This window comes from Struthio camelus, chromosome 4 (genome assembly GCF_040807025.1).
Source record: "Struthio camelus isolate bStrCam1 chromosome 4, bStrCam1.hap1, whole genome shotgun sequence".
Classification (NCBI taxonomy): domain Eukaryota; kingdom Metazoa; phylum Chordata; class Aves; order Struthioniformes; family Struthionidae; genus Struthio; species Struthio camelus.
This window is the reverse complement of record NC_090945.1, coordinates 59,471,312-59,615,490: the sequence shown is the minus strand read 5'-3', so window position 1 is coordinate 59,615,490 and position 144,179 is coordinate 59,471,312. Positions and strand designations below refer to the sequence as shown.

The following is a 144,179-nucleotide window of genomic DNA, read 5'->3' as shown; positions in this document are numbered from 1 at the left end:
AGGAGGCAATGTGTGCCCTCTCTTCCTTGCTCAGATCTATTCTCCTTGACAGTCATTGTATTAAGAACTGTTTATATTGGACCATCCACACAAGAAAAGCAGCATCACTCCTGTCAGTCAGGCAGTGGCAATTTACTTCTCCTTCTGAATTATAGGGAATAGTGATAGAGGCAGGATATACTTCGCCAATGTGTGATCCTCCTGTGTGACAGCTCCAGTGCTGAGGAGCAAGGAAATATTCCATACTGAATTGTTTGAAAACCAATGGTGAGTTGTATTCAAAACTGAGAAGCAGAATTTCTTGTGTTGCAATATGTTTGCTAATTATATTACTGGAAATCATTTTAAACCTTTTCGTATGCAATTCAGTGTGTTGCTGCTTCATGTATAATGTTAAAATGCATATTTTAAAAATCAAGTATGTAAATGCAGTTTATGCCTAAGATAAGTCTCCTCCCCTACCCCTGCTCCACCCCTGGAAAACCTGAACATACTGTGTTTTCTAAAGCTGAGAAGGAATCAAAACCCCTACTTTTGCACCTTTAGTTTGCTTGGCTAGGCTGCTCAGAGAGAGAAAAATCAGCCATATCTCCTCATAGCGTGTTGTGTCCTGAATATGTCAAACCAAGGGATTACCCCACACCTAAGTGATTTTAACAGCAGAAATACTTTGTGGGAAATAAGTACATTGAACAGTACATTAGAAAGGTGTTCTCAAAACTACGTAGAAGGTGAAACTGAGGAGTACATCCTCATCTTACTGCTAATATACCAAAAACATGAGTTTTCCCATTGTTTCTTATTTACCATTTGGGATATGCATTTCAAGGGGAATCAGATTTCAAGAAAATAAGTACTGCAGAATTATATTAAAACATATCATTCTGGAAGAAAGATGGGCAAATATTGAAAGATCATAATTATAGATTCAAAATCGTATTATTTATATAGGGGTTTTGGCCAGGTACAATATTCTATGAAACTGTGATCTCAGCATAGCATAAAGCAAACAAACCTTTTCAAGTGGATTAAGAGTACTCTAGTGGACTGAGCACAGAGCTATAACAAATATTGACTACCAAACTAAAGAAAGGGGTGTAGCGAGGTACATCAGAGGGGTTCATCCCTGCCTATATTTGTTTTATGTAACCTTGGTGATTGAAAATAAGGAATAAAATATGGCTTTATACATACACTTCTGTGGGAAAAACGAATATTAGCCTAGTTAAGTGGTTGCCAAATAGCTCTACTATTGCTGTATGTTCTACAATGGGAAAAAAATTACTTTCTTTTTCTTCTGTCCCCTGAGGAAATGTCCGCTCTGCTTCCTTATTCCAGGGCACAGCCTTATGAATGAGGCTGTGCTGTAAGGTAACTTTTTGGCCCCATAGGGCCAGGTAATGTTCTTTATATATGTTGCAATGTTTCAGTCATCCTACGCTAACTGATAGTTTGTAAAGGGATAAAGGATGTTCTTACCAAGACAAGTTTCCTTAACAAGCCATTGGTCCAATCCAATATAAAAATCAATTTTTCAGAGCTTCACAATGAAGAAATATAATGCATTTTTATTGTATCTAGCCCTGAACTCTCTTGTCAAAAGTTAGCAAAATATTGTTCAAAACCTCTTGTCTAATCAAAGGCTTCTGAGCTTTGCATGATGTTTCCCAAACACAGAGGAACACAAAGAATCATAAATCTGTGAAAAAATGAAAGCACAGTAAGTTACACTAGGTGACAGAGAGCAGTTATGCATCTATGTTGTCAGCTTTCCAGAAGGGATAGTTTACTAAGTCCTATTTGGATTAGTTTTTTTAAAGCATTACTGAAAACTCAGGTTCACTGATAGAGAAGGGCAGAAATGAACCTGGGAACTAACAATATGGAATAAATGAGCTTATGCTTTCCATAAATCAGGACAGTTTTCCCAGTCAGCAGAGTTTTAGGTCACTAATTAATGTAGAGCAGCACCGCTTTCTTACTTTCTATTCAGGAAACTGCATAAAACAAACTTCTGAATCTTAATAAAGTTTTTTGCTGGAGGAAAAAATAGAAAGATTTTTGCATGTTTTAGCTTTGAGATAATTTAATCATATTTATTATAATGCATAATATTAATTGCATGTTGTGTGATTTTAACATCATCCTAATCAAAAAGGGAAAAAAGTCATACTATCCAGCATCCTTCTTCCGTTATTAATATTTAGTAAATTAGTTAGGTGGTCATGATTTTAGACATTCATACTCTATTTTGTTATTCAAATAAAGATCAGACAACAGAGTTAATTGCTATCCAAAACTCAGGGCTTTTTTTCAATGTATTCTCTTAAGTATGCTACACTCATGTTCTTTTGCAAGAATATGCATTAAATGAATAGCATTGAAGTGCAGGCGAAGACCAGGCTGGAGCCCTAGGCCTCTGGAATTGCCTGTTTCTGTGTTTATCTTCCTGTAACAGCATAGCTTCATTTCCAGTTTGACGTTTCTTTTTAATTTGATGATTTGCAACTGAAATGAAGTTTAATATGACATAATTTAAATGTATGGACAACCTGAGATGATTTTCCTCGGAGAACAGAGAGAAATTCTGTACTGGGTTAGGAACACACAGGGGCATTCAATTAGGGAATTGAGCTAAACCCAAATGGAAAATCAGTTCAAACTATTATTTTTTCTCAAGCTGGAAAGGAATTTTAATCATTATTCTGATGTTTTGCTGAATTCGAAGTAAGAGAGTTGAAACAGCTTCAATGGTATCTAAAACTGACCCAACAACTGGAACAACAGATTTGCTGATTTGAATGCTATATACATTCAAAAGAGGCACTAGAGGAAAATAACACTCAGGCCTATTGCCCTAGTAAAGCTTTTTAATTTACTTTAGCCTAATTTAGTTTAGTTTTGTACATGCACAGTTTTTGTCTTGGTCTTTTGTCTTCCAGCTGAGGAAAAAAATTATTCAATGGATTTTTTCTCTGAAGTCAAACTTAATAAATCAAGACTGGCTTCTCATTGAGGTATTTTCACTATTCCTTATTAGCTGGGACACACTATCCTCAGATTTTCTGCTATTTAATTATTCTGAACAGTTTGGGCATAGCTACAGCTGTGGGGTGCTCCATTGTCACATTATCCATTTAAGAAAACTTGGCATACCATCCAGTAAACATACTGGTTACTCAGACCTTCACAAACAGATCTGTACCATTTTAGTTGCAAATCTACCATAAATTTAATAATGGTGCTGATTTTGGTTGAAAAATGTCTTCTAAAATTTTGTAGAAATCCATCTTGTCTTTTTTTTATCTTAGAATTGCAAATATTGCATTTGAATCTCTTTTCTTTTTTCGAAAGTATCTCAGGTTTCAGAAAAAATGTCATTTTTCATATTTTTTTCAAGAAAAGTGCACAGTTTTAGGGTCTGGTCCATTGATCTGTTGCTCAAGCATGAAATCTGATTACCTTCAGTAAGATTCCGTATATGAGCATAAGTCCTTACCGGACAGATGGGAAAAACGGTGCTTAAATGCTAATTTCCCCTTATAAATGTCTGTGGAGATACAGAAAACACACGTCTTTAACCAAAAGCTTTTCAATGCTTCCTTCTAATATCAGCTACAAAAAAATCTTTAAGTCTAAACTCTTATCTCTTCCTTCTTCATTATAAAAGAAATCCATTTTTAAAGAATTTTCCATGAAACAAATTCAGAAACCTCAGTCTCTCTGATGTCACCAATAATGTGCATTAATGACGTTTTTGTAGCATTCAGACCCAAAGGCCTATAGAACAGTATCTCAAAAGTAAGTATCTTCAAAAACAGAAGTTTCCCAATGATTTCAAAATGTGCCAAAATACTGAAATAGCCCAGAATTTGAGAATCTGGTCACCTATCTATCTTTTTGTTTTTGAAATTCAAGCTCGAGTAAAGTAATCACTAAAGTAGAATATTAACTGCTTTTTAATGATGCATAGCTAATTAATGGTCTTTTTGACACCAAGATTTGGGTGTATTCCATACAGTTAGCTTAGGACTTTTGATTTCAGGAAAAACCCAGACAACCATTGTTTGGAAACAAATGCTTATTTTTTCCATCTGAAAATCTGGTTCACAGTATATCATAAGCCAAATAAGAATTGCAAGCCCTTGCTCTATTTGTATTTTCCAGACTTTTTTGAAATAACAAGATTTAGGAATTTCTAGTTACCAGTAAAATAAATATTTTCCAAAATAGAAAAAAGCAAAAGTATCACTTAATGTGATCAGTTACAAATACTAAGTACCTGGCTACATGAGATTCAAAAAGTTTAGGTGTCAATTGAATTCAGTAAAAGTTTTTGATATACAAACATTTGTGTTATTAAAATAACTAAAAGTTGCTGTAAGCAATGCCAAAGGTAAAATGCAATCCACATACCTGCATGAATAACTTTAGAAAATACCTTCTCTGATGTGGGGAGCTATGGATTTGCCTTCACATATCTCTGAAGTTATTACCCAGGCAAAATCAGAAAATATGAATTTAGGAATAAAGGATAATAAAGACAAGTCATACCTGCCAGGATTTCATATACTCCTCACAGCAATGTGAATCCTAGATACATAATAACTGGCCTTGCTCTGGCCTGGGTCCTCCCTCCAGATTCTTTATTTGTCTTCAGCTGGTAAAAATGCATGATGAAATGTTTTTCACTTTTTCAATTTCTCATCCAGAGTATATGTATGAAGGCTTTTAGATTAGCACCTCTTCCTGCTGACTTATCAAGAAAAGAATTATGTTATTGTATAGTAATCGATCTTAAAACATTAGTGATTTTCCAGTTTCTCTTGAGTAAGAGGGTCTACCATTTCTGATATAAGCTCTTTCCTAAAAACACAGACTATCCAGGAAAAAAGAACATTCTTTCACATGCATGAATTTTTCAGGGGGTTAAGGAACCTGTAGCTTATTCATTACTGCGGCCTTCTGACAATGGTGTATGGGAACTTTTACTCAGCCCCTATACTCTTTCTTTTAGGTAAAGACATCTCCCCTGTTTATAACAAATGACACTTTAAAAAATGTCCATTGTTCCTAAAACATAGAAATTCCTAGCATAACAATATAATTTATGATGAACTTGTAAACTATATTCATGGGTTGAAGTTATGCAATTGGGTAAGTACACTAATATATTAAAACTTAAAAACTGGTCTTGCTATTCTATCCTAAATATATTTCTTTTATAGAACACTAACTGTTTTATTTGTTACTGATATTGTGTTGGAGCTATGAAGTTTAGTAAGATCAGAGATACACTGTGCTCTCATTTCACAAGTTTGGACATAAGCAGTGGTAATTCCCCCAAGGAGAGAGCAATCTATAGCCCTGAATTTACACTGTGCTCTTTACAAATAGACTATCATCTTCAGATGCAATCTCTCACCATCAGAAGGTTTCTGTGTGGGGGCAGCAAATCTCCTGTTCTGATCAAAATAAACAATTGTTGCCCAAGAAGATATGTAGGAGATCTGGGCAAAGAAGGACATGGGAAATACCTAGAGAAAAAAAATATATATATACACTGATTTCATTTGTACTCTTAGAGTTCTTTGGTCACCCTTTGACAACAGATTCCAATAATTAAGAAACAGAAATTTCTTTAGGCTTTGTAAATCTATATTTTTAACCGTGTACAATATAAAGCCAACAGTTTCAATAACCGATGACTGAGTAATTTGAAGTACAGTTTTGATTAACTCTAGAAAGCATGGTATTATCTTGTCTATATTCATGTTCTGTAAAAGGCTGTAAAATGGCAGTATCAATTAGTTTTGATTTCCATACCAATCAGTCCAGATGGTTCCTGTTATTTGCTGAGGATAGCTGCAAAATGAATTTTTTGAACCCATTATTCACATTATGTAAAAGGTGATACTCAGCTATCTTTTTGCAGACTAACCAAAGCCTAAGCCTACCTAAGCTCACCTTTCTTTACACTTTGAAGTGAGTTTAAAAACTACAATATACTATTTCAGAGAAAGGAGAAAATTACACAATCTTACTTTCTTTTCACAGGAGATGAAAAAATATTTGCTTTGGTAATTTCTTAAGTGATTTACGTACTATCTTGTTCTGATATATTAGGAATCATGATGGATTTTACAATGTGTTTGTGCCTTACTGTAAGAGTATGAACAATTCCGGGTATAAGATTACTAAAATCCAAACATGTCTGCCATTAAACACAAGCTACAGTCTGATTGTCATTATTTTATAACACATTTTTATGGATAATGTTAATTTGTCAGTCAGTAAAAGCTTTTGACAATGGCCCTGAAGATTTATCTCTACTAGTGGTATCACATGAAGAGTATCCTGATCTAATGTAAAGAAAAGTCCTAAAAAAATGCACCAGTGATCTTGCCATGCTCATCTAATTTACCCGAACAGCATTTAGTAATACTCCGCTACATTTATAAATTAGGAACTCAGACAGTTCTGGTTACTCAATACTTAGAGCATCTTAGCCTTGAATCCCTCTGCCTTATTCCATGTAATGTAACTTAGGTCCACAAAAAATACATGTTTAGACCCTCGTATGATGTATATGCCCGCATACGGCAACTTCTAATCCAGGACTGCACGTTCTACTATTCCTCTTGGATAATAAGAAGTGAAAAAGAAGGCACCAGTATTTTACATACATGTATATTATATGTTTATATACACTATATCTTTTATATATATAGATGTGTGTGTGTATGTTTATATAATATCTTTAAAGGCACCATTATATTCCTCCTCTTCTTTTAAAGAGCCACTTGAAGTTTCTATTTTTAACTATATTTGTCTGCAAGTTCTGATTTAAAACTTTTGGGAGAAATTTGCAGTTTTCCATGATCACATAGTCAAAACAATCAATAGAGAGTAAACTGTTTCTGGTCAGTCTAAGAATATGATCTGCTATAGCCAAATTATCGTTAAAATGTAAGATAATACCTACCTGGAGAAAGGTATCAGTCATTATTCTCTGCATCCTTTTTATCTGTTTTAGAAAGTTTTGGAGCATTAATCGTATGATTTGCATAACTCAAGAGTGAGTTTGAAGCATCCTCAGCTGTTTTGCAGTAGGCCAAAGGAACTGGAATTTCAAAGGCTGGAAAAGCAGTTAGCACTAAGCTTTGTAGTAAGTGGCTTCTGATAACAATTTTATCTTTGCATGCTAATTAACTATCAGGCATTTATTCCACTTTTACTAACACGCGCTTTTCCAGTTCCATGATTTTTCTTTAAGATTTTTCACCTGATTGCCAATGAAAAAAAGTTGTATGATTGCACTGTCAGTCTATCATTTTCTTCCCCTTTGATAACATTTGAATCCATTGACTAACTGCAATCCAAATGTGATGGGTGGACAGAGGTTTCCAAAATAACTAAATTCTTGCAAGCTTTGTGAAAGCAAGCAGCCAAGGAGAGGGCGAAGAACCTGTGAGTGGCTGGATGCAGGGAACAGCAACAGTGTAAGCGTATAGCTGCTTAGACAGACACTGGCAAACCCACAGCAGTGAGAGACATAAATGTCTCCATTGCTGGAAATGCTTCAGCAGGATCTTGTACCTTTTCAAACACCAAAATCAATTGCAACCCTATAAGTAGGAAATGAAGCTTCTTGGGTTTGGGTACTTGAAAAAGGAAGCTGAAAAATCTAGCTATTATTATTAGAAGTGTTTGGGAACCAGATGCTGTTCTCACAGTTGATTTTTACAAATCCTTCTGAAAATCAGCACCTGGTATTATGCCCTGAAATGTTTTACATTTGGATGCTTCTGCTCAGAGAAGCTGTGAAGTAAACGAGATTGAATAGAGCAGCTAATTGAGCCCTTCAGAGACTGTCAGACCTGAGGCCTAATAAGTACCTTACAATGTCAGCAGAGGTAATTGGCCTGCAGTGGCTGAAGATGCAGGGAGATGACTGAATTTTTGAAAAGTAGGAAAAAAAAAAGGTCAAATCCTCTTACCTCTTGAGCAGGAATTATTGGGTCCAGGTCATGCCTTCAGGTACCTGGGCTTGGAGAATAATTGATGACAGAAAACTTGTTAGTAAATTGAAAATGAAAGCATATGTAGAAACTGTATATAACAAGAAAAAAGTGTAGCTATATATAGGGCAGGTAGTAATGACCTTGTTTTGCAAAACTTTACTTGTGTTTAATTGTAATATGATAATCACAGTAGCAATAAGCTATGTGCTAGTTTTATTCTGAGTCTGTAGAAGTAAGGTCATCCTTATAATAGCAGCTCATTTGAGGGGGAAAAAAAAAAACCCTGCACATTGACACAGAAAAATCCTGGAGAATCGTGGAACAAAAAGCATTAAAAATTCCTGTCCCTCATGATAACTCTGCAGTAGCTGACACCTGCAGAGCTCTATGGCTCAGAGGTCACCAAGAGCAGAGCAGCCTGCAACCACCAGTGGCTGGCAATTTATGCAGCACAGTGTGAAGGACTGTTCTACACACCATTGAACCAGGCAGAGTCACCCTTAAAGGACCTTCATCCTCTGAGGCAAACCTCCTTCTCACATTTTTCAGAGGATTCCTCTTTGATGCATTTCATTTAAAATGCAAAAGTACAGTGTCCTGCAGCTTTTAGAACATCCTTATATATTTATTTAGTCCCTAATGTATTGTCCTAATGGTTGTTTTCTCTCTTTTCCTTTAGGAAACAATGCTGTGCTTAGAAGCTACCAGATATTCTGGGTAATGAATGTTCTTCGTATTTTACTTATGTAAACTACAGCCAGGAGAACGCTTACAATAAATCAATTGCTTTTGCAGCAGACATGAACAGGACTCGCATGCCAGCACGTTGCTGGTTTAAAATCAGTCAAGCTGTGCCCTAGAGCTGCAGGAGTTTCGCAGGCTGCTCTAGTGCAGAGTGCAGCCTTAGTTACATAAGAGTAAATGTTCCAGAATCCAGACACACCAGCACAGCCTGCTTACGACATTTCTAAAAAGGGTCTTTGGGGAACCACTGCAGTCACAGTTAATGTGCTGGAGTGATGTGTCACAGGGCTTTGAACTGGCTTTCAGAAAGGTGAAGCAATGTGTTTAGATACACACTTATAGCACAGTGAATTACAGAACACCTAACTCCAGTTAAGATCATTTTCTGATGTTACGGGCTAGATTTCTAGGTCACAGACTAGTGCAGACGACACAGAGCCTCCTGCTTTCCATAAGATTCCCTCTTACAACTTTATAGCCAGCTGTGGGAGAGATGTCTGGGTTGAGATTGCTGGAGAGGGGAAAAGCAGAGGCCTCTCCTGTTCAGGAGGGGGGTGACCTCATCCCAGCTGAACCCGTGTGTTGCATGGTCACCCACCCCCCGATCCATGACCTGCCAGCCACGTCCACCTGCTGCGGGACAGAGAGGTAAAGAATACATTTTGGGCACTTTTTAAACCCCTCTGTGTTGATAGTCTTTCACTGGGTATCTACCACTAGATTTCTTTCTTCAAAGACTCAGGAAGGACTGAGCCTTGCATTTATGGGATAAACGTGTATTACAGCACAGTTTGCTCAGGGTCTCTTTATAACCTCTTTCTGAGCAGCAGGTTAAGCTTTTCACAGGCTTTCACAGCTGTGCAGTGACTCAGAGGGCATTCGCTGTAGGACCTCATCACGTACCACAAATATCTGAAGGCTCCCTATCCGTACACCTGTGTGCATGCGAGAGCAAGAGAGAGGAAAAGAGGGTGGTGGGTCTGGAGGGGAAGATACAGGAGATCAAAATCCTAAACCATTTTTGGGGTTGTGTGTGTTGAAGAGAAGGCAGTGAATGATAGAAGAAGTGAGAGTGTTGATCTGTGCTTTTTGTCCACGTGCCTGGTTGTCTCTTCAGGGTCATTTTGAGGCAGTTACCTGTCACAGAGCAACCGGAGGGTTGTCCTGTGGGAAGCAGCCCTGTGACCCATGCACTGAGGAGTCTGTCCCCCACGGACCTGGTGCCTCACAGAAACGAAGGAGAAACTGCAATAAGCAGGAGCAACAACAGGGGACAGCAACAGGCACACTGGCTTTGGGAATACAGGAACTCAACTGTGCTCTTTCTACTGAGCAGTGAGAAATTAGACTTCTGAGAGCTTCTGAGGAAAAAAACCACTTCTGAAGTGTGCCACCTGGAAAGTGCATTCCTGTTGTGAAGCGGTCATTATTTATAAAAAGATGATATGCCATCACATGGATTTTATTTAAAGTGTAAGTCTTTGACAGATTATCTGACTTGCATTGTCAGTTCAGATTCTCAGGTCTCTGGGGCCAGGACTGCCCGTCCAGTCTTTGCTTATAGTATGTAGGGGAGTAAAGTGAACCAGGGATTGCGAATGACTCCAGAGAAAGTACTGACAAAGACTACCCTTACTGAATTAACAGTTTTAGCATTTCTTATGTGATATATTTAATTCTTTAAAAGAGCTAATAGCCACGTTTATAAAAAATATATATAATATAATATATTAAATATGTTATAATATATGTTGTGTGTGTGTGTACATATATATATACACTTAACTGGGATAATGTTTTACTTCAATTCTGTGAATTTAATTGGTTTGGTAAGCCTGTGACTTAATAAAGCTGAATTTGTATCACAGAAACTAATTTATTTAATATTATTCATATCTTCTCTACTGCGAACTCACGGCTTAGAACACGGAGAGTAAACTTAAGACAAACTTTAAATTGGTCTTCAAAATCTAATGAAACATTAAAATATAAAATTTTATCATAAATATTTTACAGCAGAGTCATATGAGTTCACGGTATTCCCATTATAGCTTTTAATTTATTCACTTCTTGTACAAGGCATTTCTATACATGATCCATCTTTGTTGTGAGTTAACAGATGAATGACATTCCTTTTATCTTACATATTGCAGTTTTAATATTCGTACAATCTGTCCTTGAATAGTGCTGAGGAAGAGAATATTTGAAAGTGAAACGTTCCCTTCTACTTTATCAGGATACTGTAAGGGAATATAAACATGAATATTAGTGCATTATCTGTAATAAATTCATTTTCATAGCCCATAATGGTAGAAAGGGGGAATTTAACTGAGTGAAACCTGTAAAAAAGGCAACCAATTTCCCATAGTTTTATTTTTAAAAAAATATTACCTGTAATGGACTATGAAACCTCTTCATGGTGTTTTTGACCTAATCACTTTCAAAGAAACACAAATGTACACACCTTTGACACTGGATAGGTAGTCATATGAATGCGGTACATTAAAACAGGAAATTGGAGAGGGGAAAAAAAAAGAAGGCACTGCTGTGTTTGAGCTGGAAGAGCTCTAAATAATGTACACATGAATAGTAAAAGAAAGGTACTTTAGCACCAGCAAATTGTATTACATATTTTATAGTCTTTTACAAGCTATTCCACAGTATTTTGTTATAAATAAGTATTAAACAAATGTTTAACTGCCTCACCTGGACAGTAATAAAATTATGCTACATTGTGAGCATAATCCAGTACTCATTTTCCGAAAAGAGAGATCAGTCACCCCGGAAGATATGAATGGGCTAACTGGTTTAGAAGCTACATATCCCTGTGGCCAAGGCAATAAATACAATATAGAATGAAAGTCTAATAGACAAATACAGTCCACTTCTCAGTCTACAGATTTTAATTATTTTTTCTTTTTTTAGTAAAGAAATGGGAGGAAAAGAGTTGTATATACTGATAAACTTTTACAATACCATTTTCAAAACCTGGCGTTATCGCAGTGTATGCAGTCATACTACAGCTAATAGGCACATGGATTACTGATGAATTTATGGTTGGAAATATGTGAGTTATTCTGTAGGTAGGATGGGGTCAAGTACAATATCCTCTCCTTAGAACAGTAGGTGAAATCTGCATTTCTCCTCATAGGCTGCTGCTGAAACTGAGATCAGCTGTGGCACTTGAACAGTTCACAGATTCAAATGTCAGGAAAGCGGGAGCAGACTTTGGAGTTCACTTTCTGCACTGGCAGACTGAGTTTGACCTTTAAAGGATTGAAAAGGGCTTGTCTCGTGAAGGCAGAGAAACTCCTGATGCCCAAGAACTTCCAATCTCTATGGAAGTTAATGGAGCAAATATTTGCTCACATACAGACATAATCTACCACTGATTTAGGATTGCTTCTGATATATACCCCCGGATGAAAGTTAATCATGTTATGGTAGACTTACATGGGTAAAATGGAAGTGAGGAGGTTTTAAAGGGGCTACAGGAGCGTCAAGAAGTCAGAAAAGGAGGAACCTGGACTGAATGCAAAGATATCTGATAAGTCCCTTCACTGAATTTTCGCCACAGTATGAATGGTATCGTGTTTTTTGTTTGTTGATTTTTTTTTTTACCCAGAACTATTTCAAAGGCTATATTTAGTGTGCTTGTAATACATATTCACATTACAAACTACAACCTCTTTGACTATTTAGGGCAAACCTATGGAGAACTAGCCCTACATTATATGCAGTTTTAAACTTAACTCAGTAAAATGATTTTAACCACCCAAAGCTGTGTAGGAATCGACTCAATTGGAGGTCAGCACTCTGTCACTTTCAATTGCTTCACCATCAGAACATATGTATTGCAATCCTGGTAGAGGCTGTCAGAAACACCTCTTTCTCTTTGGGATTTTTTTCAGCTGCCTAGACTCTTCAAATTTATTTTTTGAATGGGGTCGCTGCCACGTTCTGTGCAGGCTGCGAAAGGGCAACTCACTGCCTGATTGCTGACTCCCATCACAGGTTTAGCTGAAGTTAATTATATATGTACAAGAAAAAACACAAGCTCCATTATTGCTGTTTATCCTCGTAGAGCTGCTATGTAGTAATTCTGTTAGAAGGACAAACTCCGTGTGCAGATAAAGCACAAGTACTTGTGTACATAACAAGGTGTACCAAAGAATTTAATTTGATCAATACAAACACCGGTAGGGAAAATCATCATCTCTGACTTCACTCTTCAGTGAGAAAGAGTAAGATAATGCTAAGAAAACATTATCACTGGCTGACCTCATTTAAAAAAATCACGTTGCTTGATGGAATTCTCATCAGATAAAGGCAGGTTTATTTGGTTAGGAATATTGCTGTAGAAGTAAAGGAGTAATATTACATTATTTGCATTCAAATAGCTGAGCCATTTTGTTTCATATTAATGCGCTTTGTTTTATACAGACAACTACAACATTTCACTAGTGAACTACAGCAGCTTAAGAAATTATTGCTTCCACTGTATCATCTACAATAAGTGGTTATGGATGGCTAATTTTTCAGAAATTAATTTAGGTTCTTGATTTTTATTGGTGCTCTAAAACTGGAATATAGCTCTCTTCAGCATAAGATTTCATTTTTGTTTGCAATCTCTGACCCTCTGAGCAGGAACAATCTTTAGTTTTCCAGAAAAAAGTCATGACTACCCTATCCAAATTAATTTTTCCTCATTTCTGTGAAAGGCTTAGAATTTGTAAAACACATTTTTCTCATGGAAAACAATTACCTCATAAAAATGGTTTCAAATAGGGACTCAGGTACCTGATATAAAAAATGGATTAGTAAATCAATGGAAAATATGACTTGAAGTGAAAACGAGAGCAATTTTCTTTCTATTTAGCTCAGAGGTCACTGAAAAGGGACAGCTGCAGCTTGATGCAACATTTTGAATATGAGGGTAGTGCTGTGATGATTTCTTTAAAGTAAAACTGAAATATTTACGTTTTAAGTATACAAGAATGTTCTCAGCCTGAACTGAAGCATGCAAATCTTACTCTGGGGAAAGATAAAGGGGCTGCAAAGAGAAAAACACGTTATGCTATGTACTGTCACCCAAGCCATACTAACCGGAAAGCAATATAGCCTAACAGATAGGGTCTGAGGCAGGGAATGAGAAAACCTGTTTGCTATTCTTGGCACCACTGATGACTAATGGAGTGACCCTGGTGAGTCATTTCAGGTCACTGTCTCTGTCGTTTGCAATGTTAGATTGGAAACTCTTCTGGGAAGGAATACCTTTTTTCCAGCTTTTGTATAGCGCTAAACAGAACTGGGTCTTCTAAGACTATTATAATATTCTTAGATAAATCCTTTACCTGCAGCTTGAGGAGACCCTGAACCTCTTCTCTGGAAGATCAAAAACAGTATGAAGAAATCTCTCTCTTTTTTTTTTCATTTTGTATTCTAATATACTGTTATTTCTGGTTTCATATAGGACCAGAAATGCAGTCTTCAAACTACTTCAGCAAAGATGGTCCTCCTGTATTTCTCTGCAATTTTGTACTCTGGAGTATTTCAGTCAGCTAGACTTTTGGGTCTTTAATTACACATTGTCAAAGAAGTGAACTTTTGAACCTTTTTATTTTAGTCTAAGAGAGAGACTTAAAAAAATGTAAAGTAACTTTTATGCATAATATTCTTGTACTGAATTCACAGCATATTCATGAATTATTTTTTCAGGTTATTAAACACCAACTTCAGGAAAAGATTTCTTCACAGACTTCAAAGAAATATTCCTTTTCCAAATGTAAGATATTACACTATAAGCACACACACAATCTAACTTGAAACAGTGTAAGGGTTTGGCTGCCTTAATTTTGCAAAAGATATAACCAGGAGGGTAACATCTGATAACATTGGTACTGTCTGTATCTGGCTGGCACAGTCTTTTATAGTAAAGTCTATGGCCAAAAGATAGGGAGAAAATAAAAGCCTTTGGTTGTCATGAAGTTAAAGTTAATCATACACAGGCAGTGAATTCAGGGCAAGAACACTGAGGTTAACAGAGTCACTCTTGGAAGTTAGAAAACTTTAATTTCTTTGAAATCCAAATACTCTAGGCTTGCAAATTTCTGGGGGAAAATAACAGTCACTACCGCCCTTTCTCTGAGGATCTTAACAGTTACATAAGACTGTAAAACTTATACTTCTTCAAGGCTTGTTGCAGCTCCCTCCCCTTTTTCCATCCTTGCAAAACTCAGGGGACTTATTAAGCTTCCTCCTGAAATCCTATATGCCTACTGAGGAATCTGAGGGCCCAGTACCCTTATAACACCTTTGCCAAGCTCTTTGGGAGCTTTTCAAACACCCATTCTCTTCTATTATCCTTTGGAGGATGCTGTTCATGATCTCACATCCACTCCTGTCTCAGGAGTCCTGTCAATGCATCTTTTCTGCATGCCTAAAAGCCTTCATAATTTTGCCAGGGTTCAGCTCCATCTCTGGTAAGCTGTTGGAGGTGTCCATATCCTCTTCAGTTAAATTCACCCTGCTTTCCAACAGCCAAAGAACACTTTCTGTTTGTACTACTCAAAATGATCATATGGCAAACAAAAATAAATGGACGATATTTAATCCCATTTAGCATTTATCAAATCCTACAAAGGTCATAGTGAGAGGCTACTCTAAGCGGATGGAAATGTGATTATGTCTTGCCAGAAATTAAAGTTTTAGCTGGATTCCCAAGATGTGTCATTAGGTGTTACTTATCATCAGGTGTTTATAAAGCAAGTTTCTAACTGAGCTATTATCCAAGGCTCCATTTGTAGTCAGTGGGGATATAGGCAGAAGAGTCAATGAAACTTAAAGTGTGATTCATCAGGTGCTATATTTCCTTTATGGTGAGATGAGCTATGTTTCCAGACTCCTAGAGCTGCATTATTTCAAATGGAATCTAAGTGATTCGCTCGGATATGGAAATCTGAATTGTAGACACACACATTAGTGCTCTACTGCTAGAGATTTTCTTTCCTATATTTGCCCGTTATGATTTGCAGGAAAGATAGTATCTCTGTTCTGCTTCGTTCACATATCTCTTCATTCTGCTTCTCCTATTATTCCCTGCTTGCCCTGCAGATATTGGAACTGAATCCAATTTGGAGACTACTTACTGCTTCCTCGCAGTAGTCCAGGATGTTGTGGGACTAGAAGATTCCTGATCTACTAGGGAACTTCAGGGTCTATTTCAGGGGCCAGACAAGGAGTTCCTCCTGAATCTGGATCTTGCAAATAAATAAGACATATCCAGAAAAATGGATGTATATTCCTTTATAAACAGTTGAATGGATTAAAGTTACACCAATCATAAAGAAATGTAGAAACCTTTATACTTGGAATTTATCCTTGAGAGAAGGTGTCAATACTTTTCTTAAAGATATCTCAAAATCAAGGAACTGTTATAAATATTTTGGATTTACAGCATTTTCAGGGTATTATTAAAAGTGTTAATTTAATATTTTTATTCAAACATTTAACCTTTACCACATGCACTACATCTTGGCTCAATGCGTGCTGTAAATTAAGCCTTATTCCACTTTTTCATGTTTTGCTTCAGGTAAAAAAATAAATCTTTTCCAGCTATAGCAAACATCTCTACATTTAGATTTCCATGATCCTGCAGTCACTTTTAATTCCAGTCAAATCAAGTACAAAAGTTCTAACTCAAATCATATTATTCTTTGTTTTTAAAGCAATAATGCCTAAATACATCCTTTCTCATTTTTTGTTTCTCTCTCTCACACAGTCACATATATACATATCCAGTCTCCTCTTAAAAGGCTGACTGACTAGCTAAACTGATTTTGTGCTCTGTGGTCCATTTCTATTGCTACTTAACAGCCCCTCCTTTTGGAGGAGAACAGCTGTAAAGAATAAGCAAATTTAGCAGTTCAGTCTATCAAAGAAATGAAAGGACTTCATGCAGAGGTACAAAATATATGACATTGCATGTTTTTCCATCTGGTGACTTATATACAAAAGTCTTTCCGCTTTATAATCAAGCCCTGATTAACACATTTATCTTGATTTTTAAATGTATCAGGATTACAGATATCTGAAACAAAAGCTAATGTTAAGTAATAGAATAGACATCTGATCATTTCTAAATTATTTCTGAATTTCCTGTACATTTGCAACGTTTTCTCCAGTTTTTATTCTCTCATTTTGTGTGATTGCTTTTCAGTCGTACGAGCCTTCAGATAGAGTTTTAACAGACATACCAATATATAGGCAATACAGCTATACGGCATCTAATCTTTCAAAACATATTTTTCAATCTCAGTGACCTTTTTTCCTTGCAAAATCTGTCCTGAGTGAATAAATGGTGTGGTGTTAAAAATGGTAAGATGCCAGTTGTGTTTTGTTTAAGTTTTCTGTTTGGTTTAGTGCTTGTCATATAATGCTGAAGACGTTCTTTTTTGCTTAACTGTGTTCTACTTCCTTTTAGTTTCACAGACAGGCTTTGGACAGTGCCATTTATAATACTAAGGGGAGAGCAAAAATAATAGGATAACCCTCTGCAGGTCTGTGAACAATGCTTAGGTTTCTCTAGTATATCCACCATCTCTGATAGATTCAAACAAAAAAAGCTCTATTCCAAGACAAGTGGGGTTGTTTTGTAAGTCACATATACACTGAGAGCTCTATATCATCAGTGCTTTAGGTCTGCATATAACAGAGAGTTGTTATTTTCAAATAAATCACCAATGCAATTTAAGTACTTCTAGCTGTGCACTTCAAAAGCTCTGCAGGTAAGTAGATTCATGAGGAAGTGATGGAGCCGAAAATCTAGAATCAGGTGAGTAGAGTGTGCATCATTGCAGAGTGCAGATCTCAGTGTAACCAAGCACTTTACGAACAAGCTGAGATAAACAGCAATTGCATATTTTGAGCGTGGTGATTTAGTATACTTGATGCCAGAGAAGCCCTGTTTCTCCAGACTTTTCTGAGTGCACCCATACCTGCCATGGGCACTTTGACTCTGCAGAGGCAGTTTCTATGTTTTCCACTTGGCACTTCTCCCACCTCCACTATAAATTTTTTCACTTGGACTTACACACATACTATCCTGCAAACCTCCTCTTAAAAACTAATCCTTTCACTAGATCTTCATTGGAGAATTCTGCTTCCTTTTATCTTGCTGTAAATTGGTTTCATTTTTAAGCACAAAATTCGCTAGAAGCTCCGTGTTAGAAACTTATTCTAGCTCTGATTCATTCTTTTGCTAATTTTGATTTTGTTCTCCTATCACCTCATCAATTCCGCTATTGTTTTCTGAGCACAGCTATTACTCTTTCTGTATTTCCTGTCAGTCATGGCCCTTCCCTAGTACTAGTCCTTTGAAAGTGTCTTAGAATTCAAGCAGGAGAAACACAAATTCTTTGGATTGGGAAGACATGAAAAGCTTCCAGCCACTGAAATTGGGAGGTAGCTGGCTATAGACAGGTAACTTTCCTGTCACCAGTGCCACTAAAATTTTCTAATGTTTTTAGAATTCATGTTTATCATTATGTTCCTCTTTTATTTTTATATAAAAGCCAAGAAAGAGATGAAACAGACTCCAAAAGCTGCATTTATTATTAGAAGGTTGTACTGCTGTGATTGATCTGGCAGGGAGAATTTGTTTTTAAGTGAAAAATGTTTCCCACTGTATAAGCTTTTCCCAGTCTCTTATGGATCAACAAACGAGTTATTTTCCCTCACTTGTCTGATGAATTAAAGTAATTAAACTTGTCTAAAAGACTGTGCTTTTTGTATTTTGGGAATAATTTATTTATACCTTGAAGCTATTTTACATGGTCTGATATTCTCCATTGAGAACTTGCTGTTCTGAATGTTCATAGTTGATTAATCGATCTTGCTAAGAGTATGGCCCATTACCCTGTCATAATTATATTTATTTCATTAATTTGATTTTAAAATATTTTAAAAGGTTGGGATACATTTTTCCATCTTTTCTCTCTTGCTTCTAGGGAGATTGTTGTGGTGTCCTGGAGGAAAGAGAAGAATTAGCAGAGACAGTTAAATCTGGATGTGACTTTTCTAGGCACTATCTGGCAATACAGTGTGTGGTTCAGGTTATCACTCCTTATTAAATTGTTTCTGCCTTGAGGAAATCTCTCTGCCTGGTCACAGCTAGTCACCAGCCCTGCTTTTTCTTTCTGGGATGAGGGGCTAAGGGAAAATCTGAGTGCCTCCTTGCTCTGCTAGGTATTAAATTAACTCTACCCCCTACTGCTTTGGAGATCTGCTGAAGTTTGCTAATGAGCAAACTCAACCCTAGGATTGCTTATATTGCTCAATAGAGCCTAGCTACTCAACTGTGGCTGGTTTGTTTGACTCTGTGGTTATGGGCGTACTACAGGGCCAGCGCGTTCGGCAGTGGCTGTGAGGTTCTGGCCCTGCCGTTGTCAGACGGGAGATGCTGCTGGAGCTGGTGAATCCTTTCCGCCCTGCCCTGCCCTGCCCGGCTTTCCCCCACTGGGACCGTAGGGAGCAGAGTGAACTGGGAAGGGAGAAGGCTCCACTTTTCATCCTGACATACAGTCCGAGCAAGGTGAACGTAGAGTGTACATGTATGAAAGAATGATTTGATGATTAACTATAAATAAAGCAGTAAGAAATCTGACTGGGATTTTGCTATAATAAAATTGTCCCAGCATTGCTTTTCAGCAATTGCTTGCAAGGGCGCTTTTGTATGAACAATCTATGCCTGTGTGTTTGGACTTGTTCTGTGAAACTATACACCAGTTTGCTTTTTGCTAAATTTATAACCTTGCTTTTATTATTAGCAATAACAAACTGTTCTGATCCAAGAAAGTGTTCCTCAAATAAAGGTACAAGGTAGTGTTAAAACCAGTAAGGTAACACTCCATGAGCTCAGTATAGCATATTACATTACTTTCAAATATTGGCTAGAGCATTTATCAAATTGGAAATTCTACTTTGCTAGATTGCAGCTAAAAAATGTGACCAACAACCTTCCTGCTAGCTTCCCATTTTACATCCGCAAAATCTGAACCAGATGATGCTTCTTTTATTTTCTACCCTAGCCCCAAAGATGGGGAGAAACCCAACTCTTCTTTTTTTTCCCCCCTCTGGCAGTGAAAAGACATCAGACCTTTTCTGGTCATTCCTTGATGCCTCAGATTTCTTTCATCCAATTCATTGAACAAATTATTCTGAGTTACAGTGGCTAACCATTTCACCCTGATGGATGTGCTAATCCTGGTCTTCGTCACACATTCTCTGGATTTTATTACCTCTTTCTTGCTTGGCTAGATTGGATTGAACATAGGTTTCTTGGCTATATTACTTTTAAGATTTTCTTACAGAGTACAGGACCAAGTACTGTGTTAGGTAACATGGTTTATTGATAGATATTAAAAAATGGTCTGAATAGAGGAAAGAATGAAATTGAGGTAAAAGGTGGAGACAGAGCCACTGAAATACTGGATGTTCTAGGAGAAAAGGCTTTTCACACCCACCCACACCCATACGCACAGACTCATTAGTCTCATTAGACTCATTAGTGCAGGACTTAAAGGGCTGTTATAATATAGCATTTGGTTTGCTTTATATTTTAAAAATGAAAACCATGTAGTACCTTCATAATACACTACATCTAACCTGATTTTAGGCACGCATTGCAGTGTGTGATCCTATTACCCTGGGAATCTAGAGATGGGACCTTGTTAAAATATAGCCATAGCTCCAGTCTCAGTTATATGCTCATTTCTTTTCTGGGGAAACCAAGGCATGAGAGTGACATATATCCCCTCATACATAAGTAAGACATGAGTGGGACTCAGAAGCATATACAAAAGCAAAGAAGCTTGGGGTTTTATTTTGTCTTCTGAGCTGAAAAGTCTACTGTACTTCCTTGATTTAAAAAAAAAAAACATTAGATTTGGAACCTAATCTACAGTACTATAAGTCAGTGGGTGTGTTAGAATTGGTTTCAATCAGCTTTGAACATGTTACCAATACTGCTTGAGTTAATCTTATGCAAGAGAAGATGGTGCACTGAAATGTACATTTAGTAAAATATATTTACACTGTCACCATAGTCACCTAGTCACCATAGGCTTATATCATGTCTGCGCGCTACAGAAACTATCTTGGACTTCTGTTTTATGAAGGCAGTATTTGCACAATACATTTCTCAATACAACTTCTCTGCAGAATACCCTGAAACTCTGTTGGGTTTTTGTTCTAAAATCTGCCCCTTGGCCCACTTTGGAATTTAGAAAAATGACTTATATGTCCTTGAAAAATGGATCTCCTTTTGTTCCCTGCCCAGTTCTGTAGTGTGATTTTTTCGCTGTGGCTTTTCTGTTTCTTTTGTTGAATATCTAAAAGGTACTTGATATGTGACTCTCCAAGGTATATAGTAGTATATATGAACTTAGCATGAACTCATTTGAGGTTTCATTTAGGCACTAAATGAAATTAGACTTGCAGAGCTATTTCAGTTCTGCAGCATTGTTTTTATATAGGTTTCTCTTTATGGATCTGTGGTTCTTCCCTTGACAGCTGGCCTTCTCACTACGCAGAGATCTCAGTTCTAGACACTAGTTTAGATCTACACAAACCCATGTCAAATCTTGTCCTTTCCTTGCAGCTTGTTCTTCTCCCTAATCTTCTATGAAAACTAATATACACAGTTACCTTGTGGTCCTTCCTGTTATTTCTTATCTGTTCTGTTTTGCTTTCCTTATTCCACTGTCCCAGGTACAAGCTGTTTCCTCTTTCCCTTCGCCTTTCCATCCACCTTTTTCTTGCCTTGCCTTGCCTTGCCTTACCTTTCTTCCCTTTCCCCAGATCTGCTTGCAGTTTGACATTTAGAAACGAAGGGCTACCTAAAGCATAGTAAACATCTTCTTGTACTAGTATTTGTAAGAAATCACTTGCTTCCCACAGTGACAGAGATTTTTCTGGCCTTCAGCATAAATCCAGAGCAGTAATAAGTCTAGCAGAACACAGGTAGAAAGATCTTTTTAAAAATTATTTTGTAGTTCATGTACTGAACTATAACTGTGACTATACAAAACTATTATAACTTAATGGCTAGGAAAGGATTTGGATACAGTGACAGAGATCTTAGAATCTTTTTGTGGGTAAAACACATCCAGAAGTGATGCTCCAGAACACCCTTATCTGGATTTTCCGTAGTTCTGTTACCTCATGGTGCAGTACATCCATATAAAGACTGGCTATATTACAATGTAAATTCCCTCCTCACAACATTTTTCCCCATTGACTTTTCCCACAAGGCATCAGCCCTTCAAACTTGATATGGAGCACTAGGGAATATACTGAGAAGCTTTAGAGAGAAAAGAAAACATATTAGGCATGTTTGCTACTGAAGTTTTCAGTCCCCCTTCTGCTTCCTAATGAAAATTGCTTACATATACAAGTCCCCGATTTATATAGCATCTCTTCCTGAATAAGGACTAAAGAAAAAATATGTGCTGTATTTAATAGCTATCAAACTACAAGTTAATCTACTTTGTATAATTATTATTTTTGACCATAAAAGTCAATCATTATGAAAACTTTTGAATTTTTTCCCTATTCCCTAACATCTTATTTTCTTACAGACAAAAATCTAGCATATGCAAATAGACATACAAGGAAGAATTTCCATTATTACATGAATAGATACTCTCAAAACATTTTTTGTGGTGTCTCTGCAACTCCAAAGCTGACTGCAAAGGGTACCAGTATAGCTTAGATTGTAGGAGTGATTTAGTGCAGATACATACTCATCTTTATTTATAGTAATCACACTCCCTTACTCGCTTACACTACTTACGTTAAAAGGGTTTAGACCACAGAGTGATATTTTGCTGTGCTTTCTGTTTCCTGGCTTCTGGTGCATGACTGGAATTAGATCTGGCCACAAAATCTGGAAAAAAATGAAATGCAAATGGTTGCAAATATCTTCAAAATGTGAGCACGTAAAACACGCAATTCTTCAACGCTTCCCTCTCACTACTGTTATCAGCAGTGTTACTGACTTGTGTCACCTGTACTGCAATTAACAGCTTACAGGCTTTTGCCTTTGCAATATATCTCCTTTTAAATGGGCCAGGCCTTCTCAGTTCTGTGCAACCTCTGTGACTGACATTTCAGTTGATCATCTGAAAGAAAGCTGCCCACCAGTGTCCTATTCGAAAGGGAGCACTCTCTCTTCCCTTTCGCAGTAGGAAGCAATTGCACCTTCGTATTTGCAAGCACTGACATATCTGAGAGCAGAATCTATGCCTGTCTCTGCATTAGTATCTTTTACAATTTCCACATGATAATAAGTATTTTAGCTGATTTCCTGTTCATTTGCTCAGCAATGAAACCCAAAGAGTACAATTAAAATCTTACAATATTCTGTATTACTCTGATGGAGCCTGAGTCTCTCTGAGTTATGCTGGTTGAAGGGTACCTTCATTAATTAGTGACAATATAGTGGTGTAAATAAGGTATTTTAAGTAGACATCGTGGCCACAGCTCTCACTGCCTAATTGTTTACATAGATGCTGGAGAACACCTGTGAATCAGTTGCAAAGCATTGTAACATTTTGTGATACCGTAAACCACTTGCAAAACAACTGTGGGTCTAAGTGCACCTCCTCAGTGACTTAATTTTCTAATGAATCTTGAATATATTTATATGAGTAGCTTTAGGAATTTCTATTAAGGTTGTCAGTAGCAAAATTATTGAACCTCCAACTTTAATTGGTCCAAGAGAAAGATATCATCCTAATTGGGGTCTTCCAGTAGGAACAGGCCTGAGAACCAGGGATTTATCTAAGAATTTTCTGACAACTGTGCCTCAAGGACATGCCTATGTCCCAATGAAGAACGTAGCTAGAATTAATTAGTCTGTGTGGTTCAGCCCAGTTTGACATATAAACTGGCCAGAGGTAAAATTAATTGTAGAAAAATGTGTCTATGCAATTAAATCTCTGCACACAAAATATGAAAGTGAGTGAAATGAAACATTGCAGAGTTCAGGGTTATGGAGTTCTTCAGAACTGGCTCTAATACAACTCAAATTAGTTTAAAAAGCTCTGTCATCTAATGATGTTGTGGTGATATATGAAATATTTCAGCCCTCAGTTCACTTCCTGGTGGACAAATGTCTGTTTTGGATCAAAAGCTGGCTACAAGCAATGAGGAGAAAGAGAAAGAGAGAGAGAGAGAGAGAGAAAGAGAGAGAGAGAGAGGAAGAAGAGGGAGGAAAGAGTAAAAGTAGGGAAATAGAAGAAAACGATCACTGGGAAATCAGTTAAAGGCAACAAATACCATTGAGGGGCCAGTTCACACACACACACACGCAAATCTGCAAATCTTCATCGAAGTTAGACAATTTTCTGCAGATAGAATATTATTTTTTGCAGATCTATGGATAGGCTAACATTTGGAATAGGAAATTACTTTTTTTTTGACAAAGTGCTATAGGGAAATTTCACAGTTTCTGACGCTGCTGCTGTTACCCAGAAAGGACCTTAAGTATATGTCAATTGAAGCCGGACATTTTACTACAGCTCTGAGATAAACTACTGGTGGCTACCCTAATGCTATCTGGTTTTTGAGAAACAGCTAGGAGTCAAAGAAACCCAGTGGTGAAAGTCTGAATGGAAAAAATGTGTACAAACTCATTCAGCCAAAGACACTCAGTATTTCTGCCATTTCTAAGGTTTTCCTCAACACAACTAGCTTATGAAGACTTAATTGCACAAACAGAAGCAGAGCCATTAGATCAAGGGGAGTGATTACTTTCCTCTGCTCAGCACTTGTTAGACCACATCTAGGTACCGCATCCAGTTTTGGGTCCCTCAACAGAGGAAGGACATTGATAAATTGGAGCAAGCTCAGTGGAGGGCCACCAAGCTTCAAGGGCTGGAGCACTTGCCCTGTGAGGGCAGACTGAGGGACTGGAACTTGTTCAGCTTGGAGAAGGGGCATACTGGGGGGTTAGCCTCTGAGTACCCACAAGGAAGTTATTGAAAAGTAGGAGCCAGACTCCTCACAGTGGTGCATGGTGGGAGAACAATGGGTGTAAATTGAAACAAGATAGATTCAGTGTGGATGTAAAGAAAAAAGTTTTTCTCCATGAGAACAGTCCAGCCGTGGAGCAGGCTGCCCGGAGAGGTGGTACAGGGTCCATCCTTGGAGGTCTGTGAGACCCATCTAGGCTGAGCCCTGAGCAACTTGGTCTGATCTCAGAGGTGACCCTGCTTTGAGCAGGAGGTTAGACTAGAGACCTCCAAAGGTCCCTTCCAAACTGAATTATTCCTTGATCCTATGAGCCCACTTGTCCTTACTACAAACATAGAGACAAAAAATCTTTTAGCTCACCAGTCAATTCTGTTTAAATGGAGATGTAAGGATTGCTGTGATCTTGGGAACTGGAAAGATCAGAGAGTCCTGTGCTCATCAGCAGTGGTGTTTGCTAGAAGCTCTTTGAGATCTGCTATGGAAAGTAATAGCTAAGAAAATGTATCAGCTTGACAGGTACGTATCACTTCCTACCTCCCATCAGTGAGGGAACATACACTTGAAAATACAATTTGTGCCCCTAAAGGGATATGAGTGTACCCTGGAGCTGAATATATCATATCTGGCCGTTTAAGAGAGAGTTTTGGTCTGCTATCTGCACTTGAAGCAATGATACCCATTTCGGAATTGAACACTGTTTCTTAGTATTTACATCATTTTACACCGGAGGATTGCTCATGGTAGATAGTCTATTAGAGTGTTCTCCCAGCTCTTTAATCCAAAAGCATGAAGCTGACCCTAGGCCATGAAAAGTAGCTCCCTCCTCCTAAGATAAATGGAATTTCTAAGAAGAAAAATGAAACCGGCTTTCAAATCTTTTGATCCACATCAGTCTCCAAGATGGATCCACACTTTGAATCAAGCAGCAAAAGAGCATGGCACATTGAAAATAGTTAAAAATTATGGGTCACTTACTGAGCACTTAATTACATCTCTGGAATTTTTCCTTGCATGGTTAAAATGTCACACACACAGTGCCCTCCAGTGAAATTTTTATAGGTAGCCACATAAAAGCTACTTACAGCCTTGTTTTAGAAGTCATCACCACAAATGTGTTTCTGTGTTAATTCATCTGGCCATATACTGTTCACAGACAGTGTTCAGCCTGTACACCAGGTGGAACAACACACAAAGTAGTTAAACAGCAAGGAAATTCATCTTTGTGTTGCAATTATCTACCTGTAAACTGAAGATCATAGTAATATCTCCTTTCCTAAAGGAAATTTCCTAAATCATTCTAAAGAGTTAATCATCTAAATAAAGAAGACAAAAAGCCTTTTAGTACACATAATGTATACGATATGTCACAAAACACCATTGTGGGACTGCTAGATGTTACTGTGATCATAAATAGAAATCATCAAATAATGTCTGAGTTGAACATTACTGTCTAATTCTGCAGCTGTGCTTATTTCCCATAACTGTTTGATAGCACATAGACAGACACCTCATCGGGAGTATGTTTGGAGGTTCACTCTTAACTGCTGCAGTCATGAGAAATTACAGATCTTCTCACTTGCTAGCTGAATGAAACTTCTTTGCACGGTATAGTAATTAAAAAGAAAAAAATTTTCAGTGGCACAGTTTGGATAATAAAGTGATTTCCTAATTTATGTATGGAAATTGATGCACATCTCAGCTACCTAGATGCATGGGAAGAGCATGTAAACTCAGTGGATGCACCTTATAATTTTTATCTTCCTCTTTCACTATGAATATGTAAGTTGTTAACTGGTTTATTATACTTTCGTATAGAAAGGATTTTGAATACTACAGTACTTTTTATAGATTAGTCATTTGCCATAAGCAACCACTGGTTGCAGGGATTAGACATGCAGATGGAATTTTCAATTAAAATTAGTCTGTCTTTCAAAAACTTCCTCGTCTGCAGTCAAAAGCTATGGGTACAAAGATTTCTCATCATTCAGTGATTTACAAAATCAAATCCATCTTTTAGCACATCCTATAAAAATGGTTATAAAAAGGCAATGGAATTTTGAATCCTTTAATTTGATTCTGAACTCAGTATGAAAAAGTGATTGGTAAAAGTAATTTTCTTTACACCTGTCATTTTACTCTTATTGCTGATCAGAGGTTAAATACTTATTTTTTAAAGAGAATTTACTGTTCCTGGGAGGCATTTGATCAACAGCTTTGAAGGCTGAACTGCTTTATTTAGCCACAGAGCATATGTGAAATGAGCAACAGCTGCGCAAGACTTGCAATACTACCCTGCCCATGTGGCATATGTTTGACCAAACGAAAAACCATTTTTAAAGTTGATTTGATGATCAGTATGACCAGAAGGTACCTGCTATAATGCACAGATATCTGAAGGGGAATCTGGTTCTAGGTTCCATTTTGGACCCGAGCTATCGCTTACAATAGTCTTTGATGCTGTGAACATTTTCAAGGAAAGAGGAGAGAAGCAAACACCTCTGTGCCACATTGTTTCTCCCTTTGTCCATGGCAGGTGTTGAATAAATCTTAAGGATAGACACATGTGACACAAGTTCCCCTTATTCTGATTTTGCAGGTGCATTATAATGTACTTAAGCCAAAAGTTATATAAATGCTAGTGCTCTCTCAGAACTAAATGGGTTACTGGCCATATGTGAGACTTGAAAACAAAGGCAAGGACTGATACAGAGACTAGTTTCCTCTTAAAAAGTGAAAAAATATTTTTTCTTGCCCAGGAGAATGTTTGGAAAATGAAAATTTTTAAAATGTATCCTTTCTGAGAAGAAACTGCGCATGAGATATTTCAGTTCAAAGATTCTGACTGGCTGAGACTAGAAGTGCCTTCTCAATGTCAGAGCTGTTATTGTGGGGCTATTTGTGTGTCTGTCTAAATCTATGTGTAAAAAAATCTATACAAAGTATATCTGGTGAAAGAGATCTCCTCAAATGTAAACATATTCTCCACATACTAATGTAGTCTATCTCCAAAAATACTTCATGCCACATTTTACTTTCAGAAAGGATCAAAATGTCCAACCTAGGAACACTTTTAGCGCAGATACCATTGTTTCTCCTAAATTAAAAAAAATGCAAAGGTCTCTGAATAAATTAGAACTGTTGTCATGGAAACATAGTGGGCAAGAAATATTTTTAGGTACTGCAAGCAATCATTTTGCCGTTTAATACTTTTAAATGTCAAGTAACATATAATCTCTAAAACAAAATAACATTGTTTGTTTGTCAGTCTGGTATCTTCAAAATTTTCTATTAAAATGTATTTTCACTTCTTGCCTTGAGTAAAAACAACCCCCCCCCCCCAACCCGCAATATTCTCTGGCTGGCTAAAAATATTTTTCAAAAATATAAGGTAAATAATATCTTATCAGAATTAGGTGTGTTATTATACCTGTGCGATCATTAAAATAAACAACTGTAGATTTTTCAAAACTGATTAAGTTAAAAATCTTTTTAAATGTCTAAACTGTAATGTTAACTGCAACTACCAAAACTGTACATACCTTATTCATATGTGCAAGGTAATAAATATCTGATGTAAAAGATATTACTATTAAAATGAGTCTTACTCATAATTAGTTAATTGAAATAAATTATAGTAACATATGGAAAAGCCATGGGAAATTACTTCAAAGTAGATTGCATACTACAGCTCTGATTAATTTCTTTTTGCCTTCTATGTCAATTCTCAGCTAAAACCAGCAACCTTGGTGAAAAAAAACAGTACAATTATCTTCATTATGTTGGTATGTTGGTATGAACATCCATACCAAGAATGGACTAGGTTGTCACTTGTCTTGAATCCTACCTAACCACAGCATTTGGAAATGTTCTTTGTGAGTTTTGGATTTCCTCAACACCTGTGCAAAAAGGTTCCCACACAGTGCAGAAAAATGTGCATTATTGTGAAGTCATGTATGAGCACACTTGAAGGGAAAAAGTGAATGTCTAGGGTGAAAAGAAGATGCAGTGCTATATTTGAGTGTCCTTAAAAGGTGCTCTTAGAGGACACTAAGAACAAAATCAGACTTTAGAGCCAAATACTGATAGCAATGCTTCTGGCATTCTCCTGCAATTTTCTCTCATCGATGCTTCATGACATACTGTACCCAACCATAATCACAAAATTCTCTTTTCTCATCATCGGTAGTCTTATTTGATTATAAGTTTTTTGAGAAGGTTTTAGTTTCACTGAGTTATCAGACTTTCAGAAAGCGTGTGCTGCTGGAACAGTCTCCGACATCTAGATTGTCACTAAGATTGTTTCAGCCAAATAGCTGATGGAGGGAGGGTTAAGTTATTCCTCTATGGGCATGAGCATTTTAAGAGTACTGTTGGTAGCCACCTAAACAATGTAGTGAAGTAGGATGTTGCCTCCTACCTCTCTCACACATAGGGTTAAGGAAGAAAAATTCTGATGTACACGTAACATAGGCTGTTACACAAATGAAAATATTTCCTTAAATTAAATATTCAGTTCCCAGCTTATGTAACGCTTCAGCAGTCTTTTGGATAGAAAGGACATTTAATTCTATTTTATTTTAAATATCTGAGGAACTGTTGTACAGGCTCTGCATTCAAATGGATTCTATCTATACATATTACTAAACGTGCTCACTTGCCCATGTACACGTATCTCTAAGGAAATCTGAGGGGGTCAAGGAGGATGATAGATGAGGAGTAAAACCATAAAGTAAAGACAAAGAGTTTCTACTAAATTTCTTGAATGAGAAGGGAATTCATGTTAAAGCTGCGAGCATTATTCCTGTATAGCTGTTCTTCTGTTTAAATAAGGGTTAAGAACAGAATTAATCTGAGCTGTCATAAATAGTGGGAAAGAACCAAAATAAATAAGACATTCACTTCTTATTTGTACTCGTTCATTTCCAGGATTTTATTCTGCAAATAGCAAAAAACTGCTGTCAATTGTAACACTCAGCCGGTTTTAACAAAGATAGAAGTATTATATATATTATTTTATTCTGTAGACTCATATGCATTTAAATAAGACCACACCTTCTAAAATTTCATCTCCTCCCATCCACAAAGGCAGATCCTTAAGTATTAAGAATATTACTCAGAAACAGAGACAAAATACTGAACATAATGAGGAAGAGCTCAGGTTTTCTTCTTTCAGGAAAATGTGTTTATTTTCTTCAGAAGATTAAGGCCTATAATTTTACCATCAGTCACTACAGCAACTGCTAACTCTCTGCTTTGTTTGCCAAATTGGAAATGATAATTTCATGATTTACAACATTCAGAGAGAAAAATGAAGGTGACATTTCTGCTTGTATATTGGAAGTGAAATGTCTAAGTACTAAGTTTGTAAATAACAGGAAGGTTTGATGTTAAAAGATTTGGATCTCTTTATGATTGTTTTAACTGTCTGCTAAGTTGCTTCTGAAGATGTTTTCTGATTTTTGTCATGTTCCTTATCTTGAAAATTATTGGTTTGCTCTATCATCTTCCTTTTAGAGAATTGATAGTTTCCCTGTACTTTTAAATATATGCCTGTAGCATGATTTCTTTTGCTTTTTCAGTTTAAATAAAATATTTCATTAAAGGTATCTAGAAATAATCAGATCTTTCTAGCACTTTGCTAGTTTGTTAAGTTCTGCATTGTTACTCATGATGAAACACACTGTGATTTTAATTGTCATTGCCATAAACTGTATTCTTAAAAATGCCTATTGATTTTCTTTTTGTTTTAGAGGATGAAATTTTTTTAATGTATTTGTAATGCGTATCTTAATGCGCTGTATGTCAGCAGTATATTTGGGGTATATAGCGTTGCTAGTGATTCAGTGAACTGAAACATTTTTCACTGCAGCAGCAAAGCCAGAAATTATAATGTGCATTGAAGGAACATCATAGATGTTTTTGAAGAAAAAATTTCATATTAAGTAATGTGCTGTGAAGCAAAGGGCAGAAGAGAAAGTGTGTAGTATTACCTCTGATCTTCCAAAGAATTTAGATAAGAAACCACTCTCTTGCACTTATTTACATGTCAGCCTCCAGCAGGATGCAGCTTGACCTCGGGTTGACTCTGAAGTCACAAGCTGAAAGGAACAGTTATGCAACTGAAAATGGCTAAAATTAACCATATGAAACCCCAGAAGGCTGGGGTGATGGTACCCAGAAAAGAAATCATGTGAATTTAAAGGACTATGTCTGCTTATTTTATTGAAAGAACTGGCTTGCATTACTGCAATGTCCGTCTTTATTCTGCTTACAGCCCATTATTTTTCAGTTTCCTAGCATAATTTTCTATTTGCCACGTCTTTTACTGCAAAATGCAATAATCTTCCCTTCAGATATAAGTTGTTTAGTGAAGGCCCAGGAGCCCTTCTTCAATTTTAAAAAAAGAGAGAGAGAAAGAAAAGGACATAAAAATTCAGCTGGGGTTTTTCTTTGAAAGCTTCAACTTTTATTGTTATCTGTATTCTGCTCTGCTGTTTTTCTAGTGGGAGAAGCAGAATTATGCAATAGAACAGCATACTTCAGAAAGTGGTGGTAGGACATAGATGAGAGGAGCAGAAAGTTCACAGCATTTTCACCCTTTTCTTGAACAGTGCATATTACCTGCAGCCAGGGTTATGGCGATGGATGTTGTTCACCAGCACAAATTAGGAAAGAAGGAGTTACTCTTCAAAGTAACTGTTTTTGGCCAGAATCAAGAATTTGGAGATTTCCAGCAGGTAGGTTGGGGTAGCCTGGGCCTTAGCATCTAATGAGAGCCCTCATGAGCACTTTCAGATTGATAGAAGGACAGAGATCATCATAGTGTGACTCCTCTGAAACCTGTGATGCCATGTTAACAAGTAGCTTATAATGAGAGCTACTGTTTGTACACCAGATAGCCTTTTATCTTCTGAGTAGCCTGGGCATAATAGCACATATTTATGTGTTATACCTTTTAAGGAGGTTTTATACGTTTACAGCCAGGAGCTATGGCTTGCGTACTGAGGCCTAAAATTTCAGTTATGCCTCTGAAAGCAGTGTCTACCGTAGCCTATTGCATAGCGGTATATACTAACAAGAAAAACCGGAAGACAGAGAGATAAAATATTGCAAATAAAAATGTCTCTTGACACAATCCAAGCACTATGCCAAGAACCTACTTCATTAAAAAAAAAACAAAAACTGTATGACAGCAGAAAAACAGTAGGTGAGAATTCTTATATGAGAAAATAAGTCTAACTAGTGATTAATATAGGGAGAGAAAAAACTATTTGGTTTACCCCTACTTTTTTGTCCACGCTAGACACCACTGCAGGGAGGATAAGAACAGGATTTAGCAAGGTTTCTCAGCATTTAGCAAGGTTTGCAGAAACCAGGCCTAATCTTTAGACCCTGGTCTCAGGCTGAAGCTTTGGCACTGAGATCTCTCCTGACAGCCCACGAGCTTTGCTGTTGTGAGGGAATAAAAATCTTGTGAAAAGGCTGGATTAGGGAGCTATTCAGAAGGACAACGTCAGCTCCACCTACCTTCAGGTAGTCTTGAATAACACCTGGAACATAAGGTTTATCAGATCCTCTTTATCCTTCCCTTCCTTTCATCATGAATTTCCTTCCTCTTGCTTCTTCTTTCACCCTCAGTTTAATAAAAGTCTGGGTCATCACAGTAAACTTTTATCTTTTGCAACCCTTTGCACCCATGACCAGACAGACTGAAGAAAACAATATTTTAAATAGGTCAGTGCTAGTACAGTACTCAGCTGGCAAAATTTGTTACGATACCTTTCTAGAAGGTGCCTTTAAGTTAACCCAGATGCAGAACAATACAGTGCAGTACAGCAGACGCTGGACATTCAGCACAGGATGCAAAAACAGCAACTCTATGAGGTCTTCCCCAAGCAACCTGATCCCTGGAAACTTTACTGCAGGCTATTCATCATACAGCTAGTGCTACATAAGAGGTTAAGACTGAAAAATCTCTGTGCCAGGTTTGTCTTTCTGCAACAGTGAGGCTGCAAGTGAGAGTCATCTTTAGAAAGAGAAACTCTGTTTTCTGTCTTTGTAATACTTTTGTCTGCATGGTGCATGTTTATGGGTTGCTGGCAATAAGGAAGAGAACAAGCATTCCAGATCATTTTAGCAAACTTTTTCCCCTTTCCCTCCAAAGGGAGTAATTACTATTTTCAGGATCAGAAGCCAGACTTTCAAAAAGAATAGTCCCTTCAAAAAGCTATGGAGGAAGGGAAAGGATGTTAAAATGGAAAGCTTAAATCTTTACATTTCAAATGTTTAACAGTTTGTTTTCTTTTTCATTTTGCTTCTTACCAAAAGATTTGTAGCTGTCATTATCTGCCAAGGGACTTAAAAAGCACATCTGTATAGCAAAAAGTTCAAATCTTTAATGTCATAGAGTGAAAGAGCTTTATTAATATTTTTGACTATCTGGGATCATTTTTCCTAAAAAAGTTAGCACAACAGTCATAACCTTATAGACTGTAATGTGAAGGGCATACACTGCTCCGGGAAAATGAATATCATCCAGGGATATCAGTAAATTAAAATTCACAAAATCCGTGACTCCTATATATTTGTTCTGGCATAGAGAAATATTAATTTATTGAAGATCTGACCACATATTAATGTTTTGTATAAAGCATAGGGCATTTCTGAAACCCAAGAAATATATAAATTATAAAGGCAGACAAAAATTTCAATGACATACTCTACAATGTGAATAGGAGATAGAGTTTAACATAAGCATATAAAGAATGTGTGCATATTCTTTTCTGCTCTGGAATAATGTATCTGCAGTTAAAGCTCCTCAAGCTCTCAGTTTTAAGTATTTGTAAAGCTACAGAGTGTACCTAAGATAGAAACAGGAGAGTAGTTCAAAATGAAATCATGTCCACTTTTCATATTGCAAGGCAACAGATGGTAAAACCTACTTTACATGATGAATTTCTTGTTCTAGGCCAGTAGAAAATTTTATTTCACTGTTGTCTGCCTAGAAGTGCTGCCTGCAATATCATAGCTAAAAAAGAAAGCTACCAAGGCAATGACGCAGCAAGAGCATGCTCAGAAGTTGCACCTATGAATAGAAAACATCAGGAGCTTCCTTTTCCTTGACCGACATCCATATGTCACTTCTAAAATTAATAAATACCAGCCCACACTTCTTCTACGAGAAGGAAAACACTGAACTGAAGACTCTTTAGAACTGCATTTTGTGAAAAGCGCTTTAATTCACACCATCTGGGTTCTACTTGTTATTGTCTTTGCTTGCAATATCAAAATAAAACCATATTGGCATTTTTATGACAAAAATAGGTAATTTGAGCAAAGGGACAGCATGATATGACGTCTCTTATAACAATAGCCTGAAGTCAGTGACATAGGAAGTCTCTTACAACCAAGAGTCTCTACATATGTGCGCATGCATTCAAGCCAGCTTTTTTCCCAACCTCAAAAATCTTAAGAATATGCTCAGTTGAAAAGATGCAAGTCTGAGAGGCGGGAACAAAAAGAAAAAGGAAAAATACATTGTTATGTTTTTTTTTTTTACATTAATGAATATCAAAAGAAATATGTGAGTGTAGCACAATAACTTCTAAACACATTGCTATTTAGAGAACATAATCTCAGTGAAGTACATCATTAGAGAAGTAATATTAAGTAGAAATTATTAGTAGACATTTTAAATTTTTGACCCCTTTGGGAAAGGAGTCACAGATATTTTCCAAGATAAATGTTCAAACTTCTTATTTCCTATGATGCCATAATAAATTTTATTCAAATACATTTTTTTGATCTAGGTAGACTACTATAGTGCTGAAATATGCAGACCAATTCAGAACAAAAATTGCTATATAAAAATAATTTCAGTCCTCTTCAAACTCAGAATAAAGGATGATAGCTGTAAGTATATTACTTTGCAATAAAAGGAATAAATTAAAGGCTATTAAGGGAATTTTATGAACTTATACGTGACTAACAGAAAATATTTGATAAAATACTCTTTAGTGTTATATTAGATGAAAGTAATATTTTTTTGACTGAAAAGCTATCTTTCTATTTTTCACATCTTTTGTCATCACCTTCAAGGTTTTGCAAAGTAATGAAGTTCACAATTTAAAATCTTCACAGCTATCAGCTTTAAAGGATTTGAGGATTTTCCCTGTGTAGCTATGTATATATGTGAGTGTATATATGTATCTGTGTATGTGGGTGTGATTGTAGCATCTGAGCTGACAGCATCCCCTATAGCATTAAAGTTGTCCGTCATTCTTTTAAATTGCTTATGACTTGGCCAAATTTGAAATGTTTGGACTGAAATTTTCCGTAGTAGGTTTATGCATCAGATAGATAGAATCTTATGGAAAGCATTCAGACAAAATAGTTCAGCTATTTCAGAGAACGAGATTAGGCAAAGCATGTTGTTTTGCCAGCACTAAAGAACATCAGAGAACAGTGCCTTGCAAGAGCTGGAAGAGAACCCAGAAGCTGCTAGTTACACCACCTCCCTCTGGCAGCAGATAGCTGTAAAACCAACTGCAAAGTGAACGTCTCCTTTTACTCCCTGATCCACACAGAGGAAAGCAGGCCAATTTTTGCTGCCAGATCACCTGAAGTAGTGAGGGCGAGGGCTGATGCTGCAGTTAATCATTTAAATATTATTGCCTATGTCCTAACACAGGGAGTTGTGCAGCCCAACACCATGACATTTCATTTCAGATTATGAAAAAGGGTAGGGAATATGGAGCCAACACCTCTGCTTAAATTGTAAGTAAGGTTACAAGTCAAATGACAGAAGAGAGTCATGGCCAGAAACGTCCACCTACATTACGTGCTCCTACATTACGATGCTGTCCTTGTTAGATGGACAGTCTTCCTGACAGAAGACCCCTGTTCCATCCAGTGATTGGTTAATGTTCAGTTACGAAATCTTTGTTCATCCCACTACAGGTGTAATGTAACATAACAGCTTTGGATGCTGTCTCTCACGTCTTTACTTTCTTAGATTGCATTTGAGAGCTGCCCCAGGAGGATATAGGAAGCTGAGACATATTTGTATTTGTAACGTGGGGCCTTCTTGACTCTGTCTACGCTTGCAGTGAGCACTCTGTGCCGGGGGATACCCTGGTGCCGGCCCTGGTCAGACCTCCCAGTGGCATGGAATATTTTTTTCCCCTTTGTAATGACAGAATCAGGCTGGAAAAGCCGCTACATTACTGGTTTACAGACAACCCCCTCAGAAAAAACGGCTGGTGATTAACAATATTGTTTTTTATTAGTATCATGCTGCCTAGGGCTCATCCTGAAGGAGGCAGCAAGGGCAGGAAGGCAGCGACGATGAGAGAGTCATGAGGGCAACTGATCTGGAGCCCAGGGCCAAACCCTGCGGGCCTCCCCTCCTTTCCAGCAGCGCCCGAGGAGCCTGCCCCCACGCAAGGCTCTGCCCACGAGCAGACCAGACCCCAGCCCCGCTGGGCGCTTGGTCCCTTCTGGGAAATGGGCTGCATGCGGGCAGAGGCCAGCCTGAGACACGGGCTGCACGCCCGTGGCGGAGGCTCTCAGCTTTTGATTACTGCTAACGACGGTTGGCAGTGTTGCAGCAGGGGCTGCAGGCGGGGACGAAGGCAGTCTCCGAAGGCGGAGGGACTGGGGTAAGGCACCCCAGTGTGTGTGCGCTGGCTGCGGCCCATCCAGCCCCTGAGCAGCTTTCATTTTTCACTGGGTGGCTGAGGCGATCGCCGGTCTCCTTGCACAGCACGCCCGCAGCCCCCCGTGGTGCCACCATGGCATCCCGGGGGGCTCCCTGGGGGCCACAGGGCCTCCTGGTGGTGGCAAAGCTGGACCTGGCAGCCAGGGCCCGTCCCGCTGTCCGCCAGGGTGCAGCAGGGGGCGGGGGCAGTCCCAGCCCCAGGCATCAGGCACCGCTGTGGGGCCGGGGCCCGGCCAAGGTGGTAGGTTGTGGTCCAGGTCTGGCCCAGTGAGGGTTACCGGGGTCAGACACAGCCCACCGGGGCTGGTCAGGGCCATGGGACTCAGGTTTATGATACTGGAGACTGCCTGAGCAGGGGACAGAAGGGTGAAGGGAGCATCGCCTACGACATCGCCTTCCCCTGCCGCGCCACTCGCAGTCTGTCAACACCATTACCAAAAAAGCAGGCACAGCTGTGTTTCAGACCATTATCCCCTCTTTCAATAGCCCTGCCTCCAACCAGGTGAGGCAGCAGCACCCAAACAAAGCTACATGTATGAGGAAAGCAAAACACTTTTTGAAATCCGTTAGGCAAATTATTAGGCATATATGACTTCCCTGGAAAACATTTTTAATACCAAGATAACAGATACGATAAAAGGTTGTCAGCCAGACTGACTGATAATCAGTATTTGAAACTGCTATAGTAAGCCTGCTAGTGTTTACATTTTTATCTTGTGTTAAAGACTGCTTCTTTTGAACTAAAAATATAATTAGTGGCTAATAAAAGAATAGATAGATTCTTCACAGTGTAAATTCACAGAATCACAGAATGGCTGAGGTTGGAAGGGACCTCTGGAGATCATCTAGTCCAACCCCCCTGCTCAAGCAGGGTCCTCTAGAGCACTTTACCCAGGATTGTGTCCATATGGCTTTTGACTGTCTCCAGGGAAGGAGACTCCACAAACTCTGGGCAACCTGTTCCAATGCTCTGTCAGCCTCACGTTGGCACAGTACAAGTTTACTGAGCTGTGTTAGCTGAGGTTCAGGCTTGAGTTTAATGGGATATTGAGGAAATTTGCAGATCACATCAAAAGAAACTCTGATAATATCAAAATAGCTGAAAATTCATAAGGAAATCTTGTAAATTCTTTTGCTGTCTGTACAATTGTTTTAAAAATCAGATAAGAAGATAACTAAGATAATTAATACATAGGGCATTTGTGACTGGAAGCAGAAATGGTACTATATTTTATTATTATATGATATTCAGATTGCTTGATTGGATTTGATTTCTGGTCTATTAAACTTATTATAGTCGATGTTTTCCATATGCATAATGAGTTGTTTCCCATATAATTTTTCCTTTATTGACCTTATGATTTGTCTGGATTTTGTTAATAAGGTTACTGTTAAAAGTATGGCTTTGAATATGTGTAAACTATCCCTCTCTGCACACTATATTCAGTCCAGTTGATTCTTATACAATGGCACAGTACTTTTGTTAGTATCTACTAATATTCAACAATGCTAAAGGACCATATGATCCTTTCAGCTTATGCAAACAAAAAAAAGGCAAAAGAAGCAGGTGTATTCAGTCCGCAGTATGGTTCTCATAGCGTCAGCCCAGTGGAAAGGCAAATATTCTGTTGAAATAAGACTGGAAGAGACTACCTATTTACAATCCTGAGAAGATATTAGAACTAATTAGCACCATTTTTCTCACCTCACAGTTGGAAATTAACAGGCCCTAAGAGGGACAGGATGAATCCTGCCAAGGGTGTGGACTGTGCAAAATCTGAAGTTTTATAACATACCTACTCCTGAACTTTGATCAACCAACCAGATTCTGAAAGGTAACTAATTTTCTTGTTGACTAGAAGGCAGCAAACCACGTCATAAACAATTTACAGCCACTATAAGAACCCAGAAAAGATGTGCGCCATCAGGAAGAGCACTTCTGCAGAAACCTGGCCCAGAATCAGCAGCTGAGGACTAAGGCTGAGTGAGGAAAATGAGGGACCAGAAATTCTGCGTTAGTATGTGTTAGCATGTATCTATGTCTGTCTCTGGGCACAGGTAAGCGAAGGTTCAGAATTTGCTTTATTTTCCTGAGGCATACAATTAGCAGAAGAAATCACACATGAGCAGATGCAAAAGATTTCATTTTTGTCCAGTGTGAAATACTGTTTTATACTCTATTCTAGTGTACAGCATTTTTGAAAGGAGGCAAAGGATAGACCATCCGGGACAGCCCACAAGTAGTGACACGTTGTGCCTGTGTGAGCGCTGACCTAGAGAACCTAAAACATTTAGCATAGACAGTTCTGACTTGGGTTCACCTTAAGATGTTGTTCTAGAATTTATCAACTGTCAGTGACCCAGGCCTGTGGTAATTGCCCACAAAAATAAAAACTCAGGGAAAATCAGGGAATGCATGACTTATTGAACCTCAGTGAACTTCAGAGAATGTACTCATACCTTTAACCAGCTAAACAACTTGCTCTGCATTTCCAAACTCTTCATCCCTTATATAACATGTTACTGTTCTATATAACATATTTGGAATACAAAAAGTTTAGAATACAGTCTTCTGCCTTATTTTATTTTTCTATATCTCTTTCTTGCCTGGCTAAGGGCAAGGCAAGTACATAGTAAGTACAAGTACATAAAAGGCAAGAGGGCATTGTAAACTTATGTGAAGAACGGTCTTTTTGAAGCATTTTTAGCTAATTAGAAAGAAGAGATCAAAGAGAATGGTGGAATTATGCCTAAGCCACTCTTGAACTTTTGCAGACTTTTGTTTCAGGTTCTCATATGCTCTGAAAGTTCTGCACCAGGTCGCTCAATAGATCTGTCCTGATTTAGGGGCTAGCAAGGGATGGGACTCATTTGACCAAGTGGAGTAACAGCATCCTTGCCAAGAGGTCTGCCATCCTGCTTTAACCTTGGTATGTTGGGGCATTGTGATAGCACCTTGCAGTTAAGTTAGCAAATGGAGATCTGAGGTGGTAAATACCTGAGGCAGCTATGAGACTTTCACGAAGAACAAAACAGATCAAAAAGGGTCCAGACTCCAGAGCCTCTACACAACTGCAGACAGCTTGGGAAACAAACAGGAGGAGCTGGAGCCCTGTGTGCAGACACGACTACCACACTGCTGTAATAACTGAGACATAGAGGGATAGTTTGTATGGCAGGAACTCAGTTACAGGTGCTACAGGCTTTTTAGGAAATATAGACAGGGAAGAAGAGGGATATGGGTTACCATTTACATGAAGGAGCAGCTTAAATGTGTGGAGCTGAATGGTGAGAAATAAGAAATGGACCAATCTTCTTCTGTTACTGGGTTGCGGACAATTTCTTACACTTTCTCCTGTAAGATCTTTTCTGAACATCTCAAAAATATGTCAATATGCTGTTTCCCACAGCTGGCACTGAATGTTTATACATAAAACGATGAGAAATAAATTAGCACTGGTATGCTTCTGAGGCTGATGTCATTATCACATCATAAAAACTCGATGTGGTAATCATATGGTTTGTGGAATAGCAACAATAAACTTTTAATTATCTACTTCTGCATATTTAAAGATACATTTTTAAGTATATATATTTTTCCCATTCTTTATTTTTGTGACGCTAAAGACAATGTATGAGCTGAGTAAAAGCAGAGTTAGGTCTATTTTCTCCAGGATGAGGGTAATCTTTATCTCTTACTGCTTTTTTTTATTCTTGTCACTTCTTTTCTGGGAGTTTTTATTTAATGACTTAACCTAATAATTTTCAGATTGTGAGACATAAACCTCTGAGTGGAGGCTAACTAATACATTGTTTACCTAAAAAGTGAGATTATTGTCAATAAGCTTAAATTTGCTGCATAGTAGTCTTGATTGCCAGTGTAAAATTGTAGGAACTGAAATAGGCTTTAAACTAGAACCTTATCAGTACTTATCTTAGTAGTGGTTGCAATCTTGTTTCAGAACAAGGTAATAATAGTGATAGCAATAGCAATAGTAAAATATCGACTGTCGTGTCGTCCTGAAATCAAAAAGTAAAATTTGAACTAGCAGTTCTCTATTAATCGCTGAACTATGCTGATTTATACTAGCTAGAAACCTATCTCAGAATTTCACAGTCAAATCTAGATTCTTCAGCTACTACTCATTTGAATAGTATTTTGCACTGAAGTCAGCAGAACTGCTCAGCAGGAGCAAAAGCTGAAGAATTTGTCTCTTATCACACTGTAGCTGATCACAATAGGCAAAACAAACTTCTGACATGCTTTTACCTTTAGACAAATTCCTGTGACTTGACACCAAGTAGTGAACACAAAATATGTCTACTGTTTCTTTTTGAAGTCTGGCATAATGTCTACTTCCTGTATTTTAAGAAAAATAGAATACATACTGAATTAGCCAAATATTTTATATTAGCACAGAAATGTTATCACGTTATAGTACTGCATTCTGAGGCCTTTGATTTTGCTGTCATTCACACTAATGCAAAGGCTTCTAATGAATTAAATAGAATGAGACTACCTTATCATAAATATAACTAAAAATAAATTCATGCTACAAGAACAAAAACGTGTCGTACTTTACCGTAAAGTATAAATGCTATAACATCTTTTCCTTGTCTACAAGTGAAAAGGCACAGAATTTTTTTATATTGATGTTAGAAAACACAAGGAAATTGCACTTAAACAAGCACAATGTAAGCGTACAAGAGATGAAGACATGGAAAAAAGTTTTTCTAAAGCAATTAACATGGGTTTAACTCTGTTGCCAATATTTGAAGAAAAATTTCTTATTGTTCTTAAATTTAGACAACTGTGAGCCCCAGATTCATGAAAGGGAATAAAAACTTATGTTTTTAAAAGTTTGAGGTCTTTTGACACAATAGCTTTGGTGTACAAAGATTTCTTTATAAAGTTTTGCGTTATACATTCTGATACTATCTGGAAATCTAGTGTAAACATAGTGATATTAATGTTGTATTGTAGAGGAACAGTATGGGGCATTCAGTACAGACTGTCATTCTGGAGTGTTTTCGTGAAGGCGTTACTGATGTGAAACTCTAGGTTAAATTCACCTACCCTCTAGTGAAGTAATTGAAACAGTGAAACAATCAGCACAACAGTGTTATAAAAGCTAGAAAAACTCCCTGTCCACTCCCATGATGTGAAAAACTCTCTGAGTCATTACCACAAACTACACATTCAAAGTGTCTGGAGCAGAAAACGCATACATGTCAATAATCTCGCTGCAAGCTTTTCCAAGAGAACTGTGCATGTCCATGAGGCTATCTAGATGCATGCATAATAGACTGGAGACTGAGCTGTGGCATCCTTGAAAGGTTATTTGAACTAAGTACGGATATTTAGGGAACTGCAACGTGAAACAAACAAATGCTATGGTTTCATTACCCTTGAAACTTTAAGCTGTTTTTTGGTAGAGTATGAGAGTCGTAAAGTTCTTCTGGCATGAGTCTCTTTGACACTTGCCATTTGACTACATAACACTAAATGCCTTCTGACCAAGGGACATAAACAGCCACGCAGAACCTGAGTGACACTTAATTCTTCCCTTCTCCTACAGGAAAAGTTCACTGTCCATCAGCTAGCAGCTGCACTCGGGGCAAGAATTTATATCCCTTTTCTAGCTCTTGTTGTTTGATATTTGTTATTACAACTTGTGGATTTGGGGTTTGCATATATATGTCTCTTTCTGACCTTGATAAGATCTGAAGTCTTCATGGTACCTTGTGGCAGAGTCACACTGGCTAACTGTGTAAGAAATGTTTTCACTTCTCAACTTTGATGTTGCTAGCTTTCCATTTTACTGAAGCCACTATTATGGAAAAACGTGAATTGAAGTTCCTTAGCTGTGTTCTCTACCATGGCCCATTTTACCTATCTTTTATCTAAATTGAACACTCCATTGCTGTAAGAACCTTGCCCTGCCCCTATCATTCTCATAATTATATGTCAGAAAGAAGTCACTGGTCTAGATATGGATAAACCCTTTAGGGTGACAGGCCCAATGGTCTAGCATCAGCTAAAGAGGAGGAGCATTAAGGAACTGAGGCATACGATTATGCATTTAAAATAAATTTTTATATTTTCATCCTTTTTCTGAAAGAAAACATTTAATTTCAGTATAATTTTAAGTATTATTGCAGTAAAAAATAATTTAAAAAAACTAGTGCCCTTTCAAACTGATAAAGACCCTCCCTGAGGCAATATTGAAGTTAAAATAAGTGCTTTGGGCTATAACAAGATTAATTCATACATCAAAAAGGAATGTTTTAGCCCTGTCTGACAGAAACGAAATGAGAGAGTTTATTGAGATCACTTCATATGTGGTTTTAAACCTGAATCTGGTAAATATTAAGACTAGAAATTTTATTAATTGGCAAAAAATTCAGTGGTTAAACCCTTTAAAGATTAAAAACCTTACCATTTGAAAGTTAAAATGGAACATATATAGCTTTTGAAACATTCAGATATCCTGCAAATATAAGAGGTGAATTTGCAGTTTAGACTGAATTCCTCTCTGTGACTGAAATAAATTCATCCTTCCCTCAACTATCCATAAAATTAGATATCCTCTTTACTGAATCCGACACCATTCTTATCGAATTACTTACATCGCCTATCAAATCAATTTATCTATATCTTGAATGTACTGTAAACTCCCTATCATTATTTAAAACACCAACTATAAAATGATATTGTTTATCTTTCAGTAAGTAATTAGATTAGAAAAGGTATATGGCATACTTGATAGTAATATAATTCAATACGATTGTTATAATGTAGTATGTGCTTTGCCAAAGTAGAACTTCCTTGACAGTTTCAGAAATTGTAGATTTTTTTTGTAGATCTTATTATCTCATTAAAAGATTATTGTTCCTGGCATTCCCTGATGGATACAGGGAATTGCATACTGATACAATGGTCATGATTCATGAGATACTTTGTGAAATTTTTGGTGTTTTGTAGGTCAAACTAGATTATCATAACTACCCCTATTCACTTTAAAAGTGATGACAGTATAAAAAGACTATTTTAAAATCAAAATTCAAATAAAATACATCAATTGGCTTGGACAGTATTTGCAGTGATTTCCACTTTTATTTTTTTCTATAATCACATATAATTCTTCCTCACATATTCAAAAATGTTTGTGAAAAGAGGAAATAAAAATTCCTTTATAAGCAGGAAGTGTTCATGCTAATAAGTATTTGCATAAATGTTTGTACCATTAATATCTTTTGGGATATGTTTCTTTTCATAAATGTTCAGAAAGGAAGCCATACACAGAGCCTTGCAGAAAGAGTAAATACTTGAAATAGCTATTGCAATGAGGAATTCACAGAAGCTAAAATGTAGTTCCATAAAACGGTTGCAGAATAAATTTCCATAAAGAGGAATCTTAAAAGTAAAATCTCCTGTCCATTGTGATGACTGTGATGGATATATTTGTTAACTTATCGACAGGTTTATAAAGTAGTAATTTGATGGATTTTTAAATTTTTAAAAATATGTTCCCTGTTATACTGACAGAATTATCAAGAAAAGCAGTTGTCAAGGCTCAGACTCTTCCAGCTGGGATGACTTAGAGGGCATATGATGGAAATCTACAAAGCTATAAGTGATGTGGGAAAGTAGGGCAAACAGGGGCTATTCACCAAGTCCCAATAAAAGAACAAGGCCCAGCAAATGAAACTAGTAGGAGCCTCTTTCTGATGGGCTTTAAGGGTTGATTTCTCATACAACTGGCAAGAGACTTTGACAAATGATGTTGCGGATGTGAAAAGTTTACAATAGTTCAAAGGGAGATTTCTCAAATACTTTGAAGAGCGGTCTGTTGATTGTCACAAAATGGAGAAACCATGTCAGGGTCAGGAAATCCCCTCAATATAAAACAGTCAGAGCTGGGAAAGTACTCAGGGAACTACAAAATCTGCTTGTCTCTTCTCATTCTTTCTCCGGCACCCACTGCTGGAGACAGCTTCCCGTGCTGGATGGTTCCCTAGTCTGAATGGCTGTTTGTATGCTCTAAGGGGCCACATTTTGTTGATATCTGTTTGGTATTAGGCTATCTGATAGCCTCAACAGACAGCTGAGCTGATTTGGAAAGATTCTCACTTTTTACTGTTTAAAGAACAGACAGAAGTAAAAGTTGGACAGGTTTTGATGTTACTTCTACTGATGTGAATTACTCTGAACCTCATTAAAGGCCTGCTCTTGATGTCCAATTGATATATATTGAAATCTAGACACTAACTGCCATGGGTTTGAATCAGAGCCTAAGCTGGTTCTAAGGTATTCCATCCTTTCTATATATCCTTTATATATATATCCTTTATATATACATATATATTTATATATGTATATACATACATACACATATATATATTTAGAATGGAAATTATAGAAAGCTCTCAGCGCTAGCTTACTTTTTTTCTCCCTGTGAAAAATAGGGCTAATGTCCCCTAATAGGCAACAAGAGTGGACCTTGAAAATTTTCCTCAGCTACAAAATTAAGAGAGACATCAGTCTATGAATTCCTGCCATTTCTCCTTCTGTCAATATCTGTGATCAGAAGATCAAGACTCGAAAAACAAAATGTAGTTAGTCTTTTGATTCCAGGATAAGTATTTTGAATGATACATATGCTAATGATTACTATGACAAGTGGCTTGTTCTACAAAATGACAAGAGACTGGAAGCCACACACTACTATGTTTCAAGTTGATCTACCTGGTTTTGTATATCCACACAGACCACTGCTGTTTACTATTGAGGAATCTAGACTAACAAAACATTATTGGCCTACAATATTTAGCTAGCTAATGTTTATACACTGTCTTGAAAATGGATTTGCTAAATGCATAACACTGAATTTTCTGCTTGGTTCCACCTTTTTAATATTTTCTTAACTTTGGAGACAGAGGAATGATGTTTGCTTAAAAATACATACCAGTTTTCATTTTGATAGCTCTCATTATATATGTGTCTCTTACAACACATTAACATGTTATATTTCATATAACATTTTTATGTTGCATATCACATTACATGTGACTTTTAGAATGTGTTATTGTATTTAAAATGAGAGTACAGAATGAGCTATTGTATTTAAAATGTATCTGAGAATACAGAATGAGTGAATAATTTGCAACAATTTATTTTAAACTAATGTTGCTCCTTTTCTTTTTTATAGAATGTCCTCAGGTGTCTTATGATTTCTTAGTTGTTTTTTTTTTTAATGAAATTTATGACTGCTGTTAGTGGTTAATTTTTAGGATTTTACAAAGCAGTTTATTGTCAATATACATTCTGTTTCTCCTTATTTTTATGAAGACACTTGGGGCACATTTATTATCTGGATATAGACTTCCTAGAACAATGCTTTTAATGTAATATTAGTCTTTCCACATTCTAAATTCTCTTCCAGCAAATATTTCCTGTTATTCACTCAAAATTCAGTTTTCATGGACATTGCTGCTAATTAACTTGTTTAGATTATGAGTACATACTTAACAGTATGCCAAGTGGCACATGATCAGTTAACATAAATCATTACTTTAAATGAACATTAATGAAAATATATTTTTCTTGCTGCTTTCCCTCAGCTGAATCCATAGTAACTCATAGATTAAGGAACAATATATAATATCCTATAGTTAATTTATTATAACGTGCATACAGCTTCTGTTATTGCACAGTGCTTTTCTGAGAGAGAAACTCTGGTCACAGAATCCAGGTTACCCCTCTATTCTTTCCAAAATCTATTTTGAAATGCATTTGTTCCTTTTGATCAATAGTCAAAGGAAGGCAAAAGAATTTCTTTCTATTTGTTCATTTGATGTTACCTTTAAGAGCGCAAAAACTTCCAGTCCTGCAATGCAGAGGCACCTTTGGGAATATTTCTTTCTTTGGGAGGGACAAAAGAAGAAGGACACACTATGTTTTGAAATGCTTTATTTAATAAGTTTTTTCAGAAATGTTAAAGTTAGATGATAATAATGATGAGAATAATAATAATACTTGTGCACAATGCTATCGTCCGAACACCTCATCATGTTTCAGAAGTATAATTTAATTTAGTTTCTCAGAACATTTATATGAGAAGTACAAGAAACCTTGTTATTTTTCTGAGGAAGTGTAAGGAAGTACACCAAGAAATAAAACGTCAGCAGTGTAGCTTTCCTATGGAGGTGGAAATTGCTCCCACAATATATATGCCAACAGTTTGGCAACATCAGCTGGTGGGATGAGAGAGATGATTGTTTTTACCCCTTCATATCTGGTTTTATAACTCAAGCAGCCAGCAGCACAAGTTCATGGATGTTCTCAATCTGAAGATGTAATTTTCACCCGCAAAACAGAAGAACTGGACTTAGACAAAAAAACCCTTCTTTATTTGCTTGAAGTCATCCTGCACCTGCAAAAGCCCAGAGTTATTTCCTAGGAGTTCTAACATCTACCTTCCATTCAACATGAGAGAAAAAGATGTTTAATCTGAAATGTCTTTTCCTCCCAATTCCCTTTTTCTCTGTAATATATAGTAGTGTAAAAGATAGATGATGTTATTACATCCTTCGATCTTTCAGTTTCTTCTGATTTAATAGATGCATGAGGTGAGAAAGGGTCACTTTGAAATAGTAGGTCAATTTGTCCAGGCAACGTAGGACAAATGTGCAGGCAGACCACTTGCTTACCGGAGAAATGGTTCAGCTCTTTCAGAGCTCTTCTTACTGACTCTGAGGGGCTATAGCATCCCAAATTCCTATCTGTTTCACTTACTCCTTTATGGATATAACCTTTTATATCCACTGAGATGGTCAGTCAGCCAGCAACCACTGCCTAAAATCATTAATTTGTTTGAATAAAACACTCTTTAAGAAAAAAAGATTTAAAAAAAAGTGAATGTATACTTAGACATGGACTAACGAAAAAACTAATCTAAATATATCATTACAGACATTAAAGGCACCTTTGATATGTTGAAAGCAATTCACACTCTAGTTTAAATTTTCTAGAGATGCCTATTGATTCTTGAACTAGACAGATGTTTCTTTCAGTTATACACTCCTCCCTTTTTCTAGCTCCTGATCTGATATCAGAGTATGCTTATACTGTCAAATGAATTGGCTCTCCAGCGCATTTCTGTGTCCTGATCTCCCAGCATCAGCATAACTACTGATTAACTCTGGGGCTTTCTTTTAGACTAAACCAACTATTTCATTCTGAGACAAATCCACTCAGTGTAGCTGTGGAAATTGTTTACATAAAATCTTTTTATGTAGATATGTATAGCATAGATGCACAGGTGAACCTGTACTAGGTTTGGCTCCATCGACCCTCCACCAGCTTTGCACCCTTAAAAATCCACACATGCCTTCATAATACACCCTAAGGCATGCAACACTTCACATAAAAATTACTAGATGTTTCAAGCCATCGCATTCAAGCATTTTGAACAGAAAGAAACGCTCAAGAGGTAACTATTATGTCTTCTGTGAACACAAAAGCCCCAGAAACCCAAAGCAAGTGATTTACAGCATGGGTGCAATCAATCTGTTCTAAATTTAGCCCTGAGCAATATAGACATAAATGTGCTGTAGCACCTTGTCTTAGAGCTAAATTTGTCACCTTGCACTGCATGTTGCACATATAGATACAGCTATGATACCATTTTTCTCTCTCTCTCTCTCATTCTCGCTCTTTTTCCCAGTTTCCTTAGCTTTTTCTACAAGCTTTGCCTGAAGATATAATCAGTACTAAAGGTGTTGATTCTTCATTTTGCTTAATGACTGTTGCTTCCTTTTTTTTCTATTTTATATTCAGCAGAAAACTCCTGTGGTACTTCCTAGGTGCAAAATAATAATAATTTTATTTAATACAAGACCTTCTGGCCTACTGCCATTTTTCTAGTGTGTTCTAAAAATTTCGTTTGGTCTTTCATTATTTTAAATGATCACCAAAGCTCCCCTGTGGTCACAAGGGCAAATGTCCATACTAGAACCCACTTTCTTAACTTTTTAGTGATTTCCTCATCCCAGGAAGACTCTTCCAATGGCTTTTCCAGAAGTAATGATTCATTGTATTTCCTTAAATTCAGAGGGCAAATTAAAATAGTGGATCAAGGCAGATAGCTCATAGATTTTATCAAAGGCTAACAGATGTCACAAAATGTTTTTTTCTGTTCCTTATACAATCTACTGTCTGTGTGAATTTTTAGTTTACAACAGGTTAGTGAAGCTGCTCTATTGTTTGCTAATTTACTCCTCATTTGTAGTAAGTCTTAATCATCAAAATGTAAATCAATTAATTATTGCTCAAAATTTATCTATTCCGATATGATAATAACTTCACCTGCTGACTACTGTGCTCACTTTTGTGCTATTTATCATCAGTATTTCTTAATGGGATGTCATACAGAAGCCTTTTTTGAAGCTGAAACTTATTATATACAGAAGGCATATTCTGAAAGAGCTCTTTCCTTTTCTTACAGTGATAAAGTTAGGTCTGCCCTTTCAAGAATGAGCCTCATCTAGACTCTAATTGCATCCTTCTGAAAAATCAACCTTCTGAAAAATCTAAAGTACCCTAAGAAATTGAAGACTACAAACACTGTAATAGAACTGATTTTTTTTTTAATCAGTGTGTTTTTTGATGTTATCTACGTATAATGACATTAAAGACCAAGTGACACTTTCCTTTTAATCACTTAGTGGGAGCTATATACTACGTAGGTAACAAAGTTACTGATACCGATATAAGACTGACAGTATTACAATCTAATGTTCTAGATTTTGTCCTATTCCCTTCCGTTCTGAGCATAACCACAGAGAACAACTGCAAGTTCAATTTACTAGTAATAACTATGGGTAGAGGCTGATCAGCCTGATTTAGTTCTCTCACAAGAAATAAGAAGTTCCTGCATATGTGTGGTAGCCAGTATTGTCCTCTTCTGAGGACCACCACCACCTCTGGGCTGATATTCTCATCCTGAAAAGGGCAGAAGGTCAGGGGAATTAGCGTGTATTTTCTTTCATAAGGCCTCCATGAAGCCTGCAATTTTTTTCATGGGGATTCTGGAGGATACTGCTGTACAAATAATAAATAACCTTATTCATCAGTCATCACCACTTCCTCTTAAGACTTATACTTCTCCTAGAATACATCTTGCGCTAGGAGGTTAGGAGGCAAGAGTAAAGTCTATTTTTCCAGTTTGTCATAGGCAATAGTTCTCACGTGATGACGTGTCTGATCTGGTTTAAAAAGGTCATGGTCTGGGGCTGACTTCTGCAAAAGTCAACCAAACAGACCAGATAGCTCTGCCTAAAACGTCCCATTCATAAAACAATTTATCTCATGCCGTGGCATACATGAAGTGAAGTAGAGGGTGCTGCAAGGTTGCATGTAGCTTCTGTCAGTTCTTCTTTGAGATGATCACTGTTTTTTGGGGTTTATGTACAAAGCAGAGAACAGAGTACAACTCCCACAGATGGTCATCCCTGTGATAACAGCACAGCTAGTGATAAATATCCCACTGCTGAGATTATGGCAAGAAATTTCAAATATACACCAATGAAAATGAGAATTCAACTGCCTGTTGAAATCTTTTTTAACATATATTCATGTTTTTCTTATTTATTTCTGCTTGGAAAGGGATTTTTTTCCTGCTCTAAGGGGATTGTGGCCAACTTAGGTTATTTACAGAGCAGAAGAAAAACAGGGATAACATGGATCATATGTCAAAGCTTACTTCACTGAATCTACAATATGCCTGAGATTCTTCTGTAGATTCAATAGATTCTTTTATCCTGGGGTTGTCTACCTTGGACAGTACCTAAAAAAAATTGAATATTTAACCGAAGTCCTTCAAAAAGGAGTTTATATTTCTAAGAGGTTATCAAGACAAAAATCCAATAATTTGATCTATGATTTGTTGTAGCCTGGAGGGAGGTGGCTGCGCTGAGAGATCATTAGATATAACTAGGCAAGAAATTATTCCTCAAGTGATTGAAACGAAGACAATACTCAAACTTTGGAAGCAGTAGCAGCAGCAACAGCAGCAAGGAGAGAATGCTATGCAGTGAGCCACTCCTGCTAGAGTGAACTACTCATGACTTCCTCACAAGATTTTGGATATCTGTTCTTATTGTCACTTGATAAGATTATACCATGATCTTGCTGCAAGTATCTGTGAATAGTATTGCCTTACTGGATTTTTTTCGAACTTATGTTTAGGTATTCTAAGTAACAAAAGCAGCACAGTGGTATTAGTTTGCAGGGTCAATAGTAAAATGTCTCTGTACTGTGGAAAGTGTAAGGTATTTTCCACTGACTGAGGAAAACATTTTGCATTTAGCTCAGTAGTACTAATAAGGCTGCTGTTCTTGGAAAATGATTTTTAGGGGTGTTCAGCAACGGTTTAGCAAGGACAGGACAGCCACCAGCAGGGCAACATGTTAGGGGCTACACAGAAAAGTTTTACGTAATCCAATACAACTCGCCCACGGGTGCTAAAAGAGACAGCAATAGCAAGGTATGTATGTCACCTATAAAAAATTGTGGCACTCAAGGTTCCTGATGACTCACATATTACAGAATGGTAAGAAGGACCAGGGGAGTGTAGGCTTCACCTCATTCCATGAGGTCAGGGAACATATCTTCTTGGAATTCATCTCCAAGCAAGAAGATAATGAAAATAGTCATCACAGATTTACCAAGGGTGCATCATACTTGACCAACTTGATTGCCTTCCATGATGAAATGACTGGCTACGTGGATGAGAGGAGAGTGATGCATGTAATGTACTTTGACTTTGGTAAGGCTTTTGACACAAGCACCCACACATTCTCATTTAGAAACTGGGCAACCGTGGGTTGTGCAAATGGACAGTTAGACAGGTTGAAAACCAGCTGGACTGCCAAGCTGCCAAGCTCATAGTGTAGCAATCAATAGCTTAATGTTCATTTGGCAGATGTAACAAGCAGAGTACCCTGGGGTCAATACTGGAGATGATTTTATTCAATATCTTTATCAGCAACCTGGATGACGAGGCAAAAAACACTGTCAGCAAGTTTATGGATGATGCTACATTGTGGAGAAAAGTGGTTGACATGCCAAATGGCAGAATTTCAGTCCAGAAGGATCTTGATAAACTATTGGAACGGACCAACAGAAGCCTCATGAAATTAAGTATAAAAAGTGTAAATTTCTGAACCTAGAGTAGAATAACCTCATAAATCCGTATAGGCTGGGAACTGACTAAATAGTAATCCTGCTGAAGAGGACCTGGGCGGTCAAAGTGGATGCTGATTTGAATATCAGGCAGCAATGTGCTCTCATTTTCAAATAAGACAAACCTGAGAAACAAAAAAAGAGAAAATACTGAGCTATGTTAGGAAGAGCGTGGCCAGTAGATCAAAGCTGTTGTTCTTGCTATTATTCTCCTCTGTTAGCCACTGGTGAACCCCCATCTGAATCCAATTTTTGGCCCTAATTCAAAAGGGATATTGAGAAAAGCAGAGTGTGTCCAGTGGAGGGCTGCCAAGATGATCAGGGACCTGGAACGCTCAACCTATATAAGAGAGCTGGGGGAAGCAGGTCTTGTCTAGTCTGACAAAGGGGAGACTAAGATTAGTCAATGCAGAAGGTACACTGAGCAGCTAGTGAGGTGGAGTTACAAAAACATTAGAGCTGACCTTTTCTCAGTAATCACAGGTAGAAAAAAAGGTGTTGGTGGGGGTGGCACAAATTGTGATTTGGGAGGTTCGAACTGGACACTAGGAGAAAATTCCTCATTCGGAGGGGAGAGCTGGAACAGGTTGTCCAGAGGGACTGTGTACCATATGCAGAGAGAGAGACAGACAGACAGAGAAGAGTGCACAGATACAGAGTGCACTGCCAGACAAAAATATGTCATGACATGCTATGACTTTCAAAAAATGACCAAAAATCAGTGAAGCAATCTTATGTTATAAAAAGTAGTATTTTTCACACCCCTTTTTCTTTTTTAAATGTGTAGCTCGATATAGTAATGTTTATACCCTAGGCATATGGTAACATTCACTCATGTTAAAAATGAGTATTTGAAGATCCTTTTTTATATTAAAGACCGGATTTTCTGGGTTGTCCTCTTTCAGAGCCAAAATATTATGTGGAAATATAATTGGTATGACCTTTTGTACCTTTCCTGATCCCATCTGGGGAGCTACAGGCCTCAAAGACAATATGAATAGGGATGTTCACTGTATTTGAAAATGTTTTGGGATGTTAGCAGACTCAGAGATATTCCTCAAGTCATGTTTTGAAAATTTACTTTGCATTGTGTGGAGCTGAGGTATCTCTCTTTTTTTTTTAATGAAAGCATTGATTGAAACTTTACTTTGAATTGCATGGAACTAAGGTGCCTGTTTTTTTAAACAAAACCATTGATATTCATGTAGTAACAAATGATACTAGCAACTGGGACCTTCAGAGCTTGTCATAATTTCATCTTTTTCTGTATCTGTAGGTATAATTTTTCATCTGTAGTGATGTGTTACAAGAATATGCAGATGACTGCTTCTAGAAAATTGTGTAGTAAAACATAATAATACTGCTAGTGCCTCCAATTCAGGAAAATTATTATGTTTTTAACTCAACACAAAACTGCGTCAACAAAACAATGACATACTTTCGTTAGAAAGCCAAGTCTAGCCGTTCAGAGCTATTTGCAAGTTCTGGGTCTTATTTTTACCATGTGGATATAGTATATAAAAGAAAATAGCTTAGCCATGCTGAGAGTGGCCTACTTTGGGGTGTGCCTGGGTACTGAAAGGGCTCAGCAGTGACACTTAGATACTTTGATTCACTTTGCATTGAGGTAAATGATCTTGGCATGCAATGTGTAAATTGTAACTATAGACTCTGTAGTCACAGTTATGGCATTTAAAGCAGGCACTGAATTCAGATCTAACTGGTCTACAAGCCACGTAAGGACTCACTGCACATCTTGCACATAGCTATATATATATTTATTCTTCCCTTATCACCAGTTATTATGTATTCAGTTGGAATTATGGACATAACGCTCTTCTCTCCAATTCTTGTCTGAACATCTTGTTCTCCCTTTAAGGCTCCAGACCTGTCAGGAAATCAGCCAGGGATTCTGAAGTTCTCCCCTTAAGAATTTAATGTGCTTTGGTAAGTCTGTGCAGGCTGCAGGCAGCCCCATGAGGGAGCTCAGTGTCTTAGAGGCTTAAGAAAGTAGGGTGGCTGGGTTTTTTTGTTTTTTTTTTTTTTTCAAAAGCCTATTTCAACAAAGTGGTAGTGTAATCACTCTCACACAATTTCTCCCACAAAGTGCACTGAAGTTGCCTTTGGCACTGAGTACCTGCTCTCCATCCTTTCTTTCCATTAGATTGATGAGCCTGACACCTCTTTGGCAAGTGAGCCTGTTGCCAGGAAGTTAACACTTCACTGGATCTCTTCACCCAGAGGCCGGTCTTGGCTCTGCTTGGTTATTTGGACTTACTTCTGCTACGGCTTTCTGTGACAGGCATCCCTGTATGTGTCAAAAAATACATTGACTCTTCTGCAGCAGTTTGTCTCTGGTTAATTATAAGATAAATTTAGCTTAAGATCTGGGGAAAATATAACCCTATCAATCATTCTGGAAGAAAGGGTAGCTCTAAAATCTGAAAGAAAAATATCAATTTAAAAAAGTTTAACATTAGACCTTTATAACAATTAGTCTTGTTCAATATATTCATCAATGACCTGGAGGAAGGGACAGAGTGCACCCTCAGCAAGTTTGCTGATGATACTGAACTGGGGGGAGAGGCTAACACACCAGAAGACTGTGCTGCCATTCAGAGGGATGTGGACAGGCTGGAGAGGTGGGTGGAGAGGAACCTCCTGAAGTTCAACAAAGGCAAGTGCAAGGTCCTGCACCTAGGCAGGAATAATCCCCTGCACCAGTACAGGCTGGGGGTTGACCTGCTGGAAAGTAGCTCTGCCGAGAAGGACCTGGGAGTGCTGGTGGACAACAAGTTAAGCATGAGCCAGCAGTGTGCCCTTGTGGCCAAGAAGGCCAATGGTCTCCTGGGGTGCATTAGGCAGAGTGTTGCCAGCAGGTGGAGGGAGGTGATGCTGCCCCTCTCCTCAGCCCTGGGGAGACCTCACCTGGAGTACTGTGTCCAGTTCTGGGCTCCCCAGTCCAAGAGAGACATGGCACTCCTGGAGAGAGTCCAGCGGAGGGCTACTAATATGATGAAGGGACAGGAGCACCTCTCCTGTGAAGAAAGACTGCAAGAGCTGGGCCTGTTCAGCCTGGAGAAGAGAAGATTGAGAGGGGATCTCTACGTGTACAGGTATCTGAAGGGGGAGTGTCAAGAGGATGAGGCCAGCCTCTTCTCCGTGGTGCCCAGCAACAGGACAAGAGGCAATGGGCACAAACTGAACCACAGGAAGTTCCATCTGAACCTGAGAAAAAACTTCTTCACTGTGAGGGTGACAGAGCATTGGAACAGGTTGCCCAGAGGGGTAGTGGAGTCTCCTTCGCTGGAGATATTCAAAAGCCGTCTGGATGTGATCCTGGGCAATATGCTCTAGGTGACCCTGCTTGAACAGGGAGGTCGGACTAGACGATCTCCAGAGGTCCCATTCAACCTAAACCATTCTGTGATTCTGTGATATATATTTTACTTCCTGGGTTTTGATGTTGTCCTCTCTGTATTCTGCAAAGCTAGAAGAAATGGCATTGACTGTGGCTGAGAGGAAAGAGCAGAAATTACTATTTAAATTACAAAGTAATGATTCTAGGTAGAGCCCTATGACTTTTAAACGACGGAGATTAGCTCACTGAATTGCCATACACTGTTTTGAAAATGTACTTAAAAATTGACATAGCGCCTAGAAGTATAATTCTGATGAAGGAAGGGACCTTTAAACAGTTTATTTTTCCAGGTTCTTAAATAATAAATAAAATGTAAAACTTATTTTAAAATGTGTGATTCCTGAAATAGAATGCATAATGGAGTCTGCCTGCTGATTTGGCTCTATGATACTCAAAATCACAATAAAATAAATAAATAATAGGATATACTATACCCAAGGAGACCAGGCTCTTTATTTAGTCCATAATGTATAATTTGTTCAATTGAAAATGAGCGCTAATAAAATTAATACTATCATGGTATTGATCATACAATTAGTGAGCAGGCAAGAACCTACCTGGAATATGCTTGTAAGATAAATAGTAATTTTATATATATATATAAAATGTATATGTATATTTTTCTGTAATAACCTGTGCTTTAAGATGAGAATCTCTCATGGATGTCACTGTACATAAATTAGGTTTCTATATGTCTCACACTTTAGAACAGCTAAGCTTTTTCCACACTGATAGAATTCACTTTCTAGTGTTTAACAAATGGTTATAGTCTTAAAGCAGATTCCACAGAATGCAAAGATCATATTCCATACAATAAGGAGACCTATTGCATGAGAGTCATTCTTATCAAATCATTTTATGTATATTTTCAAATGAAAAGGAAAAGGGGGGAAGTGCCAACTTTTCCAAGTGTTCATTTAGATTGGAATTCAAGTGACCCACTCATTTCACTAAAAAGGATTATCTTCAGTTTAGGAAAAACAAGTCCAAAAGGCAATCTGGTTAACTTTGCCTGTGTGTTTACCGTTTATGTACGGTCTTGCTGGTGGAATAGCAACCCCAAAATACAAATCCTGAAGAAGAAATCCTCAAAAGAGGACCGGTGAGTTAGCCTGATGAACTAAAAAAGGAGGGACTAAAGGTGTCAAACTTTTTATATAAAGAAAAAAAGAAAGTTCTTGATAAAGGAGACGGAGTGTGACAGTGTGTGCTGGTCAGAGATGGAGAGCGAGATGAGAACCATGATCAGTGTAGAAATGGTATTGTGCAGAAATTTCAAAGCAAGGACAAGGAGTCAAAACTTGAACCAGAAAAAAGACAGGAACCAGACAAAAGAATTGGAGAGGATGCTAATGCTACCAAAATATTTAAAAAGTAAATTATGAGCTAAAATATGTAGAATAGTGTACAGAAAAGAAAGCTGAGAAAGAAAGAAGGGCCAGTTTGGAAAATCCAAAGGAAAGTAAAAGAAAGGAAGGGATGGATTCCTAAGACATGAGTAGATCTGTGAGGAGGGAAGTGAAAATATGAATGCGAGGGGAAAGGAGTAAGGAGGAATAAGTGGCTTTGCTGGCTCGCTTCATTGCTTGGTGAAAGGATGGAAGAGACTGAAAATTTTAGACTTTTTGTTTTAATGATTTGAAAAAGTTAGCAAGGTAATCTGAGGAGAGACAATGTGAATCCTGATTAAAGGCAGAGTGATGACAGAAGTTGAGTTGACAGCAGACAGTGGATGAGTGCAAAACTCATTATTTTCTGAATTACCCCTCTCTCCACTTTGTACATACGAAATATTAAAGTAGTATTAACTGCAAGCACAGGTAGTTTGAGGGGTTTGTCTTATTACTGCTATGAATCTAGAGTATCCGACTAGAAATCATCAAGGTAATAAACAGATTTAAAGTGATTTTGAAATGTTCATTCTTCCTGGACATAAAGATTGCTATGCATTTTATTTCATTTCTAACTAATCAGGAAATTGCATGGCATCATTGCAGATGAAGACTTTGGCAACTGATCCATAGTTTTGTCAGCTTCAGATTAGATTAATGTAGCTTCAGAAAAATGACTAATGTGCATAGGGCGATGTCATCCTAGCAGAGAGAAGGAAAGAAGAGGCCTAATTCTTTCTGCTGATGCTCCAGCTGTTAGAGGGAGGCAAGGCAGCTCTGCAGAGTATGTCATCTCCAGTCTTTGTGTAGGTTGTTCCCATATACTGCTCTATTTTATTTCATGGGTGAGTAAAGTTTCAAGAGTGGATAAATTGATTCCTAAATGGCTGTGAATGTACTGCTTTGGGGAGCTTCAAAAAGTGGAAACAGAAATGCAAATAATTATTATTTTTGCTGTTAAAAAGATGTGTTCCACCAGCCGGGAATGCCTTCTGGTGAGTTACTCATGACCACCTACAGCAGACAGTTAGAATGTCTATTCCCAGCTTGTGCTTTCTGATTTAGTCCCTGCCGGTATGTATTTCTAGCTCATCAATTCTCCAAAAGGCAAAATGAAGTTGCTTAAAAGTCTTGATACTTCTCCTCCATAACAGCCATTCAGTTAAAACTGTTGCAACATAGATCAGGACAAATGGTTGCTTTCTCAGGGTGAGTTCTGCCCTGCAGATCACTGTTTTATGTCTATGTTTTTACATCAGGACTTTGGTAGTGATCAGAGAAAAGTGCCAATTTGCCTTGGGCATATGACATAATCCAAAATAATTTGAGAGGTATATTTTCACAGTACAAACTCCTCTGAGCGCAGAGCACTTGAAGGGCTGCATTTTCATTGTCATTCCATTAGTGCTAACAGAAGCTGTACTTGTAACTCCCTGTATAATTTGAGAAACTTCAGTAAGAACTGTAAACAACCTGTCAAGTCTTCCTGACTTTTAAGAAATTTTTTATTCAACTCTGTGAGGTTTTACTTCACAATCTCAGTTGCTGATTTTTCTTTTTGCTAAAAGTGTATGAGGTTATTTTTCTGCAAACAAGATTGAAGAGGCCAATTTTCTTCTGACTAAGCTTGATTAACTTTTTGTCTCTACCCCAGTAAAATTGATTTTCTGTATAGAAAAATTTAACAAATGATATTAATTTAAATACACTCAAAGCCATGATGTTTATTAAAGATACAGCAAATGTGACTCCCAGCTTGCAAGATGTAACTATTTAATCTCACAGTTCACTGCTGGACTGCACATCAAATGTGAATATATGTTCTGTGAGTTCCATAGAATTTATAATAGTTATTTCTCATTATTTATTATGATTGTAGTTAACGTCAAAATAGAAATTTAGAGGTATTTGCAGGAAGATTTAGAAATCCTCATGAGAAGTCAGCGCATGCTACAGCTCATGCCTAGAATGTGTCAGCACAGCTGACAGGAGTGAGGGGATAATCATAGGCTGGTGCAAGTCTCTGCTGGGGATTCCTTCTCTTACTAATGCCTCTTTTGTCTTCATATCACTTTGATGCTGCCTATTCCAGGCATCTCTGCCCTTTGCAGGCATGTGAAATGGCAAGAGTAAGGATACTGGTATGAACAGATTCTGCTGAAGAGGGGATGCACCCAAGTTGGGACAGAAGGAAAAAATTCTTTGTGTCAGAGCCCAAAATAACCTTGTGACTTAGAGAAGCCTGTCTTGGTATTTGAGGTGGAGAGCTGACAGTTGCTTTTGTTACATTTATTCCATTAGTGGCTGCAAAATATTACCAAACCAATGTCTGTGCCATGGCATTATTAGACTCTTGACGTTGCCATCTTGGGGATTATATTAGGGTTAGTTTGCCCAATCTGGCTTTTTAAGGTTGTAAGACAATTTCACAACATCTGCTTTGGTTGATTTTTTTTATTTGTTTGTTTTTTCTTGAAAGGATTGTTCGGGCTTGTAAGCCAAAACCTGAAATAGCTGTGTGTTAGTTCATTAAAGCAGTTACAATTTCTTACACAGAGGGATGAATATCTGGCTAGAAAAAAAAGAATGAAACATAATGGAAATTTCAATTTAGTGCTTAGCCAAAGCAAGATCTATGAACACAACTTGATTCAGTCGTATTTCCATTTGTTCTGTCTTTGCAGTAGGGTTCAGTCTGATGAGATTTCGATATCACCTATTTGTGAGGTCTAAACTGTAAGCGTTCCTTTGTCTGTGAAAACTGACATTTTTCATTTTCTTATTGAAATAGCAGTCTGAAGCTATACTGTATGGTCTCGGCTTTCTTTTCTAGGGATAGCTAGAGTCCATGACCCTGTGGAGTGACCTCTATGTTTACTTTTTAAAGTACTTTGGTATCCTGAAATACAGCGTGCTGTATAAAAATATCAGTTTCTGTTACCATTAAGTCAGAAGCTTGACAGTTTCACACTTCAACTGGTTGTACTTGCTGTTACTGCTAAAAAAAAAGGTGAAATGTCAGAAATTTCACACTTAGAGAAGGCTGGACAAAGCCTTGCCTCTGGATTTGAACTGTCAATATGTCTTAAAAGCTTCCATTGTGGAGATTTTACTTCTGGTCTGATATAGAAACGGAATCATGCTGTACACAAGCATTTCTCATCTAGTGGAGATACAGTAAGCTCATCAAAATCAAGAGCAGTTGCAATTTTATCCATTAAAGGAGATTAGCTCACCGGGACAGAAATAGTTGTTTAAAGCAGAGCTGTATAATATGCACCTGGAGGTAGATAATACTAATTAACCACACTTGGGGTGAAGGATAGTTAATGAAAGGAATCTCATTTCAGTCAATCACCTTTAAGGAGACCTTTAGACAGGAGCAATGAAATCCTGTGGCATCTCCACTATCCACTTGGTGCTGTAAAAAGGAAAGAAGCTTTCCTAGATGCAGCCAGAATAGCATTTATATGACACTGAAAATGAGCTCTACTCAATAATTTCAATTATTACTATTTATGTTATAGTAGTATCCAGAGACTCCAGCTGTAGATCAGAATGGCAGTGGGCTGAAAAATGTACGAGTAACTAGGGTGTGAAAACGTCAGGCCTGACATACAATCTGCTTTCCCTGTATTAGGAAATGCACTGCTTTGGCCTTCAGACCCTCTCTGCCACGGCAGCTCTACTCTTGCTGCTGCTACCACTGGAGAGGTCAGGTTGGAAATGATGGTCCTACATTTTGTAAAAGTGAAAGGCAGGATCTAAGAACTATAGTATTGAAGTCTTGGAGTATTCAAGAATGGAGAAATAGTTGAAAACATATATCTCTACACCCTACATCAAGGCTCCAAAGACCACAAAACTTGTGCGGCTTTTGAGCTCCCTGAACCCTCACTTGCCACTCCAAGCCATTCTATCTTCTTTCTTCGGTGTGCAAAATTCTTTCTTTCCTACACAAAGACATACTGAGCTTTATCTGATACCAGTATACACAAGTCCCTGGCAGAATGTAAGTTATTAGTGAAAGAACTACTGTCCAGTCTAATCTGAGGAACTTAGGACATAATATTAAATTAATGTAATCATACCACACAACTTTCTTCATTAAAAGATACTTTCAGCTTTGTCTTATCTGTGAAGTATTTAGTTTTTAATTACCTTGATTTTCACATTTTTCCTCTTTATGAGGAAGAATAGAGAATCAAGGAGAACAGTATTCTTTAAAGACTAGAAAACTGTAATAAGATTTCTTATAATTCAAGTCACTTATCTGAGTTTTCATATAGGCACAGCTCTCACTAGAAGAATTCTCATATGGCAAAAGCATAAGCAATTTTAGTCTCACAGCCTGCAATTTCTATTTCATAGATTGGCTTATATATATGCACACACACATATACACCTATACGTTCCACACTATAAAGACACATTGAATTTAGCCAGACTGTAGCTGAATCAAGAGCTAAAACTGGAAGAAATGAAAACTAGGAAAATAAAGGGAAAAAAAGTGAAGAAAGAAATACAACTATGTGTGATATCTCGATGACATTCCCAAATTCATTTGTGCAAGCCTTTACTTCCAAATTGCAGATTAAGCCAGCATTCAAGGAGGAGACCAGAGAGTGATAGTTTGCTTTTGAGGAGAAAGTGCAGACTGAAAAAGAAATTGTGCTCATCTATATGTGCAACAGTTTGTATACAGCTATACATATTTGGTGGAAAAGGGCATTTTGAGGAATCTATGCCTGAAGCTGCTCGCATTTGGCAAATATAGAGAAATATTTAATCCCCTGACTAAACTGTTCCCACAGAGAACAACCTGCTATTCAAAAATGATGCTTACCTTTGAATATGGACTCACATATCTCTTACCCAGCAAAATGAAAGTGCTGCCATTTCTGGATCAGATTTGGGGTTTGTCCAGCACTGTTTGTACAGCGCTACTGTCCAAGTTAACTATCAAGAATACTAAAGTTGTTTACACCAATATTATTTACTTGTGCAGTTATTAACACTATGGTAATTATTAGCACTGTGACAATTTAGGAAAATCTATAATATAAGTAAGTAGTTCATTAATTCCATTTCAATTTTTAAAATTGCTGCACCCTGGAACACTTCAGTAAGCAGGCCCTGCAGGAAGCTGTCTGGCCTGGGCTGCCCGAAATCTGGGAGAACGGAAAGCTGAAGGTGATTGATAGAAATCAGTTTGCAAGGAGGGAATTTTAAAGTACTGAGGTTCCTCCATACAGCTCTTCTATCTCCAGTGGTAGCAGCTCCACAGACACAGAAGGTTCACATATTCATTTATGGTTAGTATTCACGTGCCACTCTGTAGCAGCTTGCATAAGAAAAGCCCTTTTAAGAAACCTTTAGGAATATACACCCTGGAAAAACGTCACCTAACCCTGAAGAACACGATCAAGAAATCAGATTTGGAAAAATGCATACAGGTCTTATTTTCAGTCTGTATTTTTCTTATGTTGTCTAAACTGAAAAGATTTTTTCAGACTGTTCATAAAGTCTTTACAAGCATCTAGTGCAATTATACTATGTCTCTGAGGAGAGATATTGTAAAACTAAAGTATTTCCAAGATTTTGGCTTTAGAAACAAATATTTAAACAAAGGTTTTGGAAAGGGACTTGAGTTACCTGAGCTCAGTTTGTCAGTTATATTTCTCCTTCAAAGAATGCGAACTCTGTATATGTAACCAAAACTGGACATGGATGGAAAAAAAACTTTCCCATATGAGATGCTCCGTTTTATATTCATGTGCACAACTGCTATTTGCACAGTGCTCTGTTCATTTAAATTTTAATAGCATATTGTAAATGCTATCCTTAATGTTCAACCTGATTTTAATATTAATGACCTACTACTTTCAAAAACTGCCATATCAAAACCACTCCAGCAATAGCACTTAACACTTCTATCACTGTAGAAGAGGGGATGCTGTGAAGGCTTCAAGCGGATAACAGTGGCCTCGCTTTAAACCTGAATTATGAATTTCTGTACGCAAAGACATAGTATAATGTGTATGGTGGACAGCAGGCAAGTCAAAATTTTTTATTCTTTACAGATTTCCAGTAAGAATTATTAATATTAATACACTATTACAAATTGAAAATACTGATAATTATTTTTTAAAAGGTCTCAGCAGTTTGCTGGAGGATACTGTTATGATTGTACTGAGCAGTCCTGGCCTTAAAAGTTATAGGATGTTTTCTATTCCTCCTAACAACATTGGTGCAGTGTGATCTGATGGTGGTCCATGAACTATTCCTGTTAAACTATATTAATTCCTCTGTGTATTTCTACTTGCATAGCATATGACTACATGGAGAACTCAGTCTGCTTCTGAACTCCAAAGAGTCTATTCAAGTGCCTTGCATCCACACATAAGGCCTCTGGTTTGCTTAAGGTCTTTTGTACTCCCACTCATTTTCTTTGCTAAATTCATCCTTGGAGTTCTGGACCAACATAGGCAGTGAAGTAAACTACTTTTAAACATACACTAATAAAAGTTTCCTCACTCAGCCTTATCCAGCAGTCTACTGAAGGCACAGGGAGCTATATCAGAAGCGTTAATGAGAAAAGGTTTTGTATATTCTGTATTGACAGGTTTACTTTCCTAAAAAGAAAAAAAAGAAGAAAAAAACCATGACTTTTTACTAAACCTAACCCTTGAAAATTCAAGAGGGAGATGAAAAACGAAACTGCTTTCAGAATTACTTTGCAAAGTTAAGCCAGAGACCTTTAGTGTTGTGATCCATCAGCTCTTTTTTAGCACACCAAAGGGAAGTTTTTCTAGCTATTAGACTACGTTATAAACATTGCAAAGACAATTTTAGTTGAAAATGAATATCTGTAAGATATTCAGAGAATCAAGTTACAAATAGAAATGAGGCTTGACTGTAAGAGAAAATGCAAACATTAAACCATATGCAATGTGGTAAGATATAGTCATGTGAGACACTTACCAGACATTATAAAACAGGAAGTGGATAGTTAACTTTTCATTAAGCAGATACAAACACCACATTTTCCATCAGTCTTTTTCCTCTTAGCTAAAGTGAAAACTTCAAAATTACTATAAACAAGAAGTTTGCAGTCAGCATCCTATTTAAAGAGTAGTTAAAATAACAGACACAAAAAAGTAAATTTGTTCACAAAATTCAGATAAAGATAATTAACTTTTGCATTTAAAACTAACAATGCATAAAAATTTTCTAGAATATTCTATTTCAATCTACAAATGCAAAGCACATGGAACAGATTTTTTTTTTCAGTTAAAAACAATTATCTTCACACAGTTGTCTTCAAGGATTCAGAAAAAAAGAAGTAATATGATGGAAGGCTGTGCTTTACTGCATTGAGGTCACAGGCTTATTCTGCTCGGGTCCTGCTTCTTGTTGCCAGTTCCTTCAGGATAAAACATGACATTCTGAATTCTATTTACAGATGAAAGGATAACATTGAAAAGCATAACATTTAGCAAAACTTGTAATAGGATGCTTTCTGATTCATTGTGGAGGCTTATCCTGTTCTCAGCTGGTGAAGTGTCCCAAGAAGGGAAATGAATGCAAGGCGCTCTCCCTCCTGTGCCTTCCCCAGCACATGCACGCAGTGTTACAAGGGTACTTGTTTCGTTTGAGCGTAAAGACAGGGCTAAGCTGAAGCTTTCCTTCCAGAGCAGTTTGGTCTATTGGAGATGTAGGAATATGGGTGTATTATCATGCTGATAAAGACTGTACTTCGGCCAGTAGCATAAATGCAACGTGACTGTGGTTCTTTGAGCGTTCCTGTCTCCCGTGGGGCCTTGGCTACTCACAGCCTTTCTGTCCCATTGGCCAGCTTAGAGCTTTGAGACACTGAAGTAAGTACTACTTCATTCACATATATTGAGGTCACAAGAGTTTGGGCAGGAGTTTTTCAGCGATAAAACAACCAAATTAAAACCTGGCAACAAGTAGCTTGGATTTTAAAGAGGAATCTTATAATGGAAGATGAGCCTCTACCATCAAATGAGACTTTCTTGAGAAATAAAAATTCTCTTACCTTCTTTGTTCTGTATCAACAGAGATCCCATGCTGATACTGTCAGATACTTAAAGTCTGGATGAAGTCTTGGCCCTGTTGCTAAAAGTGAGAGTTTAGTCTTTGATTTCAAAAGAAACCGCTTTTCTCACATTGCCTTCACATCCTTACAGTTATCCTCAAAGCGTAGGGCTAGTTCAAGCTTCTTTCATTCAGACTTAGTAACAGTCATAGTTTGCTTTTGAAATGTTGAAAGTGAATCAAAAAGACATAAAAGCCACAAATTTGCAGCAAGGCACTGTACAGCTATATCAGTTTGTATTTATCTGTAGGACAGACTGGGAGCATATGTTTATCTTTTTTTCCAAGAGGCTTCTGTTCATGAGAATTTTTCCTAAGGATGCAAATGAGAATTCAAGCAATAAAGCTAGTCTAATAATACATCAGACTAGGTTTAATTACATTCCCTTTTTTTGGATGAGTTCTTTACCGATTCTATCAATATTTTGCCTAGGGTGGACTGAAGCTGGCAGCTTGTGCACAAACAGGTCACAGTGTTTATCCCTTCAAGATACTGACATAATTTTAACATTCTTCCTATATGGTAACATATCTTCCTAAAATTCAGCATTAATGATCCAGAAAACTCCTCAACAAACAGTTTTAAAGCTGTAGGGTATAAATCATCTTGGTCTACTTATTTTCATAATTTAATAGCTGTTTCTTTAATGTGACTGACTAGGAAGGAAAAAAATAGGGCAAATGTGTTGTTACTGATGACGTATACTCCACTGTTGGCTGTCCCTCTGTTGACTGGAGAGCTGTAGCGAGAAATAAATAAAGTCTCCCACGTTCTCCATGTCCACTCATTGAAACTCCTGTTCCTCCCTGTAGGAGGGAAGACATTCTCTTAAAATACACAAGCAGCCAGTTGATACCTTTCCTGATAAATTGTATGTGTCGGTATGCATAAAATGGAAAGAATAGTCTACTGTTAAAAAAAAGGAATAACAAATGAAAAGATGGAGCTATAACATTCATTGTTTGTTTCTCACTTTAGGAAGAATCGGAAATCTTTATGGACAGGCATGCATGATTTTAGTTGTTTATCAAGCCAATTCCGAAACACTGAAAGTAGTCCTAAGAAATGTTTAGTATAGTGGTTCTCAGATAAAGAACTGTTGAGCAGAACTGGTTAGAAAGGAAGAATCTCATTTTGCAAAATGTTTCAAGGTCCAAATATTTGTTTATTTTTGTGATGGAAATGGAACTGAGGCTTTTTGAATCATTTCACAGAGAATGAGAGAGAGAGAGAGTGAGTGCACAAGACCTCGCTCTGCCATAGCCCCAGGCTTTTGTAAACTAGCAGGTGTGCTCACCTGCTTAGGTAAGATATGAAATCCCCAAGACAGCTCTTCAGGGGAATAAGTTGCTTTTCAGATAGATAGGGTTATCAGAATCTGGTCTACATGATGCAGGAACTGAAATGTAGCTACTCATGAGCTATGCAAAATATCTATACTTGAAATAACTTCAAAGGGTTATATGAATTAGGTTTCCCTTATTGTTCCTCTAGAAAGGCAATTGTTTCCTGATGATTTGTCTCCAAAGTACAAACTGATGAATCTTTTGAAAGTATAGGAGTTGTTACGCATTTTACAATATTGGTATATATTTCCTAAATTTCCCTGTTCCTCTAGCCATCTCCTAAATTAGCTTTCTTTGAAGAATCTATTAGTGTTACTGAAACGAGGCTTAAATGAAGCTGAAATGAAGTATATAAAACTACATAAAGAAGTGTTCTAACATGGCATCCTAAGAATTTGGAAGTTAACAATGCTCTAGATGAAGGTTTTTCTCCAGATAATCCAAAGTTTTAGTCTGAATGAAACAACTGAAAGAGATTGAACATGTATAAGTTTGGCACCCAGCTCAAACAACAATACAAAGTATTCATGTTTGAAATAAATAGAAATATTTATGATTAAGAATAAGGAAATAAGGTACCTCTGTCCCTTGATACATGCATGCAAAGAGATTTTCTAAAGCAAAGGTCAGTCTGTGGCGTAAATTGTTTTGATTAGCTCAGATGTATGGCAGCTGGAATCTTTTTCTAAATGCTTTTATTCTAGAACTCAACTATTTAAAATAGAAGTACTAATTCCAAAGATGTTTCCAGTGTGCAACACAATATACTTGTTTGCGTAAAGCATAAATATTTATATACACTGGTGGAACAACAACGTGATTTGGTTTTCTAACTAAAGATAGCACATATCAGTTTGACAGACACAGCTGAGTTTACGTTTCTAAAAAAGTATTCATTTTTTAATTTTTTTTATAGACTACTGACAAGGGAATTGCTAATGAAAACAAAAATGATCAGGGTGGAAAGTGTAACAGGCAGGTGGCTCTATGTAAATTAAATAAAAAAGGTTGGATTCTCTGTTTTATTTTCCTGTACTATACTGAACATTGTCAGTGTTACTATTTAAAAGAAAATGAAATGCACAGTGCGCTGTGAAAAACAAAATTTGGTTTATATTTCTAAAAGTTACAGACAATATCACAGAATTTTCTGATTTGCAGGATGTGATTAGAATGTAGACCTGATCTGATACATGACTTTAAAAAGTTTTATAAATATCTTCCTATAGCTAGCTATTAAAGCTATCAGTTTGATTCCTCAATTAAAGCAATTGCTAAAGCAAATCATTAAATTTTGATGATATTTAGGTAAGGGCATATTTTTAAAAATTGTTAAAACCAATGATACAAATATTTCAGAATTTTGACCTTAGCCTGTGTTGTGGTTAAAATCTGGCAGACGTACTACAGACATATAATGGAGAATTACATGATGGTGTCTCCACCAGTATGGTTCCGACATTGTAACAGTGTCTTACTGAGAGCAGGAGTTTTCTCTGTCTGGCTTCAGTTATCTCACTTATGTTGGTTTAAATCCAGAGATCTTAAGGCTTTCCTTGAGTTCTATTTGCTTCATAATAGAGAGCACTGACATTGCAATCGGTCCTGTTGTCACCAATGAGAACTTCAACAGCACATCAAATTAAAAGAAATCTTGCCTGGATTCGTAAAAGGAGAAGGATTTTAAGGAACTAACGTGTTGATGAAAATAACGACCTTTCTGATACTCATTAGATTCCATGTCATGTTAGATTACTTCACCCACACTGTCAAAGATTGCATGAATCAGACATATTTCAAACAATTTGACATTCTTTGATACAGCTTGACAGGGTCACCGTGATCTAATGAGTCACATAAGGTGTCAGAAAATAGACTCTCACAGTCCCAAAACATTTTAACTATTTATTTTGCATGCATAATAGGTTTGTTTTGTGAGTGTCACAGGACATACAAAGAAGTTGAACACCTAAATGAATACAACAATTAATCTTTCTGAATTTATTCTGTATATTAAATAATGCATATGACAACATCAACTGTCTCAGGACAGCAGCACTGGAAAAAGGTTCTATATTATGTCTTAAATGGTCATTGAATTATAATTTCAAAAGTTCCCATGTGAATTTCATGCCTGAATTCATGTGCAGATTAGTAAGACTTTAGCTCCTGTTTCTTTTAACTACTCTTAAAACTTTATCCATTGGCTTTGAACAATGGCTAATTGTTTTTTGGCAAAACTAAATTATTTTTGTCTAGTATTTGCCTCAAAGGGCAATAAATCAATCATCTGAATAATTTAAAATAAGATTCATTTTAAATATTCTATTCCAGTTGAACTGCAGCTCAGGAACTACCGAATGACAGTCTATCACTTCTTTTGCTTTGCATCAGAAGATCTTAATAACAGTTCTGGTCTTAAAATCTGTGGAGGCAATCTTGTCTCCACTCGAAGTGCTGAAAGTGTTGTCATTCAGGTAGGCAAGGGTTTCAGCCTGTCAATCTATGAACTCTTCCTAAATCGCATTTTGTGATCTTTCTTTTACCACTCTGCCATGTTCTCTATGGCAGTGATTCTCTACTCGTTTGAGTGTACACAAACTGTTTAGAAAGTTGAATGACCAGCAGTAAAATAAAATAGCAGTGCTTACACCTTCTTTCTGCAGATGTAAATACTTGTACCACATGTAAAACAGTACAGTGTCAGAACTTTTACTCTTTTCCTCAGCAAGGTTTTATATCCATCCCATGTACTCTGTATATATGATTTAGAACTAGATATTATCTCTCTTTTGCCTCACAGTTGAGGACTTCTTTTAGGAACACTGTGTAACTAGAAACAAAGGCTTTTTAGCTCAGCTTTTTTGTTTGGCTCTCTAGAAATAGGTATTCAAATGCACACAAAACAGCTACTTTATTCTGTAACCATCTGAGGCCTTGTAAATGCATTAAATGCCCTCTAAAAAGTAGAATCAATGCTATGTGAGCACTGTTATGGGCACTTATATATTTCTAAACCTTTTAAGAACAACAGCAAAAATTTAGTGTGTTGTCTCAGAAAATATATTAAAATATTAATTTAAATATCCCCTCAATTTTATGGGGAAGAGAAAATCCCTAGCTCTGCTCCTCTCAAGGCCAGAAACCTGTATTACCTAAGCAGGTCCAAATCCCGGGCAGCTAAACCCTCAGAAATGGGGGTGATGTGCTCAGGGCCCTGGCAGCTAAGAAACAGTAGCACTAGTCAACACCTGCACATAGTAATGAATAATATTACAAACCAGTTCACTCACGAACAAGTGCGTCATATATGAGCTCATTATGTGTATTTCTAAACGAATGTCATTCTTGTAAAGCATCTATATCTGACTATAGGTATTGGCTGGTACTATCCTAAACTGGTATTAGCTGATGATAGGGCAACTAAGCTGGGCTTCCAGTCTATTGCAAAGGCAAAGGTAATGTCCCAGCCAGAACAATCTTCCCTGTTCTTAGAATTAAGAAATAGGAAAAGCTGTCTGAAAGAAAGCTCTGTGGTTCCTATGGTAGCCAGCCTTACCCCAGCATGCAAGGTCTTCAAATGGTCCTCTGAAATGGAAGCCAAATTTTCTAGAATGAAGTACGATTGACTGGGAATCAACCTTTTTACTTGTATTCCTTAACAAACTTCAATAGTTTTAATATTTGGCTATTTTGATAAAAAAATAGTTTCTGACAGAAATTCACATAAAATCTGAACTTTGTTCAGCTGGAAAGATCTAAACGAACTTATCTGGCAATGACACAGGATCAAAGACCATAGTCCTGACCAAAACTCCATCATAACTTGTGTCAGATTAGAATTTTTCTGCTTTTACCAGGTCCCTGTGTCAGTATAAAATGTAGCCAGAATATTACAAAATATTACTATATTAAAAGAAAAAACCCTATTTGAACTTAATAGCAGTTAAGCAAATGGAGAAAACAGCAGTAAAAATAGTAAGTTTTGTCATAAATCTTTCACTAAATAAATTGTATCTTCTGTCTTGAAAGAAATGGACATCATGAAATAATTTTGCTTATATCTCTGGAATACTGTGAGCAATTATTAGCTGAACAGACTAGATGGTTAAAAAATAACAATATCTGCCAAAGAATGAGCAGTTTTTGACCAGATGTTGCAATAAATTGATAGACCTAATATAGCTTGGCCAATATACAAAGGTAGACTTATTAGTACCTACCAATATTTGAGAATTGTTACTTTTGTTTGTAAAGCTGAATGAGTATATCTTGTATTTTTGGTGCTAGAAATAGTTGGGGACCATACATTTTAGGTACTCCCATCTGTTAGTACAATGGGATATTGCCGTCTCTACATATAATAATACTAAAATATATAGTAATAATACTAAAATATATAGTAATACTAGAAACACTGTCTGGACTTTAAAGTATCTTTAATAAAGAAACCTACAGGTCATAGCAAAAGCCTGTCCCTGCAACAAATGTTTATAATCTAAATCCACAAGACAGTCAAAGGGGAAATAGAAACAAAAATAAGTGAAATCACTTGCCCAGGACCATAAAGCAGGTTAATGGAAGAGCAGAGATTAGAACCCAGCTCTCCTGAGAGCGGAGTACATGCCCCCCATTATTCATCATGCCATGCTGTAGCTTCTCTTTGTGGTTCTTTTGGGGATCCATGTGCTAGAAAAAAACAACTCTTGAGTTTTCCTGAGAGCAAGGAGACTAGATAAGCCTCAGCTTAGCCTAGAGATAAGGAAATAAAGTGGGGTCTTCTTTCCGCACCCTTTCTTTATGATTTCTCACTATCTCCAGACACTGATAAAAGGACTAAGCATATAAATGTATATACTGATCAAACTACTACTCTGTTGCTTCCCAGCATTTCAGTTGGAGCTTGTCTCTTGCAGAGAGAGATTTCTGAAAGTACTTTAGAAATAGTTCGCACAGATATATGACTTCAGCTAATTTAATTCATTAAGAGAGAACTTTCAGGACTCCCTTGAAATGCTTTCAGCCTCACATAGATTGCTGCTCTCTGCTCTACTTTATGTTTTATCTTGTTCTGTCTTTAGTTGTTCATGGGTTTATTTACATTTAACTGAATTCTAAAGGTGATAGTCATTTTTATATTTGAATTCACATTTAATGTGAATATTTTACTCTGCCATGAAATGAGCAAAACTATTTCCTTTATTTTATCCTGCTCTGTTCTATACGAAAACTCTGACCTTCTCTCTTAACATCAGGTAGGAAAGAAGCCCACTCCTTGAAACAGATATAGGTACATTGGTAAAAGCCCTAATAAGCATACAATCACATGCTCAGAATAAGCCTCTTGCCAGCTGGTTTGATATAATGTCAAAAGCAGTGTTTTGTCAAGAGAAGATTTATGTTCATTGCAATGGTTTCTTGGTGCCTATGTGAGTATGCTGATGAAACAGTGTAGCTGTACTATCAAACCTTTTCCAATTCGTAAAGACCCCCACTTCTGATATTGTACTTGATTAATGATGTTTAAATTTCAGTGCAGCAGTAGCAGTAGGTAGACTCATGTTTTAGGCAATAATATTCTTAGAAAATTGCCCCCATCAGTCCTTGTACAGATTTCCTGTTCTCCAGTAAGGAATGATACTTGGTAGAGCTCACTTCTCCCTTGCTTTTTTTTTTTTTTCCAAGGTGAGTCCTAATTCTGGGATGGAATAGGTAGAGCTATAGCTGATAAAGCATTTTTCAACCAAATTAATTTTCAAGGAAAAATTCTGATTTTTGAATTATAAACTTTTATATGAATAAGCAGATTTTGACAAAATTTTTGTTTTAAAAATTTGCATCAAAAGTTTCCTATTTTGATATTTTAGAGCTTAAAATACATGTAAGATGTACTTTTAAAATATTAGAGAGAATTTTGAAAATATAAAATGGTTAAATTTGTCAAAATGGTTAACCTTGTCAAAGTGAGATATAACTAGAACTAACATACGTTCAGGATTTCCTGTTAGCTTCATTTCCTTCCTCCAGTGGCATATGTGTTATCTTTATTGGACATAAGAAAAAATTTCAAAATCTTGAAATATTTTCAAATCTGGAGATTTGAAAAGCCTCTATTTTTAGTTCTATCCCACTTCCTACTTCTCTCCTGAAAGAGGGAATGTCTGAGAGAGGAGCTGATGATCCCACCTCATCTTGTAATTACAAAATAGTGTAATCGCATCTCTACTGCATTTCCCTATATCCTAAACCAAAACCATGAGTCCAATGTTCTAGAAGTCCAGCTTCAACGATCTACATGTGTATCATGAAGTCGCTCTAGAAACCCTGAGACATCTCTCACAGAAGAAAGAGTGGGCAATCCATGACGTTACCTATAATGAATTTATAACTGCAGTATCACTTTTGCCTGTTAAAGATAAAAATGCATATCAGAGTACTTAGCACATATTCCTAGATCTGTACTAAAAAGCACATGCAAACAGAGAGGAGGTTATCTCCTATTTCCACTGCATGTTTGAGCTCTCTTTTTTTTTTTTCATAATAGCAGATATTTTGGGATAAATTCTGACTCAGACTATAAGGGAAAAAATAAGGTGCATTTTTCTGGCGGTAAGAATGGCTTGTTCCTTGAAAGAAATTCTTTAGGGAAAGCATTCGTGGCACTGAACACATTAATAGCTTTGACAGTTACCAGACAGCAATTGGAAAAATCCACAGGCAGCATGTTACTTACCCTCACTAATAGCTGCACTGGTGACAATTTTTACTGAGTATTATGCTGAAAGAGGAGTCTGGGGACTCCACACTGAGGGTATTTGCAGTTTCAGATAACTCAGGACTGCACAGGGGCACAGAAAGGTAAATCTAAGAAACAGAAATGACAGTTTCTAGGGTAATCTTAGGGTTGCCAAAATATTTGCTTGTAGATTCTTTACCTCGTCTTCTTTTTTCCTTATCGCAGACAATACTTGCCATTCAACTTGTTTAACTTGGGTCCAGGGCCTTTCCATTGCCATAGAGAGAACTGACACATGCATTCTTTTTCATATCTCTTTCAGAAAATGGGGTTAGAGTCTCAGTCCAAGAAACACATCAATTGAGAAAACTGTAGAGAACAAAAAGAAAGAATATTACATGGTTCAGACGATTCAGATAAATCTCACATGACTGTGGATCACCTAAATGAATCTTCTGGGTCATCTGAGTTCTGTATTACTACTGATGCCTGCAGGAGAACTCCTGCTCTTCCCAAGGCCCAGAGTGCAAAATGGTTACTACTAAATTATATGCTAAAATTTAATCTAAAATGTAGGCCAAAGGTTTCCTAAGCTAGGTGGTAAATGGGGCTAAGGCGGAGAAAGCTCGCCGGTGACTACACATACAGTGGACAAGACAATGAGATGGCTATCCTCAGACCAACCACTTTTGCTTCTGTGAACTGGGGGGCTAATAAGGAACACACCAGTGGTCAGAGGCCAGCAGCAGAACTTGGTGTGAGTCCAGTAAGGCATTCAAAATCAGGTCTCCAGGTTTGTACCAAATGTAACGACACTGTGCTACCATGTCACAGTGATACATTTTTAGAAGAAACTTATTTTCTGTAAGGATTTTGTCTCAGCTTTGCCTAACACATGATATGCTGCAGCATTTAACAGATAGTTGTTCTGAGGTCATCCTGCATTTCTCATCCTGCTTCACTCCCTTTTTGTAACATTGTGTAACTTCAGCTTTTTAAAATGCCTCACTGACTGCTAGCTGCTTATAGTTGTTACTTTGCATTAGGTACTGACTATCTGAATGAACAAAAGAAAGGGGTCTACCACAGAATGTTTTTAGAGCACATTTACGTTTCATGAGCTCCTTGAGACAAGACTATATACACTGTAGTAGAATGGTGGTAGGGAGTATATATATTTTACATAATTTTTTTTCTAACTCTATTTTAAGGTTATTCTTTATAAATAGGCATGTGTGAGAAACACAGCACACCACCAGAACTGCCTGGGAAATTGATCTGGTGCTCTGGAAGATCTGGACCTGTAAGAGGGCCAGGGCCAAATCTCAGCTATGCTCCTCCACCGGTGTGCTTGGGATAGCTCTGCTGAAGGTTTTTATAATAGGGGTGGGAGTGGTGTTAGCTGGTTTCTGAGTCTCTAATTGGGAGGGGGAGGCTAGGTGGATTTAAACTTGGTGGGAGTAAAGTTGTAGTATGCACGATTTTAAGAGTCCTAATCTGATGAGTGCAAGTGAGTAGAGAAGGAAGTAAGGAAAGAGGTGAGTAGAGGGGCAGTGAAAGTCTGATGTATTGTTTAGAGTGAAGCCTTAGAAGGATGCAATTAGGAGAAAATATTCAGTGATATAAATGTTTGAGACTAAGAGCAAGAAAAGATAAACGAAGGGTTAATGTGAACTAATATAGGGCTGAAAAAGTCCCCCTGAGGAATTGTTCCCTGAATGATAAGGATGCATGTGTTAAGTTCACATCTCCCCTCCAAAATGTAAACTAAAGAAAAATAGGGAGAATTGTTCATGCAGTTGTATGTGATGAAATTTTTTGCCTATGATTTTCCTCTGAGTTATCTGAGCAAAAGAGGCTAAAGATGGTTGGTCACTGCCCTAATACTCTGCACAAGTAAAATTTGGACGGTGTTATGCATTTTACCTGAACTTAAATATCATGCAAGTAATGATATTAATAAAACATAATGAACAGGGTAAACCAGAACTACCAGTATGGTGGGTTTGGATTCTTCCAGCTCCACATTGTTTATACAAAGTGGGTAGAGAGCTGATTCCTAATTTCACAGATGGAGAGAATTAGATGCAGAGAGATATAAGCAAGCACTTTCAGTTTAGACTAGTTGAAGTTGCATAAGCCTATGTGGCTTTATGTTCATCATTGCTATAAACCTGCTCTTAACTGAGAAGATTCTGATTCTAACTTATTTCTTATTTGGAACGATTTTACCATGATGTCACTACGTTAAGTTTCTTAATCAGGGCTGTGCCAAATTTATGAAGGGAAAAGTGACAGTAAAAATGGTCTTAAAATTGTGACACTAATAATACGTCCAACCTGTCAGTATTCCATATCACAGAATCATAGAACGGTTTAGGTTGGAAGGGACCTCTGGAGATCATCTAGTCCAACCTCCCTGTTCAAGCAGGGTCACCTAGAGCATATTGCCCAGGATCACATCCAGACGGGTTTTGAATATCTCCAGCGAAGGAGACTCCACCACCTCTCTGGGCAACCTGTTCCAATGCTCTGTCACCCTCACAGTGAAGAAGTTTTTTCTCAGGTTCAGATGGAACTTCCTGTGCTTCAGTTTCTGCCCATTGCCTCTTGTCCTGTTGCTGGGCACCACAGAGAAGAGACTGGCCTCATCCTCTTGACACCCCCCTTCAGATACTTATACACGTTGATCAGATGACCTCTCAGTCTTCTCTTCTCCAGACTGAACAGGCCCAGCTCTCTTAGCCTGTCTTCATATGAAGAACTTGACCAAAGGCATAAGAATATTATCTATTGAAAGAACTTTCATTTATACTCTATTCTGAAGCACAGTATTCTGAGTACATTTTCATTCCCAGACTCAGAGCTGTTTCAGTCCAGGACCTGAGCACTAAAACCAGATTTGTCTCCTTCATATTTATTCTCTGCTTACCCTAGAGGATACAACTGAATTAGTGGCAGAATTATGCTATTTACTTGTGTCCTCTGGGGACTGAACTATCAACAACTCATTGCTTTTAGAAATTTTTACAGCTGTGAGTTAGAGATGACCTTTTCTAGGACAGACTGAAGGCTCCAGCAGGAGAGTGAAGTTGACCTTGAACTGAGAACTAAACTTTTTCACTTTGATCCTTTATGACACTTATCATTAAGATGTGGCATTTGTATTTGTGACACGTTGTGACAAAGAGATTTCATACAACTTGTAACCAAATATGATACACTTCACAACTCTTGGTTTCACGCTGCAATAAACCTTCTGTGAGGTATATGTACAAACAATTAATTGTTTCCTGTCCATATTGAGCCAAAATCTTGAGCTCCCCAGGCAGACTCAATGGGAGTTTTGCCTGCACAAAGTTTGAGGAAAAATGGGATAACAAACAAAGGAAACAAATAGACCTCATCTTTATAAGCTGTCGTGTTTCATCTGTCTTGTTCTGTACGTGTAAGAGAGGCACTTGGCACACAGTGGGGGTGGCTGCCATGAAGGAGCTTTTTTCAGTTCCCTCATTTTAAGGGCTGACTCCAGCACCTGATCCACATGGAAAGTTCATCATAAGATTGTAAAATCTGTCACTAAGGCAGGCTGTAGGATGAACTGATGTCATGGGAGGACAGCTTCACAAGCTTTCACCACTACCAGTTTAGCTGGATGGAAATCCATCACACGTGGACATGATGTGAGAAAACAGAGATCTGGTTTTTGTCTCTGTCCGATACAAAATCTCAGACGTATGAGAAGGGGCTTAGCCAGGCAATATTCTCCATGTACATCCTGAAGGCATCACATGCTAGCATTTCCAAGGCAGAAGAATATTTTAGTTAGGAATTTTGTAATTTTCCTGGTAGGAACAGAAGAGATATATAACTTTGACCTGTGACAAACTGTTTCCTCAAGGAAGGAATGTGCAAGTGTTTATTCTCAGAGTATTTCTTTCAGAATGTGCAAGAGGACTAGTTAAATATGCTATGGTTTCTTATACCAAAGAAACCATTTTTCAATCTGCAGCACACTTTTTTGTTTCTATGAAGCTTAGGAACTAAAATGTGTATCCCTGAGGAGCCACTAAGTAATGTTTTTCCATTAATTATAATTATTGCTGAATAGGGTGGCTGTGATGTATGTTTTTTAATGCCTCATTTGTGAGTAACTCTTGTAATTAGGTAGGTATTTTATTATATGTGCATAAACCCTGAGTTGTGGCTTATATGCATACAATGCAAAGGTTGTACAAAATGGGTAGTATCATGAATGACTACTCAGCTGGAATGCTGTGTCCCATTTGAGCATCTCACTTCAACAAAGAGTTGAATCAACTGGAAATATTCCAGAGGAGAGAAGCAAGAATGTCTCAACATGCTGTATGAGGACAGGTTGAACAAACTTCTGATATTTTTAACCTATAGAACAGAAGACATCCCTTTTTAAATATAAGAAAAGCTATAACGAAGAAGGGAAGGATCTGTTTTGCAATTCTTGATGGGTATGATGAGAAGTAGTGGCTTAAATTCCAGCGTGAAGAATTCTAATTGGATAGTAGAAGTTCTTCCAGGCAGAAGAAGGAGGTGGTGGGAGGGGGTGGGGGGGTGACTGCTTGGAGAGGCTGTGAATTCTCCATCACTTGAAAGAGAAGCATCTGTCAGGAATGGAATAACTCATTTAACAGTGGGGCAGACTGGTAATCTAAATGACCCTTTGAGACTCCTTTCTGTCTGATTATGCAACACAGAATCATAAATTTATGAAAATAGAAATGTGATGTACCAGTGTAAACCCTGTTGGCGTAATTTCATATGCACTCATGTTTGAACTGTGACCCACTTAATACAGAAATGCCTGAGCTTTGTCCCATCTCATGTCAGGCATCTTTCATAACAGAAAACTACACTGAATAGAGTCTTCCCTAAAAACCCTTTTAGCAACTTATCACTACCTGAGGTTGCCATTCAAGGAGTTTAAAAAAGTGAATTATAGACTTTCATCTGTAACAGAGATTCATATCTGTATTACCTGTGAAAGCTGCATTTTAATTCTACTTCTCAGGACTCTGTTCTCTTTCTGGAGACTTACTGCTACTCTAAAGCATTTTTCTTGCCTTTTGTAGGAATCAATGGAGCATCATGCAAAGCTGCTCTTTTGCTGGAATTTACTGACATTGGAAATTAAGGGTTTATTCCCTTAATTGGTCTACTCCAGTTACTGTCTTCAAGAAAGAAGGTATTAAATACCATGAGTTTCTAGTCAATCATGAAACAGCTTGAATGCAATGTCAAAAGAATACTCCTTGAAGTACTAAGTGGAATAATCAGAAGTTGAATTTATACATTTATATCCACAAACACTAAATGATAATTTTGTAGCCTAATTATCAAAAGCCCTGACAAGAATTTAGTAAACTAATACTAAGCCTGCACTGCAAAAGCAGTTTTGTGAAGATTTTTTTAATAATAGTAGAAGGATTTTAAGATGAAGCCAAGCACTGAAGATATATCCAGCTTTACTGGTCCAGAGTACTACCTTACGGACTTTATAGCCAGAGATATATAAGAATAGGGTCATTGATAAGAATGTACTTCTCACTTTCAGAGGTCTTTTCACAAGACATGTAGCCTCTGGCCATTGAGAAAACCTTAAGAAAGGTTTATTATAGTCACCTTCTTACTTTTTTTTTGACTGAGCTTTCATTAGTTCTCATCAAATGGAAAAAGAGACCAGTAATAAATCTTTCCATTCAGTGCTCAATGGTAATATGTTCTCTCTAGAGCTGATATGGTCGAAGAATCTGATTGAGTCATGTATCTATACTATAATAGCTCATTTTCTAATTGGACTTCATATAGGATAAGGTAAACAATCCAAGCATTATTTGTTTCTCAAAGTTTAGCAAGAAAATGGCAGGAAGCATACAGGGAAGCAGAATGCAGACTATCAGCAGCTAATGAATCGGACAAGGCTGAACAAAAACTTCTTTTATACTGCCAAGCGTCCAGCTTCTTTACCACATTTCATTCATTTCTTTATAATATTGATGGCGGTAATAGCTGCGTTAGTATGTTAATATTGCAGTTATGAAAACTTTCGTTTATGAGACCATTTATACAAAATACCTTCATTTTATGGTAAAATATATATATGCCTGTGGGGAAAATGTAAGACACTCCATGTTAGACCTAAGAGGCATGAAATACACTCACTGGAGATTTGCTGTTTCTACTTGGTGGACAGTTCCTTCATTCTCCAGAGAAACTGGTCATCCAAACTGATATAGCCATTTTCTGACTAGCTAACTGAGAATAAGTAACATTTCTGAGCACAGCATGACATTTTGATACTGATTAGTTTAAAAGTCATCTGGAATGATATCAACTAATACTTGGCGCTTGCAAGCGTTTGAGGGTTATTGACAGTGAATTCATTTGGATTCATTTTTTTTTTCATTCTAGTTATATTACTATATAATTGTGGCATTATAAACTGTTTTTACATTAAAGTTTGCCACAGATAATAATTTAGGATTACTTATGTTCTTCCATGTGCTCTCTAAGAGGAGGTATAGCAAGGATAAAACAGCACAGTTCACTACCGAGGTCCTCATAACCCTTGAGGTTTCTCAGTACGCTATTTTAGTATCTGTTAGAGACAGAGTAAAGAGCATCTGTACCTCCTCCTCCTACATCTCTGGGGTCAGAGCTTGGCCCAATGTTTATTTATTTGTTTTGTAAATCTTGGATACATGATTTATTTGACTTTTTATGATCAAAAATGACTTTCTTATTGTGCATTAGTGAATAGTGAAAAAGAAATGGGGTTACAGCTTTTCTGGGCTTTGACTAGCGCAAGTGACATGATGAGGAGGAAGGTTGTTTTCCAGATGGTTGTCCTAAGGAATGGTCAGTTTTTTATCAGCTTAGCAAGTCTTCTAGCTTTGAGGTATTTAAGCTACACTGAGCCTGAGGTGTCTGGTATCAATATCCATTGTAATGGCCTAAAATTAGAAAAATAAAATGACTGTGTTTCAAAATGCACATTTTGCTAGCAACCTCTCAGTAATTTCCTTCTGTGCAATTTCTTATCAAAGCTGTAAGCTTTTATGTGAGAATACGAGAGGGAACACAAAGAGAATATAAGAGGTGAAAGAACAGTGGCTAGGGAAGTTAAGAGACTGAATTTCTGTTTCTCAAGCTTGCCATTGACCTGCTCTGCCCCCTCTGGCAAGGGTCTTGACGTCTTGCTGTCCACCCCGTTCGCTTAGTCTGTTTAGACTGTAAGAAATCATGAGTACTATTACATTTGTGAGATGACTGGTGGAGGAGATCCTTCACCGAATACTCAAAATGTTCCATATGTACTTTTATTGTGAGATGTGACCATTTCAGGCTAGCCGGAAGTTAGCCACTTTGGTTCTTTTGAGTAATTTCTATTGTGCTTGTTTACCTGTGCACATACAAGCACATCTGCAGATATCTCTGTATGCATGTATACAGAGTATATATACTACATGAGCGTGTATAAAAAGGTGCAGAAAGGTCAGCTAGGACTGAGGCATACATTTTTTGCATTTCTGTTTTTTTAATGTGTGTGCTTGTAAGTTATTCAATCTTCATGACACCTTGAAGGTAAAAGCATGAAAGAAGGCTTATTTTTGTGAACAGTCTCACTGTATGCAATCAGTGCTCAGAAACAGAAATTGGCTGGCTAATTCTCTCATTAATTTAGGTGCGGGGTTTGTTTAGTCAACCGACAAAACAAACTTAATAATGCTGATGTGCTAACCTAGCCCCATGTAGAAAAATAATAAGACACTGAATGAAGAAGAACATTTTTTAAAGAAAGATTTTTAATGATCTTACATTGGTTTTAAAGCTATGTTTTTGGCATTTTTTTCCACAATATGTTATATTATCACAGTAATTCGGTATGCCCCTAAAGCGAAAATATGACTTATTTTGTCTGAAATTTTGCAACTGACTGTGCTTAGTTTATTAGCACAATATTCCTTTAAGAAATCCGTGATAAAACCAGAAACTTCAAATAATTTTACAATTACAGTTTAAAGACTTAAGGCTCACCTCTGTTGAGCTCAGAAGAAAAAAACAGACTTCAGTGATGTGGGTTTGTATGCTGGTTCTGGCTGGGAGGGCGACTTTTACATGTTCGAAGGACCTTCCAGTTATTTCAATTTATAAATGTATGAAACAACTAATAAGGGGAAATGAAATTCTTAGAAATGATCCAGAGTCTGCCTCAGGCTTTCTGCAAAAATCTCCTTTATCAAATTTACAGGTGAAAAGATAAGTACTTAAAAGAGAGATATTATCATAAAGAATCTTGACACGGTTATAAAGGATCTTTAAATAATCAAGCACTCAATAGTAAGAAAGTACTTAAATCCAATTGGTTCATGTTCCTTTGTAGGTATGCCTTAGTACATAATTACAATGATATCACCAAATAAGATATTTTCCAGAAGGCGTCCTCTTTCTTTCAAAAATACATAGTGTTCAATGAAAGAACAACCATTCCATTTTATATCCTCATCAAATGCATGCCCCTTGCCTTTTTTGCTGTATAGTATGTAAATCTTGCTTCCTCATAGGTGTTTCAGCAGCTCACATCACTAAGATCAGGGGTATGAATGAATGTATATTGACTATGTTCCTGAATTCTTCCTCATAGATGAAGATTTTGGGCACACAGATGTCAGAAATGTTCACTCCTTCTGTGTATCCCATTCAAAAGACATTTTTTCCCCAAGTATATTAATATGATATGATTTCCCAGTGGGATTACTAGCCCTTGATTTCTGCAGAGCACAATGTCTTTATCTTTTAGCTTTAGGTTACAAATTTTCATTATTTCTGCACATTTGGTATCTCCAGTTATCTGAAGCAGAAAAGCAAGTAGGAAGGAATATCAAGTCTATTGACAGCTATAAATTGATTAGTTTAAATTATCTTTCCAAGATCAGGCAAATATGATAAGATTTAGCAGCACACAATCTGCCCAGGTCATAAGACTGTCCAACTTCTGCAATAAATAAGACAAGAATATTCCAAACATCAAACTTCTTCACTTAATACCCCGCATCAATTCTCAGAGCATTACAGAATCACAGAATGGTTTAGGTTGGAAGGGACCTCTGGAGATCATCTAGTCCAACCTCCCTGCTCAAGCAGGGTCACCTAGAGCATATTGCCCAGGATCACATCCAGACGGCTTTTGAATATCTCCAGCAAAGGAGACTCGACCACCTCTCTGGGCAACCTGTTCCAATGCTCTGTCACCCTCACAGTGAAGAAGTTTTTTCTCAGCTTTAGGTGGAACTTCCTGTGGTTCAGATTGCTAGCCTCTTTTACTGAAATAACCCTTAAGCTCATGTGCTTGGGGGTTTATTGCACATAAACAATTATGTGCAATTTTTGCCTCTTCTCACCTCTGTCTTTCTTTACTTCCAGGATGTTGATTTTAAAACGCTGTGATATCAAAGGGTCAAATATTGCAATACTATGTTCTTCAGTTTTCAAAGTCTCTTAGTTTTGTTGCCTTTAACAAGTACATTTTCTGTGTGTGCATGCAAATCTAATGAGGATGAGAATTACATAGTGAATAAGGTCTGTATAGCTAATTTTAATATTTAAGGCAAAGTTTCTGGAATGCTTTACCAAAATGTTTTCTGAAATACGTATTCTATGAATTTCTTTAATAGGTTTATTGTACTTATATTGCTTCTTGCTTATAGAAACTTTCCTCAGATAAGCTGCTTATTTTGTAAACATTTTTGGATCGTTCCGAAGAAAGTCAAAATGTGGTAAGGGTAAATATTGTCAGCAGTTATGGACTACTTTAATGAAATGATTCATTATTTTGCTTCCAGAGCTTAGGAGTTTTGCTATGAGTGACATGCTGAATGGCCCTGGTAACATTTCAGTACGCTGATCTGTCTAAGCTGGTGAAAGTTGTGTTTTCATCAAGTATGCAATAGTTGCAGCTCTTTGTTGAAATACGGGCGCTACAGAATGGATGAATTTCAGGATATCCTTTACTAAGGATAGGAGTGTTTCAAAGTTTGCTCACAAATCAGCAGGATTTTGTAATGAAATAGTTAACGTCTTTCATAATGAAGTGATTCTCAATCTTAAATGTTAACTTATTGGGATTTGTAAACTCTTACCGGGTAAAGTGTAAGGATAGAATTTTCAAAGGGGATTTACTTGCTCAATTTCTATTACTAATCCTTTAGGCAGTATTGAAAATCTCAGCCTTACATCACAAATGCCTCTGAGAAATCAGCACGTTAACATAATAGGTGGTGAGGCAAAGAGGAGGGATGATAGTTTAGTTCTGCAAAGAATACATCAGAAAAGAGGAGCAAGTCTGGGTGCTAATATGTACAAGATGCACTATATTTAATAGAGGATTTTATCTTTCCACTTTCTCCTCTTTTATATAATTATTTATCTTCGGGCTTGATTTGCACAACTTCGTGTTAAGTGGTGAGGACAGAAGGGCACCCTCCTTCCTTTTCTCTTGTGATCGGTATTTGACTGTCTCCTGAATTCTGCCTCTGCCCTGGAAGCTGGGGAACAGAACCTCGTTCATCTTCTGATGTTTTGTGCCTACCTATATGGAAGAGCAGAAATACTAGCCCCAGTGCTGATGTGTCTTTGTAATTTAGATATTGAAATAAGGGGAAGGTTCCTGACAGCTGTCAGGACTAAGTTAAGGTCATGCTATTGGACACAATCTAGAAGGAGACACTTCTGGGCAGAATTACGTGGTCCTTACCTTACAGACAAAGGTATTTGACCTTAAAACAGAAAGTGTAGGCATCTAGAAAACTTTGCATCATCAGGCTAACCAGGGATGATCTAAAGTTTCAACTTTTGTAGCAGTGAAGTAACTAAATGTGGTGTAAGTCTCTTTGAGATTCTGAGTTTTTGTAAAAGTACATAAAGGGTTCAGTCCTGAGGTGTACCTCAGGGCTCTCCCAGAATCCATGTGGTGAATAAGTACAACAAATCTTTAGCATGTGATAAAAAGAGAGAATATCTGAATGGGCAGGTGAATGGATGCTTTCATCTGAGCGTATTTAAAAATACGTGGAATTTTCTTATCCTCTTCAGCAGAAACTGAACTCATATCCAGTTTAAAGGGATTGAGAGAAATATTTAAATATATTCAGATATTCAGGTTTGAATTTAATGAGCCTCAGACTAACCTAAGACAGGAAGAGGATCTGTTTGGCCTGTAGATTTAAAAAAAAAAAACAATACATACAAAAATTTTTAACTTTTCTTTTTTACCAACTCTTTAAATGTAATTACTCAAGTTGAACCACTGAAAGAAGAGAGGAAAGATATACACTAAAGAAGTCTTAGAAACTATGAAAGAGAAAGGGGAGTTGTGGCATGGAATAACAGAGGTGCCAGAGCCAGAAATGCTGACATCCAGTGTTGATTTGTGGTTATACAATGCCAAGAGCATATGAAGAAGAATACACAAGAATGAACAGCAAATAAGTGCAGTGATGATATGAGAAGAGAATATTTAACATCTTCATTCCAATCTTATCTGGAAACCTTTTTGTAGACAAATACAATTGCACAAGTTTCTCAGAAACGTAACTGAATCAAATGAAAATGACATCCGGGTCAGCAAGGCAGCACAGCCATCAGCAGTGTGACCACGTAACAATCCCAAGAACCGTTCTAACACTGCCAGCATGGCTGCCTATAAACCTTGCCAAGCAGCCAGGTGCTGGTGGAAGATGAGGACCTTCCACAGTTGACATGTAACTCTCAAGAGGGTAGTAATAACATTCTGACTTTATTTTAATGACTGAATTGAATTTTGTTGAATGGTTGAATTTAAATTGTCATATATTCCTGCAAGTGCTATAGTAATAAATTTTATTTTGTCGTGTTACTTAATACATCTTAATCGAATAAGAACGTTGCTTTTTCTAATTGACACAGACACAACTCCATCCCTACTCCATTGCGTGCCTTAACTAAGATTGCATTCACTTTGGAAGGAAAAAGGGCAAAAACTTGTTTTTTAATGTAATTATACTAACAAATATTCATTAATCATAGACATAGCATCAAATCAAGCGTTCTAAAGTTATGTTGAATTTTTGGTAGCAACGCATGCTGGGTACTTTGCAACAATATAGAAGTATCTAGTTATCATTTAAAATGAATGAATATTCCACTCTATTATGAATTATATCAAAGATAGTGGTATGTAACACACAGTTTTTCCTCCAACATCTGCCAAGGAAAACTGACATTCAAAAGATACTCTCTTGATACAATTCTGTGGAAACCTGTTTTAGAATATCAGTTCCTGTAAAATAGGAAATAACACAACTAAAAGTGGTAAAACAGGCGATATTCCATTTCCAGCTTAGATGTAAATGCTGTCAAAGTAGAGTTTAAGGTTGGAGTGAAAAAGAAGCAGGGAATGAGGTAGAAAATAAATTGCTTAGCCTCCTTCATGAGACTAACTCACGAGTGAGATAAACTTTTTAGTTTATCTCTGCTTTCTCTGACCAGTTTAAGTCTACAAAGACTACAATACTGGCTAGAGAGAGGTATACCCCCTTGTCAGCTATCTTGATAGAGCTGATGAAAAATATCTTTTTAATTTTGTGAACAGGAAAAAATGCATTTGAAAAGAAATAAGTGAATGAAGGATCCCCCCTTCCATATCTCTAGCTTCCTACCTACTGCCTTCTTTGCGGTGTTTCTACATCAGTTGAAGTAGAAACATATTTAGAGATATCTAGGTGATAGCTGCGGAATTTGTTGGTGTCAACACTGGGACATTGAAAGGATCATACTGAAGGGACATACATAACTTGCCAGAGACCAGGAAATGGTCACTGTTATTGAGTTTCTATTGACCCATATGGGAATAGAAGATGAAAATGAGAGAAGCAAAGGGGGATGGAACCGAAGAAATAACAGCTTGCACCAACTGTTTAACTTTCAAATTTTCTTTCATTATATATCACAAGCAGCATAACTACCTTCTTCCATTGTTTGTGATCTCTGGAGGTACTTTTGTAAAACAGCATTGATATTTAAAGACTAAATTAAGTCAAAATATTATGAAGAGAGTATGCCTCAGGGCAAACCTAGGATGAAATTTCTACTGGATATATTTTGAAAGTTTCAAAACATTGATTTAAAAAATAATAAGATTTCAAATAAGTAGAAGAAAAACTCTTGTACAGCTACAAAACCTCATGGAGCCTCATACCCAGACTATGGGATTGAAAATGTAAAGCCCTCTTCTGCGGTAAAGCTTCTCAGAAAAATTTCTGACATATTCACTAGAGCAACTTTTCAGGAATATTGCTACTAATAAAAAAATAGCCTGTGAAATCAAAGTCATCTTGTTCAGCATTGGCTCATAGCTCCCCAGGATGCTGACCTTGTAATGTTCAGGCAATGATTCTCCAAACCCACTCTAATCACAAAGCAGGCAAGTAAGTAAAGGTATTGGCAGGTGGCAGTAGCTGCTATACAAGCCTGACAAATGTGCCCCTTAAAATTAAGCAGCTTTCCGAACGTCCCACAGAGCTGTCACTTGTAAATATGGATAAGATTTTATGTTTCGTATTCACATTTTCAAAATGAGAGCATGCCAGCTACAGATGAGACAATGCAGAGGACTTCAGATCTCTGCCATTATAAATTGTCTTTTTGGCAGGTCTTTTTACATTACTATAGTTTATGAGAATATATGTGAGAAAACTACATTTTTCATATTAAGGAAGATTCATTCAGTGCTGATCTGAAAGCTAAATATGACCTTTACTGCAACATCAGAGTCTGTTGCAGCTTTACCATTGTCTTATCTGTACCCAGGAGAGAAAAAGAGAAGCTTAAGACAATGTCAGAGGTAAATCCTAAGTGGAAATCATGACCTACATGTTGAAATTTGACTGGCAGAACATAGTTTAAAAAAAAGTGAGAGCAATAACTGATTGAAACACTGAACTTTCAGGTATGCTGGAACACTCTAACATTCGTTATAGCTAAAATTCCAACTCAAAGGACTATCCTTTAATCTGTTTCATATTTTTGCATATGTATGTCATTTTCATGTATCTTGAAGCACCACAAGTTTGACAGCTCCTAAGTAGATTCTTTCTATAATACAGCTTCTTTGTGTTGCCAGATTGGGCTTTCAGCTGCCAGACTTGACTTTTTTTTGGCAAATTGAAATTTTGTGGTGGCATGGAACCACTAGCTCACCTTTGGTACAGCTATGGCCACATAGTGGAAAAGAAAGTATGAACACGCTGTGTTTAAACCCAGGGGACTGCCTGCTTGCCATAATGGGATCTAAGCAGTGGAGGGCAGACTATGCAGTAGAAAGACATGGGACTCATGTCCAGCTTCAGCACTGGTATGCCTGACTATGGAGGATGCTTTGGATAACTGCTCCTTAATTCTCTTTTTACTTACCTCATCTCTTTTCTGAATGCAGCTTGGATGTGGCCCAGGATCTGGACTTCTTATGTTGATATCTGTCATGAAGAAGCCTAGAAGTGCACAATAAAATATAATCTAGAGCTGAAAAACACCCAGATATGTTTTCTGAAATGCACTAAATATGCATAAAGAGTTGCAGGAAGAGACTAGAGAGAATTGACCTTAGGAGAGCTGTTGAATTTACTTTTCAATTTATGAGTTAAATGTTTCACAATGCTCTCCAAAGTGTAATACACTGCATGATTTTTAGTATTCCTATTCTAAATTGAATGTAGGGGTAGACATGAACTTCCATTAGAGTTTAATTCTATGCTTTGCCAGATTGTCTTGTTTTGCTAAATGTTAAGTCTTTGAAATGTCACTACCTTTAAATTGCAAATCATGATGATATTGCAATGCAACTAGTGAGCACACCTCCAGTGATTTCACTAATGGAATGCTATATTTTATACCAGCTCAGATTATGGTTCACTGTATGATAAGAAAAAACTGTAGATGGTTGCCTACAAATATTCTGTTCAAAGAGAAAAGAAAAAATCCTAACATCTGAAAGATGCTTGCTAATATGTGACATTTTCAGGTAACAGGCAAAAAAAATCTCTGGCTGAAAGCTATTCCAATACTTCTTAAGAGAATTTCAAAGGAACCAAATATTTTGTCCTACCTGTAAAAATAAGTCATTGGCTGAAGTTAAAAAATAATAAAATAAAATTCGGTAATCCTGACAAAAACTAACAGGAAAGCAGTAAGCTACATACCATATGGAGGCAGTTTCTAAATATGTGGAAGACAGGCAGGGGTATAACATCTTGATCTTTGTTTTGATCATGTCATATCAGTTCCAAATACTGAAGTGAGTATAATATACCTTAGTGTATACACACAGTGTGGAGAGCAAAACTGAAATCAGTGCCCAGCTTCCAATGACTTTTGGCATCAAGTACTTTCCTTTGTTCAAACTATCTTTTTTCCCCTTTTTTTTTTCATCATTTACAAATAGAACCTCATGAGTTGATTTTTGATCACAGAGTCAGCTGGGCATTTATTTATAAAAATATGAGATTCTTGCTTCTAATTACTGTTCTGTTCTTTGTATTTATGAGAAATTGGTGTACATACAACGTAACAAACACAGGATGGCAAAAAACAAAACAAAACAAAACAGTGCTTCAAACAAACAAAAACCTGCTCTACCAGGGGTTTTTCTCCTCACTGTTAAGCTGTTCCAAGAGTTCTGTGGAGCTACAAGTTAGTTGTTTCATGATTGTACCGCTAGCATAATCTACTGCACTATAATGACTAGGCGTGCAGAATATACTAGTCCCACATTTAATTTAAAAAAAAGAAAGTAACATCTGTTTTTAATAGGATGCAACTCTCTTTTGGTGCCTGTTTTGTTACAGCAGAGTCTGCATGAATACACCTATATCTTCCACAGAAAACTTTTTTATCTTACTGCTAGCAGCAGGTCAAATGACTTTTTTTTCAGAGCAACTTTGAAAGCCTAAGAAATTACGTGGGTATTGTGCTCAGGTTAGCACTCTCTGGGAACCTATAGCAGTATGGAATAGGGTGGCTGTTTCACTGTAAATTATTTTTACCTTACCTTTTTGTAGCTAGTGGGGAACCAGCTAAGGAGCTGGCAACTTGATGGTGGATGTGGTCATGATGGAGCTTTAAGCCACCACCCTGGTTGCCTGCCCAAGAATGGCCCACATGACCAGCACGTCTGAGGTAATGCAGAGGCTTAAACTAACAGAATGACTGACTAGTTTATGCACTGTGTTTCTGGACCTGAACTTCATTTACTTTCAGCCTATCCATGATGTCTTTTACGTATAGGTACTGTGAGAGACTGGTAGCATGAGAGGTGTGGTGGAGATCTAACAGTATGGAAGCTCTCCTGAAGTGCAGCGTTGCAATCCTACTTATTGCCCTGCTCCCTCCTCGTAGGATCCTGAACTCCACCATCTCATGGTCACTGCAGCCAAGGCTGCCCCCAACCTTCACCTCTCCAACTAGACCTTCTTTGTTCGTTAGTACAAGGTCTAGCATTGCACCTCTCTTTGTTGGGGTCTCCACCACCTGAGTCAAGAAATTATCATCAATGCTTTGCAGGAACCTCTTTGACTGTTTGTGCCTAGCTGTGCTGTCTTCCCAACAGATGTCAGGGTGGTTGAAGTCTCCCATGACAACCAGGGCCTATGACCGTGAGGCTACTTCCAGCTGTCGGTAGAAGGCCTCATCGATGACTTCCTCCTGATCAGGTGGCCTGTGGTAAACCCCCACAACAGTGTCACCCATGTTACCCTGCCCTTTAATCCTTACCCATAGGCTCTCAACTTGCTCTTCATCCATCCCTAGGCACAGCTCCATCATTCTAGTTGCTCCCTCACATAAAGGGCAACTCCACCACCTCACCTTCCTGGCCTGTCTTTCCTAAAAAGCACATAGCCATCCATGACAGCATCCCAGTCATGTGAACTATCCCACCATGTCTCTGTCACTGCAATGAGATCATGGCCCTGCAACCGCACACAGATCTCTAATTCTTCCTGTTTATTCCCCATGCTGCGTGCATTGGTATACAGGCATTTCAGAGAGCCAGTCAAGCATGCAAGCTTCCCAGGAGAGGTACAAGAGAAGCCTCCATAGCCATGTTGCATGCTGTCTCCCCCGGCTCGACCTACTTAGGGGAATCTCATGGGGTAGGGCCCTAGAAGGAAGAGGGGTCCAAGAAAGCTGGTTAATATTCAAGCATCACCTCCTCCAGGCTCAAGAGCAGTGCATCCCTCTGAGGAAGAAGTCGAGCAAAGCGGGCAGGAGACCTGCATGGCTGAGCAAGGAACTCCTGGCAAAACTCCAGCAGAAGGAGGAAGTCTACAGAATGTGGAAAAGGGGACAGGCCACTTGGGAGGAATACAGGGATGTTGTCAGAGTGTGCAGGGATGCGACAAGGAAGGCTAAGGCCCAGTTGGAATTAAATCTGGCAAGGGATGTCAAGGACAACAAGAAGGGGTTCTTCAAATACATCAAGAGCAAAAGGAAGACTAGGGAAAACGTGGGCCCGCTGCTGAATGGGGCGGGTGCCCTGGTGACGAAGGATACAGAGAAGGCAGAGGTATTGAATGCTGCCTTTGTTTCAGTCTTCACTGCTAAGGCCAGTCCTGAGGAATTCCAGACCTTGGAGACAAGAGAGGAAGGCTGGAGAAAGGAAGACTCTCCCTTGGTTGAGGAGGATCAGGTTAGAGATCTTTTGTCCAAACTTGACATCCACAAATCCATGGGCCCCGATGGGATGCACCCCCGAGTGCTGAGGGAGCTGGCGGATGTTATCGCTAGGCCACTCTCCATCATCTTGGAAAGGTCCTGGAGATCAGGAGAGGTGCCTGAGGACTGGAAGAAAGCCAATGTCACGCCAGTCTTCAAAAAGGGCAAGAAGGAGGAGCCAGGAAGCTACAGGCCTGTCAGCCTCACCTCCATCCCTGAAAGGTGATGGAACAGCTCCTCCTGGAGGTCATCACTAAGCATGTGGAGGACAAGAAGGTGATCAGGAGTAGTCAGCACGGATTCACCAAAGGGAAATCATGCTTGACCAATCTGATAGCCTTCTATGACGGAATGACTGGCTGGGTAGATGAGGGCAGAGCAGTGGATGTTGTCTACCTGGACTTCAGCAAGGCTTTTGACACTGTCTCCCATCACATCCTCCTAGGTAAGCTCAGGAAGTGTGGGCTAGACGAGTGGACGGTGAGGTGGCTTGAGAACTGGCTGGATGGCCGAGCTCAGAGGGTTGTGGTGAATGGCGCAGAGTCAAGTTGGAGGCCTGTGGCTAGCGGTGTTCCCCAGGGGTCAGTCCTGGGTCCAGTCTTGTTCAATATATTCATCAATGACCTGGAGGAAGGAACAGAGTGCACCCTCAGCAAGTTTGCTGATGATACTAAACTGGGGGGAGAGGCTAACACACCAGAAGACTGTGCTGCCATTCAGAGGGACCTGGACAGGCTGGAGAGGTGGGCGGAGAGGAACCTCCTGAAGTTCAACAAAGGCAAGTGCAAGGTCCTGCACCTAGGCAGGAATAATCCCATGCACCAGTTGACCTGCTGGAAAGTAGCTCTGCCGAGAAGGACCTGGGAGTGCTGGTGGACAACAAATTAACCATGAGCCAGCAGTGTGCCCTTGTGGCCAAGAAGGCCAATGGTCTCCTGGGGTGCATTAGGCACAGTGTTGCCAGCAGGTGGAGGGAGGTGATCCTGCCCCTCTCCTCAGCCCTGCGGAGGCCTCACCTGGAGTACTGTGTCCAGTTCTGGGCTCCCCAGTGCAAGAGAGACATGGCACTCCTGGAGAGAGTCCAGCGGAGGGCTACCAAGATGATTAGAGGGCTGGAGCACCTCTCCTATGAAGAAAGACTGCAAGAGCTGGGCCTGTTCAGCCTGGAGAAGAGAAGATTGAGAGGGGATCTCATCAACGTGTACAAGTATCTGAAGGGGGAGTGTCAAGAGGATGAGGCCAGCCTCTTCTCCGTGGTGCCCAGCAACAGGACAAGAGGCAATGGGCACAAACTGAACCACAGGAAGTTCCATCTGAACCTGAGAAAAAACTTCTTCACTGTGAGGGTGACAGAGCACTGGAACAGGTTGCCCAGAGAGGTGGTGGAGTCTCCTTCGCTGGAGATATTCAAAAGCCGTCTGGATGTGATCCTGGTCAATATGCTCTAGGTGACCCTGCTTGAACAGGGAGGTTGGACTAGATGATCTCCAGAGGTCCCTTCCAACCTAAACCATTCTGTGATTCTGTGATTCTGTGATTCTTTAGAAAATAGGAGCTTATAGTTGCAGTGCAAAAGAAATATTTAATAGTTCTGAACAACACACTGCATAAAGCTTATTGCTGAAGAGTTCTTTGTCTTGGTTGAATGTGTATTTGCTAATAAAAAGCAGAAAAAGAGGATAGTTGTGGCCAATTAAAAGGATGGCATGTAAAATCAGTAAACATTCTTTTTTTAAAAAATAGGATAGTTAGAAAATTATTTTCTTTGCTTTAGGAGTTATTGTAATGATATGGATAATGAACTCAAATCACTGACAGGTAACAAAAAAGGGATTTTAGTCTTGATTTGTGCAAATCTTTTTTTTTTTTTAATTTTTGTGGTCTTATTTTAAGCAATTAGTCTGCTTTCCTTTCTCTAATTTACTGTCTTGTTAATAAGAAGCCCAAACTATTGGAAGCAAATATTGTTATAACGAATACTTGACTTGTAAAGTGCAAAATTATGTAGTAAATTATTCAGATGAAAAATAAACATGGACAGTTTGGTAAGAAACTAACAAAATGAACTACTAGACTGAATAAAGTATTAATGGCAAACCATGCAAATATTTGTAGGTAAATTTAACTGTGAAGATTAAGTGAAAGGTGGAGAGATAATTTTATTTAAAGAAAAAGGCAAATTAAAATAAAGGTGTTTTCTAGTGTCAGCTTCACCAGGAAAAAATAGAGCTATTGTAGCCATGCATGCAGGGGTATTGCTAAGGATTTATTCCATGTTCCTGATGACTCTGTGGTCATTCCATAGGTGGTTCAAATTATACAAGGAAGCCTTTGCTTGAAGGCTATTTTAAATCTAGGTCATCTTGTGAGGTAACTGCACCCTAAGAAAATGCAAACAGGCTGTCACAGAGCAGGAGAATCCCATAGAGTACTTCCTGCAGAGCCAAAAAAGCTCATTGCAGTTAATTTATTACTTTTCTTTTAGGCTACCAAGTACTCTATACAAAATGTGTTTACCAAATTGGCAGTTTTCTTTGCCATATCTATTAGATAAAATCAAATTATTTATAATCCATATATAATTCAGTCATTTAAATAAGTTTACAGATGCACTTAGTGTTTCATTGTGGACTATATTTTTCAGTGAAAAACATATTTAAAGAACTATTCTATTCACTTTTATCTGAACTCAAAGGTGCACAGCAGAGGAATATGTGCAGGAGTTAGCTTTTATTTATTTCATTTGCTTGAGACGGATTCATTGTTTGCTTTTACCAGGCTCCAAACCACCCACTGAACAACATGAATATTCAGAAGTTATCAGCAGCTGCAGTCAGTTTGATTTTTTTTCCAAGAATTCTAACACATACAATGACAATGAATTCATCTTTGTATGCAGGGCTTGTGTATGAGATGTGCCTTGATATTATTATTTTGGAAATTTCTTGGCAAAGACTGAGAAATTATCATATTTAACCTAAATAACTCACCAGCCTAGGAGGAAAAAAATTAAAATCCCAAGCCTAAAGGTCTCTGTTTAGTCATAAATATCTGTTCACTTACAGCCAGATTTAGAAATACACACACTTGAATAACTTTACTGTTACAGGCACAGACTCAGCAGGATACACTTATTAAGTTACTTGACTGTGATTTCAGAAGAGGATTTAAGTCTTATGTGACCAAGTACACGGTTTTGGAGGCGACAGGTTGTGATTATCCAGAGAAAGAGATCATAGCAAGGACCATAATATTCTGAATCAATCTGTGAAACTTTTAATGTTATTTGTGAGTGCTATTTATTCTCTCCTTCAAGGCTCTGGAGAGCTAAAGTAGGTGTATGCATAATGTTCATGCTATAGTCTGGATGACAGTGGTGACTGTAGTGAATAGTGGGATCTATGGGATCTATGCTGACATAAAACTGTAGTAGAGACATGGATGTGGACATATGAGGATGACTTGAGAAAATCTCCACTTAGATCCAGTTTGATAATGGGAAGGTACTGATAGATGTGCTTGAGAATGCTATAATGCCCTGAGATATCCTAGATCTCTGAAGGAAGAGAATAGAACACTATCCAAGAATGATTCAATGATATTCAGACTCCTAAATAATTTATTATTTGCTGTAAAAGTAGCTTGGTTTTTTACAAGAAGTAATCGAAGCATCCCTTTACCAGGCTATTGTTTAATACTTGCATGGATAATGGTCAATGTGAATATTCCCTTGTGTGTTCATGTCTGTTCTTTTGAGCGCATCACTATGCTTTAAATAGATAGCATTAGAATATATTTTGGCTCTTGAAATAAAAAAAAAATAAGTATAATTGAATGTGAAAGGTTTTTATGTGGTTAAGATTGCAGAACACATTCTATTATTTATAATATAACTCTATTTTTGGCTACTTCTAACTTCCTGAAACACAAACTTTGGAGGCCTGAAATTTTCCATGCTTCATATGAGTTTATGTGGAAGTTTGATTCCAATTCAGGTGTTCTTTCAAGGAGTTTGAAATTACACAGTAGTGAATGTCTATTTGTACTGATGCTCTAATAATACCTTCATGTTAAACAGGAATCAATACAAAGCAACGACAACACTAATAACCAGCAAGTCTCTTCAAAAGTCAGAATCCAATGTAATGCCAATTGTAGGGGGCACATTTCTTCTTTGTTATAAACTCGTAATTCCTTTAGACCTCACAGACCCTTAACAGTTGTCTTCATGCTTCCACAGTAAGATCTAGCTCCCCAAACATGTCCAGACAGCATCCCTGTATTTAGTTTGTATTCAGTCAATAATAATAATAGAAAATCACAGCAAGGAAAAAAATACTGAGATACAGACATGGCAGTATATTAGTGACCAGTCAGACTCATGTGAACAAGCAGTCATTAAATTAAAAATATTAACAAGTGCCCTTTTTTCCTGAGGAGTCTTCCCCACAGTCTGCATGACATAGGCATTTCCCAGTGGCAACAAGTTACACAAAACCACCAATAGAATTTTATCAGGACTTCAGTTATTAACAATTCATTGTATATATAGTTATCAGAAAGGAAAGATCATTTGCATCTTTGGCCTCAGATGAATAAATCTGAGAGCTCAAGCCATCAAGAACTAGAAAACTACTACATCTCCAAAAGGATTCATGTCAGAGTGCACTTTTCCAAAGTTGGATTTGTCAGTGTTCTGTACAAATGGTGAGGGGAAAACGGCTTCTATTTACAGCCTAGGCAGAAATGCTGCAACCTTGGTTGAAATATAAGCAAAGCAAGCAAAAATAAATAAAACATGACACTAATATCAAAAGCCTGGCTGCAGCAAAAGGCTCTTTATGGTAATTCTTTTCTATATTGCTGCCCGTTGGAAAGAAAGAACATGATGGTATGGCTTTGCATAGTTTTCCAGAAACAGAGGTAGTAAGTATTTTGGTTGCTTTGTTTGCCTCTCTTATGGATAATCTCTTTTTTGGTAACAAGGAAAAAGAGAATAAAGGAGAAATTCAATTGCATTTACTTGCATGAAGTAAATAGTCCAAGTCACTGGCGTAAATCAAGAGGAGAACTGGAATTTGGTTTCTTATTAATATAACCTCAACCAGACTTTTCTTACTACTCTTTTCTCCCTTTCATAATTCAGTTATTCATTATTAATTACTGATTCTGGTTTGGGCCTCTTACAAACATTTCCACCCATCCTGTGAGCTCTGAAATGTAAGGAGAAAAACCACCTGGAAGTGAAAAACCTCCCATTTTGCTTTTGCAAAATCCTAGAAACACCTCTGCCAGCTGTGCCCCTGTGGACTAATGCAATTTCTTCACTGTTAAGCTTTCACACACTGTCCTCATATTGCAACTCTGAGTGCCTTAATACATTTGTAAGAAGTTTCGTTATAATAAAAATTGGTTCCAAGTTACAGCAAGTTATAAAAGTCTTGGGGGAAAGGGAGGGAAGTAAAGAAAAAGAAATATGGATCTATAAAACTATAAGGTATTTGCAAACAAAGCAAAAAAGGGTTTTAAGCAATGCATGTTACCAATGAAAGTTAATGACCTAGAAATAACTCAATGCAGTTGAAATCTTCCTCCTAAACTTCTTCAGTCTCTGCTCCCTCTTCCTTCATCCAGAAAATTTTCAGGGGGAAAGCTGTGATGCTGTTAGGTTGTTTCCTCTTCCTTCATATCATTCCTATGCTCAATCCTTAGTCAACTGTTTAATTTGATTGGAGAATGGTTCTATTTAATTTTGATTCAAATAAACTTTTTCTTTCGGAGGGTGGACAAAAATTAAATGCTTTCCATTTTCACTCCTAAATTGGAGTTCACTTATTGAAACAAAGTATGCCTTTTTCAAGCAAAAAGCTGAAAGCCTTATTCCAGATCCAGTCTGTTTTCACTGAGTACCTTCAGGAGGCCTCCAGGATTCCTACCTGCCTCCAGCTCTGGTGAGGATTATCCCAAGTCTGTGGCCAGGGTCAAGTCTGTTCCAGTATTTGTGGGTTTAGAGCTGTCTGGCAGGAAATTATAAATTTGGGACCTGATTTGTATTGTTAAAACTGTATGGAACTTCAAGTCGTCTCAGAGATCTTCAGACATGTTTGAATATTTGAATAGTTCAAAGCATCTTTAGTCATACTTGCTTCCCTTGCATACTTCCCCTGCTCAAGGCGTAACTGGAATAAAGGTGATGCTGGGAGGCAGAGAGGCACATGATGATTGCTTTAAAATAAAAGTGGTGATTCCTTACCTCCCAAATTTCTGTTCAATTCTTTACTTGGCCAGTGAGCTTTTTATGCCAAAGATGCTTTCTTTTAGGTGTACAAAGGATATTGTGGATGGTAGCAGAACTCGGGTGATAGTAGCAATCAAATTATATGTATTTAGCACCTTAGCAGAACAGTTTGTAGTTTGACTTTGTAAGTTTTTTTTGGTTTGTTGTTTGTTTTTTGAATACTTACATAAGCATAACTTTCTGGTTAGTTGATACATTCGGTAGAAATTTTTGCTAAATACAGTTATTCTACTACTTTATTTACTTATGCAGATTGCTTTTCATAACAGACATGCCTAATGTTCTTCTGTAATGGTGTGGGAGCACTTCTTGTTGCTTGTTGTTTCAAGCACTTTGTGACTCAGTATCACATAAACCGCACACAGAGCAGTTCTCATCAGAATTTACATCTTAATAATTATATTACCTTCATGAGGAATGAAATAGAAGTCACATAGATGAAAATAAGCATTGTTATTAGATTGGCTATTCATTTATAGATAGAAATGGGCATACTGGCTCCATAGTATATTGACATAAAACTATCATTTCCTATACTGTAATATTCTGTGTATTTTTGCAGGTCTTTGACCATCATACCCTTTTTTAGCATTTTCATTACTCACAGTTACATGCTATTTGGGGGGCACAAAAATAAAAGTTGGTTTTGTAATCATTCAATAAGCTGAATCCAGATCTCTCCTGAACCGCCTGATACTGTTCATGGCTCTTTCTCTTCAATTTCTGTACTGTGTATTTCTGTTGTCATGCTTGGTAAGACTCAAAATTCATCATATAACTTATCCCTATTTATTATACAGCATATCTGACAACTTAAAAATGACATTCATTGTGGTCTTCAAAAGCCACTCAGGAGACTTGTTTACAACCTGCCAGCTACCATTAACTTGATGCTAGGACTTGTGTGATCTTTAATAGTGCCAATATTATATTCTAGTGCTAGTGTGTGTTTTAAATAGCATAATCTGCATGCATTAGCATGAGAGCAGAAGAATCTTGTTTATTAGATATTTAATTTCAAACACTCTCTGCTTCTATTTCCTTATTTTTCCACCTCTTTAAATGCATTTCCTTGTTCTGTCAATAGAGAATTAAGGGGACAATAACTCATCAGCCTCTGTAATTCTTTTTATTGGAAATCGTAAATTCTTTCCTTAGTGGAGAAAGGATTGAAGTTCGCAGTCTTTCTCTTTTAAGAAGACTTAGCATGCTTAGATAAGTTAGATTAATTAGTTTAGTTTTAACTTGTGTGGTTTTCTTTTTTTATTCAAAGGATTCCATTTGAACACATTGTTCAAATAATACATGTGTTCTCTTTGCCCATACCTCTTATGAGGCTGTAATTAAGCAGTCCTCTGGAACTAGTAAGTGGAGATGCTCTTTTTGGAAGAGTTCAATGTTTTTCTCCTTTACAGAACGTAATATTTAGATGCAGAAATAAGTAGCCATTTGCAGAAGAGTTAAAATGAGCTTCTTACACACGTATCAAAAATTATTCAGTAATATCTCTGAAAAATGTCATCCACTGCTTTGAAATATTTCTTAATCCACTCATTCAGAACAGAATGATTCTTCTATTGTCTTTCACTTTACCTGATCTTGTACAGTAAGGTGCCTGCTCAGTTAGGGTCACCTAGAGCAGGTTGCCCAGGACTGTGTCCAGACGGCTTTTGAATATCTCCAAGGATGAAGACTCCACAGCCTCTCTGGGCAACCTGTTCCAGCGCTCAGTCACTCACACAGTAAAAAAGCTTTTTCTTATGTTCACATGGTACTTGTTTTTCAGTCTCTGCCTGTTGCCTCTTGTCCTGTCACTGGGCACCCCTGAAGAGAGTCTGCCCTGTCCCCTTTACACCCTTCCTTCAGATATTTAAGCTCATTGATAAGTGTCCCCCTCAGTCTTCTCTTCTCCAGGCTGAAGAGTTACAGGTTTGTTAGCATCCTCCTAGTCCCTACCAGGCCTTTGATCTTTGTCCCTCCCTTTCAGTTCTTTCTTGGAAAGGCCTGTGTAGGGTCTGGTGTGGTTGGTAACTGGCAGTCAAACTAATTTCAGCAAAGCTTTGGAGATTACAAAACATACAAAACTTCCCACCATGAGAACACATAATCAGTCCTTGGAGAACAAATATATACGGGTAACTATAAATAAATAAATAGCAAAAATAAAAATCAGGAAAATCAAAAAGAAACAGTCTATTCTATATATCTGTTTTGTAAAATTAAAAGTATACTGATATATTTACATGACCTTCATACTATGAAATGCAACTAGTTCTCTCCTCTTGCTTCTCAGTGTGGAACAAAGTAATAAAATATATGTGCAGTCCATAAATTCAAAATATGTGGGTTCTGCGGAGCCCTGTAAACAACTCATACCAAATATTTGTGATGTTCAGAGAGATGCTCTGCAAAGTGAATTTAAAGATGCATTTGGACTTAATAAGCTGTTTTTTATCTGTAGCCATTGCATGCTACTTCTGTAAAAGCTGTAGTAATATGAATGAAGTGGCTAGCAATTAAATACCAGTTTATTTTTTTAAAAGGTAAGCAAAACCAGAAACAAGTAGAAAAATATATGACAGTGCTACTTTCAGATATGTATTGTATTGTTTTCATTCAGGACATAAATAACTCCTTTCAGTTACCAGAAGATCTATAAAATTTTATTATTAACCATTTTTTCATATTTTATAGAATTATAGCATACACTTTGGCAGATACCTGTAGACTCATTTTTACTCAGGAAGGGTATTCTTTAATTCACTTTGTAGAGCTTTTTGCCTGGTTGTCACAAGTTTTTCTGTTTTCATTTGACTGAAGTAATACAGCACAGTAAATAGCTAATTTGCAGACATGCTACCCAATTTTGTTCAAGCATTGAGCAAGAAGACAGGGAAAAGTAGAAAGAATTGGAGGAAGTGGAGGAATTTGGGGGCCAATAATACTTCAGGTCTGATCTAACATAGCAGATTCCTAGGGATGTAGGGATTCCTAGACATTTCCTTCTATTTTGGCCTGTGATAATGATAATCGCCTATAAACGGTCATGGATGTTGTTACTTGCTGTAAAGACTTGATCAAAATCTCCCCATAAAGCTAGAGCTGGAAAATATACTCAAGCTCTTTGATAGGCTTTATATTCCCTAAATTACAGCATTTAAAAGCTTATGATTCTAGTTCAGTTATTATGCTTCTACACTTCAAAAACATATATATTCAAAAACAGTGCAAGCAATTTACTTACCATTATATCATTTTGTCTATCTGAGGTATAAATAGACACTTCTTGCATTCTGTGTTCTAATATGTGTTAAAATGGAATTTGTGGTTCTTTAAATGAAACTGTATCCTTCATAGATTTTTTACCTTTCCTTTTAAGAAAATCTTAGCTTTGAAAATGAGCACTATGCACAGTAATCTGTAAGCTATTGGTAGACAACACATAACAATCGACTTCTTCAACTAGCCCCAGTTAATTGCATAGATCAGAAATGTATCCTCTGGCTGTTTTATACACATTCATTAACAGAGAAAATATGATTCTGAATTGTATTAAGATATGAAATATTACTGAAAAGATTGGATCACAGAGCATGATCACTATAGAGAACCCAAGCTGACAAATAATTTTGCTTCTGTTTAATAAAGGGATAAATCTATTCTCTATTATTTAATTTCCCCTATATAATTCACACTCATTTCAAGAAATTGATTCTGTGGCAATCATTTGTTTTGGTTTTACTAATGTGTATATATGTATTTTGTGGGCAGTTCAAACAAGTCCATTCTATGTTTTAGTTGCTATGTCTTTCAAGTTGTGCCACAATGTCTTTTGTTTTAAATGCAGAAATTAGTAAGCGCTACCCAGTAGGATGTAATATTTTCCCTCCATCTTGTACAGCCAGCTCTTTAGACGAGTAAGAAAAGAAGGGAGAATGTCACCTTTTTCTAGCTTAATCTCTCTCCCTTTTTTGAGAATCCTGGTTTTCCTGGTCATGCCATGATTGTTGTATCTGGCCTCTTCATTAGGGAATGCAAAGGATGAATTTTTACCTCACACTGCACCCCATACAGGAGCAAAATCTATAGACGCTTGCTTCCAGTCCATGTCTATTTTTCTCCTTTTTCTCTCCTTGAAATATAAAATATAACCGGTAACACTTAGTAAACTTTTGCACTAAGCAATTTTGCCTTTTGGGGGATAGAAATTGATTTTCCTTATCTTCACATAGGAGCATTCTGAGTGAACTCCTTTCTCCTCTCCATGGGTGGTGGTCAGTGAAACCAGCAGCACAGGATAAGAAGGTACTGCCTTTAGGGCGCAAGAAGAGATAGATTTCTGTTAAGGCAGAAATTTCCTCTTATTTTGGAAGGAGAGAAGGTGAATCAATCATATAGCATGAAAAACAGGATAAATGGTGTATTATTCACATGAAAAATAATAAACAAATATATCAGCTGAAATTGATAAGCATCACATTGTCTCTATAAATAATAGAGGAAAGCTCAGCTAAAAATGAAGTTTACATATTTTTCTGAGCTGTATTATGGCCATAGTATGCATATTCTTTTCTTGCAAGTGCCCTGAGACTTCCGTCACTTTATGTAAATTTTTTCCTTGCCAACAAAATCTTGATAAAACATATGCAATATTTCCATCTCACCATTTTGAATAGTTAAATGGGATTGCAATGGAACATGGGCTTTCTCTTGACCTTCTTCCCCAGGCTGGCTTTTACTGCATCTGCCAACTCTGCTGTCAAATATAGCACAGCATGATATGAAACTCACAAGTAATAGATATATTCAGGAAGTACAGTTATCCTATGGCTAACTGCAGGTTGACAGATGGAAGGCATCTGGACTTACAGGTGGTATTCCCAGTTAAGTCAATAGCAAAATCCTCCCGGATTAAAAGGAGCAAGGATTTCACTCATTGTTTTGCTATATAATTTATTATATGCAAAAGAGAAAGAGGGTTAATTTAAAGAAACCTCTTCTCTCAGTGACCTTCGTATATGATGCCAGGAGCTTCAAACCAGAAAAGTCCAAAGTTTCTGCCAGACTGTGGTGGCAGAGTAGCTCAGTAAAGGGTGTAGATCAAAGCTACACAAAACAAAACTTCAGATAAGACTCATGATCTACAGGTGATGCTTGCAGTGCTCAATTTATAGTAAATAGTGCAGTTAAATGCTGAAGACAGAAATAAATCACATTCAGTGGATATGAAATATGATCATCACCAGTGCAGAAGGGACTCAAGCAGATGTTAAGAGAAGTGAGAATAATACTTTGTTACAAATAGCTGCAGAGAACATGACTCATGTACAAGATAATGGAAATAACAGTTACAGTTTATAGTATACAACAATATGGGAGTGAGTCATAAAAACCACTTGAACCAGGGTAAAGAAGCATAACTGACAGTTTTGTGGTGAGGAGAAAGGCGATGACTGAGACATCTGAAAAATGAAAAATCTGAATTGTGAATAACAACTCTTACGGAACAGGCAAAAAAATCTGGAATTTATTTTACAACTCCAAGTGCTGTCTTTGTCCATCTGAGGTAACGGTCACACTGTGAGCAACTTCTCTGCATTTGCATTTTTTCTCACTAAGCACAAAGGATAGGTGATTCTTCATTCACTCTGTGCAAGTCATGAGCAAGAGCACTTGAAGTGCCGTTACAATGGCTAAGCCAGTATTTCAAAGATGCATCTGATCAAATTTCACTCAGCCAAGTGGAGCTAAGAAAATTGAATTTCTACATGAGCCCCAAATCCTCTCCAGCGCTTACTAGTTCCTTTACTCAAAGCCCAGTGAGCATGTACTGAGTGGCTCTGGGCAGAAGGAAAGCACAAATCCTGTGACTTGTCTACCTGGTGCAAACTGGCATGCAGACCCTTCATACATGGTACACTTAAACTTTTAGCTTGGCTCCCAGGCTTCTTTGTGTCAAAGCAAACACAAAATGAAGCTCATTGGGAATACCCTTTTCACTATGTTAGACTTGTGGAAATCTACTAGAATTGCCAGAGCAAAAGAGGTTTTGATGGCAAACTTTCCTCAGCTTCCCTCATACCTCTGAGCATACAGCATTTGAAATTTATAGTGCTTAAGTTTAGATTTAAAATTTAAGAATTTAAGATATTTAAAGAATTCACAGTGATTTCTTAAAGTGAGTTTGCACTCTCCTCATGCATTCAGATACTGATGTGCCTAAAGTCAGTTTACAGAGGTAGCTTGGCTAGACTTAAGACTGTCTTTAAAACTCCACCTGCTGCCATATCCCTGAAAAATACCAGTCTAACTGCCAGCTCAGCCTGTTTCTGAAAGCTCTGCTGCCATATAAGAGACCAAGACATCCCCATTCACTTCCAGCTCTTCCACTTTAGAGAGCACTTGACATCCAGTCCTTTTGCACTCAAGTTCCCGTCTGTGTTGCTCGCAAGCAGAGTGTGCCACGAAGACAGTTAGGTAGACTAATTTCTGAAAATGGCCCCACATTGTTTAAAACAAAGTAACTTGGAATACTCCATACTTCCAGAAATAAAAAGCAGAACGTAGTAAGACTGCAAATGTGCAAATGAGGAGACAGTAACATCTATGGTTGTGGTTGGCTGAGGTGAGCTTTAACATTAAATGCCTAAAATCTAAATTAAATGCCTCAAAAATGTTTTACCTGAAGTTCAGAAATTTTTTTTAATAATTGTTTTAAAGATTCATTTAATAGATCACAGATACATTTAATTTACAGACAATTCTGAAGCTTTTTTATTTACATGTCACTTACATGTCATACCAGACTTATGTGTTAGATCCTCTCGTAACACAATGTTTGCAACATGGCCAAATCTTAATCCCAGACAAGACTAACCATTTTATCCACTGATCTTAAAATAAAAAGTGTGAAATGAAGCACTGACATTCTTTCAGCCAGTGACTAGAACTGAAATAAATTTATTCAGAACTCTTCCTTCCTCTGAAAGAAAGAATCTATTATCTGATATTCCATTAAAGTCATAAGAATAATTTTTGTGAAAATGAAAGTAATGCAAGTTTTATTTGTATTACATGAAGCATAAGAAGTTGGATTAATTTCTAACAGGCTGTACAATTATTCTGGAACTTCTTTATTCCTTTTGGTAGCAATTTCCTTTGCGTAAAAAGTCCATGGCATGTGAAAATTATTGCACTACTTTTCCTCTGTTTCTTTTTTATAAAATATTATCATCGCCCCAAAGACTATCAGCGCAATATATATACAAAAGAAATGTATTGGATTGAAACCTCAAGAAATCCTCGATAGCAAACTTTGTTCATTTTATTCAGGTTCAAATATCAAAAGATTGAAGTATTAGCTAAAAAAAATTATAAAGCTAATGAACTTGAGTGTTTCAGGGGACAGAGAAAGATATGGAAAAATCTTATTGCAGACGCAGGCTTAGAGGTTCAGACACTCTTGCTACATGAAGCACAAATAAACACTCTTAAGTTCTCAGCTTTTGCAGTACTTTTCCACAAGAATTTTAGTAAGGAAAATCTAATTCTAAACTGTTCTTAGTTGGTCATATGGAACAATCTAAGATCCCAGCAACATACCTCATGAGGAAAGCCGGGATTGCGAATCTATTAACTTTGTCCCATGTAAACTTCCTCCATATCATGCATACACCAGCAAGGCTGATTGAGAACATGAGGTTATGTTGTCAGTACTGTAGAGCTTTTTTCTTATCACCCTTCAAACATAAAAAGGAAGCCCAAGAAGAAAAGCAATCTGAAGAACTGACTATAGTGCATACATCTGAAAATGCAATAAGGAACTTAAAGACTTAGGCCCCTCTGGACTTGGCTAACTAGGAACTACTGCACCACTCCTTCACATTTGATTTTGCAGTTCTTTATAATGTAACAATTCTGAATGGAAAACAGATTTTCCATACCTATCATTTTGTCGTTTTAAAATGACACCAAATTACATGGAACTGGAAAGAAGACAGAGTTAATGGAGGAAGTACAGCAGAATTAATAAAGAATGAAAGTATGAGCAGGAGGTAGTTTCTAGGCACAGTAGGAAATCTAAAACACATCTTGTTTTTCCTAATTGGATGAAAAATAGATCACTCGTGCATGCCCCATACTGGTTTTCAAAACACTTGTACTGAAGCCCAATTTACATTTATGGACTAATCAGGAGAAAAGTATTTATAGAAAATACCCTACAAAATACAACTCTAAGAGTATGTTTAACAGTTTAAAAAGTATGACATATAAAGGACCAGATCCACAATCTCTGTAAACAGCAAGATAAGTACTGCACTCAGTGGAAATCTGACAGGGAATCTGGACCATAATATTAACTCTCATTTCTGGCTAACCTGTTTACCAGCTTTTCACTGTAAGATTAGGTCACTTTTCTAAAAGAACTGAGGGTGCTCTCAATTGGCTGAGTGTTGTTGGTTGTAGCATTTAGGTTGCGATCAATGAGGGGTTGTGCAAGGGGTTTGAGTATCTCTGAAAATTTTTTAGGGTTTATCTCTATAGGGACTTTAGAAAAGTTGAGATGAACTACCTGTGAGGTTTATTTGGAATCGCTCACAGATGTGTTAAGGCCACATTCACAAAGAAGGAAGAAAAGTAATTCATTAAGACTTTTCATTATGACCATAACTGCTCCAAAGTGAGAGCCTCGTCCTGGGCTGCCAGACTGGTTATCTCTGTTGAGCTCTTGATTCCAAAATGTGGTGTCAATGGCTGTGTTACCTCAGGGCAAGCTATACTGCTCAGGTGACACATCTGTTTCAAAAGAGTGCCATCCAGGCTTTCTGGAGGAAACAGGAGAGAAAGGCTGTGTCTTAGGACAAGTAGCATGGGAAAAGTGGCGGCATTTCTGAAGCTAATTTTTGCTGAGGAGAGTCAGGCCTTGCTCTACAAAGAGAGACTTCTGAGCATGTGGAGGGGACAAAGAATCCTTAATAACTTTTCTAAGATACTCCATCTCCTTACTCTTGAGACTTCTCTCCAGCGAGCCCCTGATGACAGACAGCCATGTAGGCTCTGGCCATTTCTATTCTGGCCCTCATGTGCTAAAGAAATGCCCCAGAGGGTCAGTTCCTGTGTCTGGCCTTGAGCAAAAGCCTGAGTTACCAGGAAAGGGTCTACCATCCTCCTGCTCTCTGCTACCCTTATGTCTTGGCATTGCCTTCCAGGTTCCCATTCAACTTCCTCTAACACTTCCCCCATTCAACACTTTCTTCTACCTGTGTGTTTTAAAAGTTGAATTTGAATATCTAAGCCATTTGAATGGTTTGACAGAAGACAGGGGTAGTGCATTGATTTGTTTGTGAGCTTAGCTTCTGGGAGAGAACTCAAGCTCTTCTTTTCCTTTCCTCCATTAGTCCAAAGGATACCACTCTGGCTATGGTATGATTCAATATGCCCAGCGATCCGGACCAAAGTTATAAGCCAATTACAGATCATTACTTGCAGATGCAAACACTTTAATACACTCCTCAGACTGTACAGTTGATTTAGCTGTCCGTGTAAACATAGCCCATTTTTTCTGAACTTTCCTGGATTTGCTTGGACCCCTTTACATTCCCACCTTAATTTGAAAAATTATAGATTTTATTATATAGAACATTAAAAATCAGTTACTATTTGAGGGAGTAAGGTTGTAATACAAGTAAAAGAATTAGAATGTTAAAGGAGATGGGCAAATTTCGCAAATTTAATTTCATTTAAAAAGTGAAAATTTCCTGCTGTTGAAAAAATCTTGAAAATGGAAGACCCCAACTCTGAAAGAGCAAATAAAAGTAACACAAACTTTTTATATAAAAGAGAATAAAATGATTGTTCTAAGTATCATGAAGTGTTTGAAGCTTCATTGCCAAGTATTTTTAAAGGGAGCTGTAAATTGCCCTGCTGAGTCAGAAGTTTATCAGATTGGACAACTGTTATGATTTTCCATCTGCTTTTTCTCTTTCAGACTGTGGTAGAGTTAAAGTGCAAGGTTTACTGCCGTAAATCCTGCCTACATGTAGATTAGCGTAAGTGCATTTAGCGTCCCCTGACTGAGAGTTCTTTAGTTCTCTCTGCTCAGGTTCATTCCATTGCTTGACAATCATTGATATTATTGCCCATATGGAGAGAAAAAGAGGGTGTGGATACATCTGTTTCATATTCATAAATATTCAATATCATGGCAGCAGTAAATGAGGGTGAAGTGCCTCAAAATGCTTCTTCACTTTTACAAGAAAGATTAAAACTGAAATGCGGGAATTGATGACCTAGAATTAGTGCAGAAGGGAGAAACCAGGCAAACTGAAAGTGGTTGGGTTAGGTTTTTTTTCATTTTATAATGGTAGACATCAGTGATTGCTATGGGGAACCTAAATATGTCCCTAGACAGAGCCGAGAATAATTCAGAAAGGTGTTGAGAGCATTCCCTAATGCCTTCCCTAATCTATTCCCTAACAGATTCACCTAGCTGCTGAATCTGATCTGTACCACCATCCTTATTCCTGTGCTGTGTCTTCTCCAGAGCACAGAATACCAGGTGGAAATCAATGTGTGGTGGACTGGTGGCAAGCGCTCACTAGGGATTAGGCTGAGATTTGTGACATTTCACTCGTGTGATTAGAATGAGTAATCATGAATACCTCCGTAAGCTGTTCCCTTGCTATTGCCATTGGGGAATTCTGAATGAAACTCATGGTTCACAAAAAATGGAGTATTGATATTCTTGATTTCATTTTAAATCATGAAAGTTTTCTACATTGATACTAATGTCAGAAACATTAGACTAAGAATAGACTATACGTCCTCACAATGAAGGATAAGTCACTGAAAAGTTCTTCCCAGGATAGCCAAGACTATGAGCCATGGCTATGTTGTGAAAAGCACTTTGCTTGCAAACTGACTTGATTAATGTCCATCTTCAAGTCTATCTAAAGTATGGAGAGAAAATGTTCAAAAAGTACTTTAGATTCTGGCTCATGGTAAATAGCAGAATTTGAGCAGGAATCTTCTATCTAAATTATTTCTCAATAGAAAATGATATCTCTGTAAAACTGGCAATATTTTGATTTTATTGCCATACTCTTTTTTCTTCCTTTTTCATCCAAACCTGATCCTCATGCAGAAAAGATTGAAAACTGCTAATAAAGGTCCATGCAGAGACAGGAGAATGATTTATTTTTAATTAATTTTGTAGAAACATATAACTGATGTGATTGAAAAATGCAACATGGATTCAACCCTGCTTAAAGTCTTATCTAAAACCATATCTAAAATGAAATACTTTTCATTACTCTATTAGCTAGCTATATAATAATTTAAAAATGCATTTTAAGATGACCAAGTGAATTTTTTTGTTTATTTAGGAAATGTCAAAAAAAATTTTCAAAATTTATTTCAAAAAGAAATTGTACAGAAAAATTGCCTTCTCCTCCAACCTGAATTTCAATAAATAACGCTCTGTGATGAACCAAAAATGTTTGTGGGCATAATACTGACTAGCTCTAAAGAATGCTGCTGCTACTACTAGGAATATATATGTGTATGAGAGTGGGTATGTGAGGTGTGCCTGCATGCATCAAGCAATAGACACACTTCTGAAATCAATACAAACCATTATATTCAGTATGGATGGACCACCAAATAACAGCCTATATTCAAGATTGTTTTCAAAGTGAATTAACATTTCCCTGAAGCATGCAATAATATTTGTTTGACTCTGGATAGTATATTAAACAGAAATTAGCACAGTTTGCTGCCATCAGAATTGTGTTACACAATTCAATGTTCCTTCATCACTATATTGTTTTCCCCACTTGAATTTACCACTTATCCAGAAGAAGTTACAGCCTTTATCATGAACAATTAGCAAGGCCAGGTGTTGTGAATGTAAACCTGCTGGTGAAAGCTGAATTGTCTGCGAAATAAACCCGTTCTTTTGACTCAGTGATATTCTTATGATTAACTTTCAGTGACAGTCTCTACAGCGAGCAACTGATGTGCCCAGTGGTCCTGGTTATTGAATACGTATGTCAGTCACCTTGGCACTCCGTACTGGGATGGAGGTGCGATGCACACCCTGCAGGGAGGGGAGTGTGTTCTAATGTGTTTTCTGGCTTGGGACTACCAAGAGATCATACTGCTTTTTGTGAGATATACTGCAGAGAGAATCTGCCAGTAAGGCAGCAACAGCCAACTGCACGTTGATTTCATTCATTATCCTGAAGATTTCTGTAGATAGGACCTTTACAAAGAATGTATGGTGACCTAAAGTCTTCACTTCACATAATTCTGCCCTTTAAAAAAGGATCTCTGAGGAACTGTGCAGCCAGTCTTTTACCCTGATGTTGCGTCACCTCCTACATTACAGAAAAATAAGCACCATTATATAAGGGTCAGGGAATTCCACAAATTCCTTATCTCAACACTATCTTTTCTGGTCATACCCCTCTGCCAGCAACATGACTGCTTTCACACAGAAAATACAATTCTTCAGACTCTGAATTCAAAAACTTGTTTCTTTCATAGAGCAAACAAAAGATACGAATACACTGCGAAACTATTTTTCATGCCTTTTTACATTCCCTGGCCAGATTCCCCACTGAATTCTGCTTTCCTTTCTGCTAATTTTAGTGGAGGAAATAACATGAGATGTAATTAAGGAACACCTTTCAATAGAAAGCATATTTAGTTAATGAACAGATTCGTCCATGACGTAAGAGCATTTTACTTTTGCAGATATTTCTTTTCAAACAATTGCAACTGTATGCTCCAAAAGCATATTATGCCTTTCTTCCACCTTTACATATCAGATTGGGCAACTGCTTTGGCATCTAGTCTATTTCCTTTGTTGCTTTATGTTTAGATTGCCAGAAAGTTATATTATAATTCACTGATCCTTCTTTGAGGATATTTAGAACATCATTATTTATTAAAAAAGGTAAAACCATCCAAATCTGTTTATTTTTTATAGAGATGTCATTTTTGTCAAGTTCCTACTCCCACTGAAATAACAGACTCAGTGTTGCCAAGTTTCTTGGCAACGTGAATTGAAGTCATCAAAGCCCATACTAAGTCTTTTAATTGCAGGACCCCTGTTCTCCTATGTAGACAAGTAACAGTTTAGAAATACTTTCATCTTTTGCAGTAAGATGTTTTCAAACAGGAACAGCATGGCTATTTCTTCTGGCAGGGGATCAACAAACTTCTTCAAAGGCATCAAATCAAAACACTCCTTTGAATTTCTGTTCTGGCACAGTTCAGGCAAATATGAACATTCAACATTTGAAACCATTTTAGAATTCAATATGCCACTTGCTGCCCATGTCTTCAACATTTCTATAATAGATATGCACTCAAATACAAGCTCTTTGAAGGTTTTCTGACTTGTTTGATTTCAGAGAAGTCTTAATAATTCATTGTGGGGAATTTCTTCCACGTAGCTGCATTTCTCTTTTCTCTCCTGTACAAAATGTTGGAAAGTAAGACATACCAGATAGTATTGCAAAAGAAAGATTTCTTTGTATTCAAATATTGTTATATATATAAAGGTGCTGGCCTTTTACCAAATAAACCAGACACCAGTTACAAATATTACACTAATGTCTCTTTCCCCGGTGTATAGGATTAGAAAGCAGGCCTTGCTTTTCAGGGCAGAATAGACCAGGTGAAGACAGACTCCCTGCAAAATCAAGCATAGCCTTCCGAACAGACATTTCTCTTGATGTTCACTTCATAAAATGAGGTTGTAGGTGCTCAGAAATGCTGAGGGGTACATTCCTGCCTAGATAAATTGGGATTCACTTGTCTAATAGTTCTTCTAAATCCTAGATAGTGGCTCAGTCCTTTCACCTCTCAGTGCTAGCTGTTCTTACCACTGCCTAAACTTGCATAATACATTTTGCACTTGATATTTCCCATTACTTTGAACTTTTAGGGAGAGGGCCTCTGCCTTTCTTTTCAGATCCCTGTTGAAGTCCAAGTTTCCCCCCTCCCTTTTCCCTTTTTTTTTTTTTTTGAGAGCTTTTTTTTTGAGTATCTAGTGAGATGTCATCCTCACAAGATGGCTTGGAGCATTGGCTTTCCTATGACTGCAGTGTTTAGAATTCCTTATTAGTCCCAATGTAGCCAAAGGTGAGAAGAATCCTCTAGCTAGTCTGAATCTCCCCTGAGAAGCCCTCATCTTTTCTCTTGTCTTTACAAGAAGTTTAGGTTCTTACTTTGCAAAAGATATTTTTCTCCTCCCACAAGGATAGAATCTTAAACACAGGTGAATCAATAGCAAAAATTTTGGTGTCGATGTCAGGCACAACTCAAAGTGTGTAATTTCTAGCTGAACTTAGCCAGATGTGTGTTCGTCAATGTTCTGTGCATAATTTAAAACCTGAAAAGCCTGAAAGAAGCTTTTAAAGCCTTATTTTCCAGAGTAGCGATGAGTCATAGTAGTGAGACTTGATATAACAGTGAAACCTTTTTAACAAATGAATTCTCTTAACATTACTGGACATTTGAAACCCACAGCTTATATTTTCCCTGGATCTCCATACTCCATTGATGCACTAGAAATAATTATCTACGAGATGTTCTGGTTTAGCCACTACTGTTAGGTGTTTTGAACAGCTGTCTGAGGAACTGTTCCTATCTAGTGCAGTGGAAACACTGACTAGTATGAAATTTTCTTCTCATTACAGTCAGGAATTAATCTCTTTGACTCCTCTTTTCCGATGTTATGAAATCTGATTCCTGTATAGTTTTTGGAGCGATGGTGATGGGATCAGGTTGAGATAAGGAATGGGAAATGAAAGAGGCTGGGACAATGGGCAGAAATAGACCGGATCTCTATTTTGCTGGAAAGGTTAGTGAGAGATATGGGCTGAACCACTAGGCCTTTTCCTGAGTGGTACATAGCAACTGTCAGTAGCAGCCTTCCTTCTGGATCCCTCAGCCTTCCTCCTTTCTCCTCATCACCTTGGCGCTTCCTTCTTTAACCCTGCTATATCCAAATATCTGCCATCTTCACAAAAATAGTCCAGGTTCCTTTTTTGAAAGAAATATTTTTGTTACTTTAAAGCGATGATGGGAAAAAAATATTAATTGAGATCTGTGAGGCTATTAGATGACATGACAATTAACACAATAAAGTGTATTATATTTAAAAATGTACACACATAACTCATTCAAAATAAGTGTCAGGGAAAAACATGTTTCTATGCATACAGAAAATGGTAAATATTCATGTTTGTCCTGGAAACTACTTTTAGAAATTATTCATTCCTCTTGTAATAGGGTGAAGTTTTTTTATTGTTTAATAACAGAGTAACACTGTGCTCTGCCATGATGAGAATAAGAAAAACTTATAGTCCAAAAAGATTATTTCAGTGTTGAAATCTTTATTCATTAAGTGTTTGAACACAAATCTTTTTTGTTTTACAATCACATACTTCAGTGACGGTTTCTAGGATTATTTTTCTTTTTATACTGTTTTTAAGGATCTATATAGAGAGCTAAAAAATGGCATGTTATTTAAATGACAGAGTTTCAAGCCTTATCGTCTGAAACAGCTCTTACCTTGAAAAGCTTGTAATCCATATAGCTCCTCCACAGCAGGCTAGCATTTTTCTTGCAAGTTTTGTCTTTTATAAGCACCTGAAAGAGCAGCTTCCCCTGCTTGGGTAGCCACAGGGTTACAGAGACCTTCCTGATTTAGCTAAATATATGCACAAGGTTTCTAGAAACAAACAAGAAAAAAAAGTGAAATAATTGTTAACATTGAAGGGTTGTGAATGTCTTTTGCCAAAAAATTAAAAAAATGTTCTCTTTCATGATCACGTTTCTCTATGAAAATTTGAAAAATACACATTTCCTTACTTGGGAAGGAAAGATTAATTATCTTGTGCTCCAATACTGCCTCAGGTTCCATAGCCATCTTGTGTCCTCCTGCATCATGACTCAGTCCCCATGTTCTTTTTTTCTGAAATCTCTTCCCTCTTCCAGTTCGAATAAATGACGAGTCAGCTGATCTGAGCACTGACTTTCAGGATACTAAATAGAGAATACATATTTATAGGCACTGTGTAGGATTTCTGGCCAGATTCAGAAATAGCTTAAGTTACGAAAGCTATGTCTATTTTGTGAGAGTTGGGAGTATTTCCCAGCTGCTGAATGTGGATACGAACCCTATTGGGCTGTATCCTAATTCTGTATCAGGATGAGATCTACACACGTGCTTTCCTCCAGCCCTCCTGCCTTTGCTTACATTGGAAAGAAACTCAAGGGCATGGTCACAGAGGGCTCTAGAAGGTCCCTAATGGGTACTGTTTGGAGACCAGGATTAAGTGCCAAGGACTCCTGGTTCTCCACGGAAGAGATAACAGCTTCAGATAGAATAAAAAGTCTAAGCCTGTAGCTGTAGTCTGACAGTTTGCACTGCTGCTGTCTACTGCCGAGTTGCCTAAGATTTATAGATGACTCAGCTTGTGAATTTAAATTTTCCCATGTACCTGACAGTTAGTTTCTGCACAAATACAGAGGTGCCTAAGCTTTATAGAACTGAGCATCTTGTGCTGTCATTCTTGCCAAAGCCCAGTTTTCAGGAACTATGACATCTTTTGCTAAAATCCTATTTTTATATTGTACATGAAATAGCCATTGGCTATCACACATCAAAAGCCTTCTCCCAGGATTATGCATTTTTTCCCTTGTTTTATCTCCTGTGCTTTGGTCACATAGCATAAGATCATTTAAGTGCATGAACAATAGCACAGTTCACAGTGCATTATAGTAAGACTTACTCTGTGAAAGGACTTTGGAGAGCAGATTAAAATAAGGACAGAGAGTTGTATGTGGGGTTGCAGTGCAAATAGGAATCAAAATCCTAATTCCAGGATCCTGTGTGTGTGATAATAAAAGATAACAGTCTATTGGCTTAGGGTGATAGGAGCTATTCATGTTAATCCCTATAGGCAGAAGAAAGTTTTCTGAGAGAATGTTTTAGCTGAAAGAGTAAGGGACACCATTGTCCTCTTTCATAATACAGATAGGAACTCATCCTATAGCATCAAGCAAAATGCCAAAAAATCAAGGAAGTGGTGGAGCTTAGAAAAAAGCTCAGTTTTTTTCAGTATTTTCAGCTGACTAGGATTAAGTAATTACATGACTCCTATATTGATCTGTCAAAGTATTTTATCAGCTTGTGTCTCATGCCAGCATCCACAGAAATTGAGCCATTTTTAAGTGCTTTCTATGTTCTAATTCTATCGAGCTAATGCAGGAGAAAATATAAGAGTAAGAAACAAAATATGAACACATTTGCCCATTTTCATAATTAAAAATTATGAACAAAATCATTGTTAAATTAGAAGAGCTTATTAACTCAATTTGAAATTTCAGTGATGAATTATAACAAATACATGAGCAGGAACATTTTAGCTTGTATTTAGCAGGGAGAAGAGTGTTATCTCTTGCATGTTTTTGAGAGGATTGGGTTAAACACAGTACTCCTACTTGTTTATTTTTGGATCTATAGCTACAAGTGTGTACTGTTTCTATAGATACCATTGGGTAATCCAGCAAATATGTAGGCTGCTTTGTGTAGAATTCAAAGAGAAGGCTGGTCAACCTGTTCAAGAGAGCTGAAAATCTCCCTTTTATGCTACCTTTTTGATTCATGCTTTGATTGGTACATTTTCTTAAAGAAATTTTCAGATATATATTCTGAAAGCAGCCAACTAACTTCTCAAAATTATTAATCTCATTTTGCAAATTTCAGCATACTGAAATGTATCACCGTCCTTCGCTTCAGAATGAGCAATAAAGGATGCAAAACAATTTTGTAACTGCTTCTGAATGCTCATGTTGTGAAAGAGATCATAGGAAGGAGGCTTATTTATTGATTAAAATCTCCTGCCTTTTCTTTCTACTCCTTAATGTCACTAAGTTGCCTTTGAAATCTAAGCTGATGACTAAGAGAAAGAGGGTGACTCTGGGAAACATAAGTGAAGTGACTTTGAAATCTGTTTCATCACGGACTAGAAATATTTCTCTGCTGATTATAGAATGAGCCCTTGCTCCACTGCTGCAGGATTTGACTAGTATGTAGGAGGGAAGCCACCACACAGCAATAATGAGCAATAAGAATGCAGAGTTCAACTTCTGAACTGCTACTCAGGTATTTTTAGTGAGTCGTAAGTTCCCTGCAAATATTGAATGTATAGTCCTGAGAATGATGGAGATCCATACAGAGTTACGCTCAGTGTTGGGACTGAAGGAATGGACTTAGGAAGATCCAAATGAGGCATCTTCGTTTTGTCATTTCCCTGTCCAGCTTGACCCACATACATATTAAAAATGTATCTCCCAGACTTGCAGATCATGTGAGGATCTGAGAATTGGGCCAAAACCCTTCCATCATTAACCATTACCACAGAAAAGAGAATCTTGGCAAATACTAATTTCTAAATTTTGCAGTCAAAGGTTACTTGAGGGCATACAAATCTAGTTGATTCCTCTACTGATGAACTGGTCTTACAGGAGTAGTTAGAAACATTGTTTTCTGACAATAAAACTAGCTTTTATCATAATTGGAGGACGCTTCAAGAAGCAGAATTGTCAGTATATTATCAGTCGTCATTTTAGGATGTCATTTTAACGTGTCATTTTGCTATATGTAAACTCTTTTTAAGAGCCAGTGAAAAACCTACTTAGGAAGGACTTCATAAAGCAGAAGATGAGGAAGAATCAATAATTTTTAATTACTTTTTAATTTTTTCTGCTCTTTTTAAATCCACCATATTTGGTTTGATGTTGCTCAGTTTTAAACATCAGAGATTTACTTAGTATTCCAAGAGAAAACTGCATATGTATTTTTTGAATTAACCAGGCTAGCAGCATTCACTTTTTACATAATGAAGTGGTAAGCCTGAGAAGTTTTACTTCAGGATTAATTAGCTAATTGATCTTCATTGCCTTTGTCTTCTCTGTTCCTTTTGCACCTTTCATGCACGAATTTATCTTTGGCAAAAATATATTGGCCTTTAGCCAAGTAATTGCACAGATTTTTATTGGCTCTTTTAATTTAAGGAGGCCATAAGCAGCCAGATATTGGATGGGATGGCTCCAAAAAGAAATCAGTTGCTGTAATCAAAAAAGGTGATGATTCGATAGGTGAGTGTCTTTCTTCCATGATAGATTTGAAAAGCTCCTCAGCAATTTCTTGACAAAATAATATTTTACTTCAACATTTTCTTAAATTCTCCATTATTTTCCAAGGATTAAAGATACCTGGATTATATTTGAAGCTCATCTTTAACCAAAAAACTAAAAATTTTCTCTGATAAAAAAGACCTATCTGTAAAACTACTGTAAGGTACAGACCAGATTCATTAAATTTGGCACTGGGCTGAGTGTCCCAGGGTTCCAATATCAGTGCAGATGAGAAAAGCACTAAGAGATCTTTCCATAGCAAAGAAATTGCAGTAACTCTGAGCCCTGGGGAATACTGCCTGCACTGGAAACAGGAGTAGAGGGTCTCCTGTTGACCAAAAAAATCTGTCTTTCTGACCTTTCTGCCAACCCAAAGCAAAAACTTGTTCCTTTGGTTAATTGCTAGAGAACACCTTAGCAGTGATTTATAATGGCGTATGTAAAAACATACCTTAATTTGCACAGATAAAATATTTGGCTGTTGCAAAGATGCTTATACTGTGGATCTGGACAATAACTCTGAATCACCCACATCTATGATATTTCCAGGCTTGTGAGTTGTTCAGGAGTAAACATCCTATTCTATATTTGACTAACAGGGACACAGGGTTGACAGTTGCCATCCTTTCTGTGATGTGCCTAAGGCTAGGATTTGTCTCTGGTTTCATTTATTAGTTATATAACCCACATGCTATTTTTGATCCATTACAAAAAAAAAAAAAAAAAAGAAAGAAGCCAAAGCAGGGAAAAAGAAATTCCCATCTGGGAATTACCCACCAGGTAGCTACATGCAGTGGACTGATCTACATATGCATATATTAATTTTCATTTAAAATGTTCATGCCAATGAAAACTGAGCCAAAGAAACCTTTTAGGGTTATGTAACAATGATAAATGCACTGCAACTGTTCTAAGCAAGTACTGGGCCCATGAGATTTATGGGTTGTTTGTCTCTTTTTTTTTTCCCCCCTCTTAACTAGAAAAGCTCAGCTGCAGTGCAGCATCTGTATTTTGCCATGTGCTTATTTTTATCTTATGCTTTAGTTTGGATTGCCTGAACCATGTCCAAGTCATAGAGTGAATCTGAATCTTAGATACTACTAGCAGCTAGCCACCACCTGACTCCCAGTTTATTCTCCTGCATTCGTGAAGAGTAAGGAAAACAGCACACTTAGTGCAATTACCTATGTCAGTTTGAAACCCACACTGTCGCCTTTGCTGGGGCAGCATCCAAGGCCAGTTGTGGGGGGAGCAATGAGAACAACATCAGGGGACGTGGGACTATGAAACTGAGTTAAACAGCTGGGCAAACCAAGCAATGTGTGCCTGCGGGTGTCCCACGCTAACGCATCTGCCTTCTGCTCTCTGCAGGGCAGGCAGGGAAAGCAGCGCCTTTTGCCAGGAGTTTACAGTCTGAGCTGTACAGTTCCCACCACTCACTAGGGTTAACACCTTTTATCAGCAAGCAGAAGGCTTTTCTGCTCAGTGTTGAGGGAAGGCCATGGTGGCTTTCATGCCAAGACACCAGCGTGAAACCACCGTGCTGGCAGTTTGTGACTCTGTTCTCAGCCAAAGTATGGCAGACGACACAGGCAGTGGTATGAAAAAAAAAGAGGAGTTCATAAAATGCATGAGGTCCGGAGAACAAAAGCCTATGAAATAATGTCCATTTTCAGAAAGTTTTCTTCAGTTCAATTCAGCTGGCACTTGTCATTTCTCCCACTCAGATTGCTAATCTTTAGGATTAGATTATGATTCAGTCTTTCAGAAAGTACTGCAGCTCAGCTCTTCTCTTAGACTTGACCTGCAACTCTATTGATCACAGGTAACTCCTCGCTGCTAATTATATAAATACTTGTTACAATTATATGTGGAAACTGAGAAGGTTTTGCCTCTTGAAATTTTTGCACAAATAAACAGAAGTTAAGTTTAGGTTTTGTTTCTTAAAATGAAAACATTAAAGATGATTTACATTCAATTTACCAGTCATTTAGCTATTCACTGGCTGAAAACACTCTAGGGAATATATACTCAGGCTATCCTAGTTAGTTTCTTTGTTTACTCTGAAAGAAATGAAATATAAATCTCAGGGCCATCAGACTAAGTCACCTTGCCTTAAAACTGTCTGTCACAGCAAGATATAACTAAAAATCAGAAACTTTTCAGCTTTGTCAGCGAAAGAACCTATGCATTATCTGGTACTGCAATTGCCTTTTTTTTCACACTAGATAATGGTTAAATAAAGATAATAGCAATAATAGATCACTATCAGCTGAGAACAGTTTAACAATGTAGCTGTTGCAGAGCTCTCAGTCCTGAACTCTCTAATAGTCAATACAGATACAGCTGTTTTCAGAGAGCATAGCACTTTAGCATGATGAGAATATGACTCAAATTTTCACATTCAATTGCTTCCTTATTTTGCTTTCTTTCTATGAGTTCTACCTATAAAAGACCACTTAGACTGTTACTAAAGCATTTGTGTATGCAAATGTTATCTGCATTTGGTTGCATACTTTTATATAGTTAAGTTACCTGATCTGTTGCAAGCATTAATGAAAACGTCACTGTTAGTTTTATTTTGCCTTATTCTGTCTTATTGAATGGAAGACTGAATAATCCAAGTTGCTTTTAAAATCACATCGGTAAATCAGTGTCCCAGAAAATCAACTGAAAAAGTCAATGAGCTTTGTTTTAGAGATGTTCAGGCACCTAATACACGCTCAGGTTAAATGTCTTTAAGCTTCTGGGCTTTAATTCGGGTGTATGCCAGTAGTCCTGTTTCCTTTGAAAGTATTTGAAGGGGAAAATCACAGATATGGGAGAAGATTTATGATTTTCCAAGACAGTGTAATTACAGAATGAAACTGAAACAGAAAGAATTGGGACTATCAGCAGTACATGTTGGCAAAACATATTTCCGAAACTTAGTAGGGTCTTTTTAAAACCCTACTTGAAAAAATACTAGTATCTTTTTGTTGGCCAGGGAAAAGATTTGATAATCAAAAGTCTGTGTAGAATTTTAGCTATTATGTGACTGATTCTTTCATTCAGTAATTCAATATGTCTGATTTTTCCTTAGAACTCTAAAACACACATACTACAGCCCTTTTGATTACATACCTAACTTGATTTTTTTTATTACTACCTAATACCTATTATTGCAAGGTGAAGACACCTTGCAATAATAATTAATGAATATGTTATTCACTTAAGCTGCTGATGGAAGCAACTTAAATGAATAACTGCTATTTTGTGTACACAAAAGGGTACCAGGTTAGCTTCAGCCTATTTTCTGTACTTGCAAGGAGTTAATATAATTTATAGTCCCATGGAATAACACAGCTAATTATTTCAATTCACTAATTATTCTATCTAAAATATATTCTGATGATTGGCCACATAGTGTGACAAATATTTGGCAGCCCATCTGTGCCATGACCTGCAGCTCAGTCTGATAATTTAGTAGTATATGGATAGTGGCTTCTAGCTAATTTAGACTGCTTTTCATGCCATTAGCTACTGGTCTAACCACTGCATGCCATATGTAGACAAAAAAATTAACAGAAAAACCCGAAAGCCTACTGTAATGTCATAATATCTTTTTTAAACAGCAGTCTGTGAAAGTGGTGGTCTAAGGAAAAATTAGTTTTTAGCAGAGTAAGGCAACATGGCTCTAAGCCATATTATAAAGCCATTGTCTACCTAGAGGTAGAAATCTTTTGGCAATTTCCAGTCTTCCTACAGCTGTAAGTCTGATATGTAGGGCAAGATAATTTGCATAATTTTGCAGTGATGTTGCATACAGCTTGTTCTTTTGAAGGAATAAAAGAGAGCTCTTATTCCACAGGCTAGTCCTTTTGCTGAGAAGAAAAGCAGCCAACTCAGCAACCAAAATGCATATACAGTGAATGTAGGAGTATGCTGGCAGCCTTTATACCTGAATCATAGTGGCTTGAAATCTGTGTAGTTCCAATGGCCAGGGCTTAGGTGCTAGTTAAGTAAAATGAGATTTGCTCAAAAATGCATATATTGTCCACATAAAATTTTATTATTTGTAGAAAAGATTGTAATCAAAATATTTCATTGGTAAATGCATAAAATCTGAGATTTGGGAAGACTGCCTTCTTCCATGCTTCTGTTTGCCTGGGCTCCAATAGCTCTTCTGTTGGTTTGCTGTAGTCACCTCCCAAGTGAGAGCAGATGAGATTAGGTGTGTCGCAGGAATTGTACAATGCACATGGGCAACATGAAACATTGGGAAGCTCATTCACAGCAAAGAATGTGAATGTGAACAGAAAGAAAACAAACAGTACCTATGAGGAGGCACTACAGAAGCCAAATGCAATGGACATATTTGGAGTTTGTGCTGACACTTCTTGGTTTTGGTTCATTTCCACAGGAAAAAAATTTTCACAAGAAAAAATAGCAGCCTTTCCAGAAAAAGATCAGGGTAGAAAATGACTTAGCCAAAATCAGTTAGACATCAAATAATTTAGACAGGGATTTTGAATAGCCCATATTTATACATTGCAGGTATTCCAGAACAAATATATAATCAGAGAAGTGGTCTGCAGTTCTCAAGTATTGTAAGTGGCTCACTGTGTTTAGTATAGTTCAACTTAGATAGCAGAAACATATTACAAAATAATTCTATTCTGCCACATAATTCCAGCACTGAAGGACGCAAGTCACTCCGTCTAAACATAGACATGTCTGGAAAAACTTGCAGAAAGAAATAATGCTAGGATGAAAAAAAAATACAGCTAGAAGCCCATCAGACCAGGGTCGGTCCTGCTGTGGGCTCATCACAGAGCCTGAACATATATGCAAAGAATTTGAGTTTTGTTTGCACTACTGAACTAGAAAATGTTTATAGCACAGCCTATCACAGTCAGGTCAGTCTTGCATATTGGAAGACATATGACACAATTAAACACACACGTAGATAAACCAAAATAGTCAGGAAAACAGATTCATTTGGTGGTCAGGTATACTTTGAAAATCCATCATGCTAAGTGGATTAACTAGCTTATATCTGACTATGCACCTGAATTTGGAAAAGAAAAATAAGAAATTAGATTTTGACAACACTGAAAGTGTCATGGCAGTATTTGCAGAGGTTTTTGTTTGTTTTCTGCTTTTTTTTTAGTCTAAGCACACAAATCCATAGGCTGTAGCGGAAATTCAGCAATCGTTACACAGTTATCAACATGAAAAAGCTTTTCATGACACAGCACAGCGTTAAAAATGAAAATTTACCAACATTTCTGCTGTGTATGTACTGTCTTAACTAAATATAGCCAACTGTCTGATGCCACACCTTGAAGCTGTGAATAGGGCTGATTAGATTTAAGCTTCTTATAGAAATAATGAGCTGAGTAAACATCTTATCTTTCTTTGTATACTTCCTGAAAAACAATTCTGTCATGAAAGCCTACCTATGTAGGCCTTGCCCTCAATAAAGGCCTAGTGCATGCAGCTCCTGATTCACTGCTCCTAATTTTGGAATAAAAGGGTGAGAGTATAAGGACACTGCTTTCAAGCAGAGTATTAGGAGTTTGGTTTTCCCAGCCTGCTTCTGAGGCACAGATCTTCTTGAGAGTCTCTTCTGGTGCCTGGGAGACATGACAGTAATTTTCATGCCTTACCTACACATGGCAGTTAATTGTTTTCTCCCTATACATCCTCAATATTTCAGTGACAGCTAAAAGCATCTTGGAGAGTCCTAAATGAAACAGGCAGACTTGCATGTTGCTGGTCAAAGGCTGGGTGGCCATGGCTAAGCTAGTCCTCCTCCACAGGAAAGTGGAGGAGATGTTGAGATAATGCTGCACTGAAGATGTTGGATCATTGTTCTTAATGCTGTTGGAGGAACAGTTTGAGTTGGTTACCAGCTGTTGAAGATAACTGGGCTCCCCAGTACAAGAGAGACATGGCACTCCTGGAGAGAGTCCAGCGGAGGGCTACCAAGATGATTAGAGGGCTGGAGCATCTCTCCTAGGAAGAAAGATTGCAAGAGCTGGGCCTGTTCAGCCTGTTCAGCCTGGAGAAGAGAAGATTGGGCCTGTTCAGCCTGGAGAAGAGAAGATTGAGAGGGGATCTCATCAACGTGTACAAGTATCTGAAGGGGGAGTGTCAAGAGGATGAGGCCAGCCTCTTCTCCGTGGTGCCCAGCAACAGGACAAGAGGCAATGGGCACAAACTGAACCACAGGAAGTTCCATCTGAACCTGAGAAAAAACTTCTTCACTGTGAGGGTGACAGAGCATTGGAACAGGTTGCCCAGAGAGGTGGAGGAGTCTCCTTCGCTGGAGATATTCAAAAGCCGTCTGGATGTGATCCTGGTCAATATGCTCTAGGTGACCCTGCTTGAACAGGGAGGTTGGACTAGATGATCTCCAGAGGTCCCTTCCAACCTAAACCATTCTGTGATTCTGTGATAACTAAGACTTCTTCCTTTAATAGTAGTAACGCAATCCATATACTCGCACCCTCATCATCAGGCTGTATCCTGACTTTCCAAGGCTTTGATTCAGACAAAATTTGAGTGTCAAAATGGCAAAGAGGCCTGCTTGCTAGCAGTCAGATGCTTTGTCTGTGTAATATCTGCTTTGCCTGTGCCTGAAGGTAGCCCTCAAGGAGGTTCATGAGAGCAACAGCGCTCCCCAGGCTTCCACATTTCTGCCCCTTTCTTCCATTTCTTGTGCAGTGGAGGACCACTCTGGCATTGCATGCCATCTTACATGCAAATATACATTTCAAAAGTGAGGATTGCATTGATAGAAGTCTCACTGGGGGTCACACAAAGAAGAAGACACTATGTTTGCTTTGATCCCAAGGCTAGGTGTAATAAGGTCAGTGGAATCTAGTTCTTTATAATACAAAGCCTTCAGAAGTGCTGACTTTTATATGCCTGTGCTTTCTATAGTGACATGTAGATTTATGGTGCTCTACAAATAACAATAGAACACTGCAGTGCAAATATTTGCCTTAATTTTGCATCTATCTATGAATTATGGACACTGTGACAGGCTCAGATCTTAATTCTAAGTTCTAGTTTCTTTAATTAGAATTTACCAGCTGTGGTTCATTAAAAGCCAATTTTATATATATTTTTATACATATATATATATATATATATACACACACATACACACACATATACACACACACACACATATTCCAGTTAGAAAGATAGAGTATGTGTAAGTTTCAAACCAAAGTGAATTATACCTTATATGTAAGCAACAGTCATTAAACTGAACATCATTTTAAGCTCAATGTTCACTATTTTTCAATTATTTTTGTATTATTACACTCCATTAATTCCTTTTATAATTTGGAACAACTAAATTTTTGCAGTGCTTGGGATTAGCAAACTTTGAGATTTTAAACTTGCTACAATTGATTGTTGCATGCATTCTGAATAAAAAGCAAGGAAGGAAGGAAGAATGAGATTTCAGCTTCCTCGAGGACCAAGAATATACATCTTCCATTTTTTTTTAGGGTACACATGTGCCCCATTGTCTACCTAACCACTTAAGTATCCAGAGTAGCCAGGACATGACAAAAAATAGCACTTTGCATTTTTGGGAAGAGTAAGTAACACTATGCAAATTTTCATCACCCCTGGCAAGGCGACAATATATCTGTATTCCATAATTACAAATGCCATCTAATTACAAAACTGAGCTTTTTGCTAAGCAACATGGATAAAATCCAATGGCTGCTTTTCTCTTCCTTATTCAGTAACTCATCTGATCTCACAGAGGATATCCTGTCCTACACTTGTTTGAAATGTTCTTTGCTTGGGTTATCTCATCCATATACCCACCTGATCAAAGCTAAACTGATATCTATCTGCAGGCCGTATAATCAGAATAAGTTATTTAAAAAAGCAGCAACTGTTTATTAATACTGATTTAAAAAAAAAAAGATGTCTCCTATTCATAACTTAGTCTTAGACGCTGATCCCTGAACCTAGGAAGATCTTAAATTCTTGAGATTTTTTTCTTAGCTTCACCAGTCTTTGAGCTCTGAGAAGACATTAGTTAAGCTTCTCTTGCAGCTCTTTCATACAGCTGGATTCTCCCCTTCCTCCCTCTTGGAGCAAAGATGTGCAATGTACATCCTTCAGTATTTTCTCAGCTCTCTAGCTTGTCCTGCTGGAATTATACACTCCTAAGTGCCCACGGTTGGCTTAAATGCTTATTCTCACTTTTTTGAATGAGACTTCTTTCTCATGAAAGAGCTTTCAGCAGCTTCCTGTTGTTTGGGCAACAAATAACTATTAATTTAAAATAGTTGTATGAATTAGGTGGCTTGTCATAGTCAGTGGAGCCAAGAATTTAGGGTCAAATTAACCATAGAAATAGTTCTCTGCAGAGCTATATTAGAAGGGAATTTGTCTTTTGGTTTTCAGGTAATGTGATATTTCTGTGAACTTTATAATTAAAGGGGATGCAAACTTGTTACTAAGACAAGGTCACTGTACAAATGCTAATGACTTCATCACTCTTATGTCTTGTAAATGAGCTCTAATGTCTTTCTTTTTTGCCTGTCATAAAGCAAAGGCTCCATGAAACTGTCTTATGATTATGTGCTGCACACTAATAAATTTGAGGACACATGGAGATAATGCGTAGCCTTTAATATGACACCCATGATGCTTCTGGTCCAAATTACATTCTGTCTGCTTTTTTTTGTGGGTGGGGTGGGGGGTTATACTTTAGCAAAACATCAGGCAAGTCATAGAAATGTTGGTGTTGGCTTTGTGAGAAATTTGGCTTCCTAGGGAGTGATCACTGAGCTGATAATGTAATGCTGAATTCTCTGTGGACTGTGCTCTCCCTCTCTCCCAGGAGAACTTGGTTTTTCATTTTCAAGAGATGTGGTATTTTTGTAAAATGTGTAATTAATCAGGTAACACAATGTAATTTAAATACTAATTACAGTTGCTTATTCAGGTACCAACACATCTGCTACATAACTAGCTGCTTAAATGTCCTGGTGAATATGGATTTTGAATCCATATTCATCCAATTACCCAGAATCAGTCCTAAAATGATTCGGTATGGACAATCTCCTAAGCTAAAACAAATCGCCATTAAAGTCAGTGAAGCTTCTGAGAAGAAGCAAACAATGCAGAATCTATTGCAAATCAGAATCCAATTGTATCTGGTTATATCACTTTTCTTCAGGTTTTTAAAATTAATGTTTAAATTTTTTTTAATACTTCCTTCCCGTCACCTGGGATTTGCATGTTTGATTGAAATGTTCTGGGATAACCCAACGTATTGCAGCGTGTGGCTCTAAACTGACCAAGTCTGATGGCATTATCCTGTCCTGTTCCGTGATGATGATGCTTGCTGACATCTTCTGAGTCTGACATTTATCCTATGACATTTTTCTGCATGTCTGTAGATGCCTCTTGTGCTGAGCTGCTTGGAACTGATGTGTGGTTAGGCAACCCTGAACCTGAAAGTAAGAAGGAGAAATGAAGTGTGCCACTAAATTCTTAGACTGGGCACAGTGTATATGATTTTTCCAGAATAGAATATTTGAATGTGAAGGCCTGTGGTGATCATGAAACCTCTTTTCCTTCCAAATCCATCCTTTGGTAGAACAGAGCCCTCTCATATTACATGCAAACGACCCCTTCTGGAACATGCTTGGCATGGCATTGCCACCCATTCAGAGCAGCTGTGTCAGTCCCATTACCTTTAAACAGTTCTCCTTCACACTAGTATGTATAAAAATACAGAACAGAAGAACCCTTAAGTGTACTCACGACTAAAATAAAATCAAACTGTATCAATGAAATTAGTTCTCTTATGGATTAATCCCAGGTAGTTTTTTTCCACCAATGAAAATTTCTGTGAAGCTCATTTCTTGGCTTACCCACGCACCATCTACTTTGGGCTAAAGTTGTCTTATGATTATATAGTTCTAACCCATATGCTGACTGGGCAAAAAAAAGGAAAACAAAGGAGTTTAGAAATCACAGTGAGATATTTTCTGTCCAAAGTATTTTTAGTCTGAAAATAACATTTTTGTTTATTGGGTCAGTTGCTTGGGTTTTTTTTAACTGTCTTAGTGGTACAGAGCAATCTCGGAATCCCAGGAACTCCAATTCTACCTGCCCTTGTTTTGTACAAGGCAAGATGAGACGAGAACATATTCTTTCTTTTGTCCTACCCATTTCAGGTTTAACAGTAGGGTGGAATTTAACCCTGAGCAGGAGCAAACTCTCATGAGGACGTGAGGAGAGAAGAGTTTTGATCAGCAACATTCCATCTTAGTGAATGAACAAGTTCAGTTACAGCAGAGTGTTCCCTCAGTGGCAATTGTTAGTGATAATAGTGATAATAATTTGAAGTTATACTGTATCATGCCCTTCCTCACACGATATCAAATTAGTCTGCATATTAACTGCTGAAACATCGCAGTCCCCTTGCAGTTTAAGTAAAGCACATTTTGTTTTACCCCTTTATCTGCTGGACAAGAGAAGTCTGATTTTTCAGTAGAGCAGAACAGTTTGATTTTCAAGGGCCCAGGAATTCTAGATAGTGAGACTGAAAACCTGAGCAGAGCCACATCTAGTGACTCCAGTTTTCTATGCTCATGGATTTTGTCACCTACCAGAACTCCAGCTTCATGGCCCCGATTTAATCTGCATTTCTGAAGAAAGGCTGTCAGTGGACATCTGGTCAGAGATGTCCATATTGCTGTGTCATAACCTCTTTGCAGAATTTTTTTCCTTTCTTCTCCCCTGTGAGCTGAAGCTGTGACCAGTTGTGCTGGATGTCACAGAGTTGGCAAAGGAGTAAAGGAAATTTCTTCAACACCAGTCTTCAATATATAAATTATCTTTGAGTCATTTGGACTTTCAGGATAATCTGAAGTTAAATTATATCACATGTGTGTTGATGCTGCTGCTGGTAATGGGAGGTGGGAACACTTAATTAAGAGCTTAACAGCTATCAGCAAAGGTCAGAGCAAGATTAGTATCCTGTCTTTGACAGTGGGCAAGAGGCGATGCCTAACAAAGACTGTAAGAACAGATTAAAAATATACTGATTCTTCTCCTAAATACCCACCCAAACTCCAGCAATATGCAGCTGATGAACTGCCTGAGCCAGAAGAAGCTTTGTATGTTGTTTATGTATGAAATCTCAACAAATTTCTCTTCCACAAGTTTGCCTGCTTTCCACTTGAACCATATACGTTTTTAACTCTCACACTCATCTATTCTTACCTTCGCCACTCTCCGTGGGAAGGGAACACAACGTTTTACTACCTAATATACGAAGAACCTCCTTCTATTTGTTTTCAGCTTTACATATGTTAGCTTCATTGGGTGCTTTGTAGTTCTTGTTTTGGACGACACAATGAACAAATACTCCGTCTTTGCCCTTCTCACTTCACTTATCATTTTATAGATATCTCGACTATTAAGCATCTCTTGCAGTCTCTTTCCCTGAGAGATGAGTCCTAGTGTACTTCATCATTCCTTCCATGGGGGCTGTTCTATAACTTTCTGTTCTCCTTACTGCCCTTCTCTGAAATTTTTCCAGTTCTAGTAAATACGTTTTGAGATGAGGTGACCAGGATTGCACATGATATCCAGACTATGGATCTATACAGTGGTGTAATGATATTCTTTATTCCTTTCCCAGTAATCCCTAACCGTCTGTTTTCTTTTCTGATTGTCACTGAGAACTGAGCCAGCGGTTTCATGGAATTATATATTACTAGAAGTCCTGAGAGAGGCAGAAATTATCAGAGACACAGGCTTGTATTGCTTCTGCTTGATTTTGCGATCTGTCCACCATTGGTACAATTTTTGTAGCTCTGATCCTCTATCTAGCTCAACCTACCAAAGTATAAGGAAAAATGGTATTATGAACCAGATATAAGGAAGTTGGATAGTTATCCTTCAAAAATGGGGTAAAAAATTCAGAAATGTCACCATACTTCATTTCAGCATTTATAATGAAATATTTTTGGTTCAAAATGATTACAAATTGCCCTTTAAGCAAACAGAAAAATAAACTATTTGTCTTTTTATTCAAAATATGTAATAGTATTTTTGCTAATAGGTACTGCTAGTTCTTCTGAAAATCATTTTTTATATCAGATGAACTTCATCAAAGAAGAATCAAGGAGATTCAAGATACCTCGTAGGTGTAAATCTGAAATATACCTCTAGAGAGCAGGATATGAGGAACTCATTCCTACAATGGTGTACTATTGCAATCAATGCATCCTATACCCTTCTTGTAGGCATTAATATTCTCTATTGATAAAGACTTTGTGGCGTCACTGCAAATGGCCGTGAAACGTGCTTTTCCATTTCTTGCTTGACTAAACAGTGCTTCCTTTGAAACCTGTTACTCTATTCTGTGAAATGCAGCTATGTGATTTTCACAGTGCCTTTTAGGTGATTTTATATGCAGTTTTATAGCTAAAACACCTTAACTATTGAGAAGTTAGCAATCTAAAACATTGCTTAGAAGTATTCATAAATGTTATTAATAAAGTCCAGGTGACAGTTTCCTACCAAAAAAAAAAAAATCTATTTATATTGCCACCAGCTTCTCTTCGGCTTTGAGAGCTGACTCATCATATCTCCTTAAAACAAAAATACCCATGTTCTCCTACCATGTTTTTCTTTTTCTTTTTTTCATTCTAGACAATACACACTAATTAAAATGGTATGCTTGTTATCTTTTTAGTAGAGCACTTCCTATTTGTCCCATCACTCTTTCTGATAGCATTTATTTCACTGCCGCTGGTTCTTAGAGGGTTCATCTCCACTCTCTAGACTTCATATTTGTGGCAATTGTCTGACGTGTGGCTGTTAACGTTAGATAGCAAGCTAAAGCAAATAATGGTAGCAAAGCAAATAATGGCACTCCTTCAATAAAAAGCCCAGAGTAGAATGCACCCCGTATTTGTAGCTAAAGTTGATGTCACCAGAATGATTGATTGCAACCGTGTTTATAGGATAAAATTTATTTATCCTATATGGTCTATATTATTCTATGGTCCTATATTATTCTTCATAACCATTGAGGACAGATCAGCTTGTGACATCCAGAGAGAGCTGGAGCATTTTTAGATTGTTTAGTGATGCCAGATTCAGAGCACAGTCTTCTGTATCAGTCTTCTGCTGTATACTTCAATGAAAAGTGCAGAATGCTGACAGTCACAGAAAAGCTGGGTCATGCTCTTCATTCTGCAAACTTATTTTGAGCAAAAAGACAATGTTCCCAAAATGCTGAAAAGTATTTTGAGCTGCCAGAACGGATCTTTTAAAGCCTGTTTGCATGGTTTTAATGGTGTGAAACATTCTTTGAATCCCATCACACTGGTATAAAATAATTTTTGGTGATCTTACTGAATCATTAAATTGAAAGTAAATCTATGAAGAAAATGGACCCTACTAGTTGTTAACCAGAATTCACCTAATAGTTTTAATTTCCTTATTTAGTTTTCTTTAGCAAATTACTGTATTTCACATGTCTCTTTAGATGATTTCATTATTTATCTGCTATTTTATTCTGATGGTTTCTTGAGAAACAATTTATAGTAGAAATACAGTTACATTCAGATTTCAAGAATATATAATTATTGGTAAGCACCTGACTGCTTTTTTTCATAAGTTTTAAAATTTAACCACTAGGCAAAAGTTAAAGATAAATGTTTATCTAGTTTCAATATTTTCCATTTAGCGAAGATAAAAATGCAGATTAAAAATGTAAATGGAAGGAAAAATGTAAAAAATGTAGATGAAAGCATGTTATCCTTCAAGATTATATTAAGTATTATAATTTCAATGGGTTGTGGCAATTTCATTTTATTAATGCTCTCTTTTCTACTAAAGGATTTTATTTTAGAAATGTCCCAGGTGTTTAGCTAATGCAGTTCTTGGTGCTTAATTGAATCTGATTGTGTCACAGTTCAGTAACCAAAAATTGCAAAACCTGACAAAGTAAACAAAGCAATGTAGTACTTAAAATTTTATCAAGCCTAAAGATAGAATAAGCTATCTGAGAACACACCCCACTGGTATGTGCCACATTCATTCCACATCTAATAAATATTTGATTACAACTTGTGCTTTGTTTTCTTTGTGTAGTATCTCCTGCAGTTATTATATCAAAGAAATATTTATTTAAGATCTGTTGTCTAGAAGAAACCATTTTTAAAGAAAAGCAGATTCATATGCAAGCTATGATGGCTAATATTAGACAGTCCCTTAGAGATCCACATCTTAATAACATTTGGATCAACTTATGAGATCATTTTGAACAGCAGTATCCTTGAGTGTTGAAAATAACACCTTATTCTCAGCATGAATTTTTAGAATTTTGGAGAATTTGGAGAGTCTAGGTTAGCAGACATTTCACACACAGCAAATTGATTGTTCATAGTTTGTGGGGAAGAATACGGGTCTAACATGTGTATTCAAGTACAAAATCTCTAGTAATTACAGGCAACAATGTGCAATAGAACCATTTAGATTACATTAAATTCTTCACATTTGATTTTTAAAACAGGAAAGATTTGTGGATCCTGACTTTTTCTTTAAATTGCCATTGAACACTTAGTAAATAGTCTGTATTAAGATGCCATTTGCTCAGTGTAGCATTTCGGGTAATTTAATTACTGAAACTTTGCGAAGGTACCCTGATAGCTCTTTCCAGAAGTGTTTTTCCTTTTTTTGAACGCCTGTTCCAGCACACTACACAAAACTTTGCTAAGCTCACCAGAATGTCCTACCATAACTGTAAAAGCTTTATAAATATGGTGTTGATTTCAGAAGAGCCATACTTACCATTACAAGACTATTGAAAACTAGTGTAAGTTTTTTCTCAGTATTTTTAATGAATGCTGCCCATTAGGAGACTATAGAGCAAGAAGATAAAAGTTTCAGAGTCTACTTTTTTTCAGATTGGTAGCTTAAGAAACAAATAACTAAAAAAATGGAATGCTGTAATAGAAAATGACCGTCAACTTGCTGAGTTACAGCCATGCTTTCTATATCCAAAATAGTATTTCTCAATTGCCCTTGTGGTTCAGTTTTACAGGAAAAAGCGTAAGACTCATGAAGGCTCAATGGCTTTTAAAGGTTATAAATAAAACTTAGGAATCCTAGTTATTGAGGCTAGCCATGTTATACTGCAAACTTATATTTGTTCAACTGACTTTAAGGAAAGCTTTATGCCTTGCTTCTGACTATGGAAATACTCACATATAACACCAGCTCCAAGTGGCAGGTCTCCTATATGACAGTTACAGTTTATTATTTTTTTTGCTATTACTACATGCAAACAGCTTTGACTGTTCTCAGTGTTTTTTGTCTTCTGGGCTTATATTCTGTTTCCTAAAAACTATTTTTGAAGTTTTGGCCAAGCCTGATGAAAATGAGAAAGAAACTACATTAATTTTAAGTGAGCTACCGGAAGCGTAAATCTCTGCAGTTCCAGTGATCATGAGTCATCATGCTATTCCTGTTTGACTGTCAAGTTTGTGCTCAGAGCAGTCCTTTGATTATGCTGAGATTCTTTTACATATTCTTTAATACAATGGCAAAAATAGTTTCTCAGTTCTTTGTACAGTTCCAAAGAAAGTTCAGAAAATAAAAGAAAAAAAATGACTAGGAAGAAAAGAAAGGTATCTACTAAAGAAAGGTTGCTTAAATACCTTCTGCATAGGGAAAGACGTGGAAATTGGAAAGCAAGAAAAATCTTTAAGCTAGAATCAACATGAAAATTGATTCATCTAAAATATCTAGTTCCAATTTGTTTTTCTCAGAATATGTTTCTAATCTTTGTCATTTAACTGTTTCATTTTTTTGTCTGGAGGGCTGCTTAATTTCCTATTTTAAGAACACAAAAATTTTTAGTATAGTTTTTCTTCTCTCTCCAAACATTGCAAGCTATACTGAAATAGCTGCATTTTTTTTACAGACTTATGGTACTAGTAAAAGAAGGTTTTGATTTTTCAGTTTCATAAAAAATGGAATCCAATAGCACCTTCATCACACATGTGGTATGTCTGCAGAACTGATGTTGTTATGGTCAAGGGTTATACTTCATGATTTTTACTCTGCTTAGGCAAATTTGTTATTTTATTTGGATTTTAATGAACAAGAGAGGAAACACATATCCATATCTTATATAAGTCACAATCAAAATAGAGAAGCTATACAGTCTGACTCTCACCCCAGTGTAACCTTTCGTTATAAATTAGCATGAACATTGGTTTTCATTATCTTCTGCTTAAGCACTACACACTCAGTGATTGGAAAAGCAACTAGACAACCACAGAGTTAAAGAATTTTCCACTCTGTTTAACACAACTCTTTTGGACAGCAGGAAAGGCAGCCACCAAAGAGAGTATTTCCTGCAGATTAAAGTAATTTCAGTACGTCATTCCCTTCTTACCTTAGCTAATATACTAAGTGTGTGTACCTAGGGAAAAAAAAATCTTTAATCACATATATGATCTATAGTATATCAGGTGTACTATGATTTCTTTCAATAAAGCAACAGCTGCAGTTTTAAGTGTGTAATTATCCAGTTTTCTTCTTTTAAGGAAATAAAAATATACTGCATGTGAGAAACTGATGCATAATATAATAATCTTAGTTAAATATTTCTGCATTTCTGTGTAATGACATATAATCTGATCTCTGGGCAGCCAGCAAGAAACTAGTGACAATTTTAGAAGTTACAATCAGAATTTCTCTTGTTAGATATGAAGTAAGAACTCTACTCAGCTTACATGACATGGTCTTCTTTCACATTCCTCAGCAGCAATATTTGCATATGTCATTTACCATGGCTATCTATTAAACTCTCTTATTATTGTCCCTTTCTTCTTTTGGAAAAAAAAAAAGCAGGTAAGTACAGGGACTGGAGTCTATTGCATTACGTATCATATGTAATGAGCAATATTGTATAAGCCATAGTTACAAATCTCTATCAAATTAAACCTGGAGTGAGTACCAGATTTTCATACGAAAGTTGATGTTGGTTGTGCTAAGGAAAAAAGGTCACGATACTGTCATTCTTTAATCTTTAGACCATGCCACAGGTATTGAATTTCTTTCCTGTCAGCCTGGGAAGCTCACTATCTCTTGTCTACTTCAAGCCTACAGAGTCCTCTCACTAGGAAACTGGAGACTCATCCCACAGCTAGATTCAAAATAATACTCTGAGAAAACACCTTTATCATGTAACTGAGGCTGTCAAGAGTATGTTGAAAAAATTGGATAATATTCCTGATATCTGAATTTTATCCAAAATTTGGATATGTGTCTTCGTAAACAGCTGAGATTTGGCAGTGCAAGCACTCTAGTGGGGACTGTATATTGCTGTGTGATTGCTTTTAAAGTATAGAATTTGTTCCTGCCTTGTTGGGTTGCTATGTCACTGCTATATTAATAGCATAGCATATTAAAACAGCACTGAAACTGAGGTTTTGTTTTAATGAAAATAAAAAATATATAAAAATAATAAAAAGCATTGTTTTGATTTTAAATCAAATTAAAATGCAATATAGTTACTACTGAACTATACAGTCCACTAAATAATGGTATTGACCATCACCAAAGCCCAAATTCTGCCTTGGTTAAACACATTACCATGCACCTCATGTTACCTAATTGCATCAGTGAGCTGCATATTTCCCTCATCAGTGCAACTCCCACACATACACAGACAAACCTGCCCTGTGCTGCCGACAACTCTAGCATTTTAGTATGAAATGTTCCTCTTAAAGCTAAAGTTGTATTAATTCCTTACACACTAAGAACTTTATTTTTGTGTTTTACCACATATATAGTGAGTGTGAACGTAAAAGATGAGGAATAGGAAAGAGAGAGACAACATGTGTGATGGAGCAAAAGGTAAGGCAAGTGTATAACTGTAAATTGAAAACATTTCCAGGGCAGAAGCTTGTGAGACACCAGGTGCCAGTGTTATTCACTCCAAGCTGCATCTGAGGGGGTCCAGAAAGGAGGAGTACAAGCACTTCCTACAGCTGTAATTTATATACACTTAATTATAATTTTTTTTCTTTCCTTCTTTTTGGCTGCACAATTATTTTTTACAATCGGCCTGTGAGTTAGACCTTTCAATGCAGCTGGATTCCGGGAGTCATAGCAGAGGTAGTATAAAATGAAATGTAATTACGTATCAGCAAGTGGGTGTGAGCCCTAAGGGAGTCTGACTGAAGCTAAATGAGTAATTAAGCCTGTGAGGTTGGAACAAGTGCGATGTGGAATCAAACCTCTCCAGAAAGAGATTTTACAACTTTCAGTTCCTTATGCCTTTAGCTGGCCATGATATGGGTAGCATATTTTGGTTAGCTTGCTTAATGAAGAGCTGTTTTCATTCTAGAAGACAAGCTTTAAAATACATTTGATTACCAAGTGCAAAACCATCACAATACTTTGATTAGCAGTGCAAAACTTCTTAAAATGAGAACTCACATCGGAATCCAATAGCTAGATCTCAGGAGCTGCACTAAACTGGATTGTTATATGACGAAGAAAACAGTTAGAATAATGGTACTGTGGAAAAATATGTTTCCTGGATTAAAAGAGTTATGTATTTCCACCATTCTGAAATCCTTCCATAGTACAGCATAGTTCTGTAAAAAGACATCTGTGTTACAGTAAAAGGTGCTTAATTTACTCATTATATTTTGTTACAGAGCAGATCCTTTGATTAGCTATAGTATTACATTAAGTATGTGCATATATACTCTGCAAGTTGAGAATCTAAAAGGTATTCATTTCAACAGTAATCAAAACAGGAAATGATTAAAGCGTTAGTAATGACCAAATAAAGACCAATCAGAAGAAGAATGAGTTTTAGAATTATTCTGGAATTTATGACATATCCCAGGAAGGATGTAATCTGTCTTTGCCATCAGATAATGTTTCAATCCACCCGAGGAACCAATAGGTTAAGGAGTCCTCGCTGTGGAGTCTGTTATTAGGAAAAAAATATTAATGAAGGGAGTCAGTTTTCTGGAAAAAAGACAACCTCCACAGGCCCAGAAACTTTGGGAATAAGATTAACCATACTTTTCACGGCTTATCTAAGCTGAACTAACTATGTTAGTATTTGGCTGTTTGTTATCAACTGCAGCTAGGTAATGAAACAAAAAACTAGCATCCAACTTTTTCACTTACTGGTCAATTTTGTGTCAGGTTTGCTTATTAGGTGCAAGACAATTAGGACAGAATTGCTCCTGTGCTCCATGCTCCTTATATTGGTAAAATACGGTGCATGCCAGGCAAGCAATCTGCATACACAAAATATTGAAAATTTTAGACTTGTGGAGCATATATAGATTTGGTATGCAATTTGAAGGAAGAAAATGGAAATTCATATCCATATTGGAAAGCAGAATGCTTTCACAAGCTCAAGTAGCTGTTTTCAAGTACAGACAGATATTTGTGTGCATCATTAACTGATGGGTGTAAATGTATGCATAACTGATCATAAAAAATGTATGTGACAATTTGCAGGGAAGCTCTCAACTACTTCAAGGTCCTTATTCTAGGAAATACTAATGTTGAGAGGCTAATGATAACTATATCCTAGCATTCAATTGTACTAAGCTGAAATTCAGACAGTCACAGACTGTCACGGACTGTCACAGACAGCTCAAATAGTCATTTGCCTCCCATGATAGCTTTAAACAAGACAAGAATCCATGAGCCAGAATATATGATTAGCATATTGTGCAGGTGACAAATACCTATATTTGCTTTGTAGACAGTTAGCAAGCATGTAATGCCGTATTGGAGAGCAATATTTTCTGTACGAGAAGCTGTGGCTAAGAACCTTGGATACAAGCTGTTGGAAAAGTAGTGTTTACTGTTTATCCAGCAAAGTGTTGATACTCTGCCTCGCTACTTGCTATTCTGCCCCAATAAAGGAGACATAAGGAATGAATTTGGTCCTAAGCTGAGTTTGTGGTTAGGAAAGTCAGAAATCCTGGACTGCATATGGGAACGACAAACCTTCCAGGAAGAGCAAGCAACTAGTTAGCCATATTTCAAGTCATGATTTCAAAGTGTGTAAGAAATTTAAGCTGATGCTACAAATTATTTCTTTGACTTCATTGGACCAAGACTGTACGCTGTGTTGCTACCTGAGCGCAGCCAGTCATATGAACTTAAAGTGGAATTTGGCTGCTTCTGCATTCCTGGTGCCTAACATTCTGCAGTTCTTTCTTTCAACCATATACAATGCTTGGCCATAGAAACCAGAAGTTCTGTATGAAACAGTAGCTGTATTTTTAATTGTAGATTTATCTTTTGGATTGCGTTTAGCATTTACCGCTTAATTTCCAGTTCTTTTAATAAGACAGTGAAATGTTGTTACCTTTATCAGTGTCTGTTCTTCCATCAGTGATTATTCTGTAACTCATTGGGTGATTCATTTTCAGTTATTTTTCATTACCTTTCTTTGAATTTTATTTTTTGCTTTAGGGCAAAGATTTAAGGCAAAGTAATCATAAGATAAAGACATTTCTCTCCAGTCTTCTTTCAGCTGAGATTAAACAATCTGTGTTGACTGACAGAATGGATCTTTCAATCAGTGCAGTGTGCTTTTTCTTGAGACCACTTTTAAACCTAGAATAACTGTAAGCAATGAAAATAATGATTTTGTAAACTACAAACCTGCAGAACTTTGTAATAAAAAAGAATAATACATAATGAGTTCTCTCTCATAAGGAAAGTACATAAAATACATTAATAGATTGAAGGATAGACACATTTTGAGCTCATAAATTATTCCTTTAGATTCCCTCTCATGCACCCAAAATTTAGATTTATAGCTTTGCAAATTTGTATTCATAAATGAGGATTACTTTCCCTAGATAAATGCATGTTTATAATCACAATCATTTTCTGTTCTGCATTTATGTCAGATGTTAACTTTCATTCCAGTTTTTTTTGAAATTAGGAAACAATATTAGCTTCTCTAATGTATCAGCTAAAAAGATTACCACAGATCTGAACTGCTTGCTCTAGAAATAAAAAAAAATCTACATTAATTTATTATACATTCAGCTTTGCATTGCAAACATATACACCAGATACTCAGTTGACTTGTGTGTCCCAGTAATGTTTCATCACTTTACAACAGCAGCGAATTGTCTCTTAATCCATCCAGAAAAATGGCATAGTAATGTATTAAATTAATTTTCATTTACTTCTCTTTCTTTGCCTTCAAGTTTCTGTGTCACCATTCTTTTTCAATGTATTTGTAAGTTCTGTTGTTCATACTACTTCGAATGGATCATTTTCTTCAACAGTTGCTTGAAAATTCTTTGGAATTGTTTGTTTTAATCCTTCAGGGTTAGAAAATACTTTTTATTCTCTTCTTCCTTTTCCACTTCTCTTCCTACCATAGTAGTAATTAATTGTAATGTATCCCTTTCAAATTCTGAGGAAAGTTATTTGACCCTTGCAGAACTCAGATATTCAGCTAGTAATCAATTCAACAACTGTCTAAATAGTCAAAGACTGCTTACATGACACTGGTAAAAATCAGAGAATCTCTAGAGATATTGAAAAGTGATAAAAGGGTAAACCAGCCTAGTGTACTTATTGATCCAAGAGGTTTTTGCTCAAGACGGAGCTTTATCATTGATTCCTGTTTTAATTTCCCATAAAAGGTTATCAAACACATTAGCCACCTGCCATCACTAACTTTCAGTATTAAAGTCAACTAAATTGAAAGGAGTGGTACCAAAAGGGTTACATATTTTGTCTAGCGCCATAAGCTAAGGTTATACAAAAGAAATGTGGAGAAGATCAAAATTAAGCTAAAATAATTGAAATACTTATGGTACAACAGTGTTCTCCAGTATTGTTACAATATCATTGAGATACGCAACAGAAAAGCAATCCCATAAAATCAGGCATTGTTATAGAAAAAATGGTAAAATACAAACATTTTTAACTTCTTGGAAGAAATTTTTGAAATCAGTTCTAAAGTTCACTTCTCACAGAGATAGCCTTAGACTTTAAAGTGGAAATGTGATCTTACTGCTTTTTAAACTGATTTTTTCAGACTCAGGGGAGTACGATCCAGAAATTGGTAAGTAAAGTGAAAGGCAAAAAGAAATGTCAAACTGAAGTCAGAGAGCAATAACTGGTACTCTGATAGAGAGGAAGAGAAAATAAGTATCCAGTGAAATAGATAACAGAACTATTGGAGGTGTAAGGACATGACTTTTTGTGGAACAAATGGTAGCATGATTCACAACAGAGTAGCTGGAGGTTGCAGAGGATTTTCACTATATAAATATCTGTTGGAAAAACACTAATGAGAAAAAAATATCCAGCAAATTCTTGTGATCCACTGGTTACAATCTTTTTGATACAGAAGCTATAAGTAAGTAAGATATAGGTAAGGGCTTTATTTGAAGGAAAAATTATTCAAAAATTAAACATCATACTCCTAGGTTTTACAAAAAGGAGGAAGAATTGGAAAGAAATTTTGAAGTAAAATTGAAGGAGCAAAACCGAGCTAGTAGATTGCAGAAAGATAGGCTCCATTAAGCTCAGAGAACTGATACCTAAATCTCTGAGGGAAGTCTAAGAAAAAAGTGGTTTAAGGAGACTTGGTGCTTCTCTGAAGAATCAATAATAAGGGAGCAAGTGCAAACTGCCCCCCACTGATGAGAAAAGATCAGAATGGTACTAAGAGAGCAATTTTACCATGAAGCGATCACTGGCCTCAGCTTCAGGAGTGGGACATGTAGGAAGCAGAAACTTGATCAGACTGTTAAAGGACAAAATGAAAGCAGAGGCTGAGACAAAACTGGATCGCCCGTAGCACAGAAAGATATACACTATCCAAGGATATCAAGAGTAAGAACACCTGTGCAAGTACCTTAGGAATCCAAGAAAAGTGTTACTCCACTATGGGAAAACTATCAATAGATGATACCAAGAAAACCATGGTGTTCAGCACCATTTTTGTACCAGCCTTTAGGAAAATGCCAAATGCAATCAGGTGGCCAATGAAATTACTCCCACAGACTCCCTGGAATGTTTTTATACAACAGTACAGGAACAGGTTAAAGAATATATAGATAAAATCTATTGATAAAATCGTTGCCAAGGTCTGAATAAATTCACTCTAGATGCTAAAAGTATGAAGCATTCCATTCTAATGGTTGCCTCCGAGTCCTCAGCTTATTCAGTTTCCAGTTCCTTATTGATTGATCCAGTTGATTATTCTGGTTGTAAGTGTTTAATTTTCCACTTATCCCCTTGCACTGCATTTTGAGTTTGGTTCAAAGAGAGGTTGTGATTTACAAAAATGGCCAGTGGAGGATGAACATAATGCCTATCTTCAGAAAGGTGAGAAAAAAAAAGGAAGACTGAGGGAATTATAGACTGGATGTTTAATTTCAGTCACTAGAAAAAGGACAAGAATAATCTATAAACACCTAGAAGAACACAGCTTAGATGAGTAAGAACTAGCAGACTTGTCAAGAACAAATTGTGTTGAACCAACCTCATTTTCTTCTTTGAAAGAGTAGCAGAGCTGCACTAGATCTTGACTTTAGTAAGGATTTTACCCAATACATTCCCATATGACAGTCTCATAATTAGACTGAGGAAGCATTGAACATTAAGAAGCTACTATAGAAAAACTAATCTCAAATACATAACTGATGGGAAAGTTATTCAGAAGTATCAGTGGTTTACAGTGAAAGTTGTAAACAATAGAATTCTTCAGGGTTCAGCTCTGGTTCCATTGCTACTAATATCTGCATTAATAAACTGAGTGATAGAACAAAGAGATTCCCAAAGAGACAGAAATTCTGCATTTACAGAATACATCGAACTGCCCCTGGGAATAATGGGGAGAATGAATGGCTGTATAAGAACTCAGAGTGACCTTAAACTGTGACGGAGCTGAAATTCAGAATGCAGCTCAATGGGACAAGTGGAAAATTCTACATTTTAACCAGAGTAATCAACTGCATAAATAGAACAGAAGGTAAATCATTAGTCTTCAGAACAAAATCTGAGTGTAGCTGATCACAGTCTCAACATAAATACAAAACAATATGCTATTTCCAGTAGAGGAAAAACACCCTATTGCTATCTCTAAGCAGGAGAATACCAGTACAATATATAAAAGTATATTACATTCTAAACATGTTTGATAAAGCTTCAGTGAGTATTGTGTCTAGTTTCTGGCACTGCATATTGAAAAAAGGCACGGACTAAATGGATGATACAGAGAGGTGATGCAACGCTCTGAAAGAGATGATGCATGAGAAAAGAATCACTGCACTGGTATTGTTTAGCCATAAGAACAGAAGTTTCAAAGGTGGTATGGTAACCATCTATAAATATGCAAAAGGTGACTGCAAAGACAGAGTAAATCCTGAGCAGATGAAAGATGATGGAACAAGAAGTAGCGTATTCAAACTGAACAAGTAATAATGTGGTGAGACGTTAAGAAAAATGTCCAATATTAAGGATAGTGAAGCAGTAGAATAGATTGCATGGAGTTTGCATTACCGGAAGTCTTAGACAAGTATCTGTCAGGAATAATACCTGTATCATAACCTGAACATAAATACAAAATGGTATTCTATTTCTATTTTGTATGCATGTACTGATGCTGCACTGGGGAAGGGATATTGACTGAATGACCTTTGGAAGATGCTTCCTACACTCATTTTTTGATTATACTGCAATATATCATTAAGGTGACAAGAAGCAAAGGAGTCAATGGAAACTTTTATTGCCAATTTTTTGCAAGTACTTGACAATTTTTAAGAAGGCAACATTCCATAAATTATTAGGCTATAATGCTAGTAGCATTCAATGCTGAAAGTTCTGTAGGAAGGATTCGACCTGTCAACACCTTCTGCCTGCTGAATAACAACATCGAAATGTAAAAGGCTCATTAGTTTTACTTTAGTACTACACAAGTTTTTGGAACAGATTCTAAAGGGAGGATCAATGAACAGCATGGCAGTAGGAGGAAAATGGGATAAGAATCAACAAGGTTCTGTTGAAGGTAGATTCTGTCAGACCATTTGAAATGAAGGAAACTGACTTCCTAAAAAGTTGTCGTACATTGAATCTAATATATCCATAGTCCACCCGTGAAAGCATTTGATACAGTCCTCCACAGAATGTGTCATTTAAGGTGAAGAAAGTATACAAGAGATGTAAGATGGATACAGTTCATCCTTCATTCTGTGGATTATATTGGCATGGGAATTATCAGTCTTTTAATTTTCCTGTAATAAAAACAGAAGATAAATATAGGTAGATACTTACATTAAAGCATAGGTATACTACTTTTGGTGAGAATGGACATTTTCCTTGCATGCTGTTCATCAAAAAAAAAAAAATGGCTCTGAAGTGTAAAGAAATCTTTTCAAAAATTGTAGAACAGGATGTATTTTGAGAATATCACAATTAACACAATTTAAACACTAGCTCCAAACAATTTAAAGTTACAGGGGTTCTGTATCTAATCAGGATGCTCTGTGGGAGAAGATTATCTTCAGTATACTTGAAGGGACAAAAGAAGTGAAAAGTAATGGATGCAAGTAATATTAGAGACTTATGGCCCAGCATAAGGAAATGTTTGAATGATATCGGTAGAAGTCAAGCTTCTGCTCTGAAAATATCCTGTGGTGCTCATCTTTCCTGAGTCTAGGAAAGCTAACCAGCTCAGCTCACTAGCATGAATTTCCTGCTGCCTTCTGCATCCTGAAAAGCTTCAGAAAATATGATGGAGAGATTTTGGAGACTTTCTTAACAGTAAGATAAATATATCTAAATAAAAGACTTATGTGGGGGGGGAATATATATATATTTCTCTGATTTATTTCTACATACTTGATAAATATTAGAGGGTGAGAGAGGAGGGAGAATACATGGAGAGTTGAATAATATAGGAAATGAAGTGCCTAAACTGGGGTCAGACTTCCTAAAGATCACCACAGTGAAAAACCAGGGCAATGTAACCTTAAAATACTGATGACAGAAATCTCCACTCATCAGAGGCAATGTTTGGAGACTGGAAATCTGAATTGGATCTGCTGGAGGTGATCACAGTGATAAAGCACAATTAATTGAACACCATGAGAATGCATTAAAGCTATTCCAGGTTACAGGTAATGCTAAAACAGATTTTACATAAGTAAAATAAATGTGTTTCAGTAACCCCACATTCAGAAGTTGTAGTTTTCTGGGAGATAGAAACTACTCAGTGTTCCCATCGATCTAAGCCAGGTTAAATCAGCCTCAGTCACAGAGCAGGTTCTGGAAATGTCACTTTCTTAAAGCTGAAGAGACTGGCTGGCAGGAGATGCTTTTCATATTGCTTCCTATATCCCTTATTACAGTGAGCTGTTGCCAGTAGATCACTTGATTTATGCCTCTGTCTTCCAAGAACCCTTTCTGCAGGCTTGGATGTGCATCCATGGAGAAGGTATTGGGGAAGCATCCCAGCTTTCCCCTTTCGAGGGTGTAGGTCCTCATCACAAGTTCCCAGAACTCTGAGTCTTCTAGCTTATAAGTTTTTACAGTTTCCAGGATAATTTGTCCTCCTCATCTGGCTAAGAAACATACCAAGGAAGCAAGTAGCTCACAGGCTACAAATTCCCAGCTCCTGACTTCTTCTGTATGTCATACAGAACTGCTGAGTTGACAGGTCAAGGACTACCTGAAAGCCCATGTCTTCCCTATGTGAGGCCTACGGGAAACTATGTAATGCTTGTGAAGTAAAACTTTCTGACATTTCACTCCTTAAAAAAAAAAAAAGTAACAACAAAAAGTTAGATCTAAGCTTTTTATCGTAATTCAGGATACTAGTTACCCGAGGAAGATTTCACTTTTTGCAGAACATAAATTCAGTTTCTTGGACAAAGCTGAAAGATTCTACCTCTACTAAACACACAGTATCCTCAGGTGGTAGTGGCTCAGAAAGAAACTTCAACAGATGTGAATGTAGTTTTCCCTGTTGGCTGGGGACCAGTGGCAGGCGCAGAGAAGGAGCCTAGAGGATCTCTCTCCAAGGCTGTTAATAGTTTCTTCTGCTGCGTCAAAGAGGAGGAAGAAGAATATCATAACTGGGATATAGAAAAATGACAAAATTTACAGGGGATAGAGTTTCAGGCTGGGGAAAAGAAAACCTGGTGTTTCAAAGGCACACTTCTCAGACAGAAATGAGTAGGGACAAGGAGCTTCACAAAAGAACTTCTTTTGGATAGTAGGGCACGAGCCTCTATTAGAAATACACTGTATAATAATGCATTTCAGTCTTTCCAAAGGGGATGTTCAACGGTCACAGCTGTGAGGACTTATTTTAGGCTTTTTTTTTTTTGCAGTTGGGTATAATTTATATCTCAGTTTTATTTTTTGTCAAAAAAGGATCTCACGAACGCCAATCAAGTGTTTAACCCTAATATGTTGTCAAAAGGAACATAAATCCCTTAATTAGCAATTCAAATAATGTAAACCGTACCACCTCTCACCGTGTTGGATAAAGCAGATAAAAAATTGCTTGATTTACAAATTCAGAATCAGGATCATGTACAGCATATATTAAATCATGTGTAACTTGTGCAGGTTACAAGTAAGCAAGTTGCAACACATTCCTCAAGCTGAGATTAGAGAAAAGAAAAATTGAAGAGAAAATGAAGGCTGGAATTTAGTCATGCTTCACCATTCATCTCATTTCCACGTTTTTTGAAATTAGAATGCTAAAAGCAAGCCTTGACAAGCTACCTGAGCACTGTTGCTGATCCTGTTTTATGCCTTTCTTTTGATTAATCTTGCTCTTTGCAGCAGTAACTGAATTTGTCACATTTGAACTCTGAAATCTACTACAGCATTTGAACAATATTAGTAGCTTCTGTTGCCATCTGAATTTTCACACATCATGTACAATTTTGGTTCATGATAAAACAGTATAAAGTAAATGAATAGTTTATCAAATATACAATGAGTTCATGATCATTTTCTTCCCTTCCTTCTCCATGTCCACATTGTGATTAAATCTCCAA

The 144,179-nt window shown here is 37.2% G+C and overlaps 1 long non-coding RNA gene across 3 annotated transcripts; it reads right to left on the bottom strand.

The window, feature by feature from the left end:
• Nucleotides 1-46,584: 46,584 nt before the first annotated feature.
• On the bottom strand, nucleotides 46,585-112,900 carry LOC104143106 (uncharacterized). 3 transcript variants are annotated; one of them, XR_011140725.1, is made up of 7 exons: nucleotides 112,750-112,900; nucleotides 112,450-112,609; nucleotides 87,270-87,346; nucleotides 72,783-73,154; nucleotides 64,644-64,723; nucleotides 63,566-63,675; nucleotides 46,585-46,958 (listed from the first exon to the last, which is right to left on the bottom strand). It is a non-coding gene; the product is annotated as an uncharacterized lncRNA (long non-coding RNA). The 3 variants fall into 3 exon arrangements; XR_011140726.1 differs by having other exon boundaries at nucleotides 63,566-63,652; XR_011140727.1 differs by having other exon boundaries at nucleotides 72,985-73,154.
• Between the last annotated feature and the right edge of the window lie 31,279 nt (nucleotides 112,901-144,179).